The sequence below is a fragment of the Arvicanthis niloticus genome, chromosome 3, assembly GCF_011762505.2.
Source record: "Arvicanthis niloticus isolate mArvNil1 chromosome 3, mArvNil1.pat.X, whole genome shotgun sequence".
Taxonomy (NCBI): Eukaryota; Metazoa; Chordata; class Mammalia; order Rodentia; family Muridae; genus Arvicanthis; species Arvicanthis niloticus.
The window spans coordinates 100,376,721-100,483,569 of record NC_047660.1 but is presented as its reverse complement, the minus strand read 5'-3'; the positions used below and the strand labels follow the sequence as shown (position 1 = coordinate 100,483,569).

Sequence of the window (106,849 nt, the reverse complement as noted above, 5' to 3'; positions counted from 1 at the left end):
TATATTAGTAAGGAGTGACTGGCAGGAGATGTCACTGAAGCTGGGGGTTTGCAGTGGTGAGGATAGGAGTCTTGTCCTAGAGAAGGTTTTGCCAGCTGCTTCTGTATGGGGGTGTGGGTCTGTACAGATAGAGTATCCATTACAGTAGCCACCACACACCACTTCTCAATATGCACCTCAAATCCAGATGTTAAGTATCTTCATTTAACAGTTTAAAAAAGACTGGAGACAAGCCACCGCTGTGAACTGTACATAATGCTAGGAAAGGGGAAGAAGCTCTTAAATAGAAAGCTGGGGGAAAATATGAAGCTGACAGTTATGGCACAGATCTACAGAAACAAAATTCTGGAACTTCCAAAGCTTAGGCAGGATCCAGAGTTCAAGGCTAGTTTAGGCAACCACTGAGAGATTCTGCCTCAAACCCCAACAAAACAAAATAGAAAGGCATGGCGAGGCTCTCACAGTGCTTTATAATGGCTATAGTGAATCTGGAAGGGAGGCGGGTTTTGCTTACATCATCAAAAAGAAGAAAGATGGAAGAAACTCAAAACAAACACATAAACAGGAAATTAAGCAGAAAGCAAAACTAGCTAAGGAAAATGGCCTCTGAAGATGAGTGGCATCTGAGAAATCAACCTCACAAGTGAAGTACCTTGGTCTGCTACTGTAGTTATCCATTGCTGCATAGCAGTCACTCCATGTCCCTCAAGGCCACTGATTCTTGAGGCTCTGCTGGGAATGCAGCAGTGCTGGTCCTGAGTGACACAGCTCTGACCTGTGCAGCAAGCTCTGCAGAAGTGTAGCCTCAGAGCCACCATGAAAGGGCTGGTCAGTGTTGGTAGTTGGAGTGAGGGGCTATCTCCTCCTTTTCAGGAACTGGCTGGATTGTCCCAGTGTCACAGAGGCAAGCCTTTCCAGAGTCAGCAATCCAAGACAGAAAGGCCTTTAATGGCAAACCTCAGAAGACCACAAGCATACTTTCATCAGCCGACTGGACACAAGAGCCAGCTCAAATTGGCTGGAAGGGGGAACGAGAGACTGAAGAGGTGGGGAACACTGGCTGGCTGCCACCACTGCAATTTAGCTTTTGCAAAAAAGGGAGGACAAAGCTGTCCGTTGCTAAGTGTGTAGCCAACAAAATCTTAAATGCATATATCTTTGCATATATTCTATGTGAAATATGTATAAGGATGTTCTATACAGTGATGCTAGCAATAAAAAAGAAAACAACAGTCTGTAAATATTACGGAACAGTGTGCTATAAAATGAGATTAATGACTGGAAATGAACAGATTTCTAAAAGCGTTAAAGCTGGCAGAAAGAGGCTGCACATCCATAGAGAAAACAACCCCAAAGACAGGAAGCTGGTCTGTGTGCCCTCAGGTGAAGCCCACAGGAAGTCTTGGGAATCCCCCATCAACAGTCTTGCTGGTTACCTCTAGAAATAGTTGGGGTCAGGGGTGAAGGCAGCAATTTTAATTTCCAAGACTCTCCTGTTTGAATTTTTATCTAAAGTAACTTTAATAATTTAAGCATTTGAAAACTGATAAGCCAGTCTGAGTAGCAATTCACAGTGTATTTCTGTGACATGCCCCGCTAGGCATTACAGTAGCAGCTATTGAGCTTTTCAAAACTCTTTCTGGCTTACTTATGAATTTCCTGTTAATTAGACTTTGCAGATTTCTAAACAAGTCTTGGAGAAAGAAGCCAGGGGTGGTGGTTCATCCCTGCAATCCTAGCATGTGGGAGGCTGATGTAAGAGACTGTCCCCAGTTTGAGGCCAGCATGAGCTACAGAGACTGTCTCAGGACAACACAGGCTTTTGAGGAGACAGCAAACTAAGAAAGATAGTTAAGATCTCACTTGTACAGTTAGCTTCCACTTAGCCTTTCAGTTTTGCATGTATACATTGGGGATAAGATAAAGCAGTTTTGGGCAATCTAGAGAAAACATCCATGTGTAATAAATCAGCTGGACTTTATAGTAGCTTAGTCTTCATTTCTCTCAAAAATATTTAAGAAAGGCATGCTTGAATCGCCTAGCTTATACATAAATAAAACCACAAAACCCACAGCTTCTATTATTATAGACACTCCTAATTTAGCATAGCTTATATTGAAGTCACTGGTTCTAAGAATACTGCTGCTAAAGTATTCTAGAATATCCATAAAATGGTACCCACAAACTCCTGAGCCTATGGCCTTACACTTCAGGAAGAAGGGCTTGGGACAGAATTCTGCCTGTAGTGCTATTTATGAAACTGTTTACATGGGTCAAGACTAGCTTCATTGGTTTGGAAGCTTTTTGTGGTGAAACTAACACAAGCCTGAGCTAACTTACTACTCATCTTATGGACCTCTAAATTCCATGACAAGTGAAGGTTCCCTAGTGGTCTCTCATTCAGAGGCACTTATTTCCCTGTAAAGTGATCAAAACATTAGATGTCCTACTTGCCTCGAGGATGTAATCTTTAACAAAATACTACCACTCAACTACACTGCAGCAGAAAGCAGTGTCAGTGGAGTGGTTAGTGTGATATGGATTTGCAAGGCTTAACATGGATGATGAACACCAGGGCAGATGGCTAAGCTATCAAAGACATAGAGCAGTCTAACCTGGTTCTTGATACCCTCCATGCCTTCTGCAGCTGTACAGAAGAAGCCTGCAAGTGAGAGCTCGGTGATTCTATGGCATGTGCCATGCTGTGAGTGCCCAGCTCATCAGCCGGCTACACTATCATCTCACTCACCTAGCTTACCAGTCCTCTTACTTGTTTGCTTGTTAACTTCACACACTTTGAGAATTTTCTCAGATTCTAACATTACCCCTCAACTTTTATATAAAATATTTATTAGCATTTACTGGACTCTGAACTAAAACTCTCATGGAAGTCATTTAAATCTGGAAGCTTGGGTGTAGCTCAGTGCTAAAGCACGTCCCTAGTATATGCAAGGCTCTGGGTTTAATCTCCAAACGTCCAACTGCCCTTTCTCCTCATTTTTCTATGTAAGGACCCAGTGAAAACTAGAATATGTTCTCTCTGGAGATGGGAGTCGAAGCATCTGTGTTCCACAGGTCTAGCATGCTTCCTGACAGAACTGCTGCAGACCTTCAAGTTTTCTCAATCTCAGGGTTGATGAATGAGTCCCAACTGAGCTGACCCTTTCACCAAGCCATGAACTGATGTTTCTCCAGCTTTAGGTGCTTGACCATTTATGGCTATGAATAATTCTGAAGTCTGATATGAATAATTCTGAAGTCTGAGAGTTCCTAAATATTGATATTCAATATAACAAGTTCATCTACATAAGCTACTTAAAAACTAAACAAGGCACATTTGTTTAGATAGGGTCTCACATAGCTAAGCACAGCTTTGTATTCTTTCTTGATTCTACTTTACTCAGTTTATCCATTTTTTTAGTGTCATGTTAGAATATATTTATGAGGAAAAACGAAATACAACTTTTTAGTAAGGGATTACTTCTCAAAAGTTGGCTACTTTTAATCCCAGCACTTGGGAGGCAGAGGCAGGTGGATTTCTGAGTTCGAGGCCAGCCTGGTCTACCGAGTGAGTTCCAGGACAGCCAAAGGCTATACAGAGAAACCCTGTCTCGAAAAACCAAAAAAAAAAAAAAAAAAAAAAAAAAAAAAAAAAAAAAAGTTGGCTACTATTTACTGGTAAACACCTAAAGATGCTAATTTAAATGGGGGAGATGGTGTTTAGTGACAATTGCTATGCTGTCACTCTGTAAGATTCTAGTATTTTTATTGATTTGGTATTAAATCCTATAGCTAGAAACAGACTCACACAGCTAAAACTACGGTGATCTACTCTATAATATATCAAGGCATGCCTCAAATAGTATCTGCCTTTTGCTTAATGGTTTCAGATCTCATTCACATCACTTAACTTTCTCATACCAAACAGTTTCAAAACCAAGAATATTTTATTCAGTGAGGTAACTTATTAATTAAAAGGTAAAGAAAGAATATCCAAGTTCCCATGCATTATGCAACTTGTAATGTATCTTTAAATAAGCTGTTAGTAATAAATGATTGCAGAACTGGTGTATACTGAGGCAGTTTTCAATGTTCGTCATACCCAGGAAAGCCTGTTTTTAGGCAAGGTAAGCACTGAAAAGGTATAAAACAAAATAATCCATTTTATTTTTAACTGTTCATATATTTACAATGATAAAAACCTTCATGCATCGTATAACATAAGCAATACTTGACTTTGACATTTATTTAAAATGAAGAATGTTAAGAAAATCTAATCAGATAATGTTAAGTAACTAGTAGCCCCAGATTGTATCACAGTCATGAACAGCATTTAATCACGAATACCATCATTTTCATTTACAACTCTACTAACAGTGTTTAGATTAGAATTTTTTATGGTTAGTTTATGCCAAATATCTTATGCCAAATTCTAGTCACAGGCAGAAGTGAGTATTAAATTGAAGATTTCTTATGGTCCACACTATGAAGATATATTTAATGAGGATTACATGATGTATAGCCAGCAAGAGAAACCTGTTGGACAGGGTGATGAACTGCCAACTAGATACACTAATACACTACTGGAGGTCAGGGCAGGTCCTTGGTTGTGGCTAGCATTTCCCTGAAGTTCAGGCTTTCAGAGGTCATCGAACGTTATAATTATCTCCAAGCCATTTTCTCCACTGTCATTTAAGCTTTGTCTAAACAGCTGGGTATGTTGCCAAGCAACTTCTCCATCTCCTCTGCTTAACTCTGCTTCTAATGTAACTTCTGTGGCACCAGAAAAATCATTATAGGAACGTAGATTTTTATCTGTTGGAGGGAAAAAAAGAATTTCCACTTGAGTTTTGGTAGTTTGAAAAGCAAGAAGTTTCAAATGCACCTCTTATAGGACTGATGCAGTTTAAAACCACCCCTTGAAAACAGATATTTTTCTTTATAGAAGAAATATTTCCTTTGTATCAAAGGTTATTTTCCCTGCATATCTTTCTCTCTCTCTCTCTCTCTCTCTCTCTCTCTCTCTCTCTCTCTCTCTCTCTCTCTCCCCCTTCCTTCCCTCCCCCCTTCTCTCTCATACACACACACACACACACACACACACACACACACACACACACACACCCCTATCAGCCTGTGTAATACAAAATGAGATAAAATAAAGAATTTTGCCACAGTTATATGAATAACTCTTTGGTACATTTCGATAAACTGCATATAGCCCAGAGAGTGTCAGGCCAACAGTCACTGCCTGTGAACACTCTAGCTGGACCTACCTCCCAGCAGGTTGACTTGAGCCTTCTCAGATCGCAGTTTCCACCTCACTGATCCAGACTCAAAGCTTTGGCTACTTGTTCGGACAGAAACATTATCTATTTTTAGACCAGCTGACCCACACTCAAACTTCCAGGAAATATAAGCAAAGGATGATCCTTCTTTTCGGGCCAAATAAACCTAGAAAATTTGGGGCACGTGGGAGAAATTTTCAGAAGAAATCAAATAGTGTAGAAAATGAGTCTTATTGCAAAATATATTGAACAAAGGGCAACTAAAAATTAAAATTTATTCACTAAAAAGATTCTTAATGCTATCATTTTTTCTTGCCATTAGGAATATTTCCTGTAGCATTTTTCATATATATAAAAAGTTATTACAGTACATATGTCCCCTAAAGCATAATCTGCTTAGAAGTTTAATACGGAAAGCAAGCACTGAGAGGAACAATGCTGAACATGACTGTCCTTCCAGATAACTGCCCCTTGAGTCATCTCCTCAAGTCAGGATTTTAAAACAATTCCCAATGATGGTAAGGCCACAGCCTCTCAAGGGACATGACACAGCTCAGCCACCAAGGGCTGTGGAAGTGACATACAGGTCTACCTTTCCAGTACACGCCCCTTCTCACTTTGAGCAGTCCTAGCTTAAGGTGCTCAGGTCTACTGGGTGTTTCCAGTGCATCTCTACCCCTCCATATGTGTCATGAAACTCACGTCTCTACCTGGGTCCTCTGTAGCCCAATACCCTCACTTGGGCCTGACCCTAAGAATCTCACTCTGTTATCTACTCTTGTCTACTCTTGAAATGCCTCTGTGTGTATGTATGTAAGAGACCCCTCCTCACCACACTGTACTAGCCATGCATGGTACACCTGCTCTTGCTGCCCGACACCACCCTTATCAGATTAGAGTTTTACATCCTCCTTAGCATCCACCTAGTCTATGTACCTCAGACAGTCAGCTCTTGCCTTAAGTCTATCAGCTTCCAAGGTCCTTCAACACTTCATCATGCCTGGACTTGCCAAACTCTCCTTACTTCAGTGTAATTATTTGTGTTTTTGTCTAATGTAACCACATCAAAAGGACTCTGTGGGTATCAGCTCTGGATTCATGGAGGAGGAGAGTTTCCAATAGACATGAAGTACTTATTAGGCATTAAAGATATGTAATTATATATAATACATGTAAATGGACAGATATTCAAATTAGACTGGTTCATTTAGAAACACAACTGATATTCTTTAGATGTAGAGCAAACGGCTGAAGCACCAATTATGGAAATACCTTCCTGTTTGCTACTTTGTCTTCTAGTCTCTATCCTCAGGTAAAAATAACTACAACTATCACTTACTTGCTCTATCTTTCTTCCTGGTTAAATATGCTTGTGTGGACTTGTTTTTTTTTTTTTTTTTTTTTTTTGTCAACTTGACTCAAACCTAGATATATATGGGAAGAAAGAATCTTAATCGAGAAAATTATCCTTCCAGAATATTCCAAATGGCAGAAGAAAGTAGAATATAAAGAAAAACAATGTGGTTCTATAGCTCTTTGTTCAAATTCAACAATATAATTAAGGTTTACATTAATATGCACATGGCTGAAAATAATAACTTACCAACAGGTAATGCTGCCAAGTAGAAGATGAGATAGTGTTACTAAAAACCGTGTTATGTTCATAGAAGAAATTCAAGGACACTAATCTGACAATGTATGACAGAAGCTGTAGCTAATGATGACAATTTTATTCTGTAACAAAGTGTCTGGAAAATGAAGCTGCACTTGGGGCACACTACAGATGAGGAATGATGGGGATACACTGGATATAAAACTCAATCATAGAATCAGTCTTTAGGACCAGATACTCCAGGCTACCAACAGTTAGAAATATGGAAAACTGAATCCAGCATATATAAGTACAACACCTGTCAGCTAAAAAATACTATAAAAATCAAGTATTGAGTAAGACCTCTGGCCTTAAACACATCTAACCTGAAAAGCAGAAAAGCAAGAAGCAGTTCACTTTTTTAAAAAAGCAATTTAAGCTCATTGTATGAAAAACATAAATGCTAGAGAAATTAATTTATTTAAAAAGGGGGGCACTTTTTAGCTAAAGCTACAAAATAAACTGGTTACATATATATGCATGAAGGTAAGTCTATGACTGGTTACATATATATGCATGAAGGTGAGTCTATGAGTTATTGTCTTGATCAGATGACGTGCTAGGGTGCATGTCAGGGGTACTGTGTTGTATAAGAAAGCAAACTGAACTAGCCCTAAGGAACAAGCTAGTAAGCAGCAGCCCTCCATGCCTCTGCTTGAATTCCTGACTTAGTCAGATGGACTACAAAGTGGTAAGATGAAATACCCTTTTCTCCTCAAGCTGTTTTTGGCACTGTTTTATTACAGCAACAGGAAGTCTAGCAAGGACAATATTCCTTATCAGAATGATTAAATTAGACATACTGCATCTACTGAACAATCTTGTTCTAAGAAGATGGTCTTGGGGGCTGCAGAGTTGGCTCTGGGTCAGCAGTTAGAGAACATCTTGCTCTTTCAAAAGACCCGGATTCCATTCCTAGCATCTACACGGAGTGGCTCACAGCTTCATCTCTAGCTCCAGGAGACCTGACTCCCTCTTCTGCCCTCATTGCCACAGGCTACTGCGCTTATCTACCTAGACACACACACATAATTTAAAAATAAATATAGGGGCTGAAGAGATGGCTTAGCAGTTAAAAGCACTGATTGCTCTTCCAGAGGTCCACAACTATCTGTAATGGGATCCAATGCTCTCTTCTGGTGTGTCTGAAGATATTAACAATGAACTCATATACATAAAATAAATAAATCTTATTTTAAAAAACCTTGAAAAAATAAAAAATAAATATAAATCCTTTTTAAAAAGCAGGAGGCAGAGGCAGGCAGATCTCTACATTTGGGGCCAGTCTAATCTCCATAGCAAGGCTCAGGCCAGCCATAGATAGGCAGTAAGACCCTGACTCAAAAAAGCTTTTCCCACCCTCAGAGATTCAGATATGTATAGTCAACTATTGCCTTATGTTATTAGGGTCAGATGTATAAAGCTATCAAGTGTTCTAATCAAGGTCAGGACAATCTCACTACAATATGCTCTGGTGTTCAAATTTACCTACAGTATATGGACACTTGATTTTTGACAAAGAAGCCAAAACCATACAATGGAAAAAAAGAAAGCATCTTCAATAAATGGTGCTGGTCTAACTGGATGTCTGCATGTAGAAGAATGAAAACAGATCCATTCTTATCTCCTTGTACAAAACTCAAGTCCAAGTGGACCAAAGATGTCAAATAAAACCAGACATACTAAATCTAAGAGAAGAGAAAGTGGGGAATAGTGTTGAACTCAATGGCACAGGAGAAAAATTCCTGAACAGAACACCAACAGCTCAGGCTCTAAGATCACCAATTAATACATGGGACCTCTTGAAACTGAAAAGCTTCTGTAAGGCAAAGGACACCATGATTAGGACAAAATGATAGCCTACAGAATGGGAAAAGATCTTCACTAGCCCTACATCTGATAGAGAGCTAATATCCAAAATATATCAAGAACTTAAGAAGTTAGACACCAATAAACCAAATATCCTAATTAAAAAATTGGGTACATAGCTAAACAGAGAATTCTCAACAGAGGAATTTCAAATAGCTGAGAAGCACTTAAAGTTCAGCATCTTTAATCATCAGGACTCACAGAGACTGAACCACCAACCAAAGAGCATCGTCGACTAGACCTGGACCCCTACACATAGGAGCAGATGTGAAACTTGGTCTTCATGTGGGTTCCCTGACAACTGGAGCAGGGCTGTGTCTGACTCCTTCCCTTAGGATGAGCTGCCTTGTTTGGCCTCAGTGGCAGAGGATGAGCTTAGTCTTGATGAGACTAAGGTACCAGGGTGGATTGGTGTGTGTGGGTGGTGGTGGGGAGGCTGCCCTTCTCTAAAAAGAACAAAGGTGGGAGGGTGGGACTGGGAGGAGAGAAGGAGGGGATGCAATCCAGATGAAAAGTGATTAATTACTTAATGAGGAAAAGGAATAACAAAACCAAACTTTCCTACTGTATGTTTCTCTTGTAGCTATTTGCACAGAGGACCTGGGACTCTGTGATGACACAATGTCCCCTGGAGTCACCAATGTCAACCAATTTAAACTACTGGGTCTCCATCTTAGGATCAGTCATAGCTTGAATACCCTTTTAAGGGAGTGGCAACTTATTTTAGCAAAGATATGCCAAGCAAGGGTGTTACAAAAAAAAAAAAAAAAAAGGCAGTTGGAAAGAACTAAATCTAGGAGAAGCAATGAAAATAGAAATAAACATTTTTGTCTCAGCATACATCATTTAAGTCAAGTTAATTTCAAATTACAAGCCTACTATAAGAATTACCTTGGTATACTGAGTGGGTCTGGGTTACAACTGTAGCTTTCATTATAGCATAGGGTCATAGAAGCTGCTGAACATGTCTGACAGAACTGCCTGGTTCTGTTTAATTTTTTTTAGTCTTAATGGTAGTACCTTTTAAGACCATGGAAACTTAAGATATATTAGGGTTTATAGTTTAATTAATCAATGCCAAAAATAAACACAAATAAAAGGTTATTTATGCTAAAGTAAAATAATATGAAAACAAACTAGACCCTATTTATATTAAATAATTCTTATATCTTTTTCATACAGTATATTTTGTCTATAGTACTTTTATCCAATTAAATAATGAAGTGATCATTTTAGACATGGTAAGAATATTTAGTTTGGTAACTTGAAATGCATTATGATAATAGGATTTATATAAAGACTTTTGATTATGGTCATGTCTGTAAATAATAAATACCATCAGGACAAGACTTACTCAGGAAAAAAAATTTTTTAAGCTCCTAGATATTTACTTGTCTAGTATTTTTATATCTTTTGATTTTCTAAGTTGTCTTTTTACTTTCACAATTTGAGTGTCTGTGCATGTGTGCATGTATGTTAGTGTATGCTGTGAGTGCATGTGCTGGTGGAGGCCAGAAGGACTGGGATCCCATGGAGCTGGAGTTATAGGCAGTTGTGAGCCACCTGATGCAAATGCTGAGAACTGAACCTGCAATCTCTGTAAGAGCAGGGTATGTTAGTAACCTCTGAGCACGCTTTCTGGCCCCTGGGGGTTGTTTTTAACTTCCTACTTCACAAACCAGTTTCTGCTTCCTGGACAGGAAGAATTTACAGGCTTCCTTTACTAGATGCAGATGTGTATGTACCCTGTGTGTCTACTGAGGAGGTAAGTGCTGCTCTCTGACCTCAGCAGGAATGCTGGTAAAATTGGAAATCATGGAGCTTTTCTCTAGCAACACATCCCAGCCCTTTTTGCATCTGTACACACATCAAGGTATGTACAACTGTTGATAAGGTGTATGAGTCATGACATACACAGACAGAAGTAGTTTTTAGGACTGAGAACTGTTTGCACATCTCCCTCCTTGAGGAATAAAGAAGATCTTTTTAAACATGCTGTGCTTGCTAAGTGCCAGGCTGTTGGGATTTTGTGGAGTTCTGCTTTTGCTGAGGGCTGAAGCCCATCTCAGCTTGTACTGCTGAGGCTCACCCTCAGTTCCCTGTCCATCCCACAGGCACCGTGCAGAGCAGCTGTACCTCAAGGGCCTTTACTTCACTGCTGGCACACTGGTATTGCTCATAAATCCTAATTTTGATTATTCCATTTTATCACTGAAATGAAAATGATCCCTCTTTCAGTTGCCCTGTACTTAAACCCTCCTTTTTAAGTCACTGTACCTCTAGCTCCTGAAGCTACCTCCTTGGGCACTAGTACAATCACATCACTCACCTGCCTAAGAGCCCACACTCCTGACCACACAGCCGTAAGGTAATTTGAGTTCGCAGGACCTGAGGACATTTTACCCTCTAAGTCCCATTCCCTACTGCTCTGCATGCTCCTCTCTACCCACTAGTCTCTGCACATGGCCTGTGTTTCTCACTCTGTGTCCCTACTGACTATTTTCCTGTTTTTAAACACTCTCCTTCATACCTTGTCCTGAAGCTGAGAGACTCTCCCTGTTTTTTTCTTACAAAGCCTACTCACATCTTATTTCTTCTGCAAGGACTTCTCTGAATCAGGAAGTTAGTGAGTTGAAACAAAAAATTTCCTTCTTTCAACATCCTAGAGATTCTAGAACTTATGCTATCATTCAAACAGATAGCTGGTATCTTTAGGTCACTGTCTTACTTAGGGTTACTATTGCTGTGATGAAACACCATGACCAAAAGCAACATGGGGAAGACAGGATCCTTCCCAAGTTTACAGTACTACATAACAGTTCATCATCAAAATCAGTGAGGGCAGGAACTCAAGTAGCTGATGCAGAGGCCATGGAGGGGTGCTGTTTACTGGCTTGCTCCATGTGGCCTGCTCAGCCTGCTTTCTTATAGAACCTATAACCATCAGCCCTTCAAGACCCATCAAGAAAATGCCCTATGGCTTGTATACAGCCTGATCTTATGGAACAATTCTTAACTGAGGTTCACTCTTCTCAGATGACTTTAGCTTGGGTCAAGTCGAAATGAAACTAGGCAGCACAGTCATAGGCCCCTTGAGGCTTGCTACTTCTTTCATTCCATCCCAAATGCCAAGCACATTTGTCAATCTGGATGTTTGTTGAAAAAGTTCTCAACACAAATGAGTATAGTGACAGAAAAAAAAAAAAAACCTCTTCAAGTCTTGAGCTTTCGATATAAAGCAGCAGGAAGATGCTTGTGAGCATGTGTAGGTCTCTGAGCAATACAGGGGGAAAGAAAAAAAGTTAAAACAGTGCACTCAGGGTGCAGATTCACTGCACATATCCAATCATGCCTTCTTGACTTTCCCAGTCTCTACTACATACTGACTATGCATTAGACATCAGATATAAGACCATGACAGGATATGGGAAATGACAACAGGGCTCTAACAGAGACAAGTCTACTCTTACACACAGCTGCCAAAGAAAGGTGTAAGGTACAGAGTAAAAAGAATCTAAAAAAGGTGAGATGTAACATTCAGTTGGCTGGGAATGGATATTAAGCCAAGATCTGATGACAGAAAGGAAAATAAAGGAGGTTCTGAGGAGGACAGATAGCTGTAAAGCAGAGCACAGAGCAAGATGAAGCTGGACAAACAGCTAGAGTGACTTCTGGAAGAGCACTGAATTCAGGATCAACTGGAATTTGGAAAGCATTTCTCCAGGATAGAATAGAGCAAATGTATGCACCATGCAGATGGGGAGATGAGTTAGGCAACTTGCTTTTAAAGGTGAGGTGTTAGCACTTGCCTCCCAAAGAGTGCAGCAGTCTTGATTTGATTTTTGTGTTCTTTTTTAATTCAGATATTACTGAACAATGTATTTGGAAACTAGAAAATGCAGTAAGTCTCTGTGACCTTGGGAGGTAAGAGTCTAATACTGTGAGAAGAGGGTGATTATTATCCACCGTGTGGGATGCCACTGAGTAGAGGAGTGCTGGGGACCGGCCCATGATTCAACGGAGCTGGCAAATAACCAAAGATGGCTGATGCCTCTAAATGGGAAAGACAAGGTTTAATGACAATTGCTACTCTGATTTTCTTTCATCCCTCTCCTCTCTTTCCTTCCTCTCCTTGCCTCTCCCCTCTTCCCTTCCCCTCCCTCCTCCTTTTCTTTCCCTCCCTCCATCCCTTTTCCCTCCCTTCTCCCTTCCTTCCCCTTCTCTCCAAGATTCTAGTATTTTTTATTGATTTAACACTAAGTTCTATAGTTAGAAACAGATTCACTCAATGAAGTATTGTGCTGTACTCTACACTAAATCAAACCAGGTCTCGAATAGGCATAGCTGCTTTCTGTTTAATGGCCTTTATAACTCATCACATCACTGAACTCCTCCTCCAATATACCCACTCTGACTACAGTGTTCTATTTTGATTCATGTATCAAGACAGAACACATATTCCCGCTGTTTTGATGAACACCTACTCATCTTTCAGAGTTCAGCTCAAACACTGCCCGTTTTAAGGCGATCTGTCCAACTCCCACAGCCAGAGCTAATTACCTCAGCGTTTCCATAGCAATGCACTGCTATCCTTATTATAGCATTCTGCATGGTGGTTAAGATGGCTGTTTATGTTTTCCCTGTTAGACAGTAAGGAGAAAGGATGCATATTCACTCATAGCTGAGAAGAGGCCTGGTGTACATAACAGGCACTCGGCAAATGTCTGCAGATGAACACAGGAACATGGAAGACAAAGGAGAAGCATGCCAGAGCTGCCCTGCTTCTTGAATACTGCACCTTCTGCCACACACCATCATTTTCTCTAGCATTTTCCCTAGCAACACTGCTGGCTAGGGAGAAACAAGAGCTTTCTTCAGTTTGGCACATACAGACTAGGTTCTGGGTAGGAAAACCTTCTATTCCACTGTGCTTTCTGCTTGGAAATTTAGGCTAAGGGCAGTCTACCAACTACAGAATCATAATAGACATGAACACTGTGAAATTCTAAGTTCTTTTTTTGTTTTGTTTTATGTTTGCTTTTTTTTGAGACAGGATTTTTTTGTGTAGCCCTCACTGTCCTAGAACTCACTCTGTAGACCAGGATGGCCTCAAATGCACAGAGATTCACCTATCTCTGCCTCCCAAGTACTGGGATTAAAGGTGTGTACCACCACCACCACTTGGAGACATTCTAAGTTTTATTGTTTGGTTTTTATGCATTTCCTTAGTCAAGTAAAAATATTTGCAAAGCTGCAAGCTTAATAAGCCCATAACCTATTCTCGGTTCAGCAAAGGGGATCTCTGCTTTATGGTTAGATGCAATCATTTGTTTATTTTTACTGATGGTGCATGTGTGTATGTGTGGGTGTCTGTGCCTTTGAGTTGGTGTGGTTAGCCTCTTCCCTCATGCTCTTTCCATTTCTTTTGAAGCAAGGTCCCTCCCTGAACCTGGGCTCATTATTTCTCAGTTAGGCTGGGAACAGGAAAGCCCCAGCGATACACTCCAGCTTTTGCACAACTCAAAGGTGGGGTTATAGGTATGCGTGGGATGCCCAGCTTGTTTCATGGGTGGCTGAGGTCATGATTGCACACCAAATGCCCTTAACTCCTAAGCCACCTCTCCATCCCTGATTAGATATGATTTAAACTCAACTTTGTAATAGTGCAACAACAGGTAAGTTTAGAAACAAAAGCTCAAACTGAATTTGAGAAAAAGAGCAGACCTTGTTTGTTTCTTTGTACTATTTGGTAGATGCTCATGAACCTTCATTCTCTGACTTTTTTTTTTTTTTTTTTATCTATCCAACATCTTACAAGTGAACAATTTCCCTTTAAATATTGTTGTATGTTGATTTTAAAGCTCCCTATGAGTTAATTAATGCCTTGGCAGGAGTGGGGGACAGCAACCAATAGTATGTTTGAGGTATAAGGCAGTTATATGGCTCGGTGGGCAAAGGCACCTGTCGAGCAAGTCTACTGACCCATGTTCAGTCTCTGGAACCCACATAAAGATGAAAAGGAAAGAAATCAACTTCATAAAGTAATCCTATGACATCCACACAGGGTCCATCACATGTGTGTCCACACTCTGTCCTCCATTAATAAAAAATACAGTATTATCTATTGTTGCCATGTGGGTAGCATAGACTATTTATAGTGTTTCCAAGGAACGGGGATGCTTTAAAGCCAAAGCTCTCATTCCTTATGGGTAATATGACAATAATGTACAATCTAGGATGTATAAGTGAGTGGGACTGAAGTGAAGCCTTCATGTCTTGAAGTTTTTAGGGCACAGACAGGGAATAACCATTACTTGAACTCAAGTACTCACATCCAAATGTCATTTATGAGATAGATAGCTTTCTAGACATTGGGCTAAATCTATTAAAACTCACCAGAACCCAGTATTTAGTAGGCTAGTAATATATGGTTGTGAAGGAATTCAATGGTAGTATTCAATGGTAGTATATGGCAGTCATGAATTTATTAGTCATTTGATTATTTTTTTCTTAGAAAAGAATTAAATTCGGGTAGTGGTTAAGAATATTTGTTGCTTTACAGAGGACCAGGGTTCAATTTCCAACATCCACATCATAGTTCACAACCATCCATAACCCTAGTTCTGGGTGATCCAATGCCCTCTTCTGATCTTCATGAGTACCAAGCATGCACATGGTGTACACACATATATGTGAGCAAAATACAAACATAAAATAAAATAAAATAAAATAATAAAAATTTAAAAGTATTACATTTGAACACTGATAAAATAGGTATTTCTATGATATAAGTACAAGAATCTCTAATGCATTTAGATTAAATAATGGGAACATGATTTTCTTTTCTCACTTAAAGAATTACCCAAAACAATTATATCACTTTCACATTATATATAATTAGAAAATGAAGGCAATCAATATCTGTTTAAGCAATGACACAAATATTAAACAGTTTTATGCATTAAATTACCATGTTCCAGTCTTTCTCAACTTTTCTGAATATGGATTCCATTTTCCACACACCATTCTCCCATCCAGAAATGTTTGTGTTGTTGTCTGAGACACGGATGTAACGGTCTCTCACAATATCATAACGGAGGTGAAACTGCTTAGAAATCTTTTCGTTTTCAGAAGGGATGAATAGAATCTCCTTTCTCTTAAAAAAAGGCAGAAATTCAATATTCAATGTTGTAGAGACATGAAAACAAAGAGATGCTATCTATGTGCTATATAATAAACTATAAAAACTATATAAATTCACATAGCATACAACAAGTCAAATACTGAAACAACACAAGGTACTGCTAAAAAGGAAGTGTGATTTAAGGATTAATTTTCATCATTTACTCTGGTGATCTGAGTAAGAATGGCTTCTATAGAGTCATCTGTTTGAATACTTGGTCTTGTTTACTGAAATTATTTGGGAAGTATTACCCTTGTTAGAGGAAGTGTGTCAGGGGGAAAGGATTTGAGTCTTCAAGTGTCCCGAGGTCCTCAGAGAGCTCTCTGTTTCCTGAATATGAATCAGGATGTGAGTTCTCAGCTGCAGTTTCAGTGCCAAGCCTGCCTACCTGCCTGCCTGCTGCCATGTTTCCCTCCCAGATGGTGGTGGACTCCTTTCCTTCTGGAACTAAAGTCCAAATAAACCCCATCTTCTATAAATTACCTTGGTCATGATGGTTTGTCCCAGCAAGAGAAAACCCATCTATCTACATAAACTCATTCATTTTCCCTCATTTCTACTCTTCCACCTTCATCTGTGACTCTGACACGAAAGGTAACTACCAGCTTTGCACTCTCAACTTCTCTGTCTGTGCTCCACAAATGCTTGATAACTGAACTGTTTCCACATCCTGCTATGGCCAAGGCCCACCAGAAGGCAAAACCATCCACTGTGGAGAATCAGAAATCTTTACACACTCAACTTGATATAACAGTTATTATTTCATCACAACAGTGGGACACACTACAAAAATATATAGCAAAAGTGTGTGCATGTACGCATGCATGTGTGGAATGTTTAAAATAATATCATTTAGTGGGTGTGGTGGAGCAGACATAGCTGCAGTCAGTACTGGGAAGGCTAACGCAGGAGGGTAGAGAGTTTGACACCAACCTGAACTACACTTCAAGACCTTACTTATCTTTTAAAAAAATAGAGAAACCCTGTATCAGTCCACATATGAAAGAGAATATACTTCTCTAGCAGAACCTGTCTATTTGCTGTCAAAGATGAATATAAGCAAGTTACTATTTTTTAGAATTTGATTTTAGCAAGTTCTGTTTTAGCATTCTCAATTCTCTTCCTGTCTTCTTTCTTTCTCCAGCCTTCTTCCTTTCCTTTTGTGGCACTGAGGACCCACAGCACATTGAGAATATGAACATGCACTTCTACAGCCAAAAAGATATTTCAGAATGCTAACAAAAACCACAGAGAAGTATTTGGAATGATTACCTATTCTCTTACAAAGGATAAATAATTGTCAAAATGAAAAAAAAAAAAAAAAAGCACAATACTGAATGAAGCACGTATGAAAAAAAGCAAAGCAACATGTAACAATATTAACATTTCATTTAAAAAAATAGAGAGCATCCTGGTCTCAGACTTGAGATCCTCCTGTCTCAGTCTCTAGGGCTAGACTACAGGAACATGCTATCTCTCTTAGCCTTCTTAAAATGAAGTTAAGATAAAACTTTCCTTTCTGGAAACAATATCAGTAATATTTTCTTCTTGCTCCAAATCACTGTGAGATTAAGATGCAACTATTTTTTTTAGGGTTAACATTCCTTTATGCTCACTTTTAGAACATTCATTTGTAAAGTGGGAGTCAGTGGTTTCTTTTTAAATCCATGGCACTAAGATGGTTTCCAGAAACTGAGAAATTCTCTAAATTTTCAAAAGGGGAAAATAAGCTCATTTCATGACCCAGTTTGTATTTTTAAAGTTTAATCAGTGTACACCCATGTAAGAGGAAGCACACACACTCCAAAGAAAAGGAACTAAAGACCTAAATAATGTCCACGTTTTCAGCCGAACACAGCTGTGAGTTAAATGAGCTCTCTTTAATGGCCAAATCTAGATTCAGATTCCTAACTTGCACTGTGTCAGCAGTGATTGGAACTATTTGTTGAACTTGGCTGCAACAATTCTACAACTAAAGCAACATTACTAACAGCCTGTCACAGATGATGGGATAAACTAAAAAGCAAACACAGAATTTACTAGGACTTTGGGACATGAAAAATGAACAACAATGGCATACTTAGATAAAGGTGACGTCCACAATTCTTGAGTTGTCTGGTAACAATATGTGATGGGTCATTTTCCTTTCAGGCCCTTTCCTTACATAACTTCCTAGGCTCTATGACTGATGAATAATGCAGCAATGCTTCTTGAAGCTCTCTAGGTAAGAGGCAATCTAGTGCCCTATGTCTCCCTGCATATGGTCTTCCATCAAACAGATCAGTTTCAGTGTTAGTTATTCAATTTCTATAGATTAAATGCGTGAGAGCAGCCCTTTATTCACTACGGAGACCTGCATACGGGGCCTCACACATGCTCAGCCAGTGCTTTACTGCTGAGCTTCTCTCTCACACTTTTCCATTTTCCCTTTGATAAGAGTTTCACTAATGGCCACACTGAATTTGCATTTTTCCTGCTTTAGCCTCCCTGACATCTAGTGATACAGGTGGTTGACAACAGAAACATCTACATAATAATTCTTACAGACTAGATAAAGAAGATTTTGACAGCCTTATCCACTAAAGCAACTGATTGTTAGAAATGTATCTAGTTTTACTTCTAGATGGAAGAGAAAAATGAGATTTAAATTGTGTGACATATTGTAAATTTATCCCTATAGCCTACTCATAAAACTTCCCAGGAAGAAAGCTTTCATCACCCAGGACTTCGGTATACACAGAGTCTAAGTCAGCTGCTTGGCTAGAACACATACCTCTAGACACGTCTCACCTCGGGCCACTCTCCAAGCCAATGACCCAGATACCCTTCCACCAAGTTCTCCAGGTCGAGGGGTTTTGGGAGATATAAATTCAACAAGCTCCACAATTATCCTCTGGAGAAGTTCTTTTCTTCTGCTTTCTGATAATGATAGCTGTCTCTGTAATTAATGTTTAAAATCAGAGTTTATGAGAATACAGAAGTCTACCTCTAAGCAAAATAAAAACTGAAGAGGTCTTGAAAGAAGTAATAAAATTTACTAGTTAGAAAATTTAAAACTATAGAAAATGTAATTTTATATATTTTATTTTAATAAATCATTAGCATCTATTTTAAACTCTCATGACCTGGATAGCTGCAGCTTTAAAATGGGAGGTAGCACCTTCTGTTCTGCTTGTGACAGACTAGCTTGTGCTGTGCCAATGGCCTAACTAAGAAAATCTATGAGACATGGGCACATGTGCGCACACACACACATACAAAAAGAGGGGCTGAGGAAAATTGGCTGGGTGCATAAAATAGAAAGCTATCAAAGAGCCAGGATTCGAGAGGATTCCAGGAGAAAATGAACTAATGTGAAGGAGCACACTGTACTCCTCCCCCTCCCAGGGACTTGCCAGTTATTAAGCAGTATGACAAGAGGCTAAGAAACCAGGAACAAACTGTGGACCAAAGCTCTAACAGAATTCCTAACAGAGTGGAAGGCAGGCAAACCAAATCAAATACAAAATGTTCCAGCCAGTTTCTCCCGTTCCAGGCTAAAGTTTCTATCAAGCTCTTCTCATGAAACTGAAAGGTAAGTTCAAACTAGACTGAGATGTTACCATACATGTCAATCAAGACTCAGGTTTAGGTAGTTGGCTTCATTTTTGCTGTCAGTTGGAACAAAATTAGTTGTTTATAAAGTACTACAAAACTGCATATATACACAAAATACTACTAAAGGGTTATAAAGACTCTTCCATCTCAGACCCCTTCTTGTTTTCCTCAGTAATCAGTATAACTATTCCATGCCTTATTTTAGAAAAGTTAATACATGAATATGTGGGTACATTTACATATATATACAAGTACATCATTATACTAAAGATACAGTTTGAAAATTAAACAGGATACTTTCAGATGGGGTGTCACTGTGTAATTCAGGTTAGCTTGTTAGCCTAAAATTCACTATCCTCCTGCTTCAGCCTCCCAACAGCTAAGACTGCTAGGATTAGAAACATTCACCAACATGCCCAGCAATGTATGTGTGTGTATGTGTGTGTGTGTATGGAGTGTGCATGCACATGTGACTATCATGTGTTCTAGAGTGGAAGTCAGAGGTTAAATCAAGTAACTTCCTCTATCTTTCTCCATGTTACTTTTGAGAGGGGAGTTCTAATTAGCTCATATCTCCCCATCTTACCTACAGCAGCAGTTGGAAAGCTCCTAGGATCTATCTGTGTAATTGATTAGTGCTGGGGTTATAGGTATAGGATACTACACTTACAGTTTACATGGACTCTGGGGGTCCTCATGTTTATACAGCAAGCACTTTATCTACTGAACTATTTCCCAGGCCCACAATTACATACTTCATATGCAAATACTACAAATACTGAAATGTTTTATTCATTTTGAGAAGGAATGTGACATTTAACATGAAACACCCTATGATACTTAAATGAACTATGTAAAAATTTCCATGAATAAAAAGACATTGGCTTATTAAAATAGTCTTGGCAGAAAGATGTTACTACTTTAGAAATTTCAATGGTGGCTAAGTATAGCTCACCTGGTAAACTGTTTGCCTAGGATCCCTATGGCCCTGGGTTCTATCCTCTGCACTACATAAACCTGGGTGTGGTTGCTAGTTAATGTGAAAAGAATAAGAGACTGCAGAGTTCTCAGCACTCAATGGACACCTGTGTCACACCTCTTCCCTCAAGGCTTGAGGGTCACTGAAGAAGACGGGGCAAAAAGTTTGTAAGAGCCAGCTGTGGCTGACTGACTATAATCAATGTGTTTTCCAGACATAGCAGGGAAGCTGTACATGTAAAACTCATAGTAGTTATGACAGTATGCACAAGACCTGTGTATACACTCAAGTCTGACAAAATCCCAGCATGGAAGCAGGGAGGTGGGAATCAAGTCCCACTATTATAGCTAGGGAGCTATTGGCAATTAATAATTGCTGGGATGAAGAAAGTTAGTTTTCCTGAAGGATGTGACTTCTGTGTAGAGCAAGTTCCAGGCCAGGCCTCACACCAAGAGTATTTGGGTAGCACACATTAAGACAAAAAAAATGAAGTGGGTTGAGTGGGTAGGGGTAGGGAAGGAAGGTGGATCTAGAGATAGCTGTGGGATGGTAAATATCAAAATGCACTGTAGGAAATTCTCAAAGAATAAAGGTAATTTTTAAAAACTAGGCATGCTGTTGCACTTATTATCCTAGCACTTGAGGTCAAGGATACATGAGATCTTTCTCAATAAGTAAATAGTTAAAACTGGCTATTCCTCATATGTAAAATTTTAAATGTCCTCTTTAAAATGACAGCCAGTACATACCTGCTTATTAAGTGCATTAATAGTTTCTCGAAGTAACTCTTCTTTAACCTTGGTCCTCCTGGACATCACCTCATCGTGTTTACAAGAGTATCGCCAGGTGACATCAACTACCTGGAATCAGTTACAGGACACAACCGTTTAACCAAGCCACACTGTTCCCTTATTTTTTATAAATAACTACAATGCAAGGAACTCTTCATGTAACTCAGAAAAATATCCTTTGTTAGAATTTCAAAACCAGACTTGAGGGTAATGCTCAATTTTTAGAAAAAGAAAGAAAGAAAGAAAGAAAGAAAGAAAGAAAGAAAGAAAGAAAGAAAGAAAGAAAAGCTGAACATGATAGATTACTACCATAATCCAGGAATAAGAAGGCTGAGGCAGATCCGTGAGTTCAAGGCCAACCCCATCACTCATAGTAAAACAAAATGAAAGTGAAAGACATAGAAAAGAATACATTTTAATTTTTTTCAACAAAATGGTGATAAATAAAAATATCAGTTTTTAGAATGTTAGATTTTCATTGTTTAATGCTGCTGCCACTGCAGAATTAAACAAAACTTTATCCTCATTACTGTATTATTACATAACTGATTTCTGACAGAGAACAAGTAAAGGGAAAAGTCCAGTCTCCTTAGCCATCTACAGCAGGACAGTTCATTAATGTAGATGCTCAAAATAAGTCTCAACTAACTAAAAATAAAAAGCTCTAAAGAGAAAACAAGAGAAAAAAATCATTGTCATGAAGCAGGCAAAACTTACTTCTATACAACAAGAAAACCAAAATCTTTTAAGAGGTCATTCTAAACTTGACTACTGATTTCTTCTCTTTTACCATTTAGAACACAGGAGACAAATATTAACAGTACACAATTCTAAAAACAACTTTCATAAGAACTTTTTAAAAAAGAAACCTCAAAACTCAGAAGAGCAGGGGCAGAGGTTTGGGAATGAAGCCTAGCACATGCTCCAGGACACTGTGGCATTAGGGAGACACACCTGGAAAGCACAACTATGCTCTCATTGGCAGGGCTGAATTTAAAAAAGGTAAAGCCACACTAAACTTTGGCAAGAATATGGAGAAACTAGCAAGTCTTCTTACTGCAGGTAAGAAAAAAAAAGGTGCCACTACTTTGTAAAATAATCTGACAATGACCCAGCCATTCCACTTGTAGGCAACGAGAAAAAGCATGTATATACCTGAATGTTTGCAGCAGCTTAATTTAAGATTAAAAACTAAACTCACCCAATATCCATCTATAGGCACATGGATACAAACATCCCTTGGACACCCACGGGAAAATACTGATTCCAATGACAGATGAAACAGCACCCTGCAAATGTATGTGGCCCACATGTCAAGTCCACTTTGAAGGTGTGCATTTTCTCTGACGTCCTACCTCATCTTTAGAGAATGCGATTATATAGGAAAGCTTCTTGCCCCATCCTATTTCATAAAGCAGAGGTCTGTCGCACACATCCTCACATGCATCGCAGTGTAGCCACCGCTGCTGAGATGGAGAGTAGACTTCTGTCCAAACATGGTCTATTCATGTGCGCGAAGAGCAAGAGAAGAGAAACAGAAGCTAAGTTTATAAAGCAAGAATGACTTCCAGTAACTATAAGCAATCATCTAAAAATCACATAATAAACTAATTTATAATATTTAACATCTAGTTAATTAACAAGAACATTTTGTGGCACATACAATTGTACAGTATTTGTATTTAAAATGTTTAAGTCTTAACTAAAGATGATGTGTGTTTTGACTCTAAGGTAGGCAAAGCTTTCAGAAGAGCATCCGAACTACCAGGCTGTGAAGGAGTGGATGTGACTTCTGAAACAACAACACCCTCTCTGGACCCAGAAAGAGACAGAGTATCTGGTTATTCCTGGTATATACTTAGTTTTGAAATGGAGTCTCATCAGTAGGTAAATGGATACCCAGGCTAGTTTCAAGCCTCCTGCCTTAAGCCCTCTTGAGCACTTGATTATTGAGTATTTGATTCTGTGAGAGGACTATCAGCTGAAGGTTTCATCTAATTCTAAAACAACAGAGGAAACAAGGAAAACCCTGGAGCAGGGAAAGTGACTTTCAACACGGACCTGAAATGAGTTGTTTTTAAATGAAGACAAAGTCCAACACTAAGGTTTTCCTCAGTCTCTGCAGAATGTAGTACAGGCTTACTACGTCAAATACAGCAATCCTTTACAGCACGTTACTACACACATTCCCATTCACGCAAACAGGGCTCCTGTTAATGTCACTGGTAGGATACAGTCCAGGCACGGGGAATGGGATAGCTGTGGCACAACTGTTACAGAGCCTTGAGAACACCTGTGAGGCTGGCACTGCTGCTTCCTTACAGAAGACTAACAGAAAACTTGGGTGATGAGAGAAAAAGAAAATGGGGGATCAGGCTGTAAACCTCAACTCCAAGTTTACAAAGCCCCTTTCTTCTCTGTCTCTTCTCTCCTACTCATGCTATACCTGTGTAATCCCACACATATCGAGCTTCAAACCCTAATGCACGGCAGCATAGTGTAAAACAATTGGCCCATTCACCACAGCGTCCACATCTTGTTTCCAAAAGTTTCTCTGGGTTGTTATATCTGGTTCAAAAAACAACAAAGACAAGAGCTGTTATTCATTATTAAAATCAAATGTTTAAAGAATTTAAATCACTTGTATGGTAAAACACCAATGACAATTAAAGCACATAGCCTATACAAGGCACTCTGCTAGTCTTTGTGAACCATGTTAAAAAGGTAGAACTGTCTTCAATGAGTGTAGTTCACTATATGCAGTCAGTTTTAGTCTTAATTAAAAATGGGTGCTACCACTTCTAAGAAGGTAAGTGCATTGATTAGTCTATCCATACCATCACACTCAGAATCAGTAATACAATCAATCCATGTAACAGCTAAGACATAGGAGAATGGCTGGGCAGGGGAATTTTCATATTGTCTGGTTTCTAAAAGCATTTAGATGGGCAGGTTTTCTAAAAAATGTGATTAAGATATTCAATGGTTCTCTTGAAAGTAAATAAGCTTGCTGTGTAATTACCTTTAAAAATTACTCAATGGATTTTAGCTTGGAGGGGTAGGGGTAGGGCCAGGGCCAGGGCCAAGGCCAGGATCAGGGGTCAGGGGTCAGGGCAGGGATCTAGCTCAGTTGTTAGGGTACTTGCCTATCATACATGTACCCTGAGGTCAATTTCTATCACCAAAAAAGATGGTATGGTATTGTACAAGTATAATCCCAGGGTTTGGGAGGGAGGAGGAGACTAGGAAGTCAAAGTCATTCAAGACCAGCCTGTGCTATATGAGACACTGCCTCTAAACATAAAATCCAAAAGTAGGGGATTAGGGCTGGAGAGATGGCTCAGTGCTTAGGAACACTTGGACCTGACTCTGGATCCAGTGCTCATGTAAAGAGCTGTGGGTGTGACCTTGAATACTTGTAACCCCAATGCTGTGGGTGATAGAGGCAGGATTTGGGGGCTTGGTAGACACCTGTCTCCAGGGAATAAGGTAGAGAATGGTCGAACAAGGCTTCTTTCTTCCTGTAAACAAAGCTGGACTCCTCACTTATATGCAGAGATTTTTAACTTAGTATAAGTTCCAGTTTTCTTTATTTTTAAACTTTCTCTCAGTTTTATTTTTTTCCAAGGAGGTGGAAGCAAAAGAGGTTTATTATTTTTCTTTTTAATAATGATTTTGATTAATTTTCTGGACACACTTAAAAATGCTTGCTAATTTACAAGCAAGATGTGTGCAGCATTCTCCCAAAAGTTATTTCAATTACAGATGTATCAGAAGAACAGAGAACATTGAAATTTTCACTCTGCACTGAGAAGGGCTGGTGTGTGTCTTGTGCTCCAACTAAACAGAAAGGCTAGTCCCAGACCTGGAAGGAAAAGAAAGCAGTGCCACGAATGAGCCGGCTCTGCAATGAAAAGTCTGCAAAGCAGAGGCTTTGCTTAAGCTATGTGAATTCAGCACTCGAAATGAAAATGGATGTAAGGTTACATTAAGGCATAACAATGAACTGGAACATTCTGTTCTTTGGCCAAGTCAAGTGGAGTAGAGCAAGAGCAATACCCCAGTGAAGCATTGCGCCAGCAACACTGAGGCCCCGAGGTCTAGCTCTGCTACTAGAAAAATATAACAAAACAACCAAAAAATGTGTTTATTCTCCAACTCTGAACCAACAACTACTAAAAGTCAAGCAGGCAAATGATTAGAAAATACTTTGCATAAATACAGTAGAATAAATACCACTAATCCATACTATACTGTTACTTTATTTAATTCTGCTGCCTAGGGAAAAACAAACAAAAAGTCTCATAAGAGAGATTTAACTAGGTATGGTACTATAAGAGATTGTGTAAGTATATGCTGAAGAACAATAAAATGAAGCTAGTGTCATATAAGCATCAGGTATTATAATATTCTTTTATGTATAATGTAGGGCTGGTTCCAAATTAGGACAGAACTAAGTGCTAAACTCCAACAGAGCAGGCTTTTCAAACACATGCTATCTTTTCTAGTTGGGCCACAGAGCTAAACTTCCATTTTTTATTTTTTATTTATTTATTTATTTTTTTGTTTTTTGTTTTTCGAGACAGGGTTTCTCTGTGTAGTCTTGGCTGTCCTGGAACTCACTCTGTAGACCAGGCTGGCCTCGAACTCAGAAATCTGCCTGCCTCTGACTCCCAAGTGCTGGGATTATAGGTGTGTGCCACCACTGCCCGGCAGAGCTAAACTTCCGCACTACTGCCTATAAGAAAATCGAACAAGAAGCTTAAAAGTTAAAGGTTGAAAAAAATAAATTGAAAAATTTTAATTTCCCAAGTTTAAAATAGGGATATGATTTTTCAGGCTTAGTGATACACATGTGTTATCTTGATATGTAAGAAGATAACACAGCAGGACTCAGTCTCAAAAAACAAAACCAATCAATAAAACAAGAAAAATGCAGAGACTGAGACAGATATAAAAGGCTGGGACAGAGGAAGTCCTAATTTAAACAATTTCTGCCCTTATAAGTTACTTTAACCAGTATTTGATGATTAATTAAAGACAGCACTATATTTACTATCATTAATGGTGTCACTATTACTAATATTGTCACTGTATATTTTAAATACTTTCATACTTTAAAATGCTATGAATATATGTAAAAAATGTATGCCTTAGGATAGGAGTCAACAAACTGCATAAAAGGAGACAGGAAGGACTGGAGATTAGCTCAGTTGGTAAAGTGCTATCTAACATGCACAAAGCTAGAGGTTTAGTCCCCAGCACTGGATACATTGTAATACATGCCTACAATCTTAGCACTCAACAAGTAGAAGCAGAAAAATTAGAAGTTCCAGGGCTACTATGGACACAGATAGTAGCCCTGGGCTATACAAGATTCAGATATACACACACGTGGGAGAGACAGAAAAGACAGAAAAAACGAGACAATAAATATTTTGGTCTTTAGCCTTATAGTCACCAGAATTCAGCAACACTTGTAGCCTGAAAACTGTCACAGGACCACTAAGTCAGTAGATTGTGCCTTAACAAAACCAAAGAATGTGGATATGGCTGGGTCTAGCCTGCCAGTCTAGCCTGTAGACCTCTGTCCTAAAGAAATATCAAGTCCAGTTAAAATGGAGATTAAAAAGTTAATTTGATAATAAATCCCTGTTAACCATCGAACTGAGAGACAGCCCACCTCTGGCCTCACTTTGCAGGGACTCACCTTGGGAAGCGGTTGCTCAGCTGGCAGGCATCACAATAATGATCCTCCACGTTCTTCGCACCCCATCTCAGCTCATCATCATTGGGCAGCAATGCCTCATCTCTAGATCTAGTCTCTCCACCACATTTCCTGCACACAATGTTATTCACCCAATGAAAAAACTCCTCTTTAAACCAGTGTAGGAGCTCCAGTAGAAGGAAGTCCTCGTCACTTACATTAGTACCTTGGAAGTTAGAAGAGAACCAGTTAAGGTTTAAAGCCCACAGAGTCCAAAACTTCCTATATACTTTATGCTCAGATTGGGAGCAGAAATATATGAAAGTATAAGATGACAAAAGCTTTCACAAAGAATATGCAAGAAATGATGTCAGATGCTGTGAACAGGGCTAACACAAGCATATGCGCAAGTGCGCGCGTGCACGCGCGCACACACACACACACACACACACAGAGAGAGAGAGAGAGAGAGAGAGAGAGAGAGAGAGAGAGAGAGAGAAAGCTGTGTGCCTGTATTTACAACAGAAGGAATCACAGAAGCCTCTCCTTTGCAAGTGAGCAGAGTGTGACATTGTGACATTGTCTCAAGGAATGGGGGTGGGGGTCAACATGGAATCAACCCATAGAACACAAGGAAGATAGAAAAATATGACTTTGCAAAACACAGCTTACGAGGTAGCACACCTGCTTCATGTGTGCAAGATCCAGACTTTTGTCACCAGCACCATCAAACAAAATATTAATTTTGGCCCTATTAAATTTGCTACTGGGTACATACATAGGCAAACATGAAATGATAAGAAAATCATAGGTGAATGTCTGAATACCAGATATGTTAAACATCATGCTGTTAGCTTTTTAAAGATTTACGTGTATGGGTGTCTTGCCTATGTGCATGTCTGTGTATCCAGATATGCCTAGTGCCCTTGGAGGGTAGAAATGGGATCAGATCCCATTGGACTAGACTTACAGAAGGTTGTAAGCTTCTATCTGGGTACTAGGAATCATGGCCTGGTCCTCTGTAAGAGCAGACAATGTTATCCAGTATCTACTTTTTTTTTTTTTTTTTAAATCAGTGCTTCAACTGTGTAATAGAATTTATCCATGGATATGCATACCAAAGGGTAAACATACAAGCATGTCTAGAGTACACAAAACAGTCCCAGCAAGTAAGCATGACACAAAATATTTTGCCCAATTTATCAATAAAACATCATCTCCTATTGTAAAAATTAAATTTACTCATGGATGTATGGGCATGTCTGTGTGTATGCTCATGTGTGCCATAGTATACTTGTGTGAAAGTCAGAGGACAACTTGTGAAAATTGGCTCTCCTACTAAATGGGTCCTCAGAGAAAATAGTCAATTTGTTAGGATGATGGCAAGCAGCTCAGCTTGCTGAGGTATCTTGTCAGCCCCACCTACTCCTTCCTGTGTATAGACACTTTACATGTTGTATTTGTCTGGGTGTGGGGGTGGCTGTACAGGCAGATGGAGGTGAGGGGATAATTTTCAGAGTTAGTGCTTTCCTTCTATCATGTGGATGCTGGGAAATGAACTCAAGTCATCAGGCTTGGAGGCAAACACCTTAACCCACTGGGCTATCTTGCCAGCCTTCATCTCTACATTTAATGTTTCGTTATTAAAAGAAATAAAATATCTACGAAGAAAATAAATAGTATAATGTCAAGATCTAATACATTTGATGTAGTCACAGGTGTTTGAAACAGCATTTTTTAACAATACTAGGAATGTCAATATGATGAAATATTTGCAAAATTGTTTTTTAGAAAAGTCATACCTGGTAGTGATGGCGCACGCCTTTAATCCCAGCACTTGGGAGGCAGAGGCAGGTGGATTTCTGAGTTGGAGACCAGCCTGGTCTACAGAGTGAGTTCCAAGACAGCCAGGACTATACAGAGAAACCCTGTCTTGAAAAACAAACAAACAAACAAACAACCCCCCCCCCCCAAAACAAAACAAGTCATTTAAGCCCTTTAGTAACAGGTATTTGGAATGCACTTATTCTTTTAAAATCAAGTAGTAAATTTATATTAAGTTGTTAAAAAATCTTAACTTGTCTAGATATAAAATAATTTAAAACTCTTCAGAAGCGTATTAAAAAACAAAACATTAAAAATAAAATAAAAGAAAACATGCTGTCCTTACTAAAAGGTCTCTATGGATGCGCTGAAAGGCTGTTTGTTGCACTTGGCTGTCAATGCCATCTCCTTGCTTTCCTTATAAAGAAGAGCTGGACCACTGACACCAATACTATGGCTAGCTTCAGTTATAACAACGTATTTCATCTTTATATTTGCTTCAATTTCTTGATTATGACTTGTGTGAGTTAACTTTTGATAAGCTATACTTTTAAATTTTAGTTCTAAGGATGAACCACAATCCAAACTAACTTTAACTTTAAAAAAATGTATGTGTGTGTATAGCAAAACAGAACCAATGGCAAAATGAATTATGATACACATGTACATGCATGTGACACATGAAACACTTTCTTAATTTATATACCCATTTATAGGTGGACAGGTATAGTTCAAACCCATGTTGTCCAAGGGTCAACTGGACTCCATTCTTTCCTAGCTTTGTTTGATATCTCCAGGAAAACTTGTTGCTTTTAAATTTGTCAATTCTCCCCAAACTGTTTTGTAATTAAATATGATCTTGATTAAAATTATAAAAGAATTTTTCTCAAAATACATTTACTACAGAATTTACATAAAAAGAAGATGCATTAAATAGGCAACAGAGTCTGGCAACTTAGCTCAGACACTGAACATTTGTCTGAAATGTGCAAGTCACTAGGTTCCATCCCAGTAGCACAAACAAACACAAAACAGCTAGTATAGGTCTCCTTAAGAACCCACCACAGCAGTCAGTTCTTGTCCACTGTTGACAGGATAATCAGCACTGTGTATATTATCTGCACAGCATAGGTTTATCTGTCATTTTACTTAACAACTAATCTAGTTAAAGACTAATGCACATTGTGATAATGTGCATTTTTATTAAATAGCCTGGCTTTTCTTAGTGCATGTGTAAAAAATTTTTTAAGGTAAATGAACTTACCAATTTTTAATAATCAAACATCATATTACTATAAAAATCAATGAAACAAGAAAGAGTACTAATAGACAAACCTCTTTATTCTTTTTGAAACAGGTCTTCTGTATCAGTCAGATAGTTTAAAAGTGAATAAATGGCATTTAATAAAGTTGGCACTGCATGTAATGATGCAGGCCTGTAATCTCAAGCACTCAGGAGACTGAGGTAAGAAGCAGTCTAGGATAGCCTAGATATATAGGAAAACAGTAGCTCAAAACCAAAAACAAACACATTAAAAAAAAAAAAAAACACCACCAAAAAGAAATTTTAAGAGAATGGACCACCTATTAAGTAGAGACAAGTAGTTAACCTAGATATTTGATACTGTTAGTACATTTATTTAAGAAGTCTGTTTTTCTCTATAGTGCTACAATGGTTAAGAGTTAAAAGATAACATGTTTATAACGGGACCCCAGAAGGCTTCGTTACTGTGCACATGTGTGTGTGAGAGATGCACATGGATGTGCCACAGTACATAGAAGATAGGCTCAGGTGTTGATCCTTGCCTTCCACACTGTTTGAGACAGCATCTCTTTTTGTCACTTGTATAGTCAGAATAACTGGAGCTTCTGGGTGCCAACTGTCTCCATCCCCATTGTCCTGTAGGAGTGCAGATTACAGATATATGCTGCTACATCAGACTTTGTGTCAATTCTGGGTACTCAAACTCAGTAATTTATTCTTGTGTGGCAAGCATTTACTTTAGTCCTGGGCCATTTTCCCCAGTCTGAGAAGGTTTTCTTAAAAGCAAGATATGACCAATAATATAAATCCAGTAATGGAAAATTATGTTATTTAAAACTTTTGAATTTCAGGAGATATACCTAATAAATTAACAAAAACATTGAGGTAGGGAGTAGTAAAATTCTAATGTGTTTAGCTAAAGAATGTATCAATCTGTAACACATAAAACTGTCCTACAAACCAGCGATAATACTAATCACTCTCTTAAAATAACATCAACATCAGAAGGACAAATACTCTTCGTGTGAAAAAAAAAAAAAACCATATGCCATTGGCAAGAGGGAATTTGTCCAAGGAACAGGAGGCAAGTTTCATGAGCACTTCAGTGGACAGCATTCAGCATAAATAAAAACAGACAGTAATTCCAGTACCCATCCATGCGGAACTGTGCAAGTTAAATATACATTTAGTACAGTGTTTAAATATATCTGTACTACAGCAGTTTACAGAGACCTAAACAAGATGTTCCTGATATGAAAATGAAAATTATAAAGGAACTGAATATATGTGAGATAATAAATTTTGTACAAACCCTACACAAATTAAACTATTTTCTCCATAGAACTACTTGGAAGAACAAATTTTGAAGAACTGCGCCATATGAAGGGACCAAGGATTGACTGACTGAGAGAGAATCTTAAGTTTTCCTCAATAATATTAATGTTTCTAGTATAACGTTCATGACACAGTCACATTCAAAATAAACTGAGACTTGTCAGCATCTTCCTCAGCCTTGTCCCTGCAAGTAACTGGGAAAGCCAGGGCTGCGATATGGTGCAGTCAATTTGTCTAATTTGCTGAAGGCTCTCGGTTCTATCCTCAGCCTGGGGGGGGGGGTACTATGGAGTGTAGTTACTCAAAAATAGGATGTTAGTCAAAACACTTGAATATATTTCTCATCTCATAATAGGAAAAAAATACATGTTAGAAAGTTAGTTTTATATCAAGAAATGAGGAGCACAGGGAAACAACAGATTAGAGTTTAAAAAGAAAAAACATTCCTTTTCCTAATCTTGATCTAAAACATAACAGCATCACCTGAGTGTAGGACAGTGAAATGACTGCCAGAACCACCACTGTGGGGAGAAGGAAGCTTTTCACAAGGTGCCTGCAGTGCACACAAGTGACTAGGACTCTGAAGACACAGTACTAAAAATAAAAATGCTTATTTTAAAGTATGGCACCCACTTTCCCCCAAATATACAGTGTCCTAAGAAAACCCACAGTACCAAACAATAAGATAATTGGATAAAAATCAATTACATAAAACAGCAAAAACCCTATAGCCACAAAATATTAACAACTAAAACCCTAATGTTAACAAATGATTATAAAAGTCAAAATTATTTCTGGGCTGTTTAAGTGTACTCATTTTTTCTTTTAATTATTCTTATTTCCAAATGGAGGGACAGAGGCAGAGGGGCTTGCTCAGTGTAAGTAGCAACCCTGCGCTTATACAAAGGCAACTGTTGTAAAGTTATTCTGCACCAATAAATAATATCTAATAACAAAAGTGAACCTGTGTCTACCTTTGGGGAAAGCTAGACATAGTGGAGCATGCCTGTAATCCCAGCACTTGAGATGCAAATGCAGTGAGATCACAAAGGCAGTGCTAGCCCCAAACTACACACTGAGACCCTGTTTTAAAAACTAAAGAGTATGGGTGTAATTCCACTGTGGACCACTTTTCTAACAGATGCAAGACACTGTTCAATCTGTAGCACAGTGTAAAAACAACACATACAAATGGTACTTGCTATATATTCTATAAAGTTCTACCTTACCCACAAGCAAACATATACCAATATTATAATAAAAAGGTATATCCAGGTTAAAAATAATTTTAAGAGAAATGTTAAATAGACATTTTTCAAGGACAATATACAAATGCCCAGTAAAAGATATTCAACATTATTGGAAAGGCAAATTAAAACAGAGATGCTACTTCAGCTCTATTAACACTGTTATTATATATATAAAATAATGTATAATATAAAATATTTTATTTTTATGTAATTACATTATATTTATATATGTATATATGTATAAATATATAAAATATTACATATGTATATATATGTATATAGTAGCTGCTGACAGAGATATGACCTGAAATTCTGTGCACCGATGAGAAGGCAAAAGAAAAGAAAAAAGGCACAGCTACTGTGGAAAAGTTTGGTGATTCCTCCAAAAAAAATTAACATTAGCATATTAGCACTTTCAAGTTAAAATACCAAATAATTATAACTACGTCTCAAAGTGATATCTGTTTATCCATTTTCACAGTAGCGTAGGAGCTAAACATGTCTACCAACTCCACCAACAGATAACTAGACAGGCAAGACATGGATATACACATATTGGATCATCATCTATCTCACAGCAGAAGACAACTCTACAGTATGTTGTAACATGAATAAGTCTTGAAGACATTACACTAAACCAAATAAGCTAACCACAAAGCACTTACATGCAATAGAGTCATCAAGATCAGAGACAGAGAGTAGAACAGGGATTAGGGAAAGGCAGGCCATAACAACTTAATGGGTAGATTTTCCATTTTATATGACAAAAGGAAGAATGGTGGTTAAGGGTCATGCAGCAGCAGAAAAGTACTCAATAGCAATGAACTATACGCTTAAAAGGTGAGGACAGGAAGATTTCTATGTTTACTGTTACCAGAAAATGCTTTTTAAAAAAGCAAATATATATCCATTATTGTTCTACTTCTTAAAAATCCATATAGGTATAGGTTATTTGTTTATAGTGTGCACATATAGCTAAAGGCACTACTATCTAGCAATGATGCACATTAGCAATAAATCATTATGGAAGCCACTACCTTTATCTAACTTTCTAGCTCTGATTAACTTTTCTTGAGATTTTCTTTTTAGTTCATTGACTGGGATACAAGTCAATGCTTTTTCCTGGAGGACAGGATTTTCATAGAGCTGCACGTGCTGAATGTTGGACTGAAGAACTTTTAAGATGGTTGAGTCACCAACAACCTAAGAAGAAAAAACACTAAAGTTAGCTTTTTAGAATACTACGGAAATAATACAATAATGCTGTGGTTCTCTGATGTGAAGTCACCAAAAGCAATTATACGGATGGATACCTTTACAATACTAAGATCTGGGCCTTTCTATTTTCCACTGTTTATATTCTACTGAAGACATACATTTGCTGTTGAATTCCTAATCATATTCTCTGAGTAGTGCATCTTTCAACTACAAACCCTTGTAGCATAGGGCATCACAAAGGAGGCAAGATTTTATCATGAGAATGTCAGTACATATATAAAAGAGGAAAGGTGTATGCATGGACCAGAGGGGGAAAACAAGACAGTATGCCCACCTGCCAAAATGTTGATAGAAAGTGAAAAAGTTTGCAAAATAATTGTAAAGTGTGAGAAGATAATGACCTCACAACAGGAAGGGAATTGGATGGCCAAAATCTGCAGGAAGAACCGTGTTCCTCCTTCTTAGTCATCTCATCACAAAGAAGCCTGCCTCTTGACACTGCATGCTTAGAGTCCCAAAAGAAGGTTAATCATCAAGTCCATACCAGGTGCTTCTGTACAGATGCTGGAAGCAAATGCAGCTGGCAGGCTCCTAGGCTCTGCCAGGTATAGAGGAGTCTACAAAACTGGCATGAGCCACGAGAAATTAAAAATGTGTTAGAATTAGTATCAGAAAAGGAAACCCTATGGAAACAATGGAAAACACAGCTGAGATTGAAAAGAAGTTTCCAAGACTAGAGCACACATCATAAAGACATTCCTCTAATAGAGTTGTATCCTGGAAAACGTGTCACAAGTTGACAAAATCTTGAGTAAAAAAGCATTTTGTCTCCCTATTCCATTAGTGACATGGCACACTGTGGACCTCAGGATGCTGAGGCCATATTATCTCTAGTCCAGGAAGACACTGAACACACTTAATTTCTAGGAATGGTTTCTCCTAGACATGCACTACTTTTCTTTCATACTACTGTAAAGTAGAAAACTCAAACCAAACCTGTAAGTTGAACACTGTAAAGTGGGAACCATCAGTATTCAAAAAGCTCTAGTACAGATCTTAGGAATAAAATTTTAAACACTTAAATAAAGAAGCCACTGGTATGATGAAACAGCAGAATAAATGTACCAAAGAAAGATCAATGAGAAATCTAAGACATTTCCTAAGAGTAATGCATTAAAAAGAACAGACACTCAAGATAAATCAGTTTCCAAATCTAGGAGGAATTCTAGAAAAAATTACAAACAATGGAAAAAAAGAAATATTTCAAAGGAGGCTGAAAAAAATGGCTCAGTGGTTAAGAGCATTGATTGCTCTTCCAGAGGTCCAGAGTTCAATTTCCAGAAACCACATGGTGGCCCATAACAATCCATACTGACACAATCCATACTGATATCTGATGCCTTCTTCTAGCATGCAGGTATACATGTAGATACAGCACTCATATACATAAAAATATATAAGTAAATCTTCGAAAAAAAGAAATATCTCAAAGAAATAACAGAAGCAAATCTCACATATCTGAAGAGCTAGGATGAATGAAAAACTAGCTAGACTACAACACTGAATAGCAGTAGGTAAAGAATAAAACCCTAGAAGCCTTTAAGCAGTAAGAAAAATTAAATGTGTATGGGGAAAGGAGCGGAGAGTCTGGAATCAAATATCTTGCTGAAAACACATGAAGCACATGGTTTGAAATTCTGATGAAAAATGACTAGGAGCATAGAACTTATACACAACCTTGCTAATTATATAGAAGGTTAAAAATTAATATATTTATAAAATATCACAACACAGAAACCATTAATCAGGAGACAGGTGCTATTTAACAAGAACAATCATAGTAAATGACTGGATTAGCAAATCATTACCAAATATAGCATGCCAAACATTGTGTAATCACTGGGGTATGGACACAAGAAAGCAGTAGCTAAGCTCAGTGGCACAGGCCTGCATCTACATCTCTGCTACAGCAGAGGATCAGGCCAGAGAATTGTTAGGTTCACGGCCAGGGTAGACAACTAGGTGACACTCTGTCTCAGCAGGTGTAAGGTACAAAAGACAGAAAAAAATGAATCATATATTCATAGATCCACCACAGTGAGTTAATAAATATCTGTCTGTGAATGAATCAGACACTGGAAAAATAATTAAAACTGAAACAAACAAGGCTTCTGCCCTCAAAAATCAAGTAGCTTATGGTACACAGGAATCCAATGATGCTTATTTCCATAAATGTTTACTGATCTCCTATTTACTAGGATACTAGGAATAAAATGGTTAAGTTAAACAATTTATTCTTAAGTACCAAAGAAGGCTGGGGATGTAGCTTAGTTGATACAGTGCTTATCCAGCATGTATCACTGGACATAACCTAGAATCACTTTGGGCGAGTATCAATGAGCAACCATACACTGGGGTAGCTGGTCTGTGGCATGTCTGTGGAGGACTGTCTTGATAAAGTAAGTTGACATTAGAAGATTCAGCCCACTTTGGGAAGCACCAAGCAGGAAAGATGGGTGGATTTTCCCCATGAGTAGCTAGATTAGCAGCTAACCACTTACAGTAAGAAATGACCAGCTGCACTCAACAGTGAGTAACCAAGTGAAAACAGGCTGAGCTGCGTTCTTACAGCCAGGTGTGCTGCTACAGACCCACAACACTAGACTTGGAGGGCAGAGGCAGGCAGCTCAGTTGATCACTCTTGGTTACACAAAGCCAGCCTGGGGTATACAAAAGCCCATCTAAATTAGCACACAAAAACAATTGAAGAATTGTAGCAGAACAAAGACTCTAGATCTTAGTCAGAAAGACAGTAATTATAGAAATAGGGAAAAACAGTTACAAGGGACCAAGCTGTCCAAGTGGCACCTAATGTGGGCTAACTGGAGGCACCGATGAATTGTACTGAATGGTTCAATGGGAAGAAATGCTAGAACTATCAGTGTTAGTAAAAACTTTAAAGCAATGAACTTATAACACTAGTTAATATTTAGATTAAAAGTGGCTCCCCCATGAGCTGCAGAAGTACTCAGAGAAGAAAAAGAATGGCAGGAAGTAGGGGAGTGGCCTGCTCCTGCCTATGTCTACCATGTGTGGCAGGGTTAGTTTCAGTGCTCCTGGCTAAGCACATTTATAGGTATGGAGGCTTTTGGTTTTGGTTTTCAAGACAGGAGTTCTCTTTGCAGCCCTGGCTGTACCAGAACATGGTCTGTAGACCAGGTTCCCCTCAAACTCAAGAGTTCTACCTGCTTCTGCCTCCTGAGTGCTGGTTTTACTAAACACCAACCTTGGCTTAAAAATATTACAAAGAAAAAATATTACAAAGAACTATGGATATTAAAGCTAATACAAGTAGACAAGGCAAAAATGGGAGGGCATTCTATTTTAGCATGGATTCCTTCCCCTTTTCACATATTCACCAGCAAACTCTATATCATAATGTAGCAACAACAAAAAATCATGAGATCTAACAAATTTATACCCCCCAAATTCAAAATTATCAGTACTATGTAAAATTTAGGTTTATGTACATAGATAGTAAGCAATGTATTACCAATTTTTAGAATTAAATGAGTTTTTCTTTGTATTGTTGTATAATGTACACAGTATTCATGAATAAAACAAATAAAATATATTCAGAATATGTGTTCATAATATCTTATTGGTGGCACATAATGGAAGGATGGAGACCTGTAAGACAGGTGTTTGAGAATGGAGACAATAACGAGGATGGGAGAGCAGCCCCAAGAAACCTAGGCCACTCAGATCCAAGGGGAGATGCATACTGATGTGTTTTAAATCAGTTTATAAGAAATGTTCTCAAACAATTGTCTGTTACAAACACCAGTTCAGATACAGGTCTGTGATGCTAGTGCAACCTGGGAGAGAACAGGCCTAAGGAAAGGTACAAACGCCACCAAGAAGGCTTCCTGAGAAAAGAGACCAGAGTGTCAAAGGAGATGGGATCCCAGCTAACAGCTGTATTCAACAGTTGAGAAGAAAGCAAACACAGGTTCAGTTATAAGAACTGAAGCAGTAGAAAAGTCAACAGGGAGAACATGTTGACTGATACAAATGGAAATTATTATAAAGCAAAATTTTTATAAAACAAAGTTTCCATTTTTATTTGAAAGAATTCTTATTAAAATGATACATTTAAATTGGTGTCTTTTTCTTAAATGCAGATTTTCATTTACTGAGAGGGTAAGAACTCATTTAGAGTATTTTTATTTTCAATTTATTTCTTTCTATCTGGAAATTACCTCATTCATTGTAGTTTTAATGGTACTCAAATGATCTTCAACAATAAAGTTTATTTTTTTGCTTTATCTCATTACATATTCATTGGCCCATAAAGGGGGCTCAAGCCATAGAAATAGAAGGCTGTTGATTGCAGGGCGATTACAGCAGCTGGGGAACTGTACACTAATGCTACATAAGGCAGCAGTTAATTGCCTGACACAGGAAAACTTATTTGTAGTATAGAAGTTTAAAATGTGAAATCTGTTTGGGACCAGAAAGGCTTTCTCTTCACTATTCATGCTTCCAGTAATTTTTGGTTCTGATGTGAGATATTTAAGACTCTATAAGAAAACACAACACTCAGGATTCTGTCAAATCACTTCTCTAGCAAAGAACCCACCATCTCCAAGACCACCAGCTCTTTTCCTACACTTCACACCATCCAACCTTTATGTTTGTGACTTCTACACGGGGAGCCTATTTTGAAGCATGAAAGTTCTGTTTAATAATAAATTTTAAGTGACAGTTTTAATTCCTTTTGGAACTCAATGAACATTTCTTACAAAAAATAATTTTTTCTATGTACAAACTATATATTGTTGCAAAAAGAAACCCCATGAACTACTAAGAGGTATAAATAATGTATCACCCACAATTTTACCACATTTCAGAAGATTATGGTTAAGATATGTGTATGTGCTTTTCCAGACTTTAAATTTCATACATATGTGTGTTTTCAACAAGAAAAATTGAAATGTTTCATACATATAATTTATAGTGTTTAGTTTTATCAGTCTCAGTTTACCCATCTTCTCTAGCTGGTCTTGACCTCAAACAGACTACAACTTATTGTTTGTTTTGACAGGGTCAAACCTATGTAGCTAAGGTTATCTTGGAACTCATGATCCCCCTGGCTCAGTCTCCTTCTGAATGCTAAAATTAATGTCCCACCCACCACATTCATCATAATCACTAAAAAAGATGTATTTTAACTTGTGTGTGGCTGTGAGTGCATGGGTATATACATGAGGGAAGATGCCTGTGGTGTCAGAAGTGGTTCCTGGATTCCACAGAGCTGGAGTTACTGATGGCTGTAGGCTACCTGATATGGATGGTGGGAACCTCTGCAAGAATAATACACTCTTAACTACTGAGCAATCTTTCCAGTCCTAGATTCATCATTTTTAATAGAGACTAAATGTGCAAACATAAGGATGTATTGTAATTGAAGCAATCCCCAACTTAAGGACGTAACGGCATGTCTGACGTCTAAGAGTGGCAGATTAGCAAATTACTGAACATCAAAATTCTTCTACCCTAATACATTTCTTCTCTTATTAAATAGATTCAGAGTAAGAAGTTGCCTTATTGTTGGTTTATGAAACAAATAAGTTTAAAAATTAATGAGCTCAGAGAGTCTATGACTCAGTAAACAGTACAGCATCTATCACTTAAGAAGCCTTGGCTGTCAAACCTAACACTGTAATAAGAATAAATATGTAGGTGATTTTACTTTCCCATTATTGCATTATTCAATAATTTCAATGGAATAATCATAAATTATGATAATTATTTAAAAAAATATATCCTTATATAAAACAGGCAGTAATTTCTAGTGGTAAAGAATTTATAAAAAATTTGTAACAATTTTATATGCATCGTGACTTAAACTTTAAAAACTCACTTGATATAGCTAAAAAAACAGTTACAAAGTTTACTAGAATTTATTTAGGGTCAATGGAAGTTAATTTTTTTTCAATTTGGTGTTAGTTCATTATAAATCTCAATTGGTATCAACACTCAAAATGATGATGGTAAAAAAATTGCTAAGTTCTCCTATAGACTAGAAACTGATGATCAAAAGTGTAAATGAAATTATATTTAGAGCCAGAGAGATACCTCAGTGGTAAAGAGTGCTTACTGTTCTTGCAGAGTACCTGGGTTCACTTTCCAGCACCTACATAGCAACTCACAGCTGCGTGTAACTCCAGTTTCAGGGGATCTGATGTTCTCTTCTGGCTTAAACTCATACAAGCTTACAAACATAAAGATAAATAAATTTTATTTTGTAAAATGTATTCCAGATGCATGTCTGTAATCTCAACACTTGGGATGTGGGAACAGGAAAATAGGAAATTCAAGGTCACTCTCAACTACACACCAAGTTTGAGGTCAACTCAGGTTACAGGAAAAAAGTGTACTCTAGTAATTCATGGACAAACAAGAACTGTTCATAAAGAAATAAGAACTAAGGAGGAGTCTATAAATACTATCCTACCAATAGTATATGTCTCTAGAAGTTTTTTGGTAATAATGCAGTTTGTTTTGACTGACAGCATCTTAAAGCTGTCATTATTTATGCCTTACATTATGTCTAAACTGAAAGGTTAGGAGCAAACCATAATTCAGAAAGCAGGAAGAGATTTCCTGAGCTACAACACTAATGAAGTGCTTAGATCAGGAATAAATTTAAATATTTTTAAGTTTTTAAAGACTGGTTAGTAGTGAACATTTTAAACTTTTAACACTAATTAAACAAAAGACAGTAAGAAAAATTTAAAAGATGTATTTTAACACTGTAATTAGAAAAATCAGAGAAAGGTTAAGTAAGGCTCTGTATCTATATCAGTGTGTCTAGAAACTGATAAAGACCTCATGTGTCTCTGATGGGCCGCTTCACACATGAAAGGGAGAGGAGAATCCACATGAGGGCTTTATTTTTATTTTACCCCTTAAGTTTTACATGATTGATATATGAAATATTATTGTAGAAGCACACAATCTAGAAATAGTTATTGTATTATGTTCAACATTCTATTACAGGTATAATAGAATGTACACTGAGAAGTGTGGCCTATGCCTATTACCTCAGCATCTTGTGGGTGGAGGCAGGAAGATAGTGAGTTTAAGGCCAATCTGGCTCAAGTAAGGCCTTGCCTCAAAACAAGGAAAGGACAGAAAAAACTGTTGTAAGGAGTAGAGTGACTGAAGTTACATCCTGCCAGTCAAGCAGGTCTACTGTTCTGTAACTGACAACTCTGCACTGAAGATGTGACACTTTACATAGAGAATAACTGTTCCTAAAAGCAAACTCTGAAAGCCCCAGAGATTACAGGGCTTTCACGTCACATATGCTGGCTCCTGTACATTTGATGATTCAACAATTACCTTTCTAAGAACTGGCTGAATTTATTACTATAAACCAATGAAGCTAATGAAAAGAGAAACAAGGACCTGAAGTATTTACAGGCTTTATAAATCAAAGAAGACACACATGAGTATGGATAGAGGAATTAAACCTTCTCTAGAAGTCACAAAAAAACCAAAACCAGCAAGGAACTACCACTCAATACAAGTTACAAGAAAGGATGGGAAAAATCTGTCTCTTAGCTGGCCAGGACCTACAACCTTTATTATTTTCAAGGGAGTATCTTGGGGTTGTCTAGGAAGAGACAAGGAAAAGACTCTCAATCTTTGACTACCAGGGAAAGAAAAGCATAAAGCAGCCAGAATTAGCCAATTTGAAAAGATGATGGGTGGATTTAAGAATTGATCATGTAAAGTTTTACTGTATGGAGGATAGCAACCACTAAAATTAAAATAAATGAATAAGAATTTAAACTTGTTATTCATAAAATTACTATGGAAATATCACAAAACCTTGACAGTAAAAATTGACAATATTTAATAACCTTTATCAGAAGGAGTTTTTGCAAAGTATCTCCTATTGTTAAAGGAATTGTCCTCCAGGTATGGCATGACCCCTATTATCTTAGAATCACAGAAGCTGGATGACTAGCACTTGGGAGACCTTCACATGACTGGGCTAGTCCCTCACAGAAGGAAAGTGTATGAAGGGCATCAGAACCTGTGGTGGTTTGAATGAGACATTGTCACCCAAAACTCTTGGACATTTGAGTATTTCGCCCCAGATGTTCGTACTCTTTGGCCATTTAGGAGGTATGGCCTTGCTGGAGGAAATGTGTCAATGTATGCAAGCACTGAGATTTCAAAAGCTACATGCCATTCTCAGTTAGCCCTCTTTCTACTTCCTGCTTATAGTTTAAGATGTAAGCTATCACAAGTGGCATCAATGTTGTTCCTTGAAATTATGGACGCTAACACTCTTTACCCATAAGCTCTAAATAAACCTCCTTTTCTATAAATTTGCCTTAGACAGTGTTTTACCACAGCAACAGAAAAGTAACTAATACAGACTCTTGCCTAAGATTCTACCTTCTCCCTGCCTCTTCCAAGACCTAAGCCAGCTGCATGTGCTGCCAGGAATGACCAGAGTAAATAAGGAGTGGAAAGCTAACTACAAAGCAGATTCCATCTATGCAGCTTTTGGGAGGAGTGCACCCATGACCCACGCTGAGTGGACCTCTTCAGTGATGCAGCTGTTTACATATTATTCATAAGCCCATATGTAAGCTCGATAAACTCAGTAGTTCACCAACTACACTTGGATGAACTCATTTTCTTGGCCTGCTGCTAGTGCACTATCTGAGGTATAGTAAATATTTGTTTTTATCTCCCCAGGAAAAGACACAGCTATTTTAAATGGAATCATTTAAATTTATCAATAGTGCTGCCAACACATCAAAAAACTTGACTTCAGTTTTTCATGTTAATAACTAAATTTCACTGACTTTAATTATTTACTGTCAGTTTATTAATAGATCAATATCATTTACCTAAAACCTAAAGAACCCAATTTTTTATTTAAGATATTGATAATAGTTGGACCAAGAGAATTAAATTCCCATCAAGATTGGCAGCAGTTAAATTTAGATTACAAATGTAAACACAATAGAGGCAATCAATTAATCTAACTGCCAAAATGCACACAGGTTCAGTAATTTCATTTGTTTGAGGTTAAAGATATATGCTCATTTGTGTAACTGATTTAAATACTGAGAAAGCAAGTAGATTATAAGTAATAAAACTTAATTGTTTCAGAAGTATGCCACAAGTTATACTTTAAAATGTAAGTATAACAGCTGAGCATGTTTATAAAACAACTATGATCCCACCACTCAAGAGGCTGAAGTATGAGCATCATAGCTTGAAGGTTAGCCCAGGCTACATAGCAAGAAACTGGAAGGAACTGAAGGAAGAAGGAAAATAAAAGGTGGCCTCCTCACATTTGCTATAACTCTGACAATTTTCAAAATTCTTAGCAAATTTAACTATGTTAGAGTTCTAAACCCAAGAACATTTGAGACATGACTTAGGAATGCTTCTCTTTTGCTGTTTCAACACTGACAAAAGTAAGGAATGTTGTTTTCACACTACCATCGGAGCAGAGGGTAGGCTTGACAGCTGCCCTGTTTGGTTTCCTGAGTGCTGTATTAACCCATCAGAATCTTCAGACTGCTCCACAGGAAGCTTGACACCAGCAGGGTGCTGAGAGAATTCCACCTTCTTACTTGATCCATCCAATCTGCTGCTTCTCTCTATTGCAATCATGTCACGGATTTTCTGTAACTGTTCCACTGAAGCTTTTTTAGGAAAGATAAGATGTGTTTCTCCCTGGAATTTACAGAATTGAAAAAAAACTTAATTTCTGTTTTAATCTGAGAGTCATTCTTATAAACAGTGGTGTTGATACTGTTGAGTGTATCATATCTTTTTTAAAATTTTTTTATATGTATGGGTGTTTTGCCTACATATGTGTGTGTGTCTTGTGCAGTGTGTGAGCCTGGTGCCAGGGAAACCAAAGGAGAGTGTCCTCTCCACTGGGATTGGCATTATACATGTTTCTGAGCTGCTATTTGGGTGCTGGGAGTCAAACTCTTGTGACTTTGAAGAGCAGACAGCACCTTTAACCATGGCACCATCTCTCTAGCCCTGAATGTATCATATATCAACAAATATACTAATTTTTTTAACTAAATTATGAAAATGTGTTTCCTTATTAGTATATAAAGCTTGGCATATTTAATGTAACCTAAGGATCTTTATTTGTTTTTTGAGACAAGTATCCTATATCCCAGGCCAGCCACCAATTTGTTCTCTAGCTGAGGATGACTTTAAACTTCCTGGAATTATAGACATGTGCCACAAAGTCTAGTCTATGTAGTGCTAGGGCTTAACCTATGGCTTCATGCATGCTTGGCAAGCAGTACTCTACCAACTGAACGATATCCCTAACCTTAGGAAAGCTTTAGAAAATTATAACATTTTATATTATATCATAAAAGTAGTAAAATATATATTCTTACATCCTCTGCAATAAAAATATTATTATTTTCTATTAATTCCATGCAAAGTAAAAAGAAACTATGTATGTCTGAGATGATATGATTGTCAGTTACCTAGACCTTGTTTAATAAATTGTATATAATAATAAAAATTAGATGTGGAGACTCACAAAACAAAAAAAATATTAAAAACAGTAAGGAAAAAAGGTCAAGTAACATATGAAGGCAGATCTATCAAAATTACAACAGACTTCTCAACAGAGACTACAAAAGATCCAAGGTAGATGTCACACATACCCTAAGAGAACACAAATACCAGCCCAGGCTACTATACTCAGGAAAACTCTCAATTACCATAGATGGAGAAACCAAGATATTCCATGATAAAAACAAATTTACACAATATCTTTCCACAAATCCAGCCCTACAAAGGATAACAGATGGAAAACTCCAACACAAGGAGGGAAACTACAACCTAGAAAGAGCAAGAAATTAATCTTCTTTCAACAAACCCAAAAGAATTCCGCCTCTAACCCCCCCCCCCCAAAAAAAAAAAAAAATCAGGAACCAACAACCACTAGTCCTTAATATCTCTTAACATCAATGGACTCAATTCCCCCAAAGACACAGACTAACAGACTGGATACGTAAACAGGACCCAGCATTTTGCTGCACACAGGAAATGTACCTCACTGACAAAGAAAGACATTATGTCAGAGTAAAAGGCTGGAAAAAATTTTCAAAGCAAATGGTCCCAAGAAACAAGCTGGAGTACCCATTCTAATATAGTAGAAAATCAACTTTCAACAAAAAGTTATCAAGAAAGATAAGGAAGGACACTTCATATCATCAAAGGAAAAATCTGCTAAGATGAGCTTTCAATTCTGAACATTTATGCTCCAAATGCAAGGGCACTCACATTCATAAAAGAAGCTTCACTAAAGCTCAAAGCGCACATTACATCTCACACAATAATAGTGGGAGACAACACCCCACTCTCAGTAATGGACAGATCATGGAAACAGAAACTAAACAGAGACACAGTGAAACTAGCAGAAGTTATGAACCAAATGGATATAACAAGTATCTATAGAACATTTCATCATAAGGCAAAGAAAAAATACCTTCTTCTTAGCACCTCATGGTACCTTCTCCAAAACTGACCATATAATCAGTCACAAAACAGGCCTCAACAAATATAAGAAGATTGAAATAATCCCTTGTATCCTATCAGATCACCATGGACTAAGGCTGGTCTTCAATAGCCATAAAAACAACAGAAAGCCCACATACACATGGAAGCTGAACAACTCTCTATGATAATTTGGTCAGGGAAGAAATAAAGAAAGAAATTAAGGACTTTTAAGAATTTAATGAAAATGAAGGCACAATATACCCAAACTTAAGGGACACAATGAAATCAGTGCTAAGAGGAAAACTCATAACTGAAAAAGTCATGCCTCCAAAAAGAAACTGGAGAGAACACACACTAGTAGCTTGACAGCACATTTGAAAGCTCTAGAACAAAAAGAAGGAGTAGAAGGCAGGAAATAATCAAACTCAGGGCTGAAATCAACCAAATAGAAAGAAAAAGAACTATACAATGAATGAACAAAACCAAGAACTGGTTCTTTGAGAAAATTAACAAGACAGATAAACCTTTAGCCAAACAAACTAATGGGCAGAGAGCCAGTATCCAAATTTTAAAAAATCAGAAATAATAAGGGAGATATCAGAACAGAAATAGAGGAAATTCAAAAATCATCAGATCCTACTACAAAAGCTTATACTCTCACAAAACTGAAATATCTATATGAAATGGATGATTTTCTAGACAGATACCTAAATTTAATTCAGGATCAGATAAACTATCTAAACAGTCCCATAACCCCTAAGGAAATAGAAGCGGTGATTAAAAGTCTCCCAACCAAATAAAGCCCAGGGCCAGATGGTTTTAGTGCAGACCTCTATCAGACCTTCAAAGAAGACCTCCTCAAATTATTACACAAACTAGAAACAGAAGGAATACTACCTAATTCATTCCATGAAGTCATAGTAATGGTGATACATCAGTACAATGCCCACCAAAATTCCAACTCAGGTCTTCATAGAGTTAGAAAGAGCAATTCTCAAATACGTTTGGAATAGTCAAAAACCCAGGATAGTGAAAACTATTCTCAGCAATAAAAGAACTTCTGGGGGAATCACCATCCCTGACTTCAAACTGTACTACAGAGCAATAATGATAAAAACTACATGGTATTGGTACAGAGACAGGCAGGTAGATCATTAGAATAGAACCCAGAAATAAACCCACACACCTATGGTCACTTGATCTTTGACAAGGAAGCTAACTAAAACCATCCAGTGGAAAAAAGACAGCATTTCCAACAAATGGTGCTGGTTCAACTGGTGGTCAGCATGTAAAAGAATGAAAATTGTTCCATCCTTATCTCCTTGTACAAAGCTCAAGTCCAAGTAGATTAAAGACTTCCACATAAAAGCAGATACACTGAATCTAATAGAAGAGAAAGTGTGGAAAAGCCTCTAACACATAGGCACAGGGAAAATTTTCCTGGAAAAAAAAAAACTGGCTTATGCTCTAAGATCAAGAATTGACAAATAGGACCTCATAAAACTAAAAAGCTTAGTAAGGCAAAGGACACTCTCAATAGGACAAAACAGAAACCAATAGACTGAGAAAAGATCTTTATCAATTCTACATCTGATACAGGGCAAATATCCAATATATACAAAGAACTCAAGAAATTAGACTCCAGACAAACAAATAACCCTATTAAAAGTGGAGTACAGAGCTAAACAAAGAATTCTCAACTGAGGAATCTCCAAAGGTTGAGAAGCACCTAAAGAAATGTTCAACATCCTTAGCCATCAGGGAAATGCAAATCAAAACAACCCTGAGATTCCACCTCACACCAGTCAGAATGGCTAAGATCAAAAACTCAGGTGATAGGAGATGCTGGTGAGGATGCGGAGAAAGAGGAACACTCCTCCATTGTTGGTGGGATTCCAAGATGGTGCAACCACTCTGGAAATCAGTCTGGGCATTCCTCAGAAAATTGGACATAGCATTACCTGAGGACCCAGTTATACCACTCCTGGGCATATACCCAGAAGATGCTCCAACATATAAAAAGGACATATGTTCCACTATGTTCATAGCAGCCTTATTTATAATAGCCAGAAGCTGGAAAGAACCCAGATGTCCTTCAACAGAAGAATGGATACAAAAAAATGTGGCGCATTTACACAATGGAGTGTTACTCAGCTATTAAAAACAGTGAATTCGAGAAATTCTTAGGCAAATGGATGGAACTAGAAAATATCATCCTACATGAGGTAACCCAATCACAAAAGAACACACATGATATTCACTCACTGATAATTGGATATTAGCCCAGAAACTTGAAATACCCAAGATTCAACTCAGAGACCACATGAAACTCATGAAGAAAGAAGAGCAAGTATGGGTGCTTTGGTCCTTCTTAGAAGGAGTAACAAAATACTTATGGGAGCAAATATGGAGACAAAGTGTGGGACAGAAACTGAAGGAGGGGCTGTCTGGAGACCATTCCACTTGGGTATCCATCCCATGTGCAGTCAAAAGTAGACGCTGATGTGGATGTCAGGAAGTGCATGCTGACAAGAGCCTGATATAGCTGTCTCCTTAGAGGTCTGCCAGAGTCTGACATATTCAGAGGCAGATGCTCACAGCTAACCATTGAACTGATCAAGGGGTTCCCAATGGAGGAGTTAGAGAAAAGACTGAAGGAGCTGAAAGGGTTTGTGGCCTCATGAGAAGAGTAACAATACCAACCAACCAGAGCTCCCAGGGTCTAAACCACCAGCCTGGGAGCACATAGGGAGGGACCCATGGCTCCAGCTGTATATGTAGGGGAGGATGGCTTTGTTGGCATAGGTGGAAAGGGAAACTCCGATCCTTGGTCCCATGAAGGCTGGATATCAAGTGTGGGGGAATTCGAGGGGTGGGGAGGTGGGAGTGGGAGTTGGGGACACATCCTCATAGAAGCAGGAGGAGAGGGATGGGATAGGAGGTTTCTGGGTGGTGGGGAGAATAGGGTAAGGGGATAAAGTCTGAAATGTAAATATAATATCCAATTAAAAAAAAAAAGAAAACAGTTACATGATCAGAAGTGTGTTCTCTAGGGGCACCATTTCACCCAGTACAGTTAAAAGTATACATTGACTGTTAATTTTTTTGTGGTGGTAAGAGTCTTGCACACACTAGGATAGACTAGCTGGTAAGAGTGGGAAAGTATATATTTATATATTCTCTGCAATAAAATAAAATACTACTATTTTCTATTAAACTCCATACAAAGTCATGATGGTAGAAATACTGCCATACAAAAGGCTTGAGCCAAGAGACTGAGGCCTATAATCTGAGCTACTCTAGCTACTCAGAATGCTAAGCAGCAGAATCCTCAGATCCATCAATGCTATCCTCAAGTGACACTTTTAGTCCAAAACTATAGACTGATTTCTTTCTTTTTTATATCCAGAGTCTCACTGTGTAGCTTTGGCTGGTCATTAACTCATTATATAGACTGAGTAGGCCACAAATTCACAGAGATCTGCCTGTTTCTGCCTCCTGGTTGAAAGAATGTACCACAATGCCCCGTACCACAGATTATTTTCTTAAAGATGCACTTTTTCAAAATACTTGTATTTATGCATAATTTATTTATTTATTTATTCACTGCATGGATGCATGTGAATGTGGGTACACACAAAGACTCCTAGAGGGCATTGGATCTCCTGGACCTAGAGTTACAGTCCTTTGTGAGTGACTGACTGTATGTGTGTGATGAGAACCAAAATCAGGTTCTCTGCAAGAGCAGCAACTGCCCTTAACAGCTGGGCTATCTTTCCAGCACCTGCCCCTGCTCCTGCCACAACAGACACACACACACACACACACACACACTCACCAAGGCCATAAATACAGTATTAATAAAAAAAAAAGGCCTCTAACAAAACACAACAAAATAAGCAATATTTGTTGATCTTAGTTAAGTGCTTATCCACAGCACAGACAGCTTTGATACAAAACTAATTTAAAATAGTAAATTATAAACCAAGAAAACCAGTGATATGAAAATATACCCAATCAAGTTTCAATGAATTCAGAAATAACAGTGGCAAACAGTAATTCTACAAATTGTAATGTGACTAAACATTGTTACTATACCCAAAGGCCACACCTGATATGCTAGCTAATTTTTATGTCAACTTGACAAAAGTTAGAGTCATCAGAGAGGAGGAAACCCCAATTGAGAAAATGCCTCCAAAGATCAGGCTGTAGGCAAGCCTATACAGCACTTTATCAATTAGTGATCAAGGTGGGAGGGTTCAGTCCATTGTGAGCTGGAGGTCCTAGATTCTAAGCAGGCTTAGGAAACCACAGGAGCAAGGCAATAAGCTCTACTCCTTCCTGGCCACAGCCACAGCCACAGCCACAGCTCGTGCTTCTAGGTTCCTGCCATGTTTGAGTTCTAGCCATGACAATGATGAGCAATGATGTGGAAGTGGAAGCAGAGTAAACCCATTTCTCTTCAAGTTGCTTTTGGCCAGTTGTTTCATCACAGCAACAGTAACTCAAACTAAGATACCTGCAGATGATGAACATTTAAAACAACTAAGGATGACTATTTCCCTGGAAACAGCAGACTGTAGAAATCAGGTAATAGTAACAGAAAAGCCCATCACAGAATCCTTTTTCAAATGTACATGATACTTTGTGTATTAACTATATTAGCTGTGAAAATAATTATATAGTCTAGGTACTGTGCAACCAATTCATATACATTCTCTCCAATAATTCTCAGAACCATCTGAAAGGCTGTAACTGTACCATTTACATACATTGTATGTGAGAATACAAAGGCTCAGAGAAGCTGAAAAACCTAATTGATGCCACACAATAATTGCTTGATTTTGGATTCAAACTGCAAGACTTCAGTTGCTTTGTTTTAACTGACCTCATTTTAGTCTGAACAGAAACCAAAATGCTTCCAACTACACGCTTTTACAAGTAGTTGGAAGGGGATGAGCAAACAGAACAAACATTTACAATAAAGACCCATTCCAAAAGAATTTGGCTTTTCCAACAGTAGAAAAAAGGTATAGAACAGTGGGTACTCTAGAGATGGGGGATAGGGATAGGCATGAGGAGAAGTTGGCCAATTGGTACAGTATTATAGTAAGTTCTAGTGTAGTTTTGTTAGAACAGAGTGATTATTGTTACAATTCTGCAGTTATATCTCCAAACAGGCTCTTGAAGGTACTCACCATGATGGACATGCCAATTATTTTGTATCTTAGTTAGGGTTTCTATTACTGCGACAAAACACTATGACCAAAATAAGCAAGTTAGGGAGGAAATGATTCAATCAGCTTACACTTCCACATTGCTGTTCATCGCCAAAGAAAATCAGGACAGGAACTCAAATAGGGCAGGATCCTAGAGGCAGGAGCTGATGCAGAGGCCATGGAGGGATGGTGCTTACTGGCTTGCTTCCCCAGGCTTGCTTAACCTGCTTTCTTATAGAACCCAGGCCCACCAGCCCAGGGATGACACCACCCACCATGGGCTGGGCTCTTCCCTATTGATCACTAATTGAGAAAATGCCCTATAGCTGGATCTTATGGAAGCATTTCCTCTACTGAAGCTTCCTCTCTGATGTCAAGTTGACACAAAACCCGTAAGTATGCCTTGATTTGATCACTACCACATGTATATACACAGATCCCATACTACCTCACAAAAATGTACAAAAAAGTATATGTCAATAAAGATAAAAATGTGTCTGTAACCCCAGTACTAAAGAAGCCAAAGCAGCAAAAGCACAAGTCTAAGGCCAGCCTGGAGTCCATAGTGCGCCTCAGGATAGCCTGAGCTCCAGTGAGCTTCAGAACAGCCTGAAATGCACTGTCTTGGTAAACAAACAAACAAATGAAATTAAAATAGAAGTTTTAAAATAGGAAAGTGCTTCTTCACATTTACACGTACCATTTAGCTCCCACAAGTGATGCCATCTGATGCCTTGATATTAGTGACACAGCAATGAAAAAGCAGGGGTGGTTTGTAGGAGAATGGATCTGAAGGTGAGCTTTGTTGCAAAAATAGAACTGGAGTGCATTTAAGTATGGAAAACCTAGATATCTAGATCTGCATGTCAGTCCAAGAGGACAGATGTGTGGCTCATGCCTTGCCTTTCCCTCTAACTAATCCTAAAAATGGTACCTATGGCCAATATGTTCATATTAAAAATACATAGCATCACATTTTCATGAAAGGTCAAAATTACAGGCTAAATAAAGTTTTAAGAAATTAAGGATTCTAAGATTCAACAAGCCTGCTTATCAAAACATTTTTTTTTCATGACAATTCTCACTGGAGAATGTTTAGCAAATCTGTCCCATGACAACTAAGTGCCAGTTATATGTTTCAGAAAACCAAACAATCCAAACTGTTCTGAAAAATTGCCCTCCATCATTCCTACTGAAGCATGGGGGAGAGGATTCAGCAGGAAGACAAGTGTGGCTCGCAGCTGAGAACTGCCCTGCTACACTAAACTGCAGGGTCACAAAGTAATTTGAATCCCATTCTTCCTCAACCTTAACCATAATTTTCAGGATTTTAATATACACTGGTAAATTTCAGGGTAAATATTAGATAGATATATCTTTCAACTTAAAAGCCTACTATAACTCCCAATACATTCTCAGTTCTATCAGTCCATCACACAGCTCAGTTACACTGATGGAACAGTTACTTCAGGTCTGTCTTGAAGTGTGAAGTCTAAAGACAGCCAAAAAACAAATATAATTTTGTTTTATCAGAACACTGTAATTCCACTTACATAAAATACTATTCCAAGTCTTGGAATAGTTTGTTAGCTAGCATGGAGGAAACCAATCATGATGAATGCCTGACAATGGGGCATTTTCTGGGCAAATTAGGTCAGAGGGTTACCCTCCCTAGAAAACAAATATTTGTTAGGTGAAAGACAAGTATGATCCCTGGACCCTATGACTTCAACAATGAGAAACTGATACAGCTTCTAAACACCAACAACTAAGTTTTCCTGTCTAGTTTTAAGTCTTCATCTCCTTGCAAAGAATCGGCAGTGCTCTCGTTTTTCTCCCTCTATAGTCTGAAATTCTCCATATTCAGACGTTTATATGGAACCTGCAATCAGATGATACCATGCTATATAATCCTGGCCAGGTCTCATTTGAGGTGTGGGCTCATTTTAGTCCACTAAGTAATACTTTTACTTAAACAGTATTTAATAGTAAAGTAGCCCAAACTGTCAAAAAGCCAGGCAGGCAGTGCTTTCTCCCATAAAAACTGCCACTTTCCAAGATTTTTTCATCTCAATTAGTGGTACTCCTATCTACTTAGTGTCTGAAACCTAAATCTAGCTGTCTACAATTTCTTCCTTTCCTTTTGTACAGATGTTAAATTCATCAAGACTGATTCATTCCTCTGCACATGCACACACACACAATTCCTGAATCGATTTAGATCTTGTCTCTGTGCCATCAGTGCTTAGTTCAGCAACTGTTTATGGCCTATTATCTGTGCTGTAAGAGCAATATTCTAGGAGCTAGGAACACTGGAGCAAACAGACAAAGGCTCTCCAGAAATCGATATAACCACTGCCATGCCATCTTAAACCAATGTAAGAAGCCAAAAATCGTTTCCCTGTATCACCCCTTGACTACATTCTAGATTATCCAGAACATTCTCTTTACAATAACTAAAATAATATTTGAAATTTTTCTTCCCTGCTTTTAACTTTTCAGTGGTATCAATGCTAGTTCCTTTTCTTGTCTTTTTGAGAAAATATCTGACGTAAAGAATTTAAATGACGAAGGATTAATTTTGGCTCAGGTTCAGAAGGCTTAGTCCCAAGTCATTTGGAAACATGTTTCTGGGCCCATGGCCAGGAAGAATATCATGGTGGTAGGACCATGTGGAGGAGGCAGCCTCTCTAGGCAGACAGGAAATGGTCAGGGTAAGAAATAGTATCCTAGAGAGCAACTTCCTCCACAGAGGCCACATCTCCATGGTTCTAAGTAAAAGTTTGAATCCTTCAAGGGATTAAACCATTCATTTAGTCATGGATCTCCTGCTCTATAATCTCTCAGATAAGAAGTACATTTTTACCAATTTCCCAGGTGTTTAACCAATTTAATCAAACAAATAATATAAGTCTTTACCTGATATGGCCAGGTCTGTCTAAGTCTAAAATTATTTCCCATGTCAGAACTACTGCAGCTAGAAGTCCTTTGCACAAGCCAATCCCCCCGTATGAACTGAGTTTCAAGTACCTGAGTGGTTTCTTGTCACTCGGGTCCTACCCTTTACCACCTCAGAGGCCTTCTGTGGTCACTTCACTGCTACAGTGGCTGCAACTCTAATGGCTGTGAGTGTCTTGTCTTCTTTACCCTTGTTGCCTCTTTCCTGTTTTCTAACCTATTAGAACATAAGCTGTAGGTGAGATGGGATTATATTAACTTACTTCACTGTTACATCCTCATGGCATGCATCAGAATTTGGTTAGGAAGGGTAGGCAGGAAAAAATCCTACATCCTATTTCTTTAACAACATCTACAAATAGCACCTGTATTCCTGTTTAATTTCTTTTAATATCCTATAAACCAGAAATAGGGGAACATATAAGATTCAAAATCCTCAGTCAGTCATTCAGTCTGTCAGTCATTCAGTCAGTCTGTCTGTCTGTCTGTCTGTCTGTCTGTCTTACAGAGACAGAGTCTTAGTATGGAACAGGCTGCCCTGAACTCATGATCTTCCAGCCTCAGCTTTCCAAGAAGATAAGACTCAGGATGTATCAGCATGCCTGGTTAAAATTTACAACTTTAATAATGACATTTACTGTATTATCATAGCAAACTCTGCTACAAGGTTTGAGAGGATGGAAACACAAAACTCTTCTTGTAAAATAAAATGGTAAAACATCTTGAAATTACTTTTGCAGGAAAAAAGCATTCTGTGGGGCAAGTGACTTATTCTTTTATGTATTTTACTTTTTCTACTTCTAACTGGAAAAAATGCTGATTCCATAGTATTCCATGTATACTCACAGATCAATCGAGTATGCTGCTGGAAGACTGAAGGAGCCACATTTGATCCTTGAGCTGTATTTCACGTTCTTTATTCTAAATATTGAGACTTTTAAGAATTCCTATCTAGAGACTTATTACTTTTTATCCTGACTTCCTTATACTTTAAAATTTTCTAACAGGTTAAAAAAAAACCCAAATAGTTTTACACATTTCCAAAATGATCAATTAATTTAAAAAATGTCATTCAAACAACTATTCACTGTCACTATTGTTTGCTTTGCACATCAAGAATGGGGAGGAGACCCTTTCACATACTTACCTCTTCAAAGCCCATTTCAAATAAACACTCAACAGCTCCTCTGACAGGCAAGAGTCTAGTAGAAAAGGTTGTGTTTCCAATACGGATGGATCTGTATTTCTCATCACTGGGGTTTCTGATTTTAAAAAAGAGAGAGAATATAATGGGTAATATATTAATATCACTGCTCAGTTTTTAAGAGTTTATGTATGTTTCTTTCACATTTTCTATCAGCAAGACTCCTATACATGGCAGTGTAGATTCCAACTGTAGAGTGAGCAGTCCAGACAAGCATTACATGTAATGATTCATACTTCAGCACCACTGAGTATTTCTACTGTCAAATTTCATGGATGACAGTATCAGTATTGCCATAGGAAATGTGTGGCTGTTACAGCTAAGTACTTTTTGAGCCTTTTAAGTTTCTAAAAGTAGTCCTGGACAGAGGTTAGAAAACTTTGTCTGCTTGTTCTAAGGTATCCCATCATCTATAATAGTGCTCATGGTATAAAGACAGTGATTAAGAAGCATTTGTGAATTGAAACACAGCTAAAAAGCTTTGCTTCCAGCATGATGAACCTTAATGATCACTTAGTTTCCTTTCCTTCCTGTACCAATGACCGTTTTTGCTATAAGTTTCTACCTCCTTTCAAAATATGTTTTTAGTAAAGGAAATAAGGTAATAAAGTAAAACAAAACCACAAATATGCAGGGACAAAGCTCTAAATATTACTGCTTAACTATCATACATTAGTGCTGGTCTACAAACTCCCTTCCACAACAATTGTAAAACCGTGTGTTCAATAACTTTTACAATAACTTGATAATACTATGAGATTTTCACTGTGTTCTATAAAATTTGTAGGTCCACAAAGGAGCAGAAATTTAAAAAAAATTCTTTTCACAAATGATTTCAGAAACAAGCATTGATTGCTGGGAGCTTGGGAAAGTTTACCCTGTCTACATTTACTATGTATTAGGGGCAGGGTTTTTCATTCTTGACTCCCATAAAATTTACAACATAGCTGAGAGGAGACTCCTTATGCACCACAAAATGTTCAACATCCCTGTTTTCCATGGCACACCATTTAAACAGACAAAAACTAAACTACAAAACGAGCCAAGCATGTGTCAATGCTAACCACGGATGACTTCTCATGTCCCACATAGCTGTTCTGTCCTCACCCTCACAGCTTCTCGAGAACAACATGACTCGTATTGCTTAATGGTTTTTATCATGCCATAACAGAGCCCAGCCAGGACAGGCATACCCAGTTCCCAGATCCTTCTCTTTCATTTTCCCTTTGCTTGTTTCACCTCAAACTCACAACTCCCTTTGTTTCAGCTCTTAGTTACTTGAATAAGCTATGAATGTTCAACCCATTTTTAAATTAAAAATGCTAAGCAAACTTGCATGAGTTCAAGCATAGACTAAGCCCAAAGTCAGCTCTGTCTTTCTATGGTATCCTGGGCACTGACCTGAATTTTTGCTTGACTCTTCAGCAACTTAATTTTCTCTGTACACTTTTGTGTTTTTGTTGTCATGCTTTGATGCTTCCCCCCACCTATATCTGTTATCTATTAAATATTCTTGTAAGTTGTAATATTTACTTCACTTGTTAGCAATTATTTTGTATCTTTTCTTGGGACATTTTTCTGAATATGTAGTTTTTCATGATGTAAAAAGGATAAAATCATGAGAAGGCAGCAGAATTTCTTGTACTGTGCTCAAACTGTAACTTTGAAAATATTTTGTCTTTCTAGTAATTTTATTCTCATGGTTATTTACCAAATTATTTAATTTTCAGAAAAATAGTATTTGTTTTTGCATTTCAGTCAGGTAAAGAAAGTCACACTCTCCCTCCCACTTTTTCTGAAACAGGGTCTCTGCCTTAGGAAGGATACAGGAACTATTATTGGCTCTGCCTCTAGTATCCACTGTTCTTTCGAGCAAACACTGAATACTTATCAAGGTATAGTAGTGTATGCCTATAATCCCAACATGTCAAATGATGAAACTGTTTCAATAACAAAAAACAATTCTCAAACACCAAAACAACAAAACAAAACAAGAAAACCACCACCACCACCAAAACCCCTATTGTAGGAACACAAGACAAGACAAGACAAAACAAAACAAACAAACAAAAAAACCAAAACTACTTGACTGTGGGGATTTGTACACTAGAAGGGATGGTGACCTGAAGGAGAGAAAGGGTAAACAATGCACTACAAACACATGATTATTTCAAAGAACAAACTTAGTCAAACACTCCACCGAATTTTACACCTAATTCAACAGAAATAACAACAACAACAACCTCAGTAGTAGCTAAATATATGTCAGGTCCTTTATTTATGTTGTGGTAATCCTAGAATAGAGTATTTTTCTTCATTTTATAAGAAAGGAAACTTGAAAATTATATATAAATTGTCTATGATCACACTTGAAACAGTTGACTAAAATTGAAACTTACTGCATATTCCACAACACAAGCTGCCATCAGACTCACCAACCTTCATTACACTCAATTTCTCTACATGTCAGTGGCAACATACATTAAAAATTAGAAGTCAGTTCTATTGTTTTTGTCTTCTATTACTTCTTGCATTGTCGTTCAAAATTATCTTTCTCCATTCCATTGCATTTATGGTTACAATTATGCAATGGCTTCACAATCAATGCCTGTTTCTTCTAATGCTACTCCTCAGGAAACTCCACTACAGAACTGTGAGCTCCCTTTGCCTGTCCCGTCACATAAACGTCTCATGCTGGGTCTCCCCACTATTTCCTAACATAAAAGAGTATAAATACAGAGACCTAAACACTATCTTGGAATTGTTCTTTGATGTTGCACTATAGCTGTTTTTCACACCTTTCTTCTCCCAAATATATTTATATTATTTGAACAAAGAAACTATGTTTGATTCTTGGTTCTTCACTCAGTAAAGTTAATAGCCAACAACTGTATGTGCTTTGTAAACAAAACAGTAGAATATCAAATATGTATACTTAAAAAAATGAATGATTAGGGACAGGGGATCCATTCATGGAGTCCTGGTTCTATCTGTAGCAGCTCATGGCATCAAGTGTGATAGCCCACACCTGTAATTTAGAGGTGTAGGTAGGAGGTTAAGAAGTTCAACATTATTCTAGGCCAAACTTTGGTACATGAATCAAACTAGTTAAACAACTCACCTATGATGTTAGGAAAACTAATATAGAGATGTTTTGTTTTGCTTTTGATAAAGTCAATAGTAAGCTCATCTTATCTAAAATGGGGGGGGCAGCTTTTGCATACAAATTAGCACACATTTCTTTCTGTATCTATTGAGATTTATTACTGTTGGGGATATAGTAAACATCATTCAAGCAGAAATTTAAGAGTATTATTTCACTGTAGATTACAGTAACAAGTACTGGTTTAAAAACATGCTAATGAATTTTTATTTGCACATCCATTCTATAAACTGTTCTGAGATCGAGGCAGACAAGATGGTAGGACAATATGCTCTCAAAAGTGCTTCTGCTCTGCTACTAGTGGGTTTAAAAGAAAATAGCAATGCAAATAGAAATCTGATTTTCTCTACTCAAATTACAGAAGTATAATTATAATGTGCTGGCAGGGACCAGGAAGACATACGGAGCTTTTCCTTAAGAGTTAAGAAGTCACTGGATTTGGACATGAAGAAACAGGATACCGTCTCCCAACCAAGCCAGATCTTGAATTCTTAAGAACACAAGGCCATTGTTGTTGAAAACAAACTAAAAGAGCAATTTTTTCACATAAACCCGAATAATGTCAATTATAAACTCCTAATGTCCTTTATATAAGACAAAACTCAAGATCAGAAATGTAAGCCAGATTAAAGGCTGTAAAATGATTCAGTTTCTTTTGAAGTTTAGTACACATTCATAATGCTCGTTATGATCCCAAATAATTGTCTGCAAGCAAAGCTGTCCTTCAAAGTACTCTGATCTTAGCATCTTTTGTTTCAGTGTACTGAAAGAATCGAAATGTCTTTACATTTTGGAGAGTGGGAGGTGGAGGACTTAAAGAATTCAGTAGGAAACGTCAGCTGTGGACTCTGACACCTCGTACTCTGAGGTGAGATCTCAGGGTTAAGCTGAGGTGTCATAAAGGAGGAAGGCGATCGTCATGCACGTCACAATTATGTAGCTGTGAGCAGGCCCAATGCTGCATAACATCTGGCATAGAATCACATTATGTTCTCTCTTCAGTTTATTTCAAATATCACCAATGTTACCTAAATGGACAATCATGGTTGTGGTGGCGCACACCTGTAATCTCCGCTTTTGGTAGGTCGAGACGAGACTGGCATGAGTTCTGGGCTACAGAGCAAATTCCATGCCAGTCTGGGGTACAGTATAACACCTCAAACAAACACCTCAACGTCTCAAACATACCGTTCCCAACTAATTCTCTAAAGCGGGGCCACAGGAATTGTACAGCCTTGAAGCTAAGAATTCCTACAGACTTCGGGTCAATGTATTTGTAAGAGGCAGCGCCCAGGAGCTTAACTGAATTAGCCTCACTGTATGCCCCTCCCGCACACCTTCCCCAAACTTCTCCATTTGACCTAAAGGGCTGGGGGAGGTGGGGTGCCGACTCAAACTTCCAACTGCAGCCTTGTGAGGAGCAGCTGTGGAGAGAGCCGCACGCAGAACCAAGACGACTTCTCCTGCGTGGTTTCCTTCAGAACTCTTAACGGCGTCAGGTCGAATGAAGTAAAAGCCAGAAATGAACACAACACCAAGTTCGTAACTTAAACTACAAATGTGTCAACACACCAAACTCGGCGTGAACATTTAACCGGCACTCGGGCTGAGTCACAGCGCCTGGATCCTGCAGCGAGATGGGACACCACAGCTGTCAGAGGCAGTGACAGCCCCAGCGAGCCCTCGTCGCCCAGCCCGCCCCGCCTCAGGCCCGAGTGCCGGCGGCCCCGCCCGCCTGCGGCCCTCAGGCTCCGGGGCCCCGGCTGCACCTCAGGATGTTGTCGGCGTAGGTGAGCAGCAGCTTGGAGGCCTCCAGAAAGGTCTCCGGGGTGTTCTGGCACAGCTCGGCCACGGCCGGGGACGCAGAGCTCGACGAGCTGCCCAGTGTGGCCGACGCCATGGCTGCGCCGCGGCCTTCGCCACCTCGCGCACGGCGGCGCGCACTGAGCAGGCGCTGAGGAGCGCCTCGGCCGCCGCGGAGGCCTGCGGCCAGAGGGCGGGGCGAGGCGCCGAGGGGCGGGGCGTTCCGGGCGGGGCTAGGGGCGGGGCGAGCCACCCAGAGTCCGGTTGTGAACGTTGGCGTACAGGGTGCCAGCCAGTGGAGGAGAGAGTTTTGGTGGCTGCTTGTGTGGGGTAGGAACCCACCGATAATTGTACAGCCTTCTTTTTACGGTAGATAATTATCGTTTGTGGAAGAAAAGACTCCAGAAGAAAGAGCAAGTTTTTGTTTTGTCTTTTTTGGGGGGGAGGGGTTACGGGGAAAGAGGGCGTGGTCATGGTCTGTGGCCTAGGTTGGCTCACACGCTTGAATTCCCTGCAGTCCTGCCAGTTTGATTACTGGTGTCCAGCTTCAAAAACAGAAGCATAGCTCAGAACCCTGCTGGGTTTCTGATTCGTGTATTTTCCGAATTCTATTGATGAACATCACCTCACAAGGTATGATTCTATTGTAAGGAACATTTTTAAGCAGCATATTGTACCCTATTAATGGGTTGGGGACTCAGTTTATCCTGTGGTCATCCACATAAAACCCATATTCAATAATAGAATATAATGAGGAACAAACAAGAAAATAAAGTGTATATACACATTGTATCTTTCGACTCATACTGGCATATCGCTTACCAGTTCCCTTAATTTATCTTAGAAAATGAATCACTAATCTCTAGTCCTGCCAATGCCTCACCACACTCTTGTCACTGGCATCAACCCTGGGAATTGGCTCCGACGCTGAGCTACATACTCAGCCCTCACTGCTTCTTTTTCTTCTTCAAGACAGGGTTTCTCTGCATAGCTCTGGATAAACTGGAACTCAAGTTGTAGATCAGGCTGGCCTTGAACTCAGATCCGCCTGACCTCTGCCTCCTGAGTTGGGATTAAAGGCTTGTCCACCACCACCTGGCTTGATTGTTAGCTTTTAGTGTTGAAATGTCACTAAAGTTGCACTTGACCTTGATTCTTAGTCAGACCTGGAGTTTTCCATACTCTACTCTCCTTGAATAGCTGGAATTACTTGTAGGAACCACTAGACTTGGCCAGCAGGTATTTCTTGGCTTTGTGTCTGTGACCTCCTTTGACACTTTATTATCTGTTGCTTATTATCTGTTGCTTTTTAATGTTTCTGGGCAATTTCTTCTGAGAATTTTCTAGAACTTCTAAACATTTATTTGTCAAATATACCTAAATTTTTAGCATTTAGGTTTGTGGACCAACTTCAAGAATATTGTTTTCAGCTACACATGTTGGCAAATCCGTAAACTTGGAAGGTAGAGGCAGGAGGATCAAAGGTTCAAGGTTAACCTTGGTTTCATAGTGAGGTTGAGGCCAGGCTGGGCTACACCAGACCCCGTCAACATACACAATATATATACACACATATACACACAACTCTACCACCACACCACCACCAAAGACATGAAAGCAGGAGGGAGATGAGGAAAAAGGTGGTTAAAAGGGAGGGCAAAGATGATGGAACAGAGATAATGGACTGTGGCCAAAGAACATTATGTGTCTATGAGACTGTGAAAGAATAGAGAGAATATTATGTTCAACAAAGAATATGTTATTAGCTGTTGTTTAAATTTTTCAGTGGCTAACTACTAGCAATTTTTTTTTTTCTGGCTCATAACAAAGTAATAATTAGGTTTGTGGCTCAACTTCAAGTGCTCTGTTCCCAGCTATTTGCTGTAAGTGCTGACTGATCCCTGTAATCCCAGTATGTAAAAGGTACAGGCAGGCCAGGTGGTGCAGCCTTATTGGAAAAAGTACATCACTGGAGGCAGGTTTTGAGATTTTTATGCTCCTGCCAGGTTACTCCCTCTGCTTATGCTTGTGGTAAAAGATGTGAGTGTTCAATTTCCTGCTCTGGGCACCATGCCTGTTGCTATGCTGTTCTGTCATCATGGACTCTAACCTTTGGAACCAGAAGCCAATGTAAACGGTTTTATAAGCTGCTGTGGTCGTGGTGTTTTTATCTTAGCAATAGAAAAGCTTAGCATCAACAGAAACTAATACTAAGAGAATGGGGTATTGCTGTGATGAACTTGACCCTGTGTTTTTTTGGAGGTGATATTGTGGAAGGAATTTGGAAGACTTGGGCTAGAAAACAAGATTAATTGTACTGTTTGTAGAGAAAAGGAGCTCTAGGGAGCTTAACATTACAGCCAAGGCATGTGCTGGAGAGAGGAAGTTTCACACAGCTGAGAAGTTTACCCTGCACTGGAACAAAGGAAAAGGGTACAATCTAGGCAAGACCTCACCCAGCAAAACTTCCAGCTTGTACAACAGCCTAAAGCATTTTTTGATCTCAGAAAGTAACTGAATAAAAGTATTGCTGCTAATGTGATCCAAGTGACCCCATTCCTAGCTGGCAGCCACACTTGGCTGTGTTCTCACAGTGCCAGCTTTAGACTTGAAGGGTACAAGAATGAGGGGGTCACAGATCCTACCTTTGTGGCTTCTGAGAGCCTCTGAGGCCAGGCAACATGTGGTAGGAAATTCCCTGGAAGATCATGAGAGAGTAAGAGTCGTGACAGACCATTGTATGGAGCTGTGAAAGGAAAGCTTGGGCTCCAGTGGAGACCATAAGATGTTGAAGATATCAACACTATGAGAAATCTGCCAAGAAAGATTGTATAGGGAGAGTAGGACCAGCCCGAGGCGGGGGGGGGGGGGGGGGGGGGGAGGGAGGGGGAGGGTTAGAGAGACAGACAGAGACAGTGACAGAGACAGAGAGGGACGGAGAGACAGAGAGGCTACTGGCAGGAAAGCTGAAGGGGTGGAGCCCTTTACAGGAAACATGGAGCTACAGGATTTGGTGTTTTGTCCTGCTAGGTTCTGGTCATGAAGTGGTCCAGTATGTTCTTATTATACCCCACTTGGACCTTTTGGGATGGTAATCTGTGTCATATATTGGAAATATGTAATTTGCCTTTTGACTTTACAGAAGGTTGCATTCTCAGATGCTTTGCATCTTAGAAGAGACTTTGGGCTTTTAAACAGTGTTAAGACTGTGAAAGACTACAGGGACTTTTGAAGTTTCACTAAATGCATTTTGCATTATATGGCCCGGAGTCTATGATGGCCAGGGAGTGGGATGTGGTGGTTTGAATGAAAAATGTTTCCCACAGGCTGTAGTATTTGTCAGTGGTCCAGTTTTGGGACATTTAGGTGGTACAGTCTTGCTGGAAGAAGTACGTCACGGAAAGTAGTAGAGAAACAGCTTTCTGTTTGCTCTCTTGCCTTCCTGCTTATGGTAAAGAATGTGAACTTTCAACTTCCTCCTCTAGCCACTATGCTTGCTGTCTGCCGGCAGGCTACTCCTACAGTTATAGACACTAACCCTCTGGAAATATAAGCTCTTTGCCTCTGAGCCATTTCTCCCACCTCTCATTTTTATTTTTAAGTGTGTGTGTGTGTGTGTGTGTAGCACATGCATACTCATGCCCTTGCCGTGGCATTTGGAGATCAGAGGACAATTTCTGGGAGTTAGCTTTTTCCTTCCACTGTTAAGAGTTCTGGAAATGGTTGTGACCCTATCCCTCAATGACTGACCGGTGGTGGTGGTGACGCACACCTTTAGTCCCAGCCCTTGGGAGGCAGGGACAGATGGATCTCTGTAAGATTGAGGCCAGCCTGGTCTACAGAGTAAGTTCCAGGACAGCCAAGGCTACACAGTAAAAACCTGTCTTGAAAAAACAAAACCAAATCAAACAACAACAACAAACCCAAACCCAAAGTAAGCAAAACACAAAAACAAACAAGCAAGCAAGCAAGCAAGCAATCTCACACACACACACACACACACACTCACACACACACACACACACACACACACACACACACACAGAAAGAGAGATTTGTAGAATGGAATTTAGGCTAATAAGCTATAAAGCTTAGTGGCAGGTGCCTTTATCTACTAAGTCTAGTTTTTCAAATTTGGCACTGGCCACACAGGCCTGGTATTTTGTTTGTATTGTACTTCTGCCTGTTGAAATGCCTGCTTCTACCCAGTTACTAAACATGCATTCACTCAGTTCACAGATTGAAGTCCAGGTCCACTTCTTTGAAGCATTTCGTGACTTAATGAGATAGCAGTGACCTCACTCTTTTTTGTGTTACAATGTTACAAACAGTTCAACTTGTTGGATAGAAAGTTTATTTGAGAACTGTATTAGGAAATAAAATGCTGAACCAGAGAAATTCTAAGAGAAGGCTATAATACGCAGAACCAAGTTGAAGATCTGTGTTCATGGATACACCGTATGTTAGCAAACAGTATGGTACTAATTCACATACAGCTCTCAGGATTTTATAGACCTTTTACCCCTCTCCAGATTGAGATAAAATGATAACACAGAGAAATAGAAATAGAAATTAATGACAGTCTTGTTTTATATGAGTGCATTGTTTCGAGAACTCTTTCTCTGGGAAGATGTAAATAAACACCCAGCCTCTTTATAAAGCACCAACAATAAGCAAAGCAAAATCCCCCAAGTCCGACTTAGATCTAAGGTTTATTCAGTTCACCTTCTGAGCATGGGTGAGGGGTTGCTTACAGGAGCGTGGGAGACCCCAAGGCATCTGTGCCACCAGAAGGTTTCACTGCAGCATGGATGACAGCATGACTTCTCCATGGCTGAACTGACAGTTTCCCTCTCAGCAAACCTTTCACAGTCTACATACCCCAGCACTTTTTTTGAGATCTGAGGCTGCCTGCAATTGGAGCAGTATTACATACATTGCCAAAAGGTAAAGGAGGGAGAAACACTATCTTCACTGCCGGGAGATGATACTAAGCAAGTGGAGAGACACTGGATCAACAACAGGTTGGGTTTTCCTAAGCATTTTAGACAAAGTAGACTTCCAAATAAATCATATCCAGGACTAATGAGGAAATAGCTAAACGTACCTCAGATTCTTCTCTACAGTTAGAATGCTAGCATACATGGCAACAATTGCCTCAAGAAGTATCACCCACAAGAAAGCATATAAGCATGACTACACGATTCAGATGGAGATAGCACAGTTGATCTTTTATCTGAAGAAGAAAGCAAAGCTCACACGTGGGACAGACTTGAACAGTTAATAACCCCTCGCTGAGTTGTTCCTTATCCTATTTACCCATTACAGATTCAGTTATCTCTGAGCAAGTAAGTTAAACTTTAAATAAGCTCAGAAATTTCCACTTCAGATATTGGGCATATTCCTCTCACTTCCTGTCACGAGTCAGCCATTAAAAGTTTTTTTTTTTTTTTTTTTTTTTTTTTTTTTTTTTTTTTACAGAAGTAGTTGTTTGCTATTAAGGAGAAATGGAGACGAGGCTACAATAACCACTGCAGATCACTATAGACTTTATGTTTTAAGTCTTCAGATTGGTAACCCAGGCTGGCTTTGCACTTGGCCACATAGCCGAGGACCGATCCTCTGCCGCCCAAGTGCTGAAATTGCAGGCAGTACCATTATCCAATTTCTTTGCAAACCTTTAGAAGTGGACGCTATATTCTATATTAGTTTTGCAACTAATGTTTCCTAACAAATTCTCAACGTCTTTGCACATTTCGAAATATTCAGCCGTAGTATTGTTTTCATTGTGTGGCATTTAGACGTTTCCCCAAACGACCTCGGTTTCATGGTGAGTGGCATTCTGAGGAGTTCTATGAATACTTTCTACAGAGATACCAGGGAGGCCTGACTTCGGGGCTACAGTTATATGTCCTCCCCGGAATGTGCTTAGGAAATGACAGCTTCCCTTCTCTGGCAACACCGGAGTGTCTGGGCATTATCACTGTGTGCTAAGGTGAGGCTTCCCAAGCAATCAAAACAGGTTCTGGAGCTAGAGCAGCGAACACACAACCCCGGAACCTGGCGGAAGTCCTGCCTCTCGCGTCTGACCTCTGACACCAGACGCCAGTCTCCTGGCGGAAACGAGGCGCTGCGGGCGAGTGTGCGCATGTGCACTAGGTGAGCGTCCGCAAAGATTTGTTTCAGGTAGAGGTTGCGGTACGTTCTGGCGGCGAGTGCACCCGGGTTGCAGGGTAGGGGTGGAGGGTGTGGCTTGGCTGTGGAGCCCTGAAAGCTTCTAACGCTGACCTCGGGAAGTAACACCCGGCCTTCATTACACGGGGCGCTTGGCTGCGGCGGGGTCGCCGGAAAGGCTCGCTGCCCTACACGGAAGTAGATAAAGTGCACTTCACAGAATGGACCCGAAGCGGCCTCTTGTGCACTGATCTTAGAAATACCACACTGTACAGTAATCTTCGGTGAGCCTGAAGAAGGATGCCCCCTGCAGGGTGGGGTGGCCTTGTAAAACCCAGTGAGCTAGCTGTCCGTTGACAGTCTGAGGGACCTCGTAGATTACAAATAAAAGTTAAGTCCAAGCGTGGGTTGCATTTCTCTGTGACTTTTAGCACATGACCACAAGCACACCTAGGCTATGTGTGAGATCCTTCGGTCGTTTAAACGACACTTGATGTCTCTTGTGGTCTATTCCAGGAATGTGTTTCTGATCTTCTGAATTCCAACCATGTTGTCAAAGTACCTGCAACATTTTCTAAAAGCCACAAGTTCCCATCCATATCCAGCGTCATATTGTTGGTTAATAAGCAAACACAAGTATTATGGAACTGTGCCAGCAGCCATGTTGCGAAGGCGAGTTGTCATCACAGGCATTGGACTAGTGACACCACTTGGTGTTGGGACTCAACTTGTTTGGGATCGGCTTCTCCGAGGAGAAAGTGGAATTGTTTCTGTAGTTGGTGATGAGTACAAGAGCATTCCTTGCAGTGTAGCTGCTTATGTACCAAGAGGTTCAGATGAAGGTCAGTTTAATGAACAAAACTTTGTGTCCAAATCAGATGCCAAGTCCATGTCCTCTCCCACCATCATGGCCATCGGGGCAGCAGAGTTAGCCCTGAAAGACTCTGGCTGGTATCCAAAACTAGAAGCAGATCAGGTAGCTACTGGTGTTGCCATTGGCATGGGCATGGTTCCTCTTGAAGTTGTTTCTGAAACTGCTTTGATGTTTCAGACCAAAGGTTATAATAAAGTCAGCCCATTCTTTGTCCCTAAGATTCTGATCAATATGGCTGCAGGTCAGGTCAGCATTCGCCACAAACTTAAGGGCCCCAATCACTCAGTGTCCACAGCCTGCACCACCGGTGCACATGCTGTGGGAGACTCCTTTAGATTTATAGCCCATGGTGATGCAGATGTGATGGTGGCTGGGGGCACAGACTCTTGCATTAGTCCGTTATCTCTCGCTGGGTTTTCCAGAGCCCGGGCTCTGAGTACAAACCCAGATCCTAAGCTGGCCTGCCGACCATTTCATCCAGAGAGAGATGGCTTTGTCATGGGTGAGGGAGCTGCTGTGCTGGTGCTGGAAGAACATGAGCATGCTGTTCAGAGAGGAGCCAGGATCTATGCTGAACTTCTGGGTTATGGACTCTCAGGTGATGCTGGTCACATAACTGCCCCGGATCCTGAAGGAGAAGGTGCTTTAAGGTAAAGACTAGTTGTTCTGTTCAAAATATTTTTTTCCTCTTAAGATACTGTATTAAGGCACTATTGGAACTTCAAATTAAAAAAAAAATTACCTGGTCTTGGTGTATAGTATATATTCTTCTATCTTAGATCAAAGTTGTTCTTTTCTTTTTTTATTCTTTTCTTGAAATGATTGAAAACATTTGAAAATCTTTAAACAAAAATCCAATGGACTTTAGTTAAAGCCAATAGAGTTGTGTCTTTGCTAGCTTCCTGTGCCCCACCTTCTGCTTGGTAATCATGAGTGTGCTGCCTTCCTCAGCCTCCCTCTGAGCAATTATCAGACCTGGAGAATAGAGGCAGACTTGCTAGATGTTTCTAAGTGAATTCTGATCTTTTCAAAGCAGCATTTCTTGGCCCCGAATCATCCAGGGGTCTTGATAACATGCCAGTTCTGACTGCGGGTCTAGATTGACACTTAAGAGTCTACATTTCTAACTAGCTCCAGTCTAAAAACCACACTTTGAAAAAAAAGGTCTTGATTATATATCACCATCCAAGTTTAAACTGTATTATGTTTTATTCAATTAAATCGGCCAGAAGTTTAGCAAGCTTTCCTATAAATGGACAAATACTAGCTACTTTTAGCTTTGTGGATCATAGGGTCTCTGATATAACACTCAGAATGAAGCTCAACCAGTGGACCTGGAAACCTTATTTTACACAAACTACTCAGGTGAATAAACTTCATTTGATAATTTTCTTCTCTTATCAGATGCATGGCTGCTGCTGTAAAAGATGCAGGTATATCACATGAACAGATATCCTATGTCAACGCACATGCCACCTCCACACCACTGGGTGATGCTGCTGAGAACAAAGCCATCAAGAGGCTCTTTAGGGACCACGCTTGTACCCTTGCTGTATCCTCCACAAAGGGAGCCACTGGACATCTTCTGGGGGCTGCAGGGGCAGTTGAGGCAGCCTTTACTGCACTGGCTTGTTACCATCAGAAACTACCACCAACTTTAAACCTGAATTGTACAGAGCCAGAATTTGATCTCAATTATGTTCCACTGGAGGCTCAGGAATGGAAAACTGAGGGTCGATGTATTGGACTCACTAATTCCTTTGGGTTTGGTGGTACTAATGCAACACTTTGTATTGCTGGCATGTAAACATTGTCTTTTAATGGTCATAAATGTATAAAGAGTACGTACGGATATGTCTTATATCAATACCCAGATGTCTTTAGCACAATTGCTATTTGTATAGTTCTTTGCTAAGGAACAGGCTGCCCAGTATTTGTAGGTATTTTACAGCATCTTGGTGTCTCCTGTGAGATTTCAGTGGCAACTAGTGACAACCAGAAGTGTCTCCAGAGGACAGAATAACCTGCACACAGAACTGTTGACTTGTTTTTCTGGTGCACTATTTCATCCATCCCTTTCCCTTTCAGATATTTAGAGACTAGCTCCTCTGAGCAAGGCTGTGCTGCTGCATGGTGTGACTCTAGGGTATCACTGTCCTACAGCACATAGAGAGGAATACAATACAAGCAGGAGTGTGCATCATCAGTCAGTATCCTTTGAAGACAGCTGTCAGCCAGAGGTAACCTATCACCACTGACCTGTGTAGGTGTCCTTAGTGGAATCTCCCTAAGCTCCCAAGCTTTTGTTTCTCTGAAGAAGGAAGTGAAACTGGTTTGGCATTTTTCTCCCCCCCCCTCCCCTCCCCTCCCCTCCCCTCCCCTCCCCTCCCCTCCCCTCCCCTCCCCTCCCCTCCTTCTCCTTCTGTCCCCTCCCCTTTCTTTCCTTTCCCTCCCATTCCTTCCTTTCCCCTTCCCTCTCCTCCCTTCTCTTCCCCTCCCCTCCCCTCCCCTCTTCTCTCCTTCCCTTCTTCTTCTTCTTTTTTTTTTGTTTGTTTTGTTTTTTTTCCTTCTTTGAGTCACAGTTACTCAAGTAGCCCTGGCTGTCTTGGAATTCACTCCATAGACCATGACCGACCTTGAACTCAACAGAGATCTGCCTGCCTCTGCCTCCCAAGCACTGTGATTAAAGGTGTCCACCACCATGACCTGGCTGCTTTGGCATTTCTCATACTGGGAATATTTGTGCTATGGTGAATGGGCATAAAGATCTTTTGAAAAACTCCTGGTAAATTAGGCCACCTCCCCTCAGTCCACCTGTAACTTTGTGACTGTGACAATGTTCTCCAAGCTTCCACACTGCCAGGGTAGCAAGTTCTTCAGAGGTGACAGCCAGCCAGGGAAGCATTTGGTAGGCAGGGCTTTTATCTCTTCCAAGTAAGTGTTTTCATTTTCGTGTAGACCCTCAGGTCCACAGTGATGCGGAGCTTCCGTCAGGTGCCTCCACTTCCTCATCTCGGTAACACCTTTAATGGCTGGCTGTCCCTGTACTGGCTCATGATTTTTATTTCCATGAGTCATCTCCCAGTCAAACTGCCTTTTAGCCTTTGCTTTCTTAGTGGAACACACACACACACACACACACACACACACACACACACACACACACACACAGAGAGAGAGAGAGAGAGAGAGAGAGAGAGAGAGAGAGAGACAGACAGACAGACAGACAGACAGACAGACAGACAGAATAAATGGCTAGATGCCTTTCTGTAGAATGAGGAACAGTCTCACATTTTACTTAAAACTTGGTCTTGTTTTAATTTTTTTTTTTTTTTGGATTTTTTTTTTTAAATAATGTGTATGAGTGTTTTACCTGAGGTCAGAACATGGCATCAGATCCCCTGCAACTGGAGTTATGGATGATTGTGAACTACCCTGTTGGTGCTTAGAACCAAACCCAGGTCTCTGCAAGAGCAACAAGTCTTTTACCTGCTGGTGAGTCATCTCTCCAGCCTCTTGTCCCTGTTTTTTAAAATCTGTATGTGTGTGTTGGAGTGGGACACGTCTGGGTACATGTGCCGTAGTGGTGGTCAGAGGACAACTTTGTGAAGATGGTTTTCTCCTCCTACTTTTATGTGAGTCCCAGGGATCAAACTCAGATCTTTAGGCTTTCATTGTAAGCACTTTACCTGCTGAGCCATTTTGGTGACCAGCTTGTCAATTAAAAATAAAGGGGGAGGGGGTGTCTCACTTTGTATTACAAGCTGGTCCAAAATCTTCCGTGTAGCTCTGACTGGCCCCAAACCTGTCATGAAGAACAAGCAGCCTGCGAACTCCCAGGTGCAGGCATTATAAATTGTGGCACTACACTTGGATTAGTTTTAGTCAGCTATCTATGTTGACTGACTGGTTCTCCCTCCTAATGCTCAAACATTGTAATTGGTATCAATTTTCATTAACATATAGTGCTCATCTGGAAACTTATTGAGTACTTTATGTTGTCACCAGTGGAAAAAAATATGCATAAAAGAAGATTGAGAGGAAGCTGAATACATGGGTCAACAAATTCAGATCAGAGGAAAGATGAGAAGAAAGGGTGTTCCAGTCTGAGGGGATTCAATGTAGAAAGTTCTAGAAGTTAGAACACTTGCACTAAACAAATCCAATAATCTCTGAGGTGGGAGTTTGAGAGAGAATGTTGCAAGATGTACTAGATGCTGGATCACAAAGAACCCTACGAGTTTTCAGGAAGTGAGGGTAATAAATTGTTTTTAAGATTTGAGATGGTAAGATAGCTTTGTAATATGTCCAGTACCTTACTGTTCCCCAGTAGTCCCTTCTCCATTTTACTTAGAGTTGGTCATAAAAGATTTCTTTTGAGTGATATAAAATATGTTACTGAATCTTAACGTGAGTCAGTGGGTGAGCCTGCAACTGCTTTTTCTTTTGAATTCTGAATCCTTCTACAAAGGTATGCCTTTGGCTCCATGGCACTGAATGACCCGAGCTAGCGCTTGCCCCCGACATCAAAATAAAAAAACAGGAACTTGTCAAATTTTCAGTTCCTTCTTATGTTTATAGGTTCTGGTTGGCTATTGGAACTTTACAGTTGACTTCTGTTTCCTGCACCTGCTCTGTTTCAAACCCCAGCACCAGAAGGCAGCTACTGGTCACAACAGCACTTCAGATGACACTAGTCCTCTTACTTGTCTAATGTCTGATCCATGCAACAAGTACTCACCTCTGTGCTACTGGCTTTGTTTCTCCGGCTGAACCTTGACTGATACATGGGAAGGGGAAAGGATGTTATAGGAGTGCCATTACCATTTTATTTTAAAAATCCCACTGGCTGTAGAGATAGGTAATAGACTTCAGAAAAGCTTGAGTCCCTTAAGGGATTAGAATCAAAAGGGTATTGGAACGATAAGTAGGATGTGTGTGCCGGTAGTTAAACCACTTTGTGCTCCTAGCCTGCCAGTGCCTTCTGAATTTTCGAAAGAAAGACACACACACACACACACACACACACACACACACACACACACACACGCACACACCTGTTGACTAGCTCAAAAGCTGGGCAGTTCTAATCCTTCCCACTGCTAGCAAGCACTCGCCTCCTGTACTTCTGAGTTAACATCTCTTAAAATCTATATTTCATCTCTGCTACCCCAAACACAATTGGGGAAGTGGCCCATGTGGCCCTGTGACCACTTTTCTTGATTCTCACATGTCAGCCAGCCTTTAGGTGTGGTCTTTCCTCTTCCCAGTCATGGTGATCTCTGCCTTCTTCCTCTCTCCCAATCCCTAGCTGGAGCAAATCTAAAGGTCCTGCCTCAGTCTACCTGCCCAGTCATTGGTCATTGGCTCTTTATTGATCGATCAAAACCCAATTGGGAATAAGAACCTTCAGTGTTCGGACACACAGATTCCAGATTTTGGGGGCCGGATTAATCCAAAGCATTAGAACCCATTCCCAACAGATATGTTGACTCATTTGTCTTCCAAAGTATAAAATCAGCTATGCTGTTTAAACCAACTCTAAGACACTGATGTACATTCCATTTTTAGTACAGTTCAATGAGTATTGATAAACATGTATGCATATTTGTAAATACTGCTTCAGTCAAAATGAATATTTTTATCGCATCTCAAATTTTTGTGACCTGTTACAAGAGGGTATCCCAGAGTTCTTTTATGCCATGCCTGCACTACAAGAACAGAAAAGCCCCCTGTCTTTGTTCAAAATTGACCAACACTAAATTTGAAGAGGAGGACGTCTCAAGTCCCATAAAACCTCTAGCCCTTGAGGGGAGACCAGGTTTTCAGGTTCCCGAATCTGTCCTTTGCTTTCCTGCTCTGTGTGGTTGCTGTGTGTGCAAGCATTTCTTTACCCCTAATAAAAGCCTTTCTTCATCAGCTGATTCTGTCAGCTGTGTTCGAGATTTTCCTTTCTGCTATGCATCGTGCACAAAAGTTTTCCTTTTAATTCTTTAACTGGTGGAGAAAATGAATCCAAACAAAACCCCTAGATGGTAATGTCAGTCACCCTCAGCCATCATCTTGGTAGGCTTTGGTGGTCTCCCAGGTGTCCAATCCCAAGATTTTATTCTTGAGCAATGTGAGCCATTGGTGTTTGTTGTCTGTTTCACGCATCTCATAAGTGTGAGGGCCAGAGTTTAGATTCCCAGCATCATGTAAATGTAAATGCCAGGCAACTGTTGCCTGCCTGTAATTTGAGCATGTGGTTACAAACAGTTCAGTTTGAGACCCTGCCTATTAAGTGTCTGTTGGTCACAGGTGTGACCAACACCTGTGTGACAGTTTGGAGGCTCTGCCTTGTGTGTTTGTCATAAGACACTGGAATTCAGACTTGAGGGAATTCCACAAGCTTTGCAAGTAGGCCACTTGAATATTATTAGGTCAATTTCTGCCACTTTTGTTAGCCAGATGCAGCTTGTCTGTGCTTTGGACTAGCTAGTGACTAAAACTTGTTCATGTGAATTGGGAGCCATTTGCATCTGTGCTATGCAGGTGCTTCTGTGGAGTGAGTATACATGTGACTCAGAAGGCTTCACTCTTAATGTGGTTCCTGCGTGTCCACTCATATGCCTCTAGTTGAAATATTCCTCTCTTGTTGCAGTCCGTACTTCCTAGACTACTAACCAAATGCCAGGCCTTCTTTATATATATTTTCAGTTTGGGGCTGCTGCTACCAAAGGGTTAAATGAGAAATATGCCTCATAGGCCCATGTATTTGGACACCTGGTCTCCAGCTGTTGGTGCTGTTTGAGCTATGAAAACTTTAGGAGGGATAGCCTTGCTAGAGGAAGCATGTCACTGGGAGTGGGCTTTGAGAGTTAAAGCTTGCCCCATTTTGACTTTACTCTCTGTTCTCTATGAGGGATCGGATCTCTCAACCTTCTGCACCAGCTGTTTTGAGGGAAAGGGAAGGAAAGGAGTAAGTCATGGGTTAGCTTCCCAGGATTCCTTGTTCTTCTCAGAGTCCAATAAAGAACCGAATGCTTAGGAATGAAGTAAGTAAAAACACAGAAGAGATGAAAACATGCATTTATTGAAGCAGAAAATACCATTAGGCAAAGGTGTCTCAGAGCCAGAGGACCATCAAGTGGACTCCGGGCTGGTCTTTTATAGGACCCTGGTTCTCCCTTTTTTTTTTTTTTTTTTTTTTAATCCCTACTTTTTCTTAACTTTTTCTTCCTCTCTCATTACTTCTTCTCAACTTAGATGGCCGTTGGTTCAGGGAGATAACAAGGCCCTGGGAGGAAATATCCCAGCTGCAGAGTCCGGATATTATCTCTCTTGATATTCCAGCTGCTTATGTGGAAATTTTATCTCTCCCTATGATCTCTTCCCTGATTGCCTGTTCATGTTAAGTCCTCATACATCCACCTGGTGCCACGATTCTCTGTCAATACAGTCTCCCCCTTTGGATCCATAAGCCAAAACAAGCTCTTCTTTCTTTGAGTTGCTTCTGGTCATGGTGTTTTTTTTATCAGAGCAACAAAAGTAACGAATACACAGAGTGACACCAATGGAGTCTTGCCTGCTTGAGCTATCTTCCCCCGCCTTGGCCCCTTCCAGTTCATACTCAGCATCCCTGCAATGCAGCTGCCGTCCTTTTCAATGTGACTTCCAGAAACAAATATTTAGGAGGTAACAATTCAACAATCAATTGGTTTCACTTTCCTTCTGACCCAAATTCCCTGTTTCGTGTTGTGTTTTGTTTTTTTCCTTCTATGTCCCCTTCCCTGTTTTCTTAGTTTGTTTTTTGTTGCTGGGTTAAACAACAATAAGCAATGTTCGGAGGGAAGGATTCCCTTTAGCTTACCCCTTACAGTCCATCAGGGTAGGCACTCAAGGCAGAAACTGAAGTAGAGTCCATGAAGGAGTGCCAGTTACTGGCTCAATCCCCATGGCTTGCTTAGATAATTTTCTTATATGATACAGGCCTCACGAGTGACACTACTCACAGTGGGCTGACTTCTCCCTCCAATATCAATCATTACTCAAAAAAATGCCTCCGAACACTTGACTATTGTCTAATCTCATGATGGCATTTTCTCAATTGTTGTTCCCTTTTCCCAGAAAACCCTCCTTGTGTCAATGTAACAAAAACTAACCAGCATGCCTGATGTCATCCCTATGGCGTAGAATAGTATCTGGTGCAGAATTTGTGATAGTTGATGTAATCAACTCTATGGGCTTTAGAATCACCTGGGAAAGGAATCTCACTGAAGGAATATTTGGATTAGGTCAGCCTGTGAAGATGTTTCTGGGGATTATCTTGGTTATCTTAACTGAGGTGGGAAGACTTGCTTACTGCTGAAGGTGACAGTGGGGAGCTATGCTTCTTGTGTCTTGTTAATGTTAGACTAGTGGGGAGCAGCTGACCACAAAGGCTTCTTGCTGTTCAGAGTGGCACCCTGAGATGAGGGGAAGTTGTGGATTCAGTAGATCCAGATCTAAATTCTTAGTCTGGGCCCTAAAGTCAGTTTAATAGAACCTATCCAACAAGCTAGGCAAAGTGGTGCCTGCCTTTAATTTCAGCACTGGAGAGGCTGAGGAAGGGAGAATGTTGTGAATTTGAAGTTATCTTGAGTTACTAGACAGTTCCAGGCCATTCTGGGCTACAGAGTAGAACCCTCCCAAAATAGTTTATCTCTAGGCTCTAGTAAGGCTGGTTAATGGAGTGCAGGTAGTTAGTTCTTCTCAGGAACATTTCCATATTTGGAAAATTGGTTGTTAAGCCCACAGGATGTTTTTATATTGCTATATATCTGTATCAATTAATATCATCATCATTATCATCAACCATCATTATTCTGTTGTCATTGGGGCTTTGTACAGGAGAATGGTTTGCTACAGTATGAAGTGCCTTATCTAGTCTTCAAGAAAATTGCCCTGAAATAATTAGCATGAAGCATTGAGGCAGTAACAAAACAACTTTGAGAATTCTTCCTGAAGAGATGAAAGGTGGGAAGCTCCCTTTCCAGTAGGGTAGCGGGTGATTCTTTCTACCTGGTGTTTTGTTTTTAAATGTCTATTCACAGATTGTGCTGAGGCTGCCTCTATGGGGCCCTTTCCACACAGGTCTGGTTTGCATGTACGCTTGAGATGAACAGGGTTTGCACAGCCCATTGCCTTGCATTGTCTTTCTTCTCCTTACAAAGTTTATTTTAGAAATTGTCTTTTGGTCTAAAGCAAGAGAGAAGTAGGTATTCAATTAAAAATGCATTCAGAGAAGGAATCAGAGTATTTTAATAACTAAGTGCTGTTCTTACATTGCCATTCAGAGAGATAAATGTATAGCAATGCATAATGCAGAGATCCTGGAAGGAATCCCCCAGACAAGCTAGTTGCATAGTAAGTAGACCAGCACTGGGAGAAAGCAAAGAGAGTTCTTCAAACATCAGCATCTCTGCAGTCCCACGCACAATGGTGAGAAGAATGGGCTCTGGAGAAGTTTGGGGCTCTGTGGAACCATTAGAGGCAGAGCCTAGCTAGAGGAAGTGCTTGACTAAGAGGGCAGGAAACCTTGAGGATTACAGCCCAGGGTCACTCCCAGATCTAATCTTCCTCCTTCCCGACATACTCAGGTGTGAGGGAGCATTAGTCCCACAGTCATTCGGCCACAGTCAGCCGCTGCACTTGCCACCATGCCCCCTCTCCCATGATGGACTGGACCCTCAAACTATAAGCCAGAGTCTGTGCTTTCTCCCTTAAGTTGCTTCTTGTTAGTAATTTTATCACAGAAATGGCAAAAGCAACGAATACAAGAATGTTCCAGTAGTAAAGAGCTCATGTTGTATAAATTTCCCCTCCAATTTTTGTAATTATTAAGGACAGATTCCTGAATGATAGGTTGGAACAATACATAAAAAGAAATACTGTCACAAAGTTCTAAAGTTCTACTCTGTCTCTCTCTCTCTCCAGCTTCTTCTTCTTCTTTCTTTTCTTCTTCCTCTCCTCCTCTTTCTCTTCTTAGTCACTCTTCTCCCGTAAGTACCCTTTGTCTTCCCAACTCTGAGATGACATTTCAGTGGGAGATCTGAAGAGCACCTCCAGTAACATCTTCTGAAACTCATCCAAACATAGATGATAAAAGTGTGTCATTTATCTTGTCAATCTGCTTTATGTCAGCTTGATTTGCACTCTGTTATGAAACAGGTCCAGGAAGCAGCAGAGAAGTTATTTATTGCTGACAAGAGCAGCACTATCCATGTATGTACTGTGAGTGTCTCTCTTGAGCCAGGGCATTTGTCACAGAAGCTTGGTTAACAAGCCTAACGTTTTCTATGACCTGCTTTTAAAAATCAAGATTTATTTTATGTGTGTGTACATGTGTGTCTCTCTGTATGCATGCACACATGCATGTGCTTGTTGGTGACCAGGAGGCCAATAGAGGGCATCAGATCCCCAGTGCTGGAGTCACAGGTCTTTGGGAGCTCCTGCCATGGGTGCTGGGAACAGAACTTTGGTCATTTGTAAGATACACAAGCTCTTCTCTGCTGAGCCATCTCTCCTCCCTATTATCTGCCTTTTGTAGAAAACTCTGCCAATTCTCACTCTGAAAGACAAGCAGACTTTTTTTTTAAGATGATGAGTTCAATTTTTACACAATATCTAACAGCACACAAACGCTGCTTTGCTATAAAACACTGACTCACCTTTCGTCACTGGGTGACTAAAGGCATGAAGAAGTCTGACAGCCTCTGTCAGGTATCTTAGCCACTCAAAAAGTGTCTGCTTTACCTATCTCATCCTGCTTCAAGGCCAGAGGCAAAGAGGTCACTCATGGTCCCGAACCTTGAACTCTAAAAGGACCAGAGCTTCATAGCAAGATTACCCCCAGTTGAGGGCAGTGACACAGGAGGGCAAGGCTGCACCAAGAAGCAGAAGCAGCATCCTGAGTGACCCCTAAGGACTTCTATGGACCCCCTCGCAGTACAGGAGCTGAGACAATGTCCACACCTTGAACAGGGCTGCTTAACAATTCGAACCTCTGTCTCTGGGCTGCTTATCTGAATCACTTCTCTGTTCACTAGATAGAATCTTTTTTTTTTTTTTTTTTTTTTGGTAAACTTCATTGATTCTTCGTGAGAGTCACATCATGCTTCCCAGTCCTGCTCATCTCCCTGCCCCCTCGTATTCATCCTTTGCCCTCCAAATCTCCCCCAGAAAATAAAACACCACCCACCCACCCACCCACCCACACACACAAAGCATAGAAAACATCGTGGAAGCTGTAGTATGTCACAGTGTATCCTACAGTATATGCATCTGTCCACACATCTTCACTTGTGAATATTAATTGCAATGAGTTGGTTGAAGCTCTCTGGCTTCCATGACACCAACAACATTGGACCCTCATCAGAGCTTCTCCATTGGTTATTCTATTGTTGCCCTGTATCATGGAGATCCTGAAGCTTTGGATCAGCAGGACTGGCCCTTTCCTGTATCCCAACCATTCTCAGATGATAACGATTTTGGGGTGGGCCAACTGAGAGCCCCAGATCTGGGCCTGGGTGGTAGCTGAGCTGGTTGGCCTTCAGTTCTTCCTTAGCATCACCAGGGTGAGCTCTAAATCTCCCAAGCTCATGACCCTGTGGGCAGCCTTCCTGACTGCCAGAGGTGGCAAGGGCCAGGCAGGGGATGCAGTCAAAACACCAATGCATATAAAATAAAAATAAATAAATTATTATAGAAATTCTGGGGCAGACGCTTGTAATGTTTGGAGGGGAAAAGAACACTTCTTCTCAGACAGTTCTTGTGTTGAGCGAGTTTCAATAGAAGCACTGAACATCCCTGACTGCTGATGTTTGTTCTCTTGTTTTCCTTCATCCTCTGCTTTAACTCACGTCAACTTTTCTGTGTAATGAACATATAACTGGAGCTACATACCAGAGACATTTGTTTCTGACTCACAGACCCGCTGGCCAGTCAGTCATGGTTTGAAACTTAGACCTACTGGTCAGCTGCTCTGCCTCAGCTTGAGGACATGGTGTTGACCCTGTTCCTAGAGGTCTGTTTCCTTACAGAAACTTCAGTGCAAAAATATAGACAACACACAAACATAGTCCTTTCTTGGTGGGTTCTCCATGTCCAGAGCAAGGTACTTTGAGAGTCAAGGGGCTGGGAAGTTTGTCTACCAAGCATGAGGCCATCCCAAGGATCTTTTGAACACATGATGATTGTAGGTTGGAGGACAATGAAGTCCTGCAGACATAGATAGCATCTTCCTTATATTCTCTTGGCATTTTTTTTTTTTTTACATCATTTACCATTAAGAATGTAGCAGCATGCAAATTGGGCTAGAATAAGTGAAGCCTCAGAAGAGCATGGGCCCCAGCTGAACACAGTAGTGAACGTCTGTGATCTCTGGCTTTGAGAGAACTGATGTAGGAATATTGGGGGTGGGGGTGGGGAGGAGGTATATTGAGGCCAACCTGAACTACACTGGGAAATTGGGTTTCTAAAACTCCAAAGCAAAATACCAAAAGCAAAGAACATAATCTCCATGTATATATCAAACGGACAGTGACACTCGACAATAGGCTAGGCATTTTCCCTTGCTGGGAGATCTAGCACTGTAATATGCTAGCTTGCTACATCTGTACTTAAAGAGTTTGAAATGTAGGTTTGAAAAGGATGACTGGTGACAATGGTTAGTGGCATGCAATGCCTGTGGTAGACATCATTTTCAATGCTGAGCATGAAACAGCCTTGCATGTGTTCTGCTGTGTTACTGCATTGCAGATAGCTGTGCCAGCTTTCTAGAGGAAAGAAGGGTGTGTGGAGCAGAGCCGAGGCCTTTGAGCTCTTTCTGCTGATCCACTGCTGGCCAGCCAGTCCATAGGGAACCTATAAGCTGGTTGTGACTGAGAGTAAGCTCCTACTGACACCCTGATGGGTGGTGGGCTGTGAAGACATGAGACACAACACATGTTGCCTGTTTCAAGTCTGTAAGTCTTCCTGGGGGCAGGATGGAGTTTCTCAGAAATACTAACTAGAACACCTGGGAAGTTCCTTTGTCTGCCTTAGGCCTGTATCACCTTTCCAGATCCTGAGTGCTCTTTCCCTCAGTGTCTCTTCTCATCTGTCAACCCATATATCTCTATCCACATCCCCTGATGTTTTTTACACTGTGCATATTCAGTGTGGTGTCACTTTATATTATTGTAATTGATTTTGTACAATATGATTACTGGTACAATAACAAGGCAAAAAAGCACACAGTGTTTTCTATTAAAGATGCCTGATACATTTCAATTTCTGCAGCAATTTGTATTTAATTTTAGCTGGTTGGAAAATCCATTTTCTTTGTGGAGACAGGACACAACAAGAAAAATTTGTCAGCAGTCATTGTTTGGCATTTTAGTCTCCATGTGGGAGGCACAATAATTTCACTCTGACAGCTAATGTACAGGGAAACCAACTCAAGGTAGAAAAAAAGATTTGGCACTATTGTGTATTTCTGGACATAATGGAATCAACATCTAAAAGAAAAGCTAAAGGTCTGATACCAAGGCTCTGCTTTTCTTCTCTATTTTTTTGTCTACATTACCATACAATATCAAAATAGAAATGTAGAAAGACAAGAGTGATTCACAGTTCAAACTTTTATTGAACCAATTAAATGTGAGGCCTTTGGGGGTTTGAGAAAAACGTAACTTTATGTGTTAGGGAACTGGGACCCATTTCTTTAGTTCCATAATTCCACTAAAATAATTCTGTGGTTTATTTATGTGAATGTATGTGTCTATGTGTGGATATGTGCATGTATGAATAATGCAGGTGTCAAAGGAGTCTGGAAGGTAGCATTGGATCCCTAGGAACTGAGGTTAAAGGTGTTCATGAGCTTCCTGATATATCAATATTTTTCTGCTCACAACTAAATTCCAGTTGTCTGTCTTCACATCTTCGGGTGACTCTGTGATTCACTATCATGGTGCCGGTTTAAGTGTATCAGGGTGGTGATGGGGTGATTCACAAATAATCCCTGTATGAAACATGGTCTGAAAGGATCGATCACACTGGTGCTAAGGATGCCTGTCTACTCACACATTTGTTTGGAAAGCCTTCTCAGTTGGCTTCTTCTTTGCTTCATGTTTCTTTTAGAGAGTAGAGATAGGTTTGATTTGTCACATTGTTACCATATAAGCATTGAACACAGTCATCTGGGGCTGACAACTGGGTGGGCTTTTGTAGTCTTAGATGGTTCAAAACCTATAAGAATTCTTAAATGCTTTAATCTTCATTCTAGCCCACCACCCACTAGAGTTAGTGGGAAAGAAAGATTAACAGAGCAAAGGAGAATGTGGACCTTTTTAAAAATATTTCTTTGGATCAAATCCAATCTGCCTTGTCAGGATATCAGCAGTTCAGTTCACATGAATCAGCAGTGGTAATTCAATCCACTCACAAACACCATTCACTAATCAGCAACAGCAGGACTTGCAAACACCATTCAAGAATCAGCAAAGGTAGGTAAATCCAGAAGAAACTCAAGTCAGCCCCAAGTCCGAGGAAGTGGCAAGAAGCCACAAGAACACCACCAGAAGATTTTGGGTACCTTTTTCTCTATGAAGTCACGATACATACATCGTAATGACCCGCAAAGAATGGCAAGGCATACCATTACCATCCAGCATTGTCTACTGTTCATTGGGCTATATTTATATCCTTTCCAAGCACCACGTGTTTGTTCTCTTAAGCATCTGGTCTAGCAAAACATCACATGGTCTTTTTCCAGGCTGCCTCCAGAAAAACACCACTTGTCTGTTCTTAGCAAAACATCTTCCCATGAGTCGGCTTCAGAAAAAACATCCTCTCATAAGACAGTTTCTAGAAAAACATCACATGACACAACTGAGTCTCCAAAGAAAACAAAAATTTCCACTTCAGGCTTCCCTCAAAAGGAGAACGATGCATATGTGTTTTTTTCTCCTAGTGACACTTGCTTATAAATTTCCTCCATGTAAGGTGAGCGGTGGCTCCTGTGATGTTGGAAGTTCTTTATAAGCCTCACAGTTGACAGGGACTTGATCACAAGGGAGCTCATTTGTTTGACTCCCTCTTTTTTTGTTTTTAAGATGGAAGAAAATAAAGATTTCTACAAACATAAGTGGCGTAAGTTTTTTCTTTTGTTTGTCTCTCCATTACCTGGGATAGTATGTGACACAACCAGAAACCAATGAAGACCTGTTCATTGATTTAAAAAAGGAGGGTAGAGACAAAGAGATGTGGGTTAATTCTCACACAAGCTTCAGAGATCCCTAGGAATCAGGGATCCCTTAGGTTCTCTGCCAGGAGACTGCTGTCTTGAGAGAAAGGGGGCTAGTCACTCACTTTAGAAAGCACACGTGCATGGGAGAGATGGCTCAGCGGGTTAGGAAGGGTGCTAGAGGCTAAGCCAGATGATCTCGATGTGATGCCAGGATCCACTTATTGGAAGGAGAGAATCAATTTCCCCAAGTTGTCATCTGACATTCATGTGTCTTTACTCCTCCGTAAGAAAGGCAAATTTAAACATTGATATTGCATTCCCCTGCAGGTAGAACAGTAGTCATTAAGAAAACAAGTTACAAATACTGGTGAGGACAGAGCAGGATGCTTATACCCTCCCAGTATGCAGGTAAATGAGTCCAGTCACTTCAGGTGAGACTCCTCAGAGAACTAAAACCAGACATTGCCTATAACTCAGCTCTCCTGTTTCTTGGTATATTTCTGAACATCACAAAGTCAGCATGCCATACCTGCACTGCCATGTTTATTGCTGCATTATTCATTATAACCACACTGTAGAATCAGCCTGGATGTCAATCAGCAAAGGAGTGGAGGAAGAAAATATAGAAAAGGGGTAGAGATTTGATGACCGTCTTAATGGATTCCAGTAAAGTATTTAGAATTATCTCAACTATGAGCATCTTCTTTCTTAGATACCAAGAACTTCAAAAGTATTGAAATTACATCTGTAGTACAAATGTATTGAGCAGTAAACAGGTTTTAAAAAGTAAAACAATTTTTAGGAAATAATTAAAATATACTGAGAAGTGGGGCTGGAGAGAGGGCTCAGTGGTTATGGCTGTTGACCACTCTTCCAGAGGACTGGTATCTGGTTCCCAGAACTCCTATCAGGAAGCTCATGGACACCTTTGACCTCAGTTCCTGAGGATCCCAGGCCATCCTCCAGACTCCTTTGACATCTGCATTCACATGCACATACCCACACATAGATACACACATTCACATAAACAAAAACAATAACATGAATCTTTTAAAAGATACACTAAAAAGTTCAAAAGATAACATAAAACCTTGGTGTTTTATACACTACAATAACAATTAAAACCAGAACAAGTATTTACTTTGTCTTTTATACATAAAAATAATACAACTTCTGATTTTTATTGATATTGTTTTACTGGGAATTGAATCTAAGACCTTAAACATGCTAGGTCAAGCTGCTGAACTGGGCCTCAAACCCTCCTTTTACATTTTACCTTACCTTATACTTTGGAGACATGGTCTTGATAAATTTCTCCCAGAAGTTCTTGAAGTTTTACTCCCCCTGCCTCAGCTTCTCATGTAGCTAGGATCACAGGTCTGCACCACTAGGCCCAGCTCAGTTTCAGAATCTTTTTCCCCCTTTTTCCTAAAAATGAACTATTTGTTTACATCCCGAATGTTGCCCTCATTCCTGGGCCCGCCTCCCAGATTTTTCACCTCCTCCCTCATCCCCTTCACCTCTGAGAGAGTGCTCCCCACTCAGCCACAATTCCCTGGGCATCCTCCTTCCCTAGGACATCAAGTCTACAGGATTAGGCACATCCTCTCCCACTGAGGCCAGACAAGGCTGTCCTCTGCTACATATGTGCCAGTGGCCTCCGACTAGACTGTGTATGCTTTTTGGTTGGTGGCTTAGTCTCTGGAAGCTCCCAGGGGTTTGGGTTAGTTGACACTGTTGGTCTTCCTATAGGGTTGACATCCTTTTCAGCTCCTTCAATCCTTCCCATAACTCTTCCATTGTGATCCCTGACCTCACTCCAATAGTTGCCTGTGAGTATTTTCATCTGTCTCAGTCAGCTGCTGGTAGACTCTCAGAAGACAGCCATGCTAGGCTCCTGTCTGCAAGCATAACATAGCATCAGTAATACTGTCAGTGTTTGGTACCCACCCATGGGATGGATCCCAAGTTGGACCAGTCACTAGATGACCTTTTTTTTCAGTCTCTGTTTTTGTTGCTGCATTTATTTCAGACAGGAACAATTCTGGGTCAAAATATTTGAACATATGTTAGTGTTGTCATCCCTTGTCTGTCTACTGGAGGTGGTCTCTTCAGATTCTATCTCCCCACTGTTAGGCATTTGGCTAAGATCATCTCTATTGAATATAGGAGTCTTTCACATCCAAGATCTCTAGGACTATCTAGAGGTTCCCCACCCCCTATCCCAGGAAGCTGCATATTTCCAGTCAATCTTCTGGCCCTCTGGTCTTCTTTCCTGTCTCCCCCATACCTGATTCTGTCCCCCTTTTCTCCTCTCCCTCTCCTCTCCCAGTTAGGTCCCTCTCTCCCAGTCCCTCCACTGATTATTTTGTTCCCTCTTCTAAGTGAGATTGAAGCATCCTCACTTGGGCTTGTGGTTCTATCATAAGTATTCTGCACATTATGGCTAATACCCACTTATCCACTTTGAGTATATACCATGCATGTCCTTTGGGTGTGTGTTACCTCATTCAGCATGATATTTTCTAGTTCCATCCATTTGCCTGCAAAATTAATGATGTCCTCATTCATAATAGCGGATTAGTATTCCTTTGTATAAATGAACCACATTTTATGTATCCATTCTTCAGTTGAGGGCAAGTGGGTTGCTTCTGGTTTCTGGCTATTATGAATAAGGCTGCTTTGAACATAGTGGATCTACTGTCCTTGTGCTATGATGGGGCATCTTCTGAGTATATGCCCAGAATGGTATAACTGGGTCATCAGGTAGAGCTATTTTCAGTATTCTGAGGAACCACCAGATTGATATCCAGAGTGGTTGTACCTGTTTGCAATACTACTAGCAATAGAGAAGTGTTCCTCTTTCTCCAGATCCTTGATAGCATGTGCTGTCATTTGAGTTTTTGGTTTTAGCCATTCTGATTGGTGGAAGGTGGAATCTAAGGGTAGTTTTGATTTGCATTTTCCCTGATGACTAAGGATGTTGAACATTTCTTTAAGTGCTTCTCGAATATTCGAGAGTCCTATGTTAATAATTCTGTTTAGATCTGGATCCCATTTTGTAATTGGGTTCTTTGGGTTTTTGGATTCTAACTTCTTGAGTTCCTTCTATATTTTGGATATTAACTTTCTGTCAGATGTAGGGTTAGTGAAGATCTTTTCCGAATCTGTAGGTTGCTGATTTGTCCTATTGAAGGTGTCCTTTGCCTTACAGATGCTTTTCATGAGGTTCCGTTTGTCAATTTTTGAGCTTAGAGCCTGAGCCATTGGTGGTCTGTTCAGGATATTTTCCCTTCTGCCAATGCATTTGAGGCTATTTCTCACTTTCTCTTCTATTAGATTCAGTGTATCTGCTTAGGCTTGAGTTTAGTTCAAGGCGATAAGTATGGATCAATTTGCATTCTTCTACATGCAGACTGCCATTTAGACTAGCATGTTTGTTGAAAGTGCTTTCTTTTATCCACTGTATGGTGGTGGCTTCTTTGTCAAAGATCAAGTGGCCATAGGTGTGTGGGTTTATTTCTGGGTCTTCAGTTCTTTTCCATTGATTGAATTGTCTGTCTCTGTACCAATACCATGAATTTTTTTTTTTTTTTAAGTCACTATTGCTCTGTACTACAGCTTGAGGTCAGGAATGGTTATCTCCCCAGAAGTTCTTTTATTGTTGAGAATTGTTTTGGATTTTCTATATGTTTTGTTTTACTATATGAGGTTGAGAATTTCTCTTTCCATGTCTGTGAAGAATTGTGTTGGAATTTTGATGGGGATTTCATTGACTTTGTAGATGCCTTTGGTGAGATGACCATTTCTACTATGTTAATAGTACTGATCCATGAACATGGGAGGTCTTTCCATCTTCTGGGGTCTTCTTCTATTTCTTTCTTCAGGGACTTGAAGTTCTTGTCATATAGGACAATTTGCATTGGTTATAGTTATGCAAAGGAATTTTATATTATATGTGACTATTGTGAAGGGGGTTGTTTCCCTAATTTCTTTCTCAGTCCATTTATCATTTGAATAAAGGAGGGCTACTGATTTGCTTGAGTTAATTTTATATCCCGCCACTTTGCTGAAGTTGTTTATCAGGTGTAGGAGTTCTGTGGTAGAATTTTGGGGGTCACTTATGTACACTATCATATCATTTGCAAATAGGCATACCTTGACATCTTCCTTTCCAACTTGTATTCCCTTGATCTCTTTTTGTTGTCTAATTGCTTCTGTTGTTATCTCTCCCTTTTCATTTCTAATTTTGTTAATTTGGATGCTGCCTCTCTGTGTTTTAGTTAATTTCCCTAACAGTTTATCTATCTAGTTGATTTTCTCAAAGAATCAGTTCTTGGTTTTGTTGATTCTTTTAATTGTTCTCACTATTTCTAATTGGTTGATTTTAGCCTGAAGTTTGACTATTTCCTGCCATCTACTCCTCTTGGGTATGCTTGCTTCATTTTGTTGTAGAGCTTTCAGGTGTGCTATTAAATTGCTATATATAATCCCTCCAATTTCTTTATGAAGGCACTTAGTGCTATGAATTTTCCTAGTAGCACTACTTTCATTGTGTTCTATAAGTTTGGGTATGTTGTGCCTCCATTTGCATTAAATTTTAGAAAGTCTTTAATTTCTTTATTTCTTCTGTAACCAAGTTATCATTGACTAAAGAGTTGTTTAGTTTCCATGAGTATGTGGGCTTTGTGATGTTTTTGTTGTTAGTGAAGTTCAGCCTTAGTCCATAGTATCTGATAGAATGCACGGGATTATTTCATCTTGTATCTGCTGAGGCATGTTTTGTGACTGATTATATGGTCAGTTTTGGAGAAGATTCCATGAGGTGCTGAGAAGAAGGTCTATTCTTTTGTTTTGGTGTGAAATGTACTGTAGGTATCTGTTAAATCCGTTTGGTTCATAACATCTGTTAGTTTCATTGTGTCTCTGTTTAGTTTCTGTTTTAATGACCTGTCCATTGGTGAGAGTGGGGTGTCGAAGTATCCCAGTATTATTGTGTGATGTTTGTTCAATGTGTATTTTGAGCTTGAATAACCTTTTTTTTCCAAATGTGGGTGCCTTTGCATTTGGGGAATAGATGTTCAGAATTGAAATGTCATCTTGGTGGATTTTTTTCCTTTTATGAGTCTGAAATGTCCTTCCCTGTCTCTTGATGACTTTTGATTGAAAGTCTATTTAATTGAATATTAGAATAGCTACTCCAGTTTGCTTGCTTGGAATTTTTTTCCAGCTCTTTGCTCTAAAATAGGATCTTTTTGTTTCTGAGGTGTGCTTCTTGTGTGCAGCAAAATGATGGATCTTGTTTATGTATCCAGTCTGTTAGTCTGTCTCCTTTTATTGGGAAACTGAGACCGTTGAGGTTAAGAGAGATATTAAAGACCAATAATTGTTAGTTCTTTTTATTTTTGTTGTTGAAGGTGGTATTATGGATGTGTGATTCTCTTCTTTTGTGTTTGCTGTGAGATGATTAATTTCTTGTGTTTTGTGTGTGTGTGTGTGTGTGTGTGTGTGTGTGTGTGTTGGAGTTTTCCTTCTAGTAGCCTCTGTAGGGTTGGGTTGGTAGAAAGATATTGTTTAAATTTGGCTTTGTCATGGAATATATTGATTTATCTATCTGTGGTGACTGAGAGTTTTGCTGGATATAGTAGCTTGGGCTGGCATCTCTGTCTCTTAGGGTATACATGACATTTGTCCAGGATTTTCTGGCTTTTAGAGACTGTTGAATAGTCTGGCATAATTCTGATAGGTCTGCCTTTATAGGTTACTTGGCCTTTTCCCCTTAGAACTTTTAATATTCTCTCTTTGTTCTGTACGTTTAGTGTTTTGATGATTATATGTCAGGAAGATTTTCTTTTTGACTCCAATCTATTTGGTGTTCTGCAGGCTTCTTGCACATTTATGGCCACCACTTTCTTTAGGTTAGGGAAGTTTTCTTCCACGATTTTGTTGAAGATGTTTCCTGGACCTTTGAACTGGGAATCTTCACCTTCTTTTATTCCTATTATTCTTAGGTTTGGTCTTCTCATTGTGTCCCAAACTTCCTGGGTGTTTTGGGTTAGGAACTTTTTATATTTGTATTTTCTTTGACTGATGTGTGGATATCTTCTATAGCATTTTCTATGCCTGAGGTTCTCTCTTCTATCTCTTGTAGTGTGTTGACGATGCTTGCATTTGTAGCTCTTGATTTCCTTTTCCTAGATTTTCTATCTCCAGGGTTGCCTCCATTTGTGATTTCTTTATTGTTTCTATTTCTAGTTTTAGGTCTTGGGCCATTTTGTTCTATTCCTTCACCAGTTTGATATCATTTTTTTTTTTTTTTATATTTCTTTAAGAGATTCATTTGTTTCCTCTTTAAGGGCTTCTACCTGTTTGTCTGTGTTTTCTTGTATTTTATTGAAGGAGTTATTTTTATCCCCCTTAAAGGACCATGAAGTGGGATTTTTAGGTCAGAATCTTAGTCTTCAGGTATGTTATGGTATTCAGGGCTTGTTGTGGTTGGAGAACTGGGTTCTGATGGTGTCAAATTACATTGGCTTCTGTTGACTATGTTCTTGCCCTTGCCTTTTGCCATCTGGTTATCTCTGGTGTTAAGTGACTTGGGTGTCTCTGATTGGAGCAGACCTACTTGGAGGCGGGTAGAATTTTGTGACCTGGGTTACAGTATGCCTCCTGAGAGGCAGGCAGTGCTGTCTCTAGTGTCCTTGGTTAGGGAGGCCTCCTGGAGACAGGCAGACTGTAGGGTGTCAGTGGAGGTAGGGTGGGGCAAGCATGCTGATCTGCCATGGGTATAGTTGGAGCTACAGATTGGAAGGGCTATGGGGCTTTGCCAGAGTGGATAGATTCCACGTCTTCTGGGCTCTGTGGGGGTCCCACCTGGGGTGGGTACTGGGGTGGGGGGGGGTCTCACCTGTGTCCCTGGTTAGGGCAGATCTTTTGGGAGACAGGTAAGTTGTGGAGATTGGGAAGCAGGCACACCAATCTGCCACAGTTACAGGTGGAAGTGCGGACCAAAAGGACTTTTTTTTAAAGCTACTTTTTAAAGAAAATATTTTTAGATGGGTTGTCCATGAACATCGTGATGGGAAGTAGACAGGTCTGACACTGGCACAGTACCTGAGAGCTTTATATCCTGATCTACAGGGGGCAACAGCAGCAGAAAAGAAACACACACACACACACACACACACACACACACACACACACACAGAGAGAGAGAGAGAGAGAGAGAGAGAGAGAGAGAGAGAGAGAGAGAGAGAGAGAGAGGTGGGCTTGAGCTTGACATTGGCATGAGGTTTGAAACCACAATGCCCACCCCCAGTGACACACTTCCTAATCCTTAGTAAACATTTCCACAAGTTGGGGATCACACATTCATGCATATGGACCTATATGTGTCACTTTCATTCAAAACACAATATATTTTTGAATATATTAAATAAAATAATTTATTTACCAAGCCTCAGATCTTGACAATGAATCAGGAGAGAAAAGACACTTGCTAGTCACTGCATTTTGAATATTCAATTACATTTTCAGTAATAATATGACTCAATTTTTTAAAAAATCAGATAATGAGAAGGAACAAATACCTGAAATTCAAAAATATACAGTGAACTGTAGCTTGGCCTGAGCTACACAATAAGACTCTATAAGAAGTAAAAGCAAAAACTAAAATGGCCTGGAGATGTTGGCAGTGTAGTTGAGGTGGTATACCTGCTTAGTAGGCCTGGGGTTTAATTCCCAGCACGGAGTAAACCAGGCATGCCAATAAGTGCTTATAATTCCAGCACTTATTGCAAGGTCACCTTCAGCTACACAGCAAACTTGAGGCCTTGCCTTGGATACATGACACTTTGTCTCCAAAGTCAAACAAGCAAACAAAAAAGAGTCCATGCTCGATATCTACAAAACTTTTGTTTTTTTTCATATCATAATTCATTTATGAATCCACACATTCTAATTTTTCCATATGGTAATTAGTATGTTTGACATATGTATTTATCTTGTTGAAATATTTCTTTGAGTTCTCCCAAAGTGGATATAATGGTTTGTAGTAAAGGCTTTGGGAATGATTTCCCACTTTGGATTGGTTGCCATGTATGTCCACGTTGGTCTCACATATTTTGCTTGGACCAACGGGATGTCAGAAATATGAGTGAAGCCGAGTTCTCAGGAGTGATTTTCCTTTGGAAAGCTGCTGGTGCCATAAGGATGGTCCCACCAAGAAGCAGGAACAGAATGGTCTCAGCTGAGCTGACTGAATCATGTTCTGCTGTTCAATTGACTTTCAGGATTCATGTTCTTCAAAGGTCATGAAGGCTTAAGTTTCTGGTTTGTTTATTTTTTTTCTCTGCATAGCTTTGGCTGTCCTGTAACTTGCTCTCTAGATCAGGCTGGCCTGGAACTCAGAGATCTGCCTGCCTTTGTCTTCAGAATGCTGGGATTAAAGATGTGCACCAAAACCACTGTGTTTTTTCTCCCTAGTTTTAGATAGTCATGTAGCTCAGGCTAGCCTTGAAGTCACTAGTAACTGAGGATGACCTGAACTTCTGACTCTCCTATCTCCACCTCCCAAGTGCTGGCATTGTAAGCATGTGCCCATTTATGCAGTGCTGTGGACTGAACCTTAGGCTTCATGTATTTATGCAAGTACTGAACCAACTGAGCCATATCTCTAGCCCTGATCTATCATTTTTAGGGTTTAAATTCCTTTGAGTAGTCTCAAGGGAATACATGAATGTGAGAGGTGACACCATGCATCTTTATAATTGGGTGAGAGTCAGAGGATAAGATAAGCAACACTTACCAGATAATTTCTGCACCTGGTTCCCGACTTGGTCTTTTACATTTATCTTGGCTTTGATTTTATGTCTGAAAGCTGCATTAGTAATGAAAAAGAAGATGAGTAATTAGTTTTTCACTTTACAGGCATCAAATAGAAATTTTAAGTTACTGAGAACATAGAAAACTAACATTTCTTTTTTTTTTTTTTTTGAGGTGTGAGGGTTGTGAATGTACTTAGAAGTCTGCCGGGATGATTGCTGGTTTACTTGTACTTAGAGCAGACTCGTCAGCCCTTGCACTGTGTGCATGAGTTTCTGACTTTGATGAGATTATTATTCTCCCTGAGTTTAGGGTCATGATGCTGACTCTTGTTTTCAGTAGTTACTAAAATTTTTCCTTGCCAGTTCCTAGTTTTTCTGTAGTCTCTGAACTCATTATTCTGGCCCTATAGCCTTGGATCCATATTAACGTCTACATAAAACCAATAAAAGTTTGGCTCACTTTAGACTTTAAGGTCATTTTAGATTTTTAAAATGAGATAATTAGTGCCTATAAATTAAACACGACTGAATTTCATGTCATATTCAACACATTTTTTTCTTTAAATTTACAACTAATCCCCAAACTTGTTGAGAGATTGACACTAATGTTTTCTATTCTTAGCTCCCTTTGAGAGAACAAAAGAGATTCAAAGAACACATAGATTCTGAAGGGTTTGAAGACATGATCCCAGCTTCTCTGGGATCCCTGGGCTGGAGGCAGGAAGATTTGCAGTGCAGTTTGAGGCAATTGCAAGCAAGTTGTTCCTGTGTAGAAGAGGTCTAAGCTGCATAGAGTTTATAACATAGCAGCTGTTTAAGAAGGGTGCTTAGGGAGAGGTGAAAAACATGGGTTCCTAGAAAGCACTTCGTTTGGGAGGTGATGTGCATAGCCCGAGTCTTGAGGAAAATCCTCCAGAGACAGAAGTCAAGCAGGTCTTTGTCATAGGCCTCTGCTCAAAACCTGTCATAGTTCTGTGTCTCAGTCCTTCTAATAACAGAAGCCCTTCCATTTGTCTAACATAACTCAATATGATCTCTTTTCCTCTGTACTTTTTCTGATTTTGTCTCATTCCCTGTCCCTCCCCTGTCCCTGTCCCCAGTGAGCTGTTTTCTGAGCTGCTGTTTCTGTTTGCTCCTGCCTTGGGTCAGTCAGATCACCGGCTCTGCTTGCTGCCAGTGAGTGCTCTGTGCAGGTCTCACTCCTACTTCCCTGACATTACCATTCACAATCCTGTCGTGTGCTAGAAGGATTTAAAGCACAGATGGGAAAGGAGAAACCTAGGTGTAAATCCCCTAGCGCACTGCGCACACTGAGAGGAAACCATAGCTAGAGGGAATGCCAGAATCCTAAAATCTCCAGTGATGAACACAGCTATTTAGAGAATCAAGGGAACCAGGGTGATAGCAGACATGTCAATCAGTACAAACCTAATGTACAGTACATTCAGATTCACTGGGAAGGTTCAGCGACTAGCAAGAGCTCACCAGTGAACCTGGATGGATACATGTGACTGTGTATGTTTATATACATGTGTGTATATGTCTGTATGTGTATATGTGTGCATGTATGCATATGTGCATGTATGTATACATATATGTGTATGTGCACATGCAGATATATGTATGTGTGTATGTATGTATGTATTGCATCATTTTGTTGCAAGAAGATTTAGCTTATAAATATAGACTTAGAAAACTAGAACTTGTGTCTGTCCTGTGTCTGGACAACAGGAAAAGAAGGGCCGTCCTGGTGTCCACCCCAAAAGCAGTCTGCTCAGATCTGGATCAAGGTTCGGGTCAGAGCTTGCTTGAGAAGCCCCCACATAGAAGGCACCATATTCTTCCAGACATCTCCCTGGGCTCAGGGGGAAGTGGCGCCCAAAACGCTCCAGTGACTCAGGCTGTGAGCTCGGGGACCCCACTGGCAGGGGAAGAGCTGGGCTGGAGATGAGCAGATCTTGGTACTTTGGGCGCAGGAGAGTGGCCAAAGGCTCTAGGGCGTGGGCACAAGCTGGCTCACTCAGCAGTACTACTGGTGCTGTAGGATCTGGGTTCTGGGCTTCAAAGGCCTTGGCACAGAGCTCTAAAGCAACAGGATGCTGACCAAGGATAAAGATGATGGGCAGCAGGGAGGCTGGGGGACTTAAGTCCAAGGATAAATACAGTTAGTTGATTTTATGTTGTTCTAAGAGAACATCTGAGACTATAATTTTAAAGAAATAGATTTATTTTAGGTATGGCCCTGGAGGTTAGGTCTTCTACAACCAGGGTCATCCCACATCCCATGTAGTTAGGAACACGTGCTGCTTTGTGATGATGGGAAAACAAGAGGGTGGGGATATGTCAGGAGAGACAGGTGAGAGCAAGAGGAGGTACCAAACATCCGCAGCAACTTCCCCTTCTGGCAGAATGCATGAATTCACTCCTGAAGGCTCCCTGATGACCCACATAACCTTCCACTGGCTCAGCTCCCAACACTCTTGAAACAACAACCATGTGTCAACATGAGGCTTAGTGTGGTTCAGTGGTGATGCTTATGTTTGATATGTGCAAGGTCCTGGGTTCAATTCCTGATGCCTCCAACAACTTTCCAAAATGAGTTTCCGAAGAGACAGGTCATATTCACGTTACAGCAGGTGAACAATCACTATTTAAAAGAGATATAAAAGCAGATACGCTAAGTATAACATGATTAGTACAGTCAAATTGGCCAGGCTAATTAAATAATTGAGTCTGACTACCTATAATTTTCTCAATTGTGTATTTACTCTTTTTTACATCAATTGTGGCAGAGCAGCTATCAAAGATATTCATTTAGTCCCAGTGTCACAGAGTACTTTCTACAAAACCCTGGCAGCTGCCACAGTTTACTGTAAAGAAAGCTCTGGTCAGCGTGATTGCTCTGAGCCTGACAGCTCCTTCTGCCATAAGATACGATTTGAACAGAAGGCTTTTGCGCAGAAACAATGAAGTTTAGCCTCATCAGTTAATCAAGAAGTGTGAGGCTGGGAGATGTGATTTCGTCACGTGGAAAATGCCTGGTGCCCAATGGCACCTGCTTGCCAAATGCGGTCTTCCAGTAAAATTGTTCAGTATGCCACCAGCTGCGATCTATGCAAGCACTCCTGGATGTGTGCCAGGAGAGAGTGGGGGAGGGAGGGTCCAGCTGCCAGGGCCGCCCAACACAGGATTGAAAGGATCAAAACTGGAAGCTCGGCTTCCAGATAGCAGACCTCCGGGTTCAGCCAATTATGTAAATGCTGGGTCAACCAATTATGTAAATGAACTGGAAGCAGGATTTGTACTGTGCAGTTTCAGATGAAGGCCCTGTTCTTATAAAGCCCATCCTGGGTCTAAACTGGTTTAACTTTTAAGCTTCCTATCCAGTTTTTTATTTTATTTTCCCCAACTTGTCGAGAAACTCTCTCCAAGCACTGTAAATACAGAGAGCAAGACCTTTCTTTGTTAGATAAATAACTCTCACAAAGACACAAAATCAGCAGAAACAACAGGATTTTAATCACTTGCTGTGGTATGTTTTTAAGCTCAGCAGGTATGAATTCTCAAGAGCTGCTTCAATAGATTTTTTTAAGCAAAAAAAAAAAAAAAATTACCATGCATAATATTTTCTCTTTTGATTCCACAAAGCCAAACCAAACCACAGGATATTGTAGATATGAACATTATACAGGGATGCAAGAAGACCCCTCAGGTATTTGTGTTCACAAACTGTCCTGAAGCCTTTCATGGCAAAAGAGGAAAACAGATTGCAGAGAAGGGCGTTTACTAAAAATAAAACATTTCTGAGCTCGGCTCTCAGGGATGGAAGGTGACAGAAAGCAGGTGGCTGTAGGGGACTTAGATTTCCTGTATGGATCCATTGATGCCTAAAGTTCTGAGGAGAAACCCCACACCCAAGATGCTGTAGCTGCCCCTACCAGGCAACTGTCAGGAAGAATCAGTGGGGTCAAGTGTACCTGCCCATGCTTCTGTCTCCAGAAAGATCTGCTGGTTGAAAACTTCAGCTGGGATTGGAGGGAAAGACAGCATGGTGGTTACAATTGTGTGTCCCTTCAGCAGAGGACCTGAGTTCCGTTTCCAGCACACATCCGAACTAACCTTGTTTCTTTTGTAGTGAATAATTTTCCTCACTTAAAACATCCCTAGAAGACATATCTTGTGTATGTCCTTAAAGTGGCTTCAGCCACCATAGTATGAAGGGCATGAAAAAACAAAATATAGTAGTTTCATTTTGGGATTTCTGATACACTAATCATCCGGTTATCACAGAGTTCCATGGGGTATTATTGGCTATTCTCTGATTTTTTTTTTTAAAGGTTGCTTATTTTTCAGTAAGTGAAACTGTTCTTTCTTTCTTTCTTTCTTCCTTCCTTCCTTTCTTTCTTTCTTTCTTTCTTTCTTTCTTTCTTTCTTTTTTCTTCCTTTCTTTCTTTTCTTCTTTTTTCTTCCTTTCTTTTTTTCTTCCTTTCTTTCTTTCCTTTTGGTGATTTTGAGCCAGGGTCTCTGTACACAGCTCTGGTGGTTCTGGAACTCACTATGTAGATCAGACTGGCTTCAAATTAACAGATATCCTCTTGCCCCTTCCTCCTAAGTGCTGAGATTAAAGGCATATGCCACCAGATCTGGCTCCAGTTTCTTGCATTACCCTTTCAGAAAAAAATCTACATATTATCAGAAGAATTTTACTTAAATGTATTAATATCTAGGCTTTTAAAAGATTGATTATAACGTAAGTTATTAATAGATACATAATATTTTAAAAGTAAACTTATTTAGGAACATGATGTTTGGAGTGAGTAAAAAGACAAAATTTTGGATGCAATTAATATAAGTAGATTATTATAACTATAAAATATTTTATATAAGCCTCATGATAACTATAAAGATAAAACCTATGGAATGTGAAGAGGCATAAATACAAGCAAATCTTAATAAAAGATCAATAAGAGAGGAAGCCAGGTATGATGTGGTACTTCACACTGGTAACAGAAATACTTGAAAAGCTGAGATAGGAAAATTATCATGAGTTAGAGGCCAGAGGGCAACACAGTGAGTAGCAGGCCAGCATGCATTACAGAGTAAAATCTTGTCTCAGCTGAGGGGAAGGAAGAGACAGGAACAAAGCAACTACAAGATGCCCAGACCATATTACCAATATGATGATGCTATTTCTGTAGTGTGGAGGTTTGATGGAGAGATGTCCTCCATAGGCTCATGCACTTTCTTTCGTGGTCCCCAGCTGGTGTTTGGGAGGGTTATGGAATCTTTAGAAAGAGGACTGTTTCTATAAGGTTCTATGCAAGCCACTAGGGGAGAAAGGCAACTATACTTTGACCCAGTTGTAAACATTCTAAACTACAAGACCACCTGGCCAGGCAAGATATGCCTTCTTGTGCAATAGTGGCACATGGTGATAACTGACTGGTCTCTGGAATGGAGCCCATTCCACAAGGGAATACTTGCCTAGCACTGGTCAAGACATGAAGCAGAGGACGTCATAGGCCTAGAGGAAACACATTGCTTAGCTAAGCTGACATGCATAGAGTTAAACTGTGTTCTAAATATTTGTTTATACATAAATTTTACATTTATAGACAAGTTACTCCTAGACTTAGCCAGAGAAACTTCTCCTTCCAGTGAAGGGTTGTGAATACAGAGAATTCTAAGTGTCCAGCCCTAAATAAGACATTTATAATCATCCCCTCCAAAGCTCAGAGAACACTGTGGAAAAAGAGAATGAATGTGTGAGCCAGACAGTAGGATAAAGAGTTGCAGATTTTCATCTTCTGAGTATGACACAGCCATTGCAATGTCAAATTCATAGCCACTGCATATACCTGTACTGGGTCTGCACAAGAACGCCTGGATAATGGTCTGACCTGGGTGGAAGAGTGGCTCAGGGTAGGAGTGGGGTAACCATCATGACAGAACTAGTTCCTGTTTATAGATTCACTGAGGAGGGACTCATTATATTCAGTTGTGGACCCATTGGGCATCATGAAGAGTTCCAGTCCAATAGTCACACAGATGGCTCTGGTAAAACTAAAAGGGTTATAAAAACAAACCCAAAAAGTCAAGAATTTGGGAAGGGGACTAGTGGGGCGGGTGGAGTGGAAACTTCTGTACCTAAAGGCCATGTTTTCAAGCTTTTGATGAGTAAACCTTGTTCTCTGATTTAAAACTATTGGTTTAATAAAATTGGTGAAAGCCAATTACTGGAGGAATTAGAGGTAGGTGGGTTTGGTTAGGGGTGGAGAAGACAAAGGAGAAAGGGGAGAGACCAGCAGGAGAAGGAGGAAGAATAAGAAGAGAAAAGAAAAGCCGGGCGGTGGTGGTGGCACACGCCTTTAATTCCAGCACTTGGGAGGCAGAGGCAGGTGGATTTCTGAGTTCGAGGCCAGCCTGATCTACAGAGTGAGTTCCAGGACAGCCAGGACTACACAGAGAAACCCTGTCTCAAAAAACAAAAAACAAAACAAAAAAAAAACAAAAAACAAACAAAAAACCAAAAAAAAAACCAAAAAACAAAACAAAACAAAACAAAAAACAAACAAACAAACAAAAAAAAAAAAAAAGAGAGAAAAGAAAAGTGCCAAGAGGGGAGATGGACTATGAACACAGGACCAGGAGAAACAACAAGTATTTTGGGCACACCACTGGGAAGGTAACCAGGCCAGCCAGCCGTTAGAAAAGTAGATTAGGAGTGACCCCCAATAAGTGTCAGAGTTAAATAGTCACAGTCCGAGTTTCATTCATTTGTAAGCTAGATGAAGATACGTTTAAAATAGTTGTACTACATTCATGCTTAAGGGACATGAGCCAGGCAAAGAAAGACAAACAGATTATTCACACAGATATAGAGAACCTAGAAAAGGAGAGAGAGGGACAGAGGGAGGGAATGAGGGAGGGAGAGAGAGAGAGAGAGAGAGAGAGAGAGAGAGAGAGAGAGAAAGAAGTTGCAGAGTGGAGAGATCTTATCAAGGGCCAAAGCATCTGTTAAGAGCGTGCTCCTGAACTTGTATGTGCTGCAGAGTTAACAGAGATAACGACAGCACATGGTGTCCTTAAAGAGTGCTAGCCTTTGAAATTTAATTTGTTAGTTATGTGTTTCTGTGTGGGTTTATGTGTGTGAATCCAGAAGTAGGTGTCAGATCGCAGTTGTAAGATGGTCAACCTGAGAATTAGAAACTGAACTTGTGGGGTGTGGGGGGACACAGAGAGATGGCTCAGTGGTTAAGAGCACTGACTGCTCTTCTAGAGGTTCTGAGTTCTATTCCCAGTAACCATAATATGGTGGTTCACAACCATCTATAATGGGATCCAATGCTCTCTTCTGGTGTGTCTAGAGACAGTGTATTCATATACATAAAATAAATAAATCTTTAAAAAAGAAAAAAGAAAGAAAGAAAAAAACTGAACCTGGACCCTTTGTAAAAGCAGCTAATGCTCTTCTTAACTGCTGAGCTATTTCTCCAGCTCCAGGACTGTCAATTTTAAGATTTATTGTCATATACAAGGGTCTCTATGAGAGATATTAGCATATGGATATGCTAATTAGCTTGATTGCCGTAATCATTTCATAATATACACAGAGGTCAAAACATTATGCTGTAAAGTTTAGATCCATGTACTTTTAAATTTGTGAATGATACCTGTGGCACACGTCTTTAATCCCAGCAATTGGGAAGCAGAGGCAGGTGAATCTGAGTTTGAGGCCAGCCTGATTCACAGTGAGAGAGTTCCAGTTCAGCCAGGACTCATAGAGAAACCTATCCTGAAAAACCAAACCAAACCAAACCAAACCAAACCAAACCAAAAATCTTATGAAGCATAAAGTAAAATAAATCCAAACGGCCACATGATGGAGCCAAAGCCTTGATGGTTAATAGGACTTTCAGTTCTATTAACTGAATAGAACAATTCAATTTTCCTTTTCCCCAGAAATGTGGCCATTTAAGCTGAACTAGTTTATTTTTTAAAATGCTTAAGAGTAAATGTTTCTTTCTTGTGTTTTCAAAATGACACTATGTTTCTAAGGATGTTTTTATGTCACAAGGTAGACCCGATTTGTCCTTATTCTGTCAAACTTAACAAAACTGTAGCATAGGCTCAGTGTGGTCCAAAAGGCACAATCATGTTTACTTACTGAGGACAAGACCAGCAGAATCCATGAGAAATGGCAATTCCATTCCTCAAAAAATGCTGAAATTTCCCCATGGTGTCTCTCCAGCAAGAGACGTTCTCAAGTAGAGAGCTACTTGTTCTCTGCTTGTACTACACCCTCAGTGTTTGCTGATATGGCCACTGAAAAGAGGGCTCAATGAAAACCCGAGGACCCCCTGGCTAAAATCTTTCCTTTTACTCTCCAAACGAAACCGTGAGTTCTGGAGAGAAGCACAATATGGATCTCAAGTTAGTAAGCACCAGAGGTGTAATGTTTGCCACTTCTTGCAGATTCAAGTACGGACATTTGTTCAACAAATGTTCTCTAGTGTTTACTAGGCTTAGGACCATAATTACAGGTTTGGGAAATGAATTTTAATACAAAAACTACCACCTTCGGGAACTGCAAATGCCACCAGCGCTCATGGGGATCAGGAGCACAGAGCACAAAAACTCACGTGCTATAGAGGTCGAGAATCGTGAGTGTCCTTAGTTTTAAGGAGCATCTTGTTTGTCCTAGAATATTTTGACTTTCGATAAACATCCTTTTCTATAAGAAGAAATAAAGAGGAAGCAACATGTTTTCATTCCTGAGTTCTTTATATCAGCCTTCTAGGTTAGAAGATCTGATTTTGATAACTTTTGAGTCTTGGAGTGCTGATGTATAGAAAGGAAGTCAGGTGCAGAACCATTCCTCCCAGCTTTCAGTGACAGCATAGACACTGGTAGGAGAAATCCTTGTTGTAATGTGTTTGCTGATTCAGCTGGTGTAAGAGCTGGAAACGTGCTGGCTGGTCTTACATCAACTGACAAGAAGACTAGTGTTATCTGAAAGAAGAGATCCTTTATTGAGAAAATGCTTCCACAAGATGCAGCTGTAAGGCATTTTCTTAATTAGGTATTGATGGGGTCAGGTCCAGTCCATTGTGGGTGGTGCCATCCTGGGCTGGTGGTCCTGGGTAAGGAAGCGTACTGAGCAACCATGGGAAGCAATCCAGTAAGCAGCAGCCCTCCATGGCCTCTTCATTAGCTCCTGTGTCCACATTCCTGCCTTGCTTGAGCTCCTATCCTAAATTCCTTCAATGATGAACACTTATGTGGAAGTATAAGCCAGATAAACCCTTTCCTCCCCAACTTGTTTTTTGGTTATAGTGTTTCAGTGCATCAACTGAAACCCTAAGACAAAACCTATAGCCGTGCTCACAAGTGACCTGCTTAATTAACAAAATAGAGAAGAAAAAGCTTGAATTTTGGGTCTCAGATCAGATTAAATATGTCCAATATGGTCCTCAGGTCGAGAGGACAGAATTGGCTGAGGCCCAATGTGATAAGTCAATATGCAAACAGAATATGGTAAAGAGTGAAGCAGCAAGGGGCCAGTGCAAGGGCTCACAGGAAAGGCACCTGACACAGGCATGGCAAGAACAGAAAATGGACACCTACAAGCTGTCCTCTGATCTTTCTACACATACTATGACATGATCATGTGAACACACACACACACACACACACACACATGCGCGCACGCATGCACGTCATTCAGTCAACCAACCACATAATAAACTATTTAAAAAAGAGTAAGCAAGGATGGAATACTACTGTATTAAAAGTCCCAGGATATCTTTGCATACCCACAAAGATAATAGCAAAAGCTGTTCATTGGGTCAGAAATACCCTCTGGCCAATCACATGGCATCAGACAAGATTAGATAGATGATCTGAGTCTCCCATAAATGGAGTCTCCTCGTCTCCTTCTCCTCATCCCCACCATATCATCGATAGAGTTTGGAAGTCGTTTCTTGTGAACAGCATGGCATAGCTCATCTCTCTTATGTCTAACATAAAATATCTGTATCCCTTTCCTTTTTTGACAGATGAGGACATTGAAGCTTGAAGGAGAAATGACTTTCTCTCAGGAACTTTGGTGTCAGTGATGGAGCCAGGCAGCTCATTGCCTCACACTCTTATCTTGGTACCAATGGAAATTCTGTTTTGACTGGTAGCTTTGGTGTAAAATTGAAAGAAATTTCCATAGCTTACTGCCAATCAAAGAGCATTACTGTCCCTTCAGTATAATATTACATCTGAGAATGTCTTTCAAAATGTAAAAGTAAAGAGAATAAAGACACTCACTGTCACTTTACCCACCATGGTTGTTGACAAGAAAGTGTTTGAATACCCAGCAAATGAGAAACCAATAAAAATTATAGTTATATAGCATCATATACCTCTTATACCACAAGATTGAGTGTAGTAGCACGTATCTGTCACTCCTACTACAGGAAGCTGAAGCAGGAGGATGGCGAGTTCAAGACCAGCATAGGCTATACATAAAGGCCCTGGCTAAGTGGGAGAATATTTACCTAATATGCATAAGGTCTCAGGTTTAAGTCCTAGCACTTTGAAACAACTTCTTATGAGCCCCTATTTAGTAATGTAGCATAATACCAATCTTTATTATGTGAAAAAATACATACTGTATACAATATGTACATTATACTGCCAATTTTGTAAAAGTTTGCACATGCATAAAAAGGTATAGAGAAACATAACTGTTAAATATTTTCTATTTGTATTATATTCTTGTTAGCATACAGCCAGTGGATCTGACTTGGGCATTTTTATACATACCTGCCCTTGCCCTTCATTTATGTTCTTCCTGTTACCTACGCCTGCTCTCAAAGTCTCCCCCCACACAGATCTTCCTGGACTTTCATACACATAAACAATCTTCTAAATCTAGGTGCAGTGAGTGTATGAGGGAAAACATGTGATATTTGTCTTCTGAATCTAGCTTATAATCTAACTCGATGGTCTCCAGCTCTTCCATTTTCCTGTGAATGCTTTAACTTCATTCTTCAAGACCATTAAATCCCCATTGCATGTATAAACTGTGTTTTCTGACTTAATAGTATTTCTTGAAGGTGTTATTTGGAGTAAATTTTCTCCTGTTAATGTCATTATAACTTATATAAAGAATGAAGAAATTGGGAATGCGTCCTGATGATGTGATCAGGAGGATCACAGGGAAGAACCTAAGAAATGGAATGACTATGATGACCTGAGATAGTTCAAACTCTGCGAATAGAAAGTTGGGCTAGGCTAGTCAGGACAGGCAAATGTATACTGTCCCTGAATAGCTGTGGAGATCAGGGATGGCTTCTTCTTTTATTCCTTCAGTGTGGGCCAGGGATCCACAAGTCATGGCCCATGGCCAAGTCCTGTTCAGTACCCACTTAGTGTGAGGTAGTAAACTAGGAATGCTTTTTGTGTTTTTAAGTAATTCAAAGGAAAAAAAATCAAAGAATAGTATTTTATGACACTAAAATTGTATGGAATCTGCCTTCCTATGCAACTCATAAAGTTTTATTAGGACGTGGCACCACACATATACTTAAGTTTGTTGATGGCTGTCTTTGGTGCTGACAGAGACCACGTAGCCAATGGAGCTTGAAATACTTACCGCTTGGTCCCTCATGGAGAGAATTTGCTGAGCACTGATTTCCATTCTACAAACATCCTAGCCTCATATATTCCTGAAGATATTCTGACTTGTTCCTAAATGATTAGAAATGAGGTCTTTTGTTAATGTTTAGGCTTAAAATCCCTTTGAAACATTACAAATAGAAGCCATTGAGAAACAACAGCATTGAGCACCACATTGTGATAATGACAGGTCTATTGTGAGTCCCAGCAGTTAGTTCAGGTGGGGACAAAGATCCTAACTGTACATCAAGGAATCTTATCCTTAGCCTTCTCCAAGGACTCTTCTGGGCCTCCCTCCCCTCTTTCATAGTACTAGGAAGTATTAGGTAATCTCTGAGTCCATATTCTACATTTCTGCAATGACATGTGTCAATCTAATAGTTTATGGTTCTTTACAACTACTTAGAACATTTCTGATTTTTTTGGTCATGTTTCTGTTTCTGGAAGAAATGTCTAACTTTTTTTTTTCAAGGATTTATTTATTTATTTTATGTATGTGAATACAATGTTGTTTTCTTCAGACACACCAGAAGAGGGCATCAGATCCCATTACAGATGATTGTGAGCCACCATGTGGTTGCTAGGAAGGGAACTCAGGACCTCTGGAAGAGCAGTCAATGCTGTTAACACTCTGTTATCTCTCTAGCCCAGAAATGTCTAACTTTAAGGCTAGGAATAAAATTTAAAATGCCGACAAGTAAATGAAAAATGAAAATGAAAATGAAAAAATAAAATAAAATATCTGTCATGTTTGGGTATCATCTATGTACCCAGGGCTGCTCAATGTGGTGATGGTGGCAGGGGTTGGAACCTTGTGGAAGGTTGTAAAATCACAGAGTGGTACCCCACCTCCTTCCCCTACCTAGCTCCTGCTGACTGTGAATTGTACTAAGACAGCAAGATCTGGCTTCCTCTCTGGCCATGTAAAATCTAAATGAGCTCCCTCTGGCTTCCTATGCAGCCCCGAGGAGTCTGAATGTCAGGCCAATGAGCTGATCATACCATTCGATATTACACCATCCTCAGAGGCCTAGCTCATGAGGTCACCTGATTGTCAACTTTTAGTTTCCACAGTTGTGAGCTGGGTGTCAGTGGTGAATGCACAGAGACACACTGCTACCCTCAGAAGCCCACATTTCTCTACAGTCTTAAAACCCTTTACTTAGTCTAAATGGGAATACATGGTTTTGATGCTGAAAACCAAATCAAGACTACCCAGTACTTGAAACAATGGTGTGGAGATTTTTATTAAAATTATTTTAATATAGTCTTAACCACGAGGATTAAGAGGAAGACACCACTCATAAGAAATCGAGACATAGGCATGAGGATGACTCAGATCTTTGCAAGGACAGAAAGGCCTGTCATAGGTCCTGGCGGTGGCAAAATGTAGGACTTCAGAAGCTGCAGTGCTTACTGGGTTTCTGGGTATGCAATCCTTCTTCTGCCCCTGTTTGCTTCCTTGATACTGGGGATTTATTACAGCTTGGCTTTAGAGATGCCTTGCACGAGGTCAGGTAAGAAGCCATTAGGGCTGCCCAAGGGGATTGGTTATATGTACTTTCCTATGAACGAAGTTTCTTAGGTGAAAATGTCAGCTTTACATGCTGGAAGAGGGAGAGGCCTTAAGCAGATGGTGATATCAATGGAATTCTTGCTTCTCTGCTTTGATTGGATTCCAGGATTAAGGGATGCTTCTCCGTTCTCATATTTCCATCCCATTTCTCCCTACTTTTCCAGCTGTTTTATGGAGACCACCACCTTTCGATTTTGGTCCTTAGAGGATGTCCTAGGTACAAACCACAGCGCCTCTTATCTTTCTTATCTTTAGAAATGTCTCAGCCTTATATTTTTTCTTTCAGCCTCAGAAAGCCAAGGAAGATGCAATCTGAGCTAACAAAGTGACATGGAAAGCACCCTGACACACTGCAAAGAGCTCTCTTAGTTGAGGGCTATAGCTAGATGACTGTCACAGGTTCTAGACTTTTCACATGTACAAGTGATAAGAGAAACCATGATTTCTGTTGTGAAATGTTTTAGTATTCAAATGTAGGTAATTATAACTGGTTGGAGTGTCTATAATCTGCCAGCTTCCCAATAAGCTGAGACTTTTAAACTAGTTATGAATGCTTAAGGCCTTAGTTGTTTCCAACTAGCTCTTATAACTTAAACGAACTCATTTATATTAATCTGTGTACTTCCATGTGGCTCCTTAGTTACTTCTTCTTCAGTTCTGGCTGGGGAATCTCTCCCTTCAGTGTCTGCCTTTCAAATCTCCCACCTCAACCCCAGAAGTCCTCTCTATCTTTCTGCCCAGAAGTCCTGCTTATCCTCTCCTGCCCCAGCCACTGGCCATTCAGCTCTTTAATAAACCAATCAGAAGGTGTTGGAGGGAATGTTTACAAAGTATGATTCAGCCATATGAATAACAATACCAAATTCCAGTCTGCACTCAACTCTCTGCTTGCATAATAGACAATTTTAATACACTGCACAAACAATTACCCCAACAGGTAACAAATGTAAATCTGAAAAATAAACTGTAATCCCCATGTCCCCAAACCCTTGAATATAGAGTAGGATTGTAGGTTGCTGCCTTTTAAAAAACTCTTACCTATCCTTCTATATTATGAAGAGATTTCATTGTATCCAAAGGTACCACGCAAGATTTCAAAGGAGAAAATCAACCAATAATCCTACGTAGCTATGACACCTATGAAACACAACACCAACCAGCATGACAATAACCCTAAGGGGCTAGTAGTCACACTCAAACATGGGTGGTAACCAACAGCTCTGTAATTGGATATAGGCCTTCTCAGTAAGAGGGAATTCATGCCTTCTACTGGAAACCTAGACAACGTCACAGGGCTATTGAAGTCATGCATTTTGGAGGAGAACCTATGACCACTTTACTAAACCAGCATATTCCTAACTACATCCTAAAAAGTTGTTCTTACACCCACAGATAAGATTCATTCTCATCCTGCATCAAGGAAACTTCTCTTTGCAACAGACAGAGACCCTTGCAGAAAGACACAACTAATCAAAATGTAGAGTTGTGGATCCCAGTCCCAGTGGGTGTATCTATAACAGAAATCCTGCACCCAAGACTCAGGGATCGTTTTGGAAGAAGGGGAAGAAAAATTGTAAAATCTAGAGCAACAGGGAGTTTTATGTGAGATTGTGTCTTCTGACACAAGGGTCAGTAAAGCTACACCCTTGAAGTCTCACCAACATGGCTGCCTACAGAAGACATGAAGAAGGATGACAGCACTAGACATAGTAATGTTGTTGGGGGAAACTCCAGGAGGTCTCAGCCCTAGATGTAGCGCTACAGGAAAGTAGTCAATGCTGAGATTGGAGAAATTATCTTCTCCAGGGAATATCACACTAATTGACTGTCCAATATCAAAGGTCAGTCCTGAAAACATATATATGCAATTAACATTACATGGATTGAGCAGGTTGTATTTATATATTTAGAAATCACACACACACACACACACACACACACACACACACACACACACACACACATATATATGTAAAGAGACCATGAATTTGAGAAAGAGCGAAGGAGGTATATGTGGGAGGAACTGAAGGGGGGATAAGAAACAGGAGATGCAATTATATTACAATAACAAATAAATTAATATTATAAAAAGAACTTTTCCCTCAAGCCTAGGCTGTTGCTCAGTGATAGAGTACTTGCTTAACATGCATAAAACCTTGGGCTTGGTCAAAGCATGTGCATATGGGTGCATGCTTGCACACACACACAGACACACTGGCACAGACACACTGATACAGACACACAGACACATAGACACAAACGTTCTTTCTCTCTCTCTCTCTCTCTCTCTCTCATCTCTTAACTCTCTATAGAAAAATTCTTACATCACTTTCTACTGCAGGTGCACAGCTCAGCTCCAAAGTACCTTGTTGCTCAGAAAAGTCTATTTTTAGAGTTGGCTGTGGAGCAGAAGTTACGTGTTCAGATGGACCTTGGCCATGAATTTGCTTAGATCTTGCAGAATTTAAAAGACTTTTTTGTATAATGGCTCCAATTTTGACAACAATGTTTTCAGACCTTTCAGGCAAGCATTCCCCTGATCTCTGCATTTACTTTGGAGCTGTGTCGTTAGCTAGAACAGATTATTATTTCAA

General features: G+C 39.9%; 2 protein-coding genes across 9 annotated transcripts; one reads left to right on the top strand and one right to left on the bottom strand.

Annotated features, from left to right (window-relative positions):
• Positions 1-4,145: 4,145 nt before the first annotated feature.
• Ngly1 (N-glycanase 1) lies at positions 4,146-60,076 on the bottom strand. 4 transcript variants are annotated; one of them, XM_076931592.1, is made up of 13 exons: positions 59,853-60,060; positions 54,864-54,978; positions 53,789-53,933; positions 43,497-43,733; positions 33,776-33,941; positions 27,069-27,291; positions 23,805-23,926; positions 22,714-22,859; positions 21,317-21,427; positions 18,765-18,929; positions 15,779-15,964; positions 5,277-5,454; positions 4,146-4,815 (listed from the first exon to the last, which is right to left on the bottom strand). In XM_076931592.1, the coding sequence occupies exons 4-13, from the start codon at positions 43,668-43,670 to the stop codon at positions 4,640-4,642; spliced, it is 1,647 nt and encodes a 548-aa protein (XP_076787707.1). In that variant the 5' UTR covers positions 43,671-43,733; positions 53,789-53,933; positions 54,864-54,978; positions 59,853-60,060; the 3' UTR covers positions 4,146-4,639. The 4 variants fall into 4 exon arrangements, with proteins under 4 accessions (XP_076787707.1, XP_034353942.1, XP_034353944.1 ...); XM_034498051.2 differs by lacking the exon at positions 53,789-53,933 and having other exon boundaries at positions 59,853-60,076; XM_034498052.2 differs by lacking the exons at positions 53,789-53,933; positions 59,853-60,060 and adding an exon at positions 59,656-59,761 and having other exon boundaries at positions 4,540-4,815.
• Positions 60,077-60,121: 45 nt separating this feature from the next.
• On the top strand, positions 60,122-68,778 carry Oxsm (3-oxoacyl-ACP synthase, mitochondrial). 5 transcript variants are annotated; one of them, XM_034497220.2, is made up of 5 exons: positions 60,398-60,519; positions 65,758-66,084; positions 66,577-66,902; positions 67,416-67,584; positions 68,339-68,778. In XM_034497220.2, the coding sequence occupies exons 3-5, from the start codon at positions 66,608-66,610 to the stop codon at positions 68,739-68,741; spliced, it is 867 nt and encodes a 288-aa protein (XP_034353111.1). In that variant the 5' UTR covers positions 60,398-60,519; positions 65,758-66,084; positions 66,577-66,607; the 3' UTR covers positions 68,742-68,778. The 5 variants fall into 5 exon arrangements, with proteins under 5 accessions (XP_076787706.1, XP_034353111.1, XP_034353108.1 ...); XM_076931591.1 differs by lacking the exon at positions 65,758-66,084 and having other exon boundaries at positions 60,122-60,519; XM_034497217.2 differs by lacking the exon at positions 60,398-60,519 and having other exon boundaries at positions 65,758-66,045; positions 66,577-67,584.
• Positions 68,779-106,849: the final 38,071 nt, after the last annotated feature.

Bases quoted from the DNA above. Each gene is read 5' to 3' on its own strand.
- Ngly1 (XM_034498051.2), bottom strand. From the start codon at position 59,983: ATGGCGTCGGCCACACTGGGCAGCTCGTCGAGCTCTGCGTCCCCGGCC. The intron at 21,428-22,713 runs GTAGGACGTCAG...AACTGATTCCAG, and splicing joins TCGCATTCTCTAAAGATGAG to GTAGTTGATGTCACCTGGCG. The intron at 5,455-15,778 runs GTAATTTAATGC...CAAATTTTCTAG, and splicing joins TTGAGAAAGACTGGAACATG to GTTTATTTGGCCCGAAAAGA.
- Oxsm (XM_034497217.2), top strand. From the start codon at position 66,608: ATGTTGTCAAAGTACCTGCAACATTTTCTAAAAGCCACAAGTTCCCAT. The intron at 67,585-68,338 runs GTAAAGACTAGT...TTCTCTTATCAG, and splicing joins GAAGGAGAAGGTGCTTTAAG to ATGCATGGCTGCTGCTGTAA.